Here is a 138,416-nt window from a genome sequence, read left to right as displayed (position 1 = left end):
CAAGGTCACGGGCAATCAAATGCTTGGGAGTAAAACAGAGTTTTAAGTCTGGATTTAAAAATGTCAATGGAGGGGGAGGTTCTGATGGAGTAGGGGATGGTGTTCCACAGCCTAGGGGCTGCAACTGAAAAGGCACGGTCACCTCTGAGCCTCAGCTTGGTTGTTGGGACATCTAAGAGTTCAAGGTCTGTGGATCTGAGCAATGGATCTGAGCAATATTAACAATATTAATATATCATACTTGGGCCTGTACACTGTGTACAGCAGTGTTGTTTTTGGCAGCAAAATGTGATTTTAGTTTTAGTCATAGTCTTTTGAATAGTTTTCATTTAGTTTGAGTCACATTTTAGTCACCCGGAATGTTTTAGTGTTAAGTCTAGTTTTGGTCGACTAAATGTCATGAGATTTTAGTCGACTAAATCTACAGCTAAAATGTATTTTGGCAGGCATTGATGCCGCCGCAATGGTTGATTTTACACTTGCTGAAAATAGCCGATCTACAAGCTCACAACGCGTCGCAGCGCGATGTGTTACTGGTATGTTTATAACAATCACAATGCTTTGCAGGGGAGATAACTATTTATGACACAGTGACATTAAATGGAGCAAGGTGATATGATATAGTACTTTGTCAGTTTGCACTGAAATTTGTTTTGCGACCCAGCAGCCTTGTTATGCAACCCATATACACATTTGACATGAAAACACAGGACAAAAAAATTAAAAATAAAATACAGCAATGTCCACAGCTCAGTCTAGTCCTGGCCAAAATCCTGATTAAGCCTCAGAGTTGATTGATGGACAAAAGACATTGTGCATTAATTAAAGCACGTGTATTTTTATTTGGTTATCCTTATAATGTATTTGCACACAACAAGAAATGAGGAAGCCTCAACCGGTCCAGGACGGGTTGAGGATCAGAGCTGCACAAAAATACAGCTTTACGAAAACCAAACTAATAGAACAAGTTAACAACAGCTAGGGGACGAGTGAGAAGTTCAAACAAAGAAGTGATTAAAAACAAAGGAGATCCGGGCACAAAATGGGAGAAGATACTTTATTAAACCAACATGATTTGACTGTCTTCATCAGGGCTGAAAAGAAGGGAACTCCTGTCTTTACAATATTTTACTTCAACCAGGACTTCATCCTGAGCTTCAACAGTGGTCGATGTCATCATATCTATCCATTTTACATTTTACACAGGTGTGTGTCGTCACCTTGTAACGCTGTGCAGCTCACATAGTCCGGCGGCTTAGTGAAAGGATAGTGCAATTGCGGATAAAAGCGTAATTTTTTGCATGATGGTTCGTTAGGGTCAGTTATTGAATTTTAGCCTAGGAGCCCTTGTCAAATATCTATTTTAAATATCAAATTGCAAGACTATTATTATCAATGAAATATGTGAAATATGTGAAAATCCGCCTAGTATGTTTCAGACTATATACATCATAAAATGATCAGATTATTTCCAAATGTGATAAAGTTGACTTATTTTGACATTATTAAAGTCACAGAACATGAAATATCATCAATTACACCTTTATTGCAATGAAGAATACATAAATGAACTAGAACTCGACCGGCCATCGGACGGTCTCGCGCCACACCAAGGTGGCCAGTTGTCCGGGTGGCCACTTGTGCAGGGTGCCCACTTCAGTCAGACTACATTTTGGGTGCGATACTGAACTGTACTGTACCATACTGTACCGTACTGTACAATACTGCACTGTACTGTACCATACTGCACTGTACTGTACCAGACTGTACCGCACTGTACTGTACTGTACTGTACTGTACCGTATGCACCAAAGCGTCCCACACCCGTCCTCAGGCGGTTGAGGGTTGTCCACTCCCTGCGGGGGAGGTGCTGGCCACGAACATCTGTGAGATCCTCGATGTAGTAGTGAAGCCTGGAAGGATATGCTGCCTTCCACTGGTCCCTCCATCTTGCCTTCACCCAGGAAGCCTTGAAGGTGTCGGCTGGTGTTGTGCCGAGGAGTTCCTGGGCCTGTGTGGCAAAGGGCCGCCGGGACTTGAGACGTGTATGCTGTGGTGTCTCCGTGACGACCCTGTTGGAGGAGGTGAGATTTGCTCAACTGTGCCTTCCGAGTGAGGGCCAGTGTGGCTGCTTCTCGCCTGACCTCTGCTGGGGCGATTCCAGCAAGGACTGGCAGTTGGTTGGTTGGCGTGGCTCGTAGGCATCCAGAGACCATGTCCAGCTTTTGGACATGGGGGCTACGGCTCCAGGCTGAGGCACAGTATTCAGAGGCCGGGGAGCGGCTAGGGCCTCGGTGGAGATGCGCAATGTCTTTGTGGTGACTCCCCACGTGGTGCCAGCTAGATGCCGTATCAGTGCGGCACGGGCGGTGGTCTTTCCCTTAACACTGTCCAGGTGTTGTTTAAAGGACAGTGTTCTGTCGAGCTTCACTCCAAGGTATGTCGGTGAGGACTGGGACTGTAGCCGGGCACCGTCGACCATGATGTTGATTTGGCGAGTTGCTTCCCTTTTGTAGAGGTGGAACATTGTTGCTACAGTCTTCTCAACACTGAGCTTGAGGCGGCAGTCCTTCAGGTATGAAGAAAGGGTGTTCATGTCCTCCGAGAGGCCTTGCCCTATACTGCTTCCCAGGATGGCTTGCTGAGCAGAATTGCCAGGTTTCGTAGGAGAAGCCGGACGGATAAACATATTGGTTTGCTCCCCCTTTCCATTATAGTACAAGGATATGCATCATAGTGTGAAACATGTTATAGAGCTGTGCTTTCTGCCTAGCTGTCACAATTGCATTTGCAAAGTGGGGAACAGTCCAAATTTGCATTACTGCATTTTCAGGTACTACACTACACCTTTACAGGTGCATCTGATCAGCTCTCTGCAAGCTCTGGAAACCTCTGGAATGGTCAGCCATACTGGCACCCATGACCCTAATTCCTTAACCCACCCATAGTTCTGGGGAGAAGGAATCACTTGGTGGCTTTGTGTGCTGGTGGCCCAAATGCCCGCTTGGTAGACTGCAATAGCCTAGGGGAACACAAATCTCGAGCCCTGCCTATGTTTCACGCATATTCCGGTTGTGACACAACATATGCCTTAATAGCCAGGGAGCCAGTCACCCAAAATTTGAGAGGACCTGTAATGTCATAACATACTTTTTAGTTTTTTTTCTATTCATTTGGTCAGAGCAGACCTCTCATTCTGTGTTCCTTAATGACCAAGTGAATAGAAAAAAACACAAATAAAAAGTATGTCATGACATCACAGGTTAATCTCTATTCCCGCTCCCTGGCTATTAATGGAAAGGGTAAGCTTGGCGGACCTGGCAAGCCTATGATGCTGCGACAGAAACATTCGTCAATCTGGCAAAGCATCCCTTCCAGCAACTAGATGTTGACTGCCAGCACTTCCGGGAGCTTGAAAGACTGACAGTAATTTTGTACGACAAATCCAGTCCTTTGAGCTCCATCAACGAAAAAAGAAAATAACTCTTCTGTGAACAAAATCGAACGATAGAGAAATTACCTCCCACCCAGGGTGCACTCACATGTGAAACGGGCAGTCTACCAAGCAGGCATCTGGGCCACCAGCACACAAAGCCATCAAATGATTCCTTCTCCACAAAACTATGGGTGGGCCAAGGAAGAAGGGTCATGGGTGCTAGTTTGACTGACCATTCCAAAGGTTTCCAGAGCTTGCAGAGAGCTGATCAGATGCACCTGTAAAGGTGATGTATACCTGCAAATGCAGCAATGCAAATTTGGACTGTTCCCCACTTTGCAAATGCAACTGTGACAGCTAGGCAGAATGCGCACAGCTCTATAACATGTTTCGCACTATGATGCATATTAATTTGTATTCTTCATTGCAATAAAGGTGTTATTGATGATATTTCATGTTCTGTGACTTTAATAATGTAAAAATAAGTCAACTTTATCACATTTGGAAGTAATCTGATCATTTTATGATGTATATAGTCTGAAAAATACTAGGCGGATTTTCACATATTTCACATATTTCATTGATATTGATAGTCTTGCAATTTGATATTTAAAATAGATATTTGACAAGGGCTCCTAGGCTAAAATCCTTTAGCATTTTGTAAAGAAGCCTCATACAAAATTTGGCGCTTTTATCCGCAAGTGCACTATTCTCCTAAAAAAGTGCACTAAGCCTCTGGACTAACAGGAGCAACTATGTGCCATTACATTTGCTGTAATGTCAGCTTCTTACTGATGTGTTTTTTGCAGTCTTTGTTTTTCCCAGAAAAGAGAATGGCCTGACAGTTCTGTTCTGGTGTCTCTTCACATGAATCCACAAGCCACAGCTGCATTCCTCTAGCCTGGCGCAGCCAGACTTCATCCGCCCCTATTGCATATTCCTCTGTCCTTTACTGGCAACCGTGGAAGCGTTCAGCTACCTCTTGCGAGGCAAAAGCTCACATCAAGTCCTTTCAAAAAACAAAAAGTTCTGCAGCATCATCAGAAGTGATGCCAGAAGTTGCCACTCTCACATGGCATCCCATTTTGTTCAAACGTGAGAGAGGCATTTGGCCACCAGAGGGCCCCCAAGGACAAGACATTTAAAATTACATATTTGCTGGAGAAAACCTATGACCACAGCTGTTGGAATTTGTATGATATATGAACAGTGATAGTAAAGATCAGAGGCAGTTATAGCTTGAATTAACATTAAAAAAAAAGAAGTTAAGATAAAATATAAAAAAATAAGTTAAGATAAAATATAAAAGAGATTTGATATTTACATCTTTAGCTACTTTCTCAATGTGTGTGTGATATATCCCAGCCTCTGGTACACAAACATTTTCTCTCACACAACTCTCTTTTCTGAATCGTTTGTTCGTCTTTAACATCCTCCAGTCTATGCGATCTCTGCTGAGAACCTCAGTCACCTGCCCTGTCCCGTCCCGTCTATGAAGTTGAGGACAAGTTTCTTGGTGAGGGAGTGTCGGCATTCTGGCATCTGTTTGACGCTGTACTGCACTCCGTCATGGGGGTCGACGACGTTATACTCTTCTTTGCCGACCTCTCGGTTCACTGCTGTCAGGGCGCTGTGGATGTCTTCTCCGCTGTCAGGAACACAGTAGAGTAGAACATTACACTGGGGGGAAATTACTACTGAATTCCGGGTTGTACAATCTGTACAATCTGAGAACTCGCTCTCATTGCTGGAAAAATAAAGTCCAGCCTACTGTACGTATAGAATCTCACACTGGCAAAGAAAGTGTCATGTCTGATCGTCATGTCCTCCTCACTGTAGAACCGTAGGATTTACGTTACATATCTCAGTTAACTTCACTTTCAAGACCATTTAGTTTGTGCCAACCCAGGGCAAAGCCAGGAAAGGCAAGAAGTGCGCCACCTCTGTAGATGCACTGTGGCGTGACAACTTAGCTAACAACACTGCAGAGTTCAAGGCCCTGATGCAGGCAAGTTGGTGTTGGCTAGACCTCACTCTCGTAGTAAGCACCACCACCATAGATATACAGTACCTACAGTATAGGTTCTGGGTCACATTTTGTACTAATAAGAAGAAAAAATAACAAGATTTTTGGACATGTTCTCATGTCCATGAAAAATGAAATAAATGTATTACAAGATGTATTTATATCAGCCAGGCTCTAGTCTAAACAAACATCAAAAGTCCATAGAGCTCATGACTGCCTCATGACGTCATTTCGGAAAGCCATGAATTGGAGCGCCCCTCAACATAACAAAACATTTTCTTTTCTATGTCAATTGCCATCTATAAATACAATTCTACTAAAAATAGATAGGCATTCATTATTTCTAGTGACATAAAGGCTTCTGAAGTCAAGCCACGTGTCAGTGGTGACAGTTGTTGAAAGCACCCTCTCACCTGTCTGCTGCCTTTTCAAGCTGTCTGCACAGCTCCTGGATGTAGTAGGAACCTGTGTACATGCGCCGATATGCTTTGAATTCCTCTATGACCGCCATGCCCATCAGGAAGTCTGCGTACTGCGCAACTGACTTGCGCGGTACGCAGGACGGACCATCTTCCTGACAGAGAGGCAACGCCTCCTCTTCATAGTCCCCCTGGCATGCCTGGATGAAGAACAGCTTGGGCTTCCCTGCCAAGGTGGGAGCACTCTCACTTCTGAAGGGCTGCTTCAGTTCACGGAGTAGCACTTGGCCACCGTCTGTACCCAACACGCATCCCTGCGTCCCATGAGTCAGCACGCACACCACCTAATGTCAGGGGCAGAATGGTTCATTACTGTGTGTTTCTTTAAGCCCAAATGCATGACTGTACCTTGTACCGTTTATATTTCTGTCTAATGAAGTATTCAGACAGTCATGTGAAGTGAGGGGCGCTCACAATTGGCATCTTCACTTTTCTGCCCTCACTTTTTAATCCTCAATACGTACTTTGCTCAGCCAATCAAATCATCTCAATTCCGTGCTCAGCCAATCAAATCATCGCTATTATTCACACAAACACACAAAGCCTGGCATAGGAGGGGCGCCCCTCAAAAAAAAAGAGATGTTGAACACCACGTACCAAAGCATCTGCGTTGGTGAAGTCTCGTGTTCCCAGGAGTCCCAGCACCTTACGGATGCCATCTGCTGTCAGGTCTTGGCGTACCTTCACCTTAAAGCCCAAGCCCTTAAAGACCCCTTCCAGAGCCTCTGTATGACACGATAAAGACAGAGAGGGAAGTTTCACAAAAAAGTGGGATCTTTTCCTCCAGCCCATGGTCAATGAATTCAAATAATATGAATCTGTAAAATCTGAGTGCAGCTTTTTTTCTTTTCTTGTAATGTTTTGTCTTTTGTCATTTTCCATCCCTGAAATATTTTTCTTCAAGTTTAAGTGAATGAATGAATAAATAGATTACTTCATTAATAATAATAAGGACAGAGAGGGAAGGAGAGCAACGCACACAGAGAGAGAGAGAGATTATATCATGTGTAATGACTTTGAATATAACACCAATGAGATCAGATTGCCAACGCAGGGATACATACCCTGATCTTTCTGAGTTCCTGTGCGTTTTTCCTGTGCGTTGAAGTTCTCGTTGTTAATGATCAAACATGTCCCACGTGGGTTATGAGACAGTGTGTAGCATTCGGTCTGCAGGGCCTGCACGCACGCACACGCACGCACACACACACACACACACACACACACACACACACACACACACACACACACACACACACACACACACATATTACAAGTCTAAAAGTAAATAACTAAAAAGGGCGTGTGTGTGTGTGTGTGTTTAACTACAGTTTTGTCCCAAAGACTGTCAATTCTTAATGTCCAGCATCACTATGAAGCTTGATTAGGTGTTGACATGTATTTACTATTTAGGATACGTCAACATTACTTACATCTGTATTACAACTGTATACAACTGTCTTGTGTTTTCATGTACGGTGATTAGTATTATTGCCATCACCTGGGTGGGTGAGTCATGTAACATTCCTGACGTTAAGCTGTTTGTGTGTTCAATCCTTTAGGCATAACCTTTGACTGTACTAGCTGAATGAATGAATGAATGAATTAATTAATGAATGAATGAATGAATGAATGGATTAATTAATTAACAAATGAATAATGTCTCACCTGTAAGCGTCCAGTGTCTCTTGAGTCTGGTGGTCCAGTGTGTCCTCTGTTCGTCACCATGTCTTCTATTTTCTCCATCAGCTCTGCTACTTGTGACATGTCCCACTTGAGACCATGTAGAACATGGTACCTGTAGCCACATTTCTTCAGGAGCCACCCCAGAGGTTCTCCTTCAGACTCGAAGTACTCCTCAACACGTCTGCTTCCCAGCCACCATCCCTCCATGAACAGAACCAGAGCGTGTCTCCAGACTCTGTCCCCCAGCAGCTCCATGTGTTCCTCCACTGATCTCCGGTCAGCTTCAGAGAAACTGGACCTGACGGAAACAGTCAGCAGGACAGTGTGGGGTCCAGTCACACCGCGTAGAAGGACGTCTTTGGTCTCCTGAGATGGAGGTGTAGTCGACCAGTCTGGACAGTTCACCACACTCACATTTCTTTCAGCAACTCTTTCAGCAACTCTGACACATTCTGTCAGTTTAGTCTGGGCTTTAAACTCCTGGAATGTGAGATTTACTGCATGTCAGTATAATCATAATCATTGTATTATGTCCTCATTACACACACACACACACACACACACACACACACACACACACACACACACACACACACACACACACACACACACACACACACACACACACACACACACACACACACACACACACACACACACACACACACACACACACACACACACACACACACACACACCTTGTATGGAGATTCTGTAAACCCATTCTTCCGCATGATGAGATTCATAGCTCTGGTCCTCTGATACTGTTGTCCACCAGCCAACAGCACCCTCACACGACTCCGTTTTCCTGACAGACACACACACTCTACATTTAGTTCATTTAACACTGACAATGTGACTAGATTGAAATATATGAATTATTGCAAACCATTCTGATTGAATTGACTACAGCCCAGTAGTAGAATTCGACCACAATTAAACCAGCTGAAGCATGATGTCACCATGCATGTTGTGACTTAGTTGTGAATTAGGCACTAGCCTCGGATGACGATTATGATTAATGAATGATCATGGTAGTGACCTAATAATAACAAAAAGTTCTATTGTTTATCAGGCTTATGATTCTAATCATAATATGATGATACACGTACTTTCAGTGCATCTGCTGTGCAGAGCAAGTCTGCTTGGGCACAGCAGGTGGAAAGCACCATGATGAGCGCTCGTTTGTGGAACAAATGGACCATCTGTCTAATGGGCATTTTTTTCTGACTATCGAAATTAAAAAAAATATTGGGCCTTCTCCTTGATGCCACGAGTACAAGGGGGGGGTTCACCAACCATATTAATAACAGACACAGAATTTATAATCACCTTCAAGCGCTCTCCGTCTCTGTGAGCTGGTCCCCAATGCACTGACCCGTTCCTGTATGTTCTTCTTCCTCTCTGATATCTTATCACAGACATCATCATCATCTTCATAGTGTCCACCTCCGTTTCCTGCCACCATCTCTTCTATCTTCGTCAGCAGGTCTGTGATCGTATCGTCGAATAAGACATGATACCTGTTCCCGCACTTGTCAACTAGCCAGCGGAGGTCTTCCCCTTCAGCCTCAATGTGCTGCTCAATGCTTGCGCCTCTCAGAAAGTAGGGAACGGTGAACACTACTATGGTGTGACTCCACACTCTCTGTGACAGAAGTGCCATGTGTTCCTCTACTGCTACTCTCTGCGCTTTGGTGAATGCTTCGAGAAGAGGAACCGTCAGGAGAACAGCATGTGGCCCAGGAAAACAGAGTGACACGCTGTCCTGGATCTCCAGTTTGTCCATCTCTGAGGTGTCCTGTACTGGACTGTTGTACCACCAGCCTGGTGAGTCCACCACTGTCACATGTCTCCCTGCTACTCTACCCCGTCTCACATCACACTGCACTGACCTCACAGCTTCGACAACGCTGTCGCTTTCTCCAAATCCCTCCGGACAAGGTTCATCCCAACAAGGTTCATCTTCGACAATGCTGTCGCTTTCTCCAAATTCATCCGGATATTCATCATATTCATCATATTTATCTTTGACGACAAGGTTGTTTCCTGCTTTTCGAGACCCACACCTTCCCAACAACAGAATCCTGACGTCATTCAGTCCTGTCAGACAAAACATTGTTATGTGCATACTGTATACTATGTGCTTGAACTAATAATCACATGAAATCAAAATTAAATTACATTTTCTTTTCTAATGCAAGATCATATTATAGTGTGGCAAAAATATAACCCTTGCGTTCTGTCTATTTCTCTGCAAAAGATGTGAAAAGATTATATCAATGTCATCTTTGTTTTGAATCGAAGAACCATATAAGTCCATAGTAATTATCTGTAATCTATAAATCATGGATAGGGGTCAGGGCAGATAAATTATGGGTTTAGATGGTTCTTCATCCCAACTAGTGGTGTAACGATATAGTAACTGCATAAAAAAATTATTTTAATTTCAAGAATTATATCGAAATGTAAACAGCAACAGCTTCTTCGTTAGTGGGTACTGTGTTTATGAATGTTACATGTCTGTCCTGCTATTGTCTTGTATTTATTGTTACTGGCAGAGCTGTGTTACTAATTTCGCCTCTTCTCTTGGCCAGTTCACACTTGTAAAAGAGACTTTAGCCTCAATGTGTTTTTTACTGGTTAGATAAAGGTTAAAAAAAAAGAACATTGACATTGTATCGTTTTGCAATGCAAATAATCGATATCAAATTGTTTTCCGATGCAAATAATCGATTATATCAATACTAAGTACTTGAGCGTAGCGATAAGAAAAACAAAAAGGAGTTGAATTACTTTTCCATTCAATATCGCCACACTTGGTTTGTCGATAAATGTGTATTTTCTAGTACGGGTTTGTCTATGTGTTCAAATATAATGTATATATGAATTTGCCTGCACTATCCACGTTTCACACAGATTGCATTTCTTTGCTAAATAGTTACCGATTTGAAATCATTGAATCGTATCGTATCGCCATAATGATACAATACAGTCCATGTATCGTATCGACGATGTATCGTGATACGTATCGTATCGCTGTTATAAGTCATAAGATCTGGTACTTAATCCATTTTGGCCTGACCTCGAAATTTAAAAAGAATCTTCTAAATCCTCCAGTTTTCTGAAATAAATATTATGACGATTTTTCAAAAATAGCAGACCTACAAGCTCGTAGTGCGCCACTCGGTGGCGCGCTATGAGCTTGTAGATCTGCTATTTTTCAATAGCTAAATTATAACATGTTTAAAACGGGGTGCATACTTAGTTTAGACTAGTCATTGGTTAGACATGGGTTAAGGTTAGGTTTAGGTGTGCTGCCCCGTGGGAGGTTAGGTTTAGGGTGAGGGTTTGAGATAGGTTGTAGTTGTAGGACTAATGACTGGTCTAACCAATGACTAGTCTAAACCAAAAACTGTCTAAACTAAGTACTGCACCCGATTAAAACACCAAAAGGGGTTCCCGCCCAAAATGGGTTAAGACACGCTGAATAGGGCCCTTAGTCTCAGCTGATCATGAAGTGGAGAGAGACAGGAAATGTGCAGAGTACAGGGGAATGACAAGTAGCAAATGGCTCAGCCGTCCGGTAATGGATCAGGGCATTTTGTACCCCTGTGGTGTAGCCTACACCCAACCTATGGCCATCGGGTCACCCTGGGCTAACATATTTTCACAACTTTCCAAATTTTACAGCAGTGAATAGAACAAGCACAGGATTTTTTTGAAAAGGTATTTTTGTCAATATGATCTCACATCAGAACAACGGGATTTATGTTTCCCTTTTAAGAAAACATACCATGATCTGTTGGAAGTCTGAAAACAAAAGTTTGTTTCTGAGAGTCTGCCATCCTTTGTTCTGCTCTTCTTTCGATAGTTCTCTTCATCTCCTTCAGCTCCTCGAGTGGTTTTTCGATCTCGCAGTGACAACCATTGCTAGTCACCATCTGATCCATCTTCTCCAGCAGCTCAGTGACCCGCCTTCTGTTTGCGGGAAGTAGTTTGGGGAGATAACTGTGGTCTTCTACCATTTCAAAAAAATGGAAGCGGCCTTCACATTTCTCAGTGAGATATCTTAAGTTAGGGTCAGATTTAATGAAATCTTTCACAGCTCCAGTGAGATCCAGATCAACGCTATAATGCCATATGTCCTCAGGCACAGATATAACCTTAGGTACAGTGAACACCACAATAGTGTTTCTCCACACTTGATCCCCGAGAAGAGATGTCACATGCTCCTCTACTGACATCCTTATTTCTACATGTGTAGAAATGTTCAATGGCTCCAGACACAGTTTTGCTATAACAACATCAGCAGCAGAACCAGCAGGATCTAAATAGAAGCCATATCTGACGTTCAATGGCACCACTAGGACAAAGGCATTGGGTCCCGGAGGACACAGATAGACACTCTGTTGTATTTCTAACTGAGTCAGTTTTGGGGTCAGATCTAGGGGACAATCGAAATACCATCCTGGAGTGTCGACCACAGTTATCTGTCTCCCAGACACTTCCTTTTGTTTCACGACACTCTTGACTGTTGTATCGCGTTGGTCAAAAACAAGTTCGTCCAGGATGACGTTTCCTACTGAACCGTTTCTTCCACAACCTTCTTCTTGACCTTTAAGTCTTCCCTCGAACAGAACTATTCTCAGTTCTGATGGGTCGCTGTTCATCCCTGGATGGAAAGATAAATATGATATTCATGAAGATCACAGATCACAGGATATCTTGCCTGCAGCCGTTATTTGATTTTTAACTGTAAAATAAGTCAAAATGTATTATTATTATTATTCGATTTGTCGATGTGACTTTGTGCTTGCAGTGCTTCTACACACCACAACAGGAATAAGAACTACCTAAAATAATACCCCGCGATCATAATTTTGGGGCCTTGCCCAATTATATCATGATTTTTGTATACCCTACTACATACAATCCTGCCGAATGTGCAGTCATGATTACTAATATGCTGAATGTTATTTGCGACGGAAGGTCGCAGTAGTTAATTATGAAACCTTGCGTTTTTGTCACGTCACTCACGTCATGTCATGTCATGTCACGTCACGTCACGTCACTCAATAGGTCACTGACAATCGTCACTCGTGACATCACCAGCTCAGTGGCCTTGTGGTTAGAGTGCCCGGCCTGGGACTGGGAGGTCGAGGTTCGATCCCTGGCCGAGTCATACCAAAGACTCTGGGACCCAGTGCCTCCCTGCTTGACACTCAGCATCAAGGGTTGGATTGGGGGTAAGTCCCTGTGACATACTAGCGTCATGTCCAGGGGGTGTACTTGTACAACAAAGCCGTCTCACGCTACAGAAACAGGAGATAGGCTCCTGCCCCTATGGGCCTCATGGCTCGGCAATTAAGGCTTACTTATTTCTCGTGACATCACTATGACATCATCAGGGATGATATTTAAATCCCTGGGGAAAGCCCCATATATTGTGCCCAGGTCTCGTGACATCACTATGACATCATCATCCCCATACATGGGGAAAGCCCCCATATATTGTGTCGCAATTAAGCCCATATATGGAGATCCCTGGTGTCATCAATATTAGTATATGGATATATGTCAGAACCTGTTCCATATGTTGATCCTTCTCCATCCATCCTTCCTCTTCGACGTCTCCCTTTTGACTGATACCTGTCCATTTAAGTTATTTGTGCAGCCGTGCCTGGCAGCCGGCAAAAACTAGAGTGCTCAACAGCCCCAATAATGAAGGCCCAGCCCTACCTGGGCCCTCATCAAACCCTGTACATTCAAGACACTGCCCGCGCTGCCACCCTTAGATCTCCATATATGGAGCTGACCTGTTCTGACATTCCATATGTTGATCTGACCTCATCGCACCCTGTACACTCAAGACACGCTCCATATATGGCCAGTATAGCTTCTCGCCCTCATGGGGTCTTACTGGTGATATAAATCGTTCCACTGGTGTATTGAGCTTATTCTCGTTTATTCATATGAGAACACCTGTCACCAATCACCATAAATGAGTGATGTCACACTTTGGTTGGTATGACCTGATAGGACCACCTTAGGTTAGACAGCCTATACAAAAGATGGTCTCTCTGAATTCCTGCTCATAAAGAGAGCCTGGTGAAGGCTGTATAGGCCAAAACGTTGCTGGTTCCCTAATAAACTATTTCACTGCATTTTAAGTGTGCGGGAGTCCCTTCTTTTTCGGGCCTAACCAATGAAATAGAATTTGCCGTGGGCTGTGGGATAATAAAGGTATAAAGGTATACAGGCGCTAAATAGTCTCTGGAAAGTACACTCACATTTATATTTACTAGACCTGTACGGAGGCCGTTGTGGCGACACCGGCACATATCCAGGGAGACAAAGCTCTACAATGCTTCTGTCATCTCTGTGCTCCTGTACGGCTGGGAAACATGGCCGCTGAATAACACTCTTGCGGCCAGACTTGACGGCTTTGACTCCAGAGCCCTCAGGAGGATCGAAGGCATGGCGTGGAGCCAGCACGTTACAAACCAGGCTTTAAGAGGGCAAACCCAACAGCTCCCAGCATCCCGTCTCGCAGCAATGCGGCGAGTGTGCTGGTATGGCCACGTCATCCACCTGCCAGAGGATCATCCAACACGCACCATCCTGGCCGGCTGGAGACGACCTAGATGCCCCCCCCCCCCACACCCGCTGGCTGGATGTAATAGCCCATGACCTTAGAGCATGTAACGTGACTTTGGCACAAGCTCAACACCTTGCCCACAACAGACCCACATGGAGAGACCTGCTTGCTATGGTTGGCTCTACGCCAAGGGGCCAGTGAGGCGCTCCAACGTTGAAGCACTGGGCCCTAGTGGTAAGAGGAAGGACTGCAGGCGGACCCGTGCTTTAACACGTAGGACCATCACTCCCTACGTCACCCCGGACCTCAAATTTGAGGTCCGGAGGAGGTACTTCCGGTAGTCTTCCGGGTGCTTCAAAACGCCACTGAGCAACTTCATCGAAATGAATAGCTTGGGGGCGGGGCTAGTGCTCCAGTTCGGTCTCTATCCTTTATATACTCTATGCTCTACGCGCCCTGAAGTACAAGAGGAGTAAGTAAGTAAAGGTGGCTTTACACTAGCCGATTTTTTTCAATCTGAAATCTGATAGCAACACTCACTACAGGATAATCGGAGCGGGGCAGAGCAAATATCAAACATTCTTGATGATGATCGGGCCGATCCCGATCGCGCTTTGAGCGGTCGGGCACCCCCCGAGTGTCAAAAATGCCCGATTAACGGCTAGTGTAAGGCCACCTTAAGTTCTCAAAAATCAGCGAAACTATGACGCATCAAGGATCTTATTTGGTAGGCCCTAAAATTATGATCACAGGGAAATATTTTGGGTAGTTCTTATTCCGGTTTGAGGCTTCCGGCCTGTTGACTACAAACCAGTGACTACAACATGACGTAAGATATCATCCGCTCCCGATCGGATCATAAACCCTAAAAGGAATGCTTCCTTTACTTACACCATGTACAGATTGTATAAAACTCCATATTGCGCAAGCATTTGGGCCACTAGGTGGGTGTATGTGTGTAGGGGTGGGCGATAAAATACAATATCATATCACAATATTATTTTCAAACACAATATTGGTTTGTATGGTTAAAGTTACTTAACAGTACAACCACCTACAAGGTAACACAAACTAAAAGAAAAAGCAGTAAGAGACCGCACATTTAGATGAAAAAAACATCATAATCACCTGATTGCGGGCCGGTGGTCTGAATTCCATTCTGCAATGTGTCACTCTCAGCTGCCTCTCGCTCTCCCTGCTGTAGTTTCCTCTTTTTGGAAGCCATCTTAGCCTGCTGGAAACACCCAACATTAATATGACATTACAAATTTATATTTCATAATAATAATAATAATAATAATAATACATACGATTTATATAGCGCTTTTCAAGGTACCCAAAGTCGCTTTACAGAAAAAATAAAATAAAAACTGTTTTATTGGAAAAGGTAAACTAGTTAAAAGGTTAAAAACTAGAAACAAGGTAGGCAGACAACAAGGGCGGAGGGGGATTATGTGAGAAAAGCAAGTCTGAAAAGGTGTGTTTTGAGTGTGCTTTTGAACATGTCAAAGGTGGGGGCAGCTCTGATGTGGGCTGGGAGTGAGTTCCACAATGAGGGGGCGGATAGGTGGGAGGTGAATCATGACCATAAAACAAACAAACAAAACAAACAAAACAAAGGCTATTTATCAACACATTCCCTCCCGTTACACTACAAACAAAACACCAGTGGATTGACCGTTGCACGTAGAGCGTCTGAGCGCGACCCTCAATCACCCATTGGAATAAATGCACTAATGCAGCCTTTCAGGCTGCCTTTGTAAGTTTGTATCTTACTCTTCTCTTTGAAAACCTAGTGCTATTGTGTTGGGGGGGACCGGGGACGGGACGACGACGACACATCTTGCCTGCCAAATCTAATCTAATTCCCGACCTTCACAAGGATTTTCCAAACAGTGGTGAAAAGTTGACTCTGTCTATTCGTATGAGAATACCATGGATTCGTCAGTGACTGATTTATAAACGGCTTCGATCTTGACCGTTCATGTGTGCTCTGCGGGCAGCAGCAGCAGCTGTAGCCTATTTTGTCACGATTGCGCTAATGAAACAAAACACTACTTTGGACCACATGTCCAAAGTAATTTCTGAAAAGGACAAGCCTAACCTTTTTTTTTAAAACCATACTATCATTGTTGATGAATACTGGACAGTGGACAACTCACCCCGGTGGGTTGTCTTCACTTTCTGACATGGCGGGGTGAGTTGTCTGTACTTTCCGCTGGGGCGAGTAAGGCGAGTTGGTAAAGGGAAAAGACGGACAGCTCGCCCAACAGTATTTGGACAACTCACCCCGGTGAGTTGTCTTCACTTTCTGACATGGCGGGGTGAGTTGTCTGTACTTTGGGTACCGGGTACCCATTACAATAATTCAATTTTGGCAAATTAAGTTGCTAATTAAGACTGCACTCCCAACGCACGCATCATTGTTGTGCTTGTTTCTATATTTAAATAAACTACATTATTCAGTAAAGTATATAAAAGAGCTCAAAGGGTACATATTCAGTCAACTATAAAAAAAAAAGAGCTCAGACACTCTTTGCGCAAACAGCCAAACACTCAACTCTCATCCCGAGACAAGTCACCCCGAAAGTGAAGACGGCTCACCCCCGAAAGCGAAGACGGCTGAGATGACCATTTAGGTCAATGATAACATAACATTATGTTGTGATATAATAATAATAATATTGCAGCGGGTAGCCTAATAAGGCTTTTCTCAACTGTCTTCCGTGAGAACATTAGGTTTTGGTATGATGCCCCCCCTCCCCCTTGCCGGTCCGCAAACATTTTATGAACTGTAGGCCGGTCCGTGACAATAGAAAAGGTTGGGAACCCCTGGTCTAGAAGCTCAATTTGTAAAATAACAGCAGGTGGTGGCCATTTTGGAAAATGGATGCCATGGTCACCATGGGACAAATCTGCGATGGCCCTATAGCCAAAAAAGTTCCTTATTTATGATATGCTCTAACTGCCGAATTTCATACATTTATCGTAAAGGGCACGGTTTTTGTAGCGCCTCCGCTATTAGCCAATGACGTGAGTCATTGTGAGCTTACAATCTTTGCATATTTCTTAAATAGTCTGACAATTTGACCAATGTTTGTTTTTTATGCATTAAAAATGGTCTTAAAAGTCCTAACATATATATAATTGAACAATTGAACCAGGTCTATTATTACCAATCTATTATTCCATTCCAAGGGCTTTACCTAAATCAGACAGCATACATGTGATGCCTTGGGTTGTTCCAACTTCCACGTGGTCTTCAAAGCCTCACTGTTGGTGCGTCTGTCCTGTTTTCAAGTGATGCAACAGGTCAGGCATGTCAAAACCATTCATTCAAAGTTTCAAACTTTTAGTCAGTTGAGAGTGAAGCTTACTGTACTTTGGGTTGACATTGTAAGACAGTAAAACATAAAGAAATGGGTTTTGGCCAAATAAACTGCTACCTGTAACAACTAAGAAAACGACTGAAAACATGCACACTTTGATATGAACACAATTAATGTGGCTGTACTCTGTATCTCACATGGCACATGGGAATGAGTAGACCAACAGACACTTCTAAAACGTTACAAAAACAACAATATTGACTACACATCACAGTACAAACATTTTCTTACACACTTCATCCAACAAGAGTTACATACAATATGTAGCTTACTCCAAGACTTTCAAGCACAAACTCAATACAAAGGCTGTTAACTGTGAGTGGACAACCCAATTAAGCATTACACTTGTTTACAACAGGGTCCACCATGTTCAATTCATCAAAACATTTAGAGACGTACAAATAGACACTTCTATATAGACAAAGAACAGTACAGGAATTCATCATAATGGAGGTAAAAAGGGAAAAGAAACATACAGTGAGGGGAAAGGGGGGGGGATTCAGATTTTCGAATTGCAGCCATCCGTAGGTAGCCTGGGTAAACCCACTCCCCCTACTGGACAACATTTCATTCTGCCTGAAAATCTGGCGAGGGGGGAGGGGTTTACCCAGGCTAATCCGTAGGTGCCCTTTGAGAGCGGTTTTGAAGGAGTCAAGGGATTCGCATGTCTTAATGACTGTTGGTAGGGCGTTCCACATTTTGGTGGCATAGGAGCGAAAAGAATTTAGTCCCTTGTTTGTGCCGAATCTGGGTTGAACATGGTTCGTTGCACTCCCTCTGGTGTTGTGGGTGTGGACTTCGTTAACATTAAGGAAGTTAAGTATCTATCTTGTGGACCAGACCCATCGCAAGATGCTGTACTCTGTCGCCGACCCTAAGCCATGCCAGTCTGTCAAAGTGGGCAGGGGTGAGGTGGGTTCGGGGGGTGAGGCCAAGTAGGAGCCTGACCAGTTTGTTTTGGGAGGTCTGGAGCCTAGTTTTAAGCCCCCCCCCCCCCCCCCCCCCCCTGAAACATGACTGTCAAGTCTGTCCGGGAAGTACGAGCGTCATGTGAACTATGGCGGCTCCGTCTTTTTGGCAAATCTAGAACTTCCTGCCAGAGAGCTAGCAAATTTAAGACATCCGGTTGCTTTCAGAATAAAAGCGTGGTTAATTAAATAATTATTACATTACATTATTAGTATTGTTATTACATTACAGTTATTGTGAAGACACACATTATGTTTCTGTGTAAAAATAAGTAATTAAAAAACGTAAAAAAGTTATCTAAATGGATAAATGCCCAAGTCCATGCACTGGAGTGCCCAAGTCCATTCACTGGAGTGCATGGACTTAATAAAGTGGATGCTGGACAAAATCCCTGCTATGTTTCGACTAGTGTGACATACGCACGCGTCCGGGGAGACCTCCTCTACAACACCACACTGTCCGCTAAGCAGCAGAGGTGTAAAACAAAAATTGGCACCAGGTCACAGGTCAAAAAACATAAAAAAACTTCCCATTTCCAGACTACAGTGGACTAAAGTGGACGCTGGACAGAAATCCCTGCTATGTTTCGACTAGTGTGACATACGCACGCGTCCGGGGAGACCTCCTCTACAACACCACACTGTCCGCTAAGCAGCAGAGGTGTAAAACAAAAATTGGCACCAGGTCACAGGTCAAAAAACATAAAAAAACTTCCCATTTCCAGACTACAGTGGACTAAAGTGGACGCTGGACAGAAATCCCTGCTATGTTTCGACTAGTGTGACATACGCACGCGTCCGGGGAGACCTCCTCTACAACACCACACTGTCCGCTAAGCAGCAGAGGTGTAAAACAAAAATTGGCACCAGGTCACAGGTCAAAAAACATAAAAAAACTTCCCATTTCCAGACTACAGTGGACTAAAGTGGACGCTGGACAGAAATCCCTGCTATGTTTCGACAAAGACAGTGGAGGGTGATAGCATAATCTTAGATGTTGTTCTAATGGATTCACTCCATAAGTATGAACAAGACATGGTTAATGTATTTTGTCCACTGCAAAAATACTTAGCCTTACAGTACTTTGCAATGCATGGTAGAGGTATGGCTATCACATTTAGATATGAGTGTTATGACAGTTGCCCTCATTTCATAACACAAACTGATAACAGTAGCTGTGGTCTCTACACTTGTTTGTTTTCCAAAGCTGTTCTGTTTGATGTGAGTCTCAACACTTATCAAACAGAGCCTGAAAAGCGAGATTGTGTATTGTATGAGCTGACAGGAAAACAATTATTGCTCTGAGTACATAGTTTAAGTACTGCACTGCACTAAAAGGCTCTGTTTTGTCTATGTTGTAGGAGAACTTCGCCGCCAATGGAGGATGCGAGGGACCCCAAATGACACGTCCCCCCAAGACCTTGGGTTGTGATTTAATCCAATAGTATTTTATTGTGCTGTATTTTACCTTTTTAGTCTTTGTGCTTACTGTGATCATCTAAAAACAAACGTTTGAAATGTTTGAAATGTGGACTGAGCTGGGTTTGCTTTATATACGTACATCTAACTTTTGATCAATTTGTGTGTGTGTGTGTGTGTGTGTGTGTACAATGTTTGCACTTTATGTTTGCAGTGATGTTTTGCACTATAGGTACTTACTGCATGTTGTACCTTTTTATACATTTGAGTGATGTGTGCACTTATAGGTACATTGCATGTTGTACCATATTATACATTTGAGTGACGTTTGCATTGAAGTACATTGCATGTTGTACCTATACTTTTGAGTAACGTTTGCACTTGGTACATTGAACGTCTTACCTTTTTATACATTTGAGTAATGTATGCACTTATAGGTACGTTTGCACTTATAGTATCATTTTGAATTTTTGAGTGACGTTTGCACTGATTGACGTTTGTAGTTTTTGCATGTTTTGCATGTGTTTGAATAATGTTTGCTGTATTAACACAGATGCACACACATACAGTAAATTGATCAAAAGTTACTACTAAACTATTAAAGTAGATTCTCAGTCCACCTTAAGACAAATTACGTTTAAAAACAAATATTGTAGGGATTTGGAAACTTTTTTTGCAGAGGGAATTTTTCTTCTTCTGTGTAACAGTGAATGAGAAACACCGTAAGCAAACTGTATGCCTTTTTCTTTCCATTGAAAGTGTACACTGTTATATTAGCAATGATTAATTAAAAGGTATTTTTTTGTAACTTTCAAAGCCTTGTCTGTATTCTTTTATATTCTATTGTATTTTAGTCCACTTTTTGACCTTTCACCTTGCTGTATGGCATGCCAATTTTTGTTTTACACCTCTGCTGCTTAGCGGAGGGTGACGGTGGACGGTGAACAGGTGACGGTGCCCAGGTAATGAGGTGCCCAGGTAATGAGGTGACAACGATTGATCGTTGTCACCTCATTACCTGGGCACCGCCCAGCCAGTGGTGGACAGCCAGAAGAAAGATGGTTGGGTTGGGGGGTTGGGATGGTTGAGTAATGGCTGTACTCAAGTGTGCATGCATGCCGTTAACAACTTGTCAAACCCTAAAAGCCCTAATTTAGAGCTATCAATGTTTCACTATGACTGTTAATGGTCGATCTACATAGTACTTCACAGTAGTTAAGTACTACCATTACCATTCATGCAGACATTAGTGTTCCAACACCAGTAATTACAATGTCTGTTGTTACATTTTTGTTTTACACCTCTGCTGCTTAGCGGACAGTGTGGTGTTGTAGAGGAGGTCTCCCCGGACGCGTGCATATGTCACACTAGTCGAAACATAGCAGGGATTTTTGTCCAGTGTCCACTTTAGTCCACTGTAGTCTGGAAATGGGAAGTTTTTTTAAGTTTTTTGACCTGTGACCTGGTGCCAATTTTTGTTTTACACCTCTGCTGCTTAGCGGACAGTGTGGTGTTGTAGAGGAGGTCTCCCCGGACGCGTGCGTATGTCACACTAGTCGAAACATAGCAGGGATTTCTGTCCAGCGTCCACTTTAGTCCACTGTAGTTTTTATGTTTTTTTACATCTGACCTGGTGCCAATTTTTGTTTTACACCTCTGCTGCTTAGCGGACAGTGTGGTGTTGTAGAGGAGGTCTCCCCGGACGCGTGCGTATGTCACACTAGTCGAAACATAGCAGGGATTTCTGTCCAGCGTCCACTTTAGTCCACTGTAGGCTGGAAATGGGAAGTTTTTTTATGTTTTTTTACATCTGACCTGGTGCCAATTTTTGTTTTACACCTCTGCTGCTTAGCGGACAGTGTGGTGTTGTAGAGGAGGTCTCCCCGGACGCGTGCATATGTCACACTAGTCGAAACATAGCAGGGATTTTTGTCCAGCGTCCACTTTAGTCCACTGTAGTCTGGAAATGGGAAGTTTTTTTATGTTTTTTGACCTGTGACCTGGTGCCAATTTTTGTTTTACACCTCTGCTGCTTAGCGGACAGTGTGGTGTTGTAGAGGAGGTCTCCCCGGACGCGTGCGTATGTCACACTAGTCGAAACATAGCAGGGATTTCTGTCCAGCGTCCACTTTAGTCCACTGTAGTCTGGAAATGGGAAGTTTTTTTATGTTTTTTGACCTGTGACCTGGTGCCAATTTTTGTTTTACACCTCTGCTGCTTAGCGGACAGTGTGGTGTTGTAGAGGAGGTCTCCCCGGACGCGTGCGTATGTCACACTAGTCGAAACATAGCAGGGATTTCTGTCCAGCGTCCACTTTAGTCCACTGTAGTCTGGAAATGGGAAGTTTTTTTATGTTTTTTGACCTGTGACCTGGTGCCAATTTTTGTTTTACACCTCTGCTGCTTAGCGGACAGTGTGGTGTTGTAGAGGAGGTCTCCCCGGACGCGTGCGTATGTCACACTAGTCGAAACATAGCAGGGATTTCTGTCCAGCGTCCACTTTAGTCCACTGTAGTCTGGAAATGGGAAGTTTTTTTATGTTTTTTGACCTGTGACCTGGTGCCAATTTTTGTTTTACACCTCTGCTGCTTAGCGGACAGTGTGGTGTTGTAGAGGAGGTCTCCCCGGACGCGTGCGTATGTCACACTAGTCGAAACATAGCAGGGATTTCTGTCCAGCGTCCACTTTAGTCCACTGTAGTCTGGAAATGGGAAGTTTTTTTATGTTTTTTGACCTGTGACCTGGTGCCAATTTTTGTTTTACACCTCTGCTGCTTAGCGGACAGTGTGGTGTTGTAGAGGAGGTCTCCCCGGACGCGTGCGTATGTCACACTAGTCGAAACATAGCAGGGATTTCTGTCCAGCGTCCACTTTAGTCCACTGTAGTCTGGAAATGGGAAGTTTTTTTATGTTTTTTGACCTGTGACCTGGTGCCAATTTTTGTTTTACACCTCTGCTGCTTAGCGGACAGTGTGGTGTTGTAGAGGAGGTCTCCCCGGACGCGTGCGTATGTCACACTAGTCGAAACATAGCAGGGATTTCTGTCCAGCGTCCACTTTAGTCCACTGTAGTCTGGAAATGGGAAGTTTTTTTATGTTTTTTGACCTGTGACCTGGTGCCAATTTTTGTTTTACACCTCTGCTGCTTAGCGGACAGTGTGGTGTTGTAGAGGAGGTCTCCCCGGACGCGTGCGTATGTCACACTAGTCGAAACATAGCAGGGATTTCTGTCCAGCGTCCACTTTAGTCCACTGTAGTCTGGAAATGGGAAGTTTTTTTATGTTTTTTGACCTGTGACCTGGTGCCAATTTTTGTTTTACACCTCTGCTGCTTAGCGGACAGTGTGGTGTTGTAGAGGAGGTCTCCCCGGACGCGTGCGTATGTCACACTAGTCGAAACATAGCAGGGATTTCTGTCCAGCGTCCACTTTAGTCCACTGTAGTCTGGAAATGGGAAGTTTTTTTATGTTTTTTGACCTGTGACCTGGTGCCAATTTTTGTTTTACACCTCTGCTGCTTAGCGGACAGTGTGGTGTTGTAGAGGAGGTCTCCCCGGACGCGTGCGTATGTCACACTAGTCGAAACATAGCAGGGATTTCTGTCCAGCGTCCACTTTAGTCCACTGTAGTCTGGAAATGGGAAGTTTTTTTATGTTTTTTGACCTGTGACCTGGTGCCAATTTTTGTTTTACACCTCTGCTGCTTAGCGGACAGTGTGGTGTTGTAGAGGAGGTCTCCCCGGACGCGTGCGTATGTCACACTAGTCGAAACATAGCAGGGATTTCTGTCCAGCGTCCACTTTAGTCCACTGTAGTCTGGAAATGGGAAGTTTTTTTATGTTTTTTGACCTGTGACCTGGTGCCAATTTTTGTTTTACACCTCTGCTGCTTAGCGGACAGTGTGGTGTTGTAGAGGAGGTCTCCCCGGACGCGTGCGTATGTCACACTAGTCGAAACATAGCAGGGATTTCTGTCCAGCGTCCACTTTAGTCCACTGTAGTCTGGAAATGGGAAGTTTTTTTATGTTTTTTGACCTGTGACCTGGTGCCAATTTTTGTTTTACACCTCTGCTGCTTAGCGGACAGTGTGGTGTTGTAGAGGAGGTCTCCCCGGACGCGTGCGTATGTCACACTAGTCGAAACATAGCAGGGATTTCTGTCCAGCGTCCACTTTATAAAGTCCATGCTCTCCAGTGAATAGCATTTATCCATTTAGATAACTTTTTAATTACTTATCTTTACACAGAAACATTACTTATTACTTATTTTTACACAGAAACATAATGTGTGTCCTATAGCATCGTTTAAATGCTTAATTTATAGTTTTAATGTGCAAATTAAACTTTTTTTCAATACTCTAGAGGGTACTAGAGTATTGTATCCGGTCGTTGAGATGGACAGACGTGTTTCGTCTCGCTCCTGCGACAAGTCACAGAATGGTGACAAAAAAGCGCATTTTCTCGCTCATTTTCTTTTCATACTCCTGTGGATTATGGATTTCTACTCCAATTCACCCTGGTTCTACCATCACGTGGATATGAGGAAAATTGATTACGAGAACAACACCAGCGTAAACAACGAAGAACACAGCACGTTCTATCTCCTCGGCAACAACAACAATGGATCGAGCGGTAAACATCTCGGACACGGCGCGGCTGGAATCCACGCACTGTTAACCTGCAATCCGACCAAAAGAAACAAACCCCTACTTGGCAAGATCGACAGACGCCTGTTCTGTTGTATATTCTTGTTAATGGCAGGAGACATCCAACCCAATCCTGGTCCTGTAATCACTAGACTTCAGGGGAAGAAACAAACTTGCCTGATGATCACGGACGCAAGGACAACAAAGGAGACGGTCGCGGCCACACAGCCAACTCAAGATACGGGCACGGAGCCGCCTTGGGGATCCATCGCAAGGACAACGCATGAGACGGTCACGGCCACACAGCCAACTCAAGATACGGGCACGGAGCCGCCTTGGGGATCCATCGCAAGGACAACGCATGAGACGGTCACGGCCACACAGCCAACTCAAGGTACGGGCACGGAGCCGTCTTGGGGACCCAACGCAGATCTTACATCGGCGGCAGTCGAGGCAAAAGACACGGACAACACCACCATCTACAGGCGTGAAGAGTCTCCACATCCAACCAAGGGGGACAACGAGGCTGGAGACGGACACCGTGATACTTTACCTGCTATTTCTGCTGCTTCTCCGGTCGACACCATGGCTCAATCAGCCCCACCAGAGCCCTCAACAACCCTGGACGAGGGACCCCATCCCCCACTCCCGCCACCCCACGACGACCCCCACGCACCCCCCACCCTCCCCCCACGGCAACCCGCGGCTTCTACAGACATCAACAATGGCCCTCCGCTCCCCTACTTCGCCTTGGAGGAGATAAGCACCATAGTCAGAGCCAACGGACTTCATATCTTTCACCTGAATGTCAACAGCCTTGGTCCCAAAATGGCTGAAATCAGGCATATATTTCAATGCGGTAAGGCGAACATCATTAGCTTCTCTGAAACCAAACTTGATGAGTCAACCAAAGACCCAGAAGTTGAAATAGAGAACTATTCTTTGATCAGAAACGACAGAAACAGGCATGGTGGTGGCGTGTGTATGTATATTCACAAAGACACTGAATATGTTACTCGTACTGACTTACAGCATGATGAAATAGAATCTGTGTGGGTTGAATTAATTTTCAAAAAAGCTAAATCAGTATTAGTGGGCACCGTCTACAGACCGCCTGACCAACATGGGTTCTATGATATACTTGAGGGGTGCTTAGCTGAGGAGGAATGTGTAGAGAAAATCCTGATTGGCGACTACAATACAGACATGCAACGAAAGGAAGCACCTGTGTTTAAGTCATTCAGTAAGTTCTGTGATCTACATAGTGTCAGTCAGCTAATTACCCAACCCACTAGAGTGTGTGATTCTACTCAAACTGTCATTGATCTCATTCTGTCCTCGGACAAATCCAGAATCTCCAAGAAAGGGGTTATTGTATGTGGGCTTAGTGATCATTTTATGATATTCTGTACCCGCAAAATACAAAAACTTAAGACCGGCTGCCACAAAACAGTCATATCAAGGGACCTCAAAACCTACTCTAGTGAGGTCTTTAACCAAGTATTGGAGAGTCTGGATTGGTCCGATGAGCTTAATAGCACACATGTCGAAGAAGCTTGGCTTGGCTTCAAAACCAAATTTACATCAGTACTGAACAACATGGCTCCTTTGAGAACCACCAGGGGCAAAACCCGCTCGGAACCATGGATGAATCCGGACATACTGGCTGCAATGAAAGCCAGAGACAAAAAATGCTCTGAAGTTCTAAAATGCAAGTCAAAGCTAGCCAAGCGCTTCGACAGTGTTCGCCAAGCTCGTTTGAACAACCTAAATACACAACGAATCAAACTACGAAACAATGTAACTGCCATGACCAAATCAGCTAAAAGTAACTTCATTAATGATAAAGCTGAGGAAAACAAAAACAATCCTCATGAGCTCTGGAAGCTACTAAACAATCAACTAAGCTATGGTCAGAAACTAAAAACCAGATTTTCGAACATAAACATCAAATCTGACAACACTCTCATCACTGACAACCTTGATGTGGCCAACTACTTGAATATCTTCTTTACAAACATATCAACAACTCTGGTTAACAAACTGCCCTCCCACTCTGGGCTCTTTGGTGTAGAGCACATTACAACCTTCTACAAAAACCTAGGTGTTTGTAAAGACGATTTTAAACTAGTTATGGTAACAACTGATGAGGTAATTAAGAAACTGAGTGCCCTCCAACCCCACAAGGCCACAGGCCATGACAACATTCCCTCCAAATTTCTCAGAGACTCAGCCATCTCTATAGCTCCAATCATCACCCACATAGTAAACCTCTCCATCAAACAGGGACAGGTCCCCCAAGATTTCAAACTGGCCAAAGTAACCCCCTTGCACAAGAAAGGGAGTAAATTAGACCCCGGCAACTACCGCCCTATTTCTATTCTTAGTTCCATCTCGAAAGTGATGGAAAAAATAGTCTATGAACAGGTTGAAAAGTATCTTGCCACTAATAAATTATTGTACGAGTTCCAATCTGGCTTCAGAACATCCCACTCCACTGACACATGCCTCCTCTATTTGAGCGACCACATCAAACAAGAGGTGGACGCTGGCAAATACTGCGGCATGGTCATGCTGGACCTCCAAAAGGCTTTTGACACCGTGAACCACTCCATACTGGTTAACAAGCTAAAAGCAATTGGTTTCGATAGCACATCAGTGAGCTGGATGCAATCCTACCTGGAGGGGAGAGAACAGATGGTGGAAGTGAACGGAACACTGTCCCCCCCCCTCCCAGTGAGCTGTGGCGTTCCACAAGGAAGCATACTAGGGCCTCTACTGTTCCTAATATATGTAAACGACATGACTTCAGCCTGTGACTGCAACTTGTTCCTGTTCGCAGATGACTCAGCACTGCTGGTCTCGGACAGGGACAAACTGCAGGTTGAAAATGCCCTCAGCTCTGAACTCGGTAGAATCTGCACCTGGCTCGCTGATAACAAACTATCTTTACACCTGGGAAAAACTGAATCCATTCTCTTTGGCTCTATTAGTAATCTCAGCAAGGCAAATGGCTTCTTGGTTAGAGTGGGTGACAATGTTATCACACGTAAAGATGAAATTACCTACCTAGGTTCCATCCTGGAGGCTAATCTTTCCGGTGATAAAATGGCCACCAACGTAATCAAAAAAGTCAACCATAGAACAAGATTCCTCTACAGGATCTCCTCACTGGTCAACAAAAACACCTTGAAGACCTTAACAGGAGCCCTTGTACAGGGTTTCTTTGACTATGCATGCACCTCCTGGTACCACAGCACCTCAAAGGCCCTTAAAACCAGGCTCCAGACTTCCCAAAACAAACTGGTCAGGCTCCTACTTGATCTAGCCCCCCGAACCCACCTCACCCCTGCCCACTTCGACAGGCTGGAATGGCTTAGGGTCGACGACAGAGTACAGCATCTTGCAATGGGTCTGGTCCACAAGATTCGATACACCACCAAGATACCCATGTACCTGTCTAGATACTTCCTTAATGTTAACGAAGTCCACACCCACAACACCAGAGGGAGTGCAACGAACCATGTACAACCCAGATTCGGCACAAACAAGGGACTAAATTCTTTTCGCTCCTATGCCACCAAAATGTGGAACGCCCTACCAACTGTCATTAAGACATGCGAATCCCTTGACTCCTTCAAAACCGCTCTCAAAGGGCACCTACGGATGGCTGCAATTCGAAACTGGCCCCCGTAAAATCTGAATCCCCCCCCCCCCCCCCGCCCCCTTTTTTCCCCTCACTGTATATATTTCTTTTCCCTTTTTACCTCCTTTTTGATGAATTCTTTTTTGATGAATTCCTGTTCTGTCTATAGAAGTGTCTATTTGTACGTCTCTAAATGTTTTGATGATTTGAACATGGTGGACCCTGTTGGAAACAAGTGTAATGCTTAATTGGGTCGTCCACTCACAGTTAACAGCCTTTGTATTGAGTTTGTGCTTGAAATGTACTGTAATTCTGCAAACTGTTAATAAATTCTTCAATCAATCAATCAATACTCTTATTTTGAAGAGATCGTCCACCGGAAGTCTTATATTTGCTCACTAGATTTGCCAAAAAGACAGTGCTAACTATGGCTAGCACAGACGCAGAGACAGGATAGGCAGCAACACCCCATGCCATAAAAGTAGGAAAGAAAGGGCATAGCTGGCTGCGATAAGTTAGCCTGGCTTGGCCAGCCTCATAACGGGGATTCACTGAAGATTCTTCCCCGCATATGCGGGGAGGAAACATCAGTGAACCCTCGCTATGAGTCTGGCCGCGCCAGGCTAGCGATAAGTCCGTTTGGAACCTCACTACGCTCACGAGTTTCAACGACGCAATACAAAAGCAAAGGGTTCCAAATATGAACAACAATTGCAAACGAGCCTACATTATCTTTGCGGCACCGGCGTCCGACACCCCTCCATTTCCATTATAGGACAGACAGACTGAAAATAACTTTCATACATGGCGTTTTATTGAACCCCAACATCTAATCTGGGGAGGAACATATTCACCACAAATCTATACAAGCTCTCGAGTCAAAACAACGTGACGAAGAGATAGTTGGTGTACATGGAAAATGAACTCAAGTAGGCTAGGCTACAGTGCAACTCGGGTCTGTTTTACTAAGTCTAGACATATTTGATTAATTCCAAATATTGTCAAAGTATTCTGCAGCACCCCTGGAGTGGACGGGCACCCACTTTGAGAAGAAAATGTAACATCAAACATGATTCCTCACCTGTCATTATAATCATGTCTCTCCAAAGGTCCGTCCTGATACCAACCTGATTAATACAATGCAACAATGGTTTCTATTTCCTGGAAAAAGTTGAGCTTGCAATGCATGCATGGGCGGAGAGATAGAAAGGGGGTAAAGTCCAGCTTACTATGCACATTCAGAACAACCAATCGTGTCTTGACATGACAACATGAAAACAAGCCAAGTGCTCGCATCCATCCATCTTCAACCGCTCATCCGTAGTCGGGTCGCGGGGGCAACAGCTCCACCAGAGAGCTCCAGATTTCCCACTCCAGAGCAACATTAGTACAACTTCCTCCTGTGGGATCCCGAGGCGTTCCAAAGCCAAGGTTCCAAGGTTTTCTAATAGCTGACTAAATCAAAAGACCATTATGACTGATAATGCCCTCCTATAGTAATATGTGAGGTGCCCGTGATTTTTTGTTTTTTTATCATGTATTTTTAATATATTTTTTAAATAATTTCTGCAGGCTTTCTCAGGCTGCTGATGCTGATTTCCAATTATTAAAACAATAATAATAAATGAAAAAAGTAATTGAAAACACACCCCACATATTAGATGGGCACTGGGCAGTATCAGTCACCAGAAAAAAGGACGGGTGTTTTTTTCGATGATTCTAACATGGTTAAAATGGAGGTTGAAGTTACAATGGGTATTGTACACTGTATGAAGGGGCAGCTAAATCAATATCTTAAGATCTAAATACTGAATCGAGCAACTTAAAACCAGGGGCGTATGCACACCTGGTCCTACCGTCATGCACGCAGTAAATTGTATGAGTGAAGCTCAGTTTTTAAAGGTCTTAATGATCCCATTCCAATCACAATCATACATACAAAAAAAGTTCCAATGTGATTAATTAAGGTGTTTTATTAATCAATCATTTAGACTTCAATTAAAGTTTTGAGTTGTCAACTTATTCTTCTATGGTTCTATTTCTCTCTGACTGACTGACTTTAAAACTCGGTTTATGCCTACTAAGGAAAAACCTCTGCCTGTCTTCTTTATTTTTGAGTGGTGTAAACCACTCCTACAACTGGCTTTGTTAGTTTACGTGTCTGTCTGTTCGTACCAAAAAATGAGCATGGTTGCTATGGTCACCCAGTTCACACGGGTTAGTTTACGTGTCTGTTCGTACCAAGAAATGAGCATGGTGCATTGTGATTGGCCGGAATGAGACATTACGTCACTGACATTACGTCAGACCACAGTTGATCAGTCTATATAAGACCTTACACCACTCAGTTACAATCAGAGTGTGGTGAGCTTATAGATCTTCAATTTTCACTACATTTTAAATAGAGCTTAAGTGGTTAATAGCTACCCTTTCCCTTCCTAGAAACGTATAGTGGTATAAGGGACCAAAAACACAAATACCCATAATTATAGGCCTATACTCAAATGTACTACTCAAGTCAATTTACAATTTTACATGGTAAATAATCACAATGTGAGAAAAAGAGAAAAGCACACATTAACATTCAAACTCATTTACATTTCAACAGGAAGGTCACCTGCAAACAACAAACATGAGCTTTCATTAAGATGAAAACTGTTACATTTGCCTTCTCCCTTCAACACGTTTCTATCTGTTACTGTAATAAGGGTCTTTGGTTGCCACCTTGTGGCTCTAATATGCAATAGCAGTTATGCTGTTAGTTTGTGTTTGTCCAGTAGGCCTATTAAGTTTGCACATGGCTATAACATCACTGCAACAACATCAATCTGTATCCTGAAGTATTCTTCTGTTTATTAAGAGCTGCCCCGGCTAGTATAATAATGATGAATTGAACATGGTGGACCCTATCGTGAACAAGTGTAGGCTAATGCTTTATGGTGTCGTCCACAGTTAACAGTTTTGTATTGAGTTGTGCTTGAAATGTACTGTAATTCTCCAATCTGTTAATAAATACTTCAATCAATCAAACTATGCTGATTGATCAAACCAACTTTAATATTAAAAGGTGAGACAGGTGTTCTGGTGTTAAGGACCAGTTATGAATTGATTATTAATTATTGTCAAGCTGTGATGAGAGGCTCAACAAGACTCAACTAGTAACAGTCAATCTATGAAAAGACACACAGGACATGGCAACATGCAGTACCTACCTGGTCAGTGCTCATGAAGCGGATAATGTGTTTATAAACACGACTAGTGTACAATTATCTGAAATATATGACCGATCTACTTTAAATTCTATTAACTGTACAACTTTTAAGTGCAACCGTAATGATCAGGATAGAAGCTTCATCCTATTTTAGTTCCTTCTTTGAACACACTGGTAAATGGTGCATTTCTATAGCGCCTTTATCCAAGGCGTTTTACATGGATCGTGCCTTACATTCACCCATACATGGCGGCGCAAACCATGCAAGGCACCAACCAGCACATCAGGAGCAATTAGGGGTTCAGAGTCTTGCTCAAGGACACTTCGACACTAACTCTGGGGGAGCCCGGGTTTGAACTGGCAACCTTGCGGTTACCATCCAACCACTCTACCCCTGAGCCACCGCCCCTGAGCCACAGCCACTCTGCCTTAATAGCGGATAGTGGAACGTTGTGTGTGCCTGAATGTGATCAATGTGTGCGAGCCAGTAGGCGTCCGTGGGCTCTAGACCGGATCTGAGCACTGACTGAGCAGTAAACTATTCTCCCAAAAACCACCATAGCCTACATAGCCTAACGTCTTGACGTTTTTACTTTTTAGTAGCTATAAAGGACATGGAAATGAATTTCACTGACAATTGCTGGTGTGGCTAGAACCAGAATTTCCACTATAATCACTTATAATGTATAATATTGTAATGACTGGTGGGCATTGAAAAGGCATGGAAACTTCTCTCATTTGATTTGTTTTATTTGCAGTAACATTTACATCATATCTTGATTAAAAAGCTCACGTCAACCAATCCCCCATACGCCTCTTCATTACAGGACTGGACCTTTGGAAAAATGGTTCCAAAAAGGGGCTCTTCCAACCGCCGGAAAAGGCTAAGCAATATTACACATAAATGGGACAAAATAAATGGCAAAATGGAACATGAAACAACGATAAACTCATACATCACTGCCCAATTCAAATAGCAATGCAATATGGCAACATAAAACCATAACGCTTAATAATATCTCTGGAGGAAGGACAGAAAATCCCCGCACGCTCGTTTCAATGAAAGTTGCTCGCCCAGTGCATCGTCCCTATAAGGACACCCTACTGTACTTCCAGGCTGACTGAGGACAACAACATGCTCAGTAGTGTCCATTATGCGTCCATGTCAATAATTTAAACTACCTCAATACGCAAGCCTGTGAGTGGAGCCCATTGGTTGAGCCCTTTTCGCTCGCTGATGTATTGGACCCAAGAGCTGAACATCTTTGCTTCAAAAAGGCCTGGGGTCTTGCAATGGACAATAACTGAAGGTTATACCCTGAAGCATGCTGGGAAGTCTGTCTTCGTCACATTGGCTGCTGGGGGGGGGGGGGGACACACTACACAACCCCCACCTGAGGGGTTTCACTGTCCCTCCCCAGTACCCAACACACCTCCAAATGTCCTGGAAGTTCTGAGGCACATATATACACGTCTCCTTGGCTCATCCGGCCCTGGAGACACCCCGGTGGCCCTGGAGGTTCGGGGTCCCAGTGTGAAGGTCAGTGTGATGGGGAGCGGGGAGGTATGCTGGAGGACTATCTTATGGCCTGCTGCAGTCTTCTCTTGGCTTGATCTGTGCATGGGCGGCTGTGGCTCAGGAGGTCAAAGGGTCTGACTGAGCAGAAATGCAGTAAATAGAAAATACCGCCCACGAAACGTACTTTGAGGCTGTGCAGATCCGTTTATATTCCATAGACATGAGCACCGTGTCACGATTGGTCGGAAAAAGACAGCTTCCCGGGGAAATACATACGACGGAAGTCCCGCCCTGTAGACAATTTCAGCTGTAGTTCTTTACCAGGGTTTCCTCCTTTTCAGATGAGAAGAAAAAGTCTGGAAACAAGGTTAATGAGGGCCTGGCACTGACCGAACGCCATTCAGGTCCCAGTTCAAGTATAGCCCTTCAGCTTCAGTACTATAGGTGGTCAGATGAAGGGTTAGAAAGGCTAGGCGGGGCCCAGGCGGTGGCGTAACCGTCTGGGCACCCGACTGGTAATCCAGTCGCAGTGTGCCGCGGGTTCGACTCCCGAGCCCGACACGGCCTTTACTGCATGTCTTCCCCCATCTCTCTCCCGTTTCCTGTCAGCCTACTGTCTGTCCCTTCAAAAAACCAATAAAAGGCGTAAGCCGCAAAAAAAAAATATTTTTAAAAAGAAAAAAAAAAGAAAGGCTAGGCGGCAGCTGGCTCACTGTGCCACTACTCTGTACTTTGGTATGGTCGTTTAATATCGGTGAGGGTAGAAGTCGAAGTTGGAGGACGGAGGCTGCTGGGCAGGGCGTGTACCTACATACAGTGGTGGAAAAAGTACTCAATTGTTTTACTTAAGTAAAAGTACCAATACTGCAATTTAGAAGTACTTTGTTTAAGTAAAAGTACGGAATTGAAAATGTACTTGAGTAAAAGTACAAAAGTATCGGCATCAAAATGTACTTAAAGTACTAAAAGTAAAAGTACTCATATTGCAGAATGTCCCCTTTCACAAGTTCAAAATGTACAAAGTCTATCGAAAATAGCTGATCTACAAGCTCACAATGCGTCGCGTTGCGACGCATTGTGAGCTTGTAGATCGGCTATTTTCAAATGGCCGAAATGTATATGGTTGAAGTGATTAATGTATGTTTTCTAATCTAAATTAAAATCGCCAAAGTAAGTGGTGTAAAAGTACACATTTTGGCTCTGAGATGTAGTGGAGTAGAAGTAAAAGTACTGGAAATTGGAACTAATCAAGTAAAGTACAAATACCTCAAAAGTACTTAAGTACAGTACTTAAGTAAAAGTACTTAGTTACTTTCCACCACTGCCTACATAGGGGTGCAGAGGGTCACCGGGATCTGCTCGGTTGCGGCAGTTGCGTGCAAGATGTCCCGGTTGTCCACATCGAAAGCAGGCGACCGCCCGGGGCCGCGGCCCCCTCCACTGGGGGCCACTGGGGGCCCCCTCCACTGGGGGCCGCGGCCCCCTCCACTGTCTCGTCATCTGTTGCTCTTGTGTCTGGAAAAGGAACAGATATCAGGCCTGCTGTTTAGACACGTACGTTATGAGATATACGCAAATTCATTTTGTGCCAAGCGGTCATCAGGATATAAAAAAAAGAAAGAAATCACAACACATATACACAATACATAGAGCTAGATCACAGTACACAATACATTGACAACACTATACATTGCCAATACTACACAGCTCCTTTCTTGCAGAGAGGGACAAATAAAGAAAAGGCTACCAGTCATAGTTCCAAGAGGCATCACATTTCAGTACATTTTATGAACAGAACTGAGATGGGGCTTGTTCAGAAGTCCTATACTTGTGGGGACAAACGATCTTGATCTTGGTTAATTTCTATAATGATCATTATATAGCCTAATCCTAATTCATATTTAGGCTCATTTTAACATCTACTCTGGCTTTTGTGAGATCCCCAGACAGTTTCTAAGTTACTTGATTCGGTATAAAGATATTTGATATTAATTGTATCATGTTATCTAAATATTGAATCAAACAACTTAAAACCTGTCTGGGGTGCACAGAGCCTGAGTAGACGTTAAAATGACCCCAAACATGTCTGAAAGTGAAATATCCCTTCAAGACATTATTAAAGATAATCAGTGTTCTTAGAATTGTCATATATGATAAATAGATAAGAATACAGAAATACAGAATACAGAAACGCATCCCAGCTAGAAGGTCCTGGGTTCGATTCCCGCTGGGGACACTGTGGGCGCTGGGGGCGTGTCCCCTCCTCCGCGTCATCAGTGCCCATACCCGAGGTGGGGTTGGCGAAAGGGCCTTTCTGTGTGGAGTTTGCATGTTCTCCCCGTGTCCCCTAGGGTAGGTAGTAGGTACCCTCACAAAAACATGCAGTAATCCTGGTCTCTAAAACTACCTCCCCCTGGCCAGCCGGGGCGCCTGATGGAGGGGAAAGGAACTGGTCGGAATAACGTGTTCCTTCCACACGCTACATCCGGCCAGGGAAATTCCCCCCTGTCAGGTGAAAAGAAGCAGCTTGTACTCCTCATGCATAGAAGGAGGCATGAGGTCAGTCCGCTGCCCCCCCAGGTTGGCAGAGGAAGTGTAGCGCCCAGGATTACATTAGATAATTGGCACTGGGTGAAAAAACTGGGTTGCAAAATCGTGGGATAAAGATTTAAGGAAAAAAAGAAAAAAAAAGAATACAGAAATCAAATAAATCAGTGTTGTTACAATTACACTGAGATGTTAATGTTAAGAGACGTATGTCGTTCTGCGATTTGTCTGAGATGATTCATATGCTTTGTTTTGGGTCAATTGTTTTGTTTAATGATACAGTTCTTTGCTGTATGTTCTATTTAGTTTTTCTCATTTAGTTCGTGCCAAAGATGTCAAGATTAAATGTATCCCTAGAGGCAAGCAGGAAAGCTCTTTAGCACAATGGTTAAAATATAATAATAAAAAAAACTCAGCACTAACACAGGAAAACAGATTCAAATCCAGGGTAGAAGAGGAAAGTGCAGCTTGAATTATATAAACAAACATTAAAATGTGTGACTGTGATTGATGTCTAACTATGTTTCTATGTCAGTGGTTCTCAACCTTTTTCATGTCAAGGACCCACAGAATTATCTGTATTTGGCCACGGACCCCCATCAAAACATATGTTGTTCCAGGGACCCCCCCAGAAGCAAAGATTTGAGTTAAAAACGTTCGCTCTGAAAGAATATATATTCAAAGATTTGCGCCACATTTTCACGATTTAAAAAAGAAATAGCAGATCTGCTATTTTTCAATAGCTAAAGTAGCCTATAAAATAACGCTTAAAAACACCAAAAGGGGTTCCCGTTTTGAATGGGTTAATCTCTCACTCACATCAGAGTCTGCCAGGCTGGAAGGTCCACTGGGAGCTTCGCTCATGGTTTCAACTCCCGAAGAGGACGCCGTTGGTCCATGATGTCTCTTTAGCCAATCAGGAACCTTGTTGTTAGGTGAAGCGAGGTACGAACTTCCCGTTTCAGATGGCGTTCCCCCACTCACTGCACAGAAGAGCACAGGCAACAAGACCTTTACAATGATGATAAAGCAAGAAGAAGTGATTACCGGTATATTAATGTTATCTTTTTTCACCAGTTCACATGCTATATTATATTAGATTACTGACAGAGGAATCGTAAAGGACCACTTTACCCATTTTCAACCTATCTTCGTGAAATTGCTCCGACTCCTCACTAATGCTCATTATAAGATGGCAGCTCTTTCGTCAATAGTCCAAATAGTCCAAATAGACAAATTAGACAATCTACAAGCTCAGGTCATATAATGCGACCAGTTTTGAGCTTGTAGATCTGCAATTTTATTAAAACAATATTGTACATGATTTAGTTTTTTTTAAATATAATTTTGAATATTTCTAACATTATATTTTCATATGGGGGTCCCTGGCGCAAAATATTGTCAGATATATGTCAAATATATTTCCAGGTTGATAGATTGATAGATTTGTACTATAGGTAGATTGATAGATTAGATTGATAGATTGATAGATTGATCGATCGGTCTGTTGGTTGATTGAATACATAAAATCACACCTGTGTGAACTGAGTGGTGCAGATCAATAATATTATGGATACTCACTACTTGGAGGAAGGTGCAGTATGCTGCCCCTTCTCCTGGCAGCTGGCAGTGTCGGCTCCTTCACCACAAACGTCAACATCCTCTCTATCAGCTCCTCCTCCCTCTTCTTCCATGGTGTCACCTCTAGAGAAGGTGCGTAGTGTCCTCCGTTCCTCGTCACCGTGTCTTCTATTTTCTCCATCAGCTCTGTTATCTCTGACACGTTGAACTTGGAGAAGTCTATAACATGGTACCTGTAGCCACACTTCTCCAGGAGCCACCTCAGAGGTTCTCCTTCGGACTCGATGTACTCCTCGACACGTCTCCCTCCCAGCCAGTATCCCCATGTGAACAGAACCAGAGCGTGTCTCCAGACTCTGTCCCCCAGCAGCTCCATGTGTTCCTCCACTGATCTCCGGTCAGCTTCAGAGAAACTGGACCTGACAGGAACGGGCAACAGGACAGCGTGGGGTCCAGGAGAACACAGAGTCACACCGTGTAGAAGGACGTCTTTGGTCTCCTGTGATGGAGGTGTAGTCGACCAGTCTGGACAGTTCACCACACTCACATTTCTTTCAGCAACTCGTCTCTGTTGTCTGACACATTCTGTCAGTTTAGTCTGGGCTTTAAACTCCTGGAATGTGAGGTTTACGGTATGTTAGTCACAATAATGATTCAAAATCTTCATTCTATAACGGTTAGTCCCAATACTTGTCACGTGACCGTTTATTTCACAGATAACCCACACCTTCAATCACTTTATATCATTCGCAGCTGATTTCGCATCTCTGTAGCTGTACTGGGGAAGGGGAGCGCTTGATTGCCTTACGAACCCATGCCGTGCGGGCGTCTAAGCACCGCCCGGCTCATATGACTGTGAATGTGTGGCTCCAGGCAGCCCCGTAAAGACATCAAGCGCTATTCTCCCGTCACATATAGTCTACTTGGAGCAAAACAAGGAAGTGATGTGGCTCGCTCTGGTGGCGCAAAGCGTAGCTACTTTTGTGAATTTAATAGTTTTATTAGGTTAATTGCTATATGTTTGTAACCGTTTTAGAAAAGAAATAAGCCACTCGAGGCCCCAGCTTACCGGGTATTTTACAATGGCTGGGAGGTAGAAGACCCTCCGCTGCGCGTCGGATCTGCCTACACCTCCCAGCCATTGTAAAATACCCGATAACCTGAGACCTCTCGTGGCTTATTGCTTAATTCTATTAAGTTCCCTCTTAACCTTGACTATTCTCCTTGACTCTAACTAACAGTGTCACAGGAACACTGAAATAAATGATTGAATAAATAAATAAATACATAAATATATAATACAATAATGAATTAACTATATGGAATAATTGAATAACCTAAATATATCTGAAGATGTAACCAGCATAGAGAAATTTGACTTGAGTTTCATGTAAATGTAATATAGAATAACGTATTATATTCTTATCCTATGTAATGACTCTTTGTTAATTTGAGAGGGAACGTGTGTTTCACAGTTATGACCTTGTAAATCTGCTATTTTAGAAGGAAAAAAGTGGGGGAAATGAAATATTTCTTTGATATCTTTATGGTTTACGTTAAGGTCATTCATCATAACATCACATTCATACAGTGCCGTATATTACTCACCTTGAATGGAGTTTCCGGGAACACATTATACTCCTGCAGTATGTAATTTCCAGCTCTGGTCCTCTGAAGCGCCTCCCCACCAGCCAACATCACCCTCACATCTGGTAGACTCTGGTGTTCTCCTGACAAACACAGTGCACTCTACATTAGTTCACTTAAAGGGACATAATTGCACCGCTGGAAAAAACTGCATTCACTCAATGTTAATAGTAGTAGATAACGGTAGCACAATTTGAAATGTTGCACACTATATGGCCAGAAAAACAATGAAGTCTGTGTGTTTGACTAGGGTTTGACTGGATTGCTGAATTCCTACAATGCCCATAATGCTTTAGTGAACTCCCCCTCCTTGTGGAGGAGGTGTGACTTTGTAGTCGAGGAAGGAAGTGAGACCACATTTTCATGACAGGTTTTTGGTCATGAACATGGCGTCATGACTAAAATATATTTAAAAAAAACACATACAAACATCAGGAAAGTCTTGTGTCCTAAACATCATTAAAATAAGCTCTAGTTGCACAAGTGGTGAAGTGGCCCTTTAACACCGATTTAAATATTTAGTTTAGGCGACTGAGTTTTACAGTAGCCTTCGTATTGCCAGTGTCGGATACCAATGGATCCAATGTATGTAGTTATCATAATTTAGTGACAAGCTCTTGGTAATACTATTCATTGGTTAGATATAACCACAGACTCATAATGAATAGCCTTTTTATAGCGCTTTTCTAAGTCCTCAAATCGCTTTACAATGGTCCATTGTAAAGCGTATTCATTCATACATTGGGAGGTGAAGCGGCGAACAGTCAACGCCAGCGTATACTCACTTCCCACAATCATAAACCAATGGTGGCAAGCAGGAGGAGGAGCCGGGATTCGAACCGCCGACCCACGGATCATTGGACAACCTTCTCTACCTCCTGAGCCACAGCCGCCCACATAGATTATTATAGACAAATAGAGAAAATAGCTGTTCTACAAGCTCACAACTCGTCATATAGCGACGTGTTGTGAGCTTGTACTTTTGTCTTCTCACAACAATTACATGAAGATAGGTTGAAATAAAATGGAGGCAGTTGTCCTTTTTCTCCCTAGTTTAGTCGTCAGCCAGTTTCAGAACAGACAGGCAGATCGATATAAACATTACCTTCAAACAGAGCTTTCAGAGCGGTTCTTTGTCTGTGGCCTGGTCATCAATGTCTGGACATGTTCCTCCATGTTCCTCTTCCTCTCTGACACCTTCTCTGAAACGTATCCGTGAACTACATAGTGTTCACCTCTGTTTCCTGCCACCATCTCCTCTAGCTTCTCCAGCAGCTCTGTCACCTGAGTGCCATCTCTGTTCTTAGCGTTGAAGACATGATACCTGTTGTCACATTTGTCAACAAGCCAACGGAGGTCTTCCCCTTCGGTCTCAATGTGCTGCTCAATGCTTGCGTCTCCCAGATAGTCTCCGTTGGTGAACAGCACTAGAGTGTAACTCCACACTCTCTGTGACAGAAGTGCCATGTGTTCCTCTACTGCTACGCGCTGCGCTTTGGTGAACGCTTTATTGAGAGGGACCGCCAGAAGAACAGCATGTGGTCCAGGAGGACAGAGACTCGCACTGTTCTGGATCTCCAGTTTGTCCATCTCTGAGGTGCCCTGCACTGGACTGTTGTAGAGCCAGCCCGGTGCCTCCACCACTGTCAGACGTCTCCCTGCTACTCCGCCATGTCTCACAGCACACTGCACTGACCTCTGGCCTCCCTGGCTAACCTTAAAAGAAGTACTTCCGCCCAGAATGAGGTTTCCTGCTGAACTCTTCCCAGACCAATCCTTTCCCAGCAACAGAATCTTGAGGTCAGTCGGTCCTCCTGTCAAAGAAAACATTGTTTACTTTCAACTTTGAAAACAAAACTCACAGGTTTATAAAACCTGAGTCAAATCTCAGAATATTGCCCCCTCCCCCTTCCGATTTGTTTTCCACCTAGGTGGCCCTAATAAGGCGTTGTAAAACATAAGACCCCTCTGAAGTGAGTGGTACTGTACTGTACTGTACTGTACTGTACTGTACTGTACTGTACTGTACTGTACTGTACTGTACAAGCTATCCTCCCTGGCCTCTGTCTCTGTGTTAGGCACACACACACACACACACACACACACACACACACACACACACACACACACACACACACACACACACACTCAAAAATGCAGCATGCTGAACTTATTATTTATATTATTATGGCAGTATGATTTCCTCACATCAGAGCAATATGCAATTTAGTTTAGCAAAATGACACTTTAACAAAGTAAAACCAAACATACCCATATGTTTTGGACGTCCAGTTGGTTGTTTCTGAGCGTCTGCCCTCTTTTCTGCCTTTCTTGTGATAGCTCTCTCCATCTCCCTCAGTTCCTCTGAGACGTGTTCTTCCGTCTCATAGTGACCTCCATTACTAGTCACCATCTGATCTATCACCTCTAGCAACTCTGTGACCTGACTTCTATCTCCGATGTCAGCAATATTAAGAACATGGAAGCGACCTTCACATTTCTCAGTAAGATATCTTAATTGATAGTCGGATCTAATGAGATCAGGTGCCATTGCCAGCTTATTTTTATCGGTTACGGTGAACACCACGATAGCGTGCGTCCACACTCGATCACCGAGGAGAAATCCCATGTGCTCCTCTGCTGACATCCCTGCTCCTTCATAGGGGATGACGTCCAATCTGATCACCAGGACAAAAGCATGGGGTCCTGGCGGACACAGATAGACACTCCGTTGGATTTCTAACTGGGTCAGTTTTGGGGTCAGATCTAGGGGGAAATTAGACCTCCATCCTGGAGTGTCGACTACAGTGACCTGTCTCCCTGACACTAGCGCTTGTCTCACGACACTCATAGACGTTTTGTAGGAGTATGTGTCGAAAACATCTCTTCCCAGGATGATGTTTCCGACGGAACTCTTTCCACTGCGTTGCTTTACACTACGTCTTCCCTCGAGCAGAACAATTCTCAGTTCTGTCGGGTCGTTGTTCGTCCCTGGTTGGAGAAAAAGATACATACATAATATTCAATATTCATAAAGATCACATATGTGACTAAACCAGTATCAGTTTCATTCATTGTTTTTCTTTTCTTTTTTTTACAATTTATTTTGGTCTTTTTTATGCCTTTATTGATAGGATAGTATGTTGACAGGTAACGGGGAGAGATGTGGAGTGCACGCACGCACGCACGCACGCACGCACGCACGCACGCGCACACACACATGACACTTGATATTTCTATCATGTTTAACCTGCTGGCGTGCTGCTGGTCTGAATCCCGCTGTGCAAAGTGTCGCTCTGCGTAGCTGCCTCCATCAGCTGTTGCTCTGTCTCTGCTTTCGTTTCCTCCATTTAGAATGCTTTGTAGCCTACTAGAAACACCCAGAATAAAGATGGCATTCATTTTAGTCTCCCATTAGCCAGTGATGTGAGTTATTGTGAGCTTACAATCTTTGCATACGTCTTAAATAGTCTGACAATTTGGCCAATGTTTTTTAGGCATTAAAAATGGTCTTAAAAGTCCTAACATATATTTGAACAATTGAACGAGGTGATGATCTATTATTCCATTCCAAGGGCTTTACCTAAATCAGACAGCATACATGTGAGGCCTTGGGTTGTTCCAACTTCCACGTGGTCTTCAAAGCCTCACTGTTGGTGCGTCTGTCCTGTTTTCAAGTGATGCAACAGGTCAGGCATGTCAAAACCATTCATTCAAACCTTTAGTCAGTTGACAGTGAAACAACGATCTATAGCCTACTGTAGCCTACTTTGGGTTGACATTGTAAGACTGTAAAACATAAAGAAATGGGTTTTGGCCAAATAAACTGCTACCTGTAACAACTAAGAAAACGACTGAAAACATGCACACTTTGATATGAACACAATTAATGTGTCTGTACTCTGTATCTCACATGGGAATGAGTAGACCAACAGACACTTCTAAAACGTTACAAAAACAACAACGTTGACTACACATCACAGTAGGCTACAAACAGTTTCTTACACCCTTCATCCAACAATAATATTTGAGTTACATAAAGTAGCTTACTCCAAGACACAAAACATAGGAGAGCTGTGCTGTGCACCACACACTGCAGCATGCTTTGCATCTCAACAGGCAATGAAGGAATGAACTGCAGCTTCAGAGCTTCTTGGCACTAAAAGGAACTATAACTTTCGGTTTTCACTGTGTAAAAAGAGGAGTTAACGGGCAATTATGGGCACTAGATTTGCCCGTAAACCTCAAGTTTAGCGGGCATATTAGGCTACAGTCATATACGGTAATATGCAGGTGTGATGGTACAATTCGGGAGTTTACCGGAGTTTGTTGGAAGGTTTAACGGGAGTTTCCTGTTATACACATCCGTAGCCTATTTTGTGCAGTGTTTAGGCCTACTGTCTAAAATATACAGTAAATGAAACTAGAAGAGGGAATTAAATACAATAACACAAAACAACCACACGATGGCAGAAAGTCACTGTAATATCATATGTCTCCACAAACGCACATTACGTAGCCCTGAAATATGACTGTCGAGTCGTCAGTGAAGTACGAGCGTCATGTTGTGAACCATATAGCACAAACGCAGAGACAGGATAGCAACACCCCACTTGCAATGCCATAATAATAGTAGGAAAGAAAGAGCATTGCTGGCTGCGATAAGTGTCTAACTCTAGCTCCGTTTTGAAACATACGCTCACGAGTTTCAACGACGCAAAAGGTTCCAAATATGAACAATTGCAAACGAGCCTACAATATCTTTGCGGCACCGTCCGGCCGGCACCTCTCTCCATTTCCATTATGAAAAGAACTTTCATACTTGGCGTTTTATTGAACCCCGATCTATTCTGGGGAGGAACATATTCACCACAAATAGATCTACAAGCTCACGATCGAGTCACAACGTGACGAAGAGATAGTTGGTGTACATGGAAAATGAACTCAAGTAGGCTAGGCTACAGTGCAACTCAGGTCTGTTTTACTAAGTCTAGACATAATTGATTAATTCCAAATATTGTCAAAGTATTCTGCAGCACCCCTGGAGTGGTCGGGCACCCACTTTGAGAAACTGTTCTATTTACACAATGTAACATGATTCCTCACCTGTCATTATAATCATGTCTCTCCCAGGTCCGTCCTTGATGGTATCAATGGTACAAGATGATACCGACCTGATTAATACAATGCAACAATGGTTTCTATTTCCTGGAAAAAGTTGAGCTTGCATATGGGCGGAGAGATAGAAAGGGGGGTAAAGTCCTGCTTTACTATGCACATTCAGAACAACCAATCCTATCTTGACATGACATGAGAACATGAAAACAAGCCAAATGAGAGTGCTCCATCCATCTTCAACCGCTCATCCGTAGTCGGGTCGCGGGGGCAACAGCTCCACCAGAGAGCTCCAGATTTCCCAGTCAGAGAAACATTAGTAACCTGATACTGAGCCTAGGCGTTCCAAAGCCAAGGTTTTCTAATAGCTGACTAAATCAAAAGACCATTATGACATTATGATAATGCCCTCCTAGTAATATGTGAGGTGCCCGTGTTTTTTGTTTTATTACTTTTTTCATGTATTTTTAATATATTTTTAAATAATTTCTGCAGGCTCTCAGGCTGCTGATGCTGATTTCCAATTATTAGGATCCATGGAATGTTTATGGTGTCATTAAATCACAACGAAAAGGGGAGTTATGAAGAAATCAGATTCTAGTGGCGTCTTTTGCCCCTCAATGTAAATCCAATTAATTGTCTCCACCAGGCCGAAGGCATGAGGAGAGAGTATGTTTTGCACTCCGTCCGTGTGTGTGTGCGTGTGTCCGTCCGTCCACCCGTTAACCTGGTCGATGCCAAATTTTGCACACACTCCCCCTGGATGCCAACGATGAACCTCTGCCCTAAATTTTCCAGAGCAGCCTGTTATAGCGCCACCTTGGCTGACTTTTGAAAAACACATTTTTTTTAGATTACTTCCGTCCAAAAATCCCGCAAATCGTTACACAGTATCTCTATAGTCATTTGTTCAAGACGGATCTGTCCGATATTTCAGATTCCATCCTAATTGGCTAATATTGGCTTTCAAAGTTTGCAGGATTGGCCCGTTTTGAACAAAAAGCCTAAAAAAAATGCAGCGTGCAATTAACGTGAAATCTTTCACAGACGTTCCTACTAGGCTGAGAAATATATCCCACCCTTTTCATACTGTTATAGCGCCACCAACAGGTGGATTTTTGCAAAACACATTTTTGGAACAAAATGCTTCATCCAATTGCCATCCAAGGCGTAAGAAGAAATGCCACCCTTTTCACATTGGCCTATTATAGCGCCACCAGGAGGCCACAACCTGACCTGCCCTGGAGACCTTGATGGATTTATAATTAAGATAAAACCCATTTGTTGCATATAAAATGCCATAGGGACAATTAAGGATTCCCAGGATATAAAAGGACTGTATTATACTGAATTACTGAGCCACACAGGGTATAACTATAAAAAATACTTTAGAGAAAGTACTCAAAGAGTACACAGAAATACTCAGCACCACAACTAGGCCGAGAGCCTATGACCAAGTTAACAATAGCTTTAACAGGATTACTTTAAGCAGGAAATATTCTTTTAGAAAAATACCTTGTACCCAATTAAAAGATGAGTCCACCAGAAGAATGATTGTCGAGTCAGAACAATTATGGTTTAGTTCTATTCATTTTCAGATCAGAGAGACAGAACAGATCCGCACACAGCCAAATTACAAAAAACTCTCACCCTGTGCGGCAAACGGCACAGGGTTCTCTCTCTGCCGAACAATTCATTTCAAAGGCTATTCATACTGTAGAATACGTTATTGTTGATACACATTTCATTGGCTGAACCCACAGTTAATTTCCACTTTGCCACGCTGGCACTAGGTGTCGAACGCTGATTGGACCAGCACATAGATGATGGGACTGATATTGGGACAGCTTCCTTAATTCCGTCCTTGATGGCCATAGTCCGGGAAAGCACAGAGGCTGGCGTTGCTATGGCAACCTGTAGATAACATTCTTTCCCTGCTAGCAGAGACAGAGAGAAATACTCCTATCTACTTTCTCACTGGGCACCAAGGCCACACTGATATCGAAGCAGCTGCATGTAAACTCAAATCAAAACAGCACACTACAGTATGGTGAATTTACTTGACTGGGGACAGACATTGAGTCTTAACTTGGCGTCAGGCAATCCATAATATAAATGATAAAATAGGGCTGAGATGATTAGGCCTGTGGAGGGTGATAAAACTGATGGTCAAAGGGCAAGATGACAAAATATGAACACTTGACACATGTCCACAAAAAATACCAATATAGCAGATCTACCAGATCCATCAACTCCATCACGTTTTGTGGATGAAGTGTCAAATGTGATCAATAATCAATAATCAATCTTCAGGGAATTAAATTAAAATAATATAAGGGTCAATTGGGAGATGAGAAATAAAATTCACTCTATACTAAGGCAGTGGAAACAGGAACAATGAAAAATAAAAAATAGTTTTGACTTAAGACTAGGCAAACAATCACTCCTTATTTAGATGGTACTGTGGGAGAGAGACAGAATGACTTTTCTCTCTCGATCTTCGGTCTTCGGGGTTCTCAAAGAACTCAGCAATGTTGCAGCGTTCCTACGCCGTCGAAAGTGTCATTTGACAACAAAGTTCTTTGTAGCTCATCAGAGCAGACACTGGATGGTCTTCTTTTGGCTCGTTGTCGGAGCCGAATCTTCGCCCCGCCCCCCAGGATGGGTGACATAACAGGTGACCCATAGGTGACAATCTCAGCCTATACTTTCTCATTGACAGATACTTGATCTCTGTGATTCAAACGGGAGAAAACGGCCGGAGATGCCCCTAACAGTTCTTATACCAAGCAGAGCTTGGAAAGGGGGGGGGACAGGGTAATTGATGATGTTGTGTCGCTTCCTGGCGAGTCCATTAGTACCATGAAGGCCAAATATAGAATCAAGTCTATCCAGGGGAGGATATATGCCTAATCAAGTCAAACTCAATGTAAGGTCAAGGGGTGGTTCGGGGATCATAAAGGTTAAATGTTTACAATGGAGGGATATTCCAAATTCAGAGGTAAAATATGAATCAAATTTAAAATAATAAAAATATAATGAGGTGGGATAATGAATCCTAATGGAAGGAAATTTAGATTGTCCAAAGATGGGATAATTCAGTTTACATAATCTATATAATGAAGCAGATCTGGGATCTGGAAAATGAATAGTCAAAATACCATATTAATCAATTGAGGGGAGAAGGAATGATCAAATGAATCCTAATACTAGGTAGGGAAGGGTAACAGCGTTTTAGCAAAATACAGTGTCTTAGAAAAGAAAAACATAAAACAATTATGTGTATGGTGAAACATGAGTGGAATTCTAATTTGTTCCCGATGGGAAATCTATGGGCAGATGTCATAAGGCCTAATCATAATGATAAAAGGGCAGTCATTGTTCTGGGGGTTTGGGCCTAATACTGTTTCTGAGTGGTTCGGGGTCTAGGGGGCAAACCCTAATAAAGTTAAGGGAAAAGGGATCTCGAGGTCGACAACACATTCCTTCACTCTCCATCACTTTTTGTTGACCTCTAGATGACTCTGTCCCGGGTTTGTTCCTGACCACGAAACCACCAGAAATCCGTATCTGTGAGATAAAAACAGAAAGAGAAAAACAAACTGGTGAATGAAATGAAACAACAATACTTATAAACAATTCATCAACAGGGTAAACATCCACAGGGTATGGTTTTTAAAAAAAAAAAAAAAATGAAAATTACTGTTCTACCAACCGCGCATGTTCCACAGCTATGGTGAAAGTAGGGCGTGTAGGTAGACAGGGTATGGTTTAAAAAATTAAAATTAAAATAATAATAAAAAATAATATTAATATTTGTACTTCTCCTGACCGTTCTTACAGTACGTATTTCACAGTTATATGGAGGGAGGGTACTTAGAGAGACAGACGTTCTCACAGCACGCATTTCACAGTTATATGAAGGGAGAGTACTTAGAGAGACAGGTCAAGGAGAGAGAGATAGAGAGAGAGAGACCCAGCGTTCTACGTACGCATTTACACAGAGATAAACAACTGGAGGGAGGTTACGTAGAGACAGGGAGAGAGAGAAAGATATCTCAAGAAGAAAACAAAGTATTCTATTTTCATTTTTTTTTAAATTGTTTTCTATAATACTGGTGCAGTGATTAATCCGTTAACACAGGAAACACAGCTTGATGATGACAGAATAAACGCACAAGTCTATTTTGCCCTGTATTTGCACTGGACTTTAAGACTATCATGCATAATATGGCATGGCATTGCAAACACGGACAGAAATAAACAAAATGTAGGTCATCACTCCTAAAAAAACACATGTATGCTAATGTACTTATCAAATACGCTATTAATGACGTAGCTAATGTCGCGTATAAGACGCCAAAAAAGAAATTGTGAGATCACAAGTTCTACCTGTAGGAGCCTGCAGAACTCGTTCCAGGCAGAGAAAAAGAGAGAGTAGAGTACAAATAAAAATAAAATAATAAGTATTATAATAATAGGGAATTTAAAATGTCTTGGGAATGAATGGTTGACACCACTCAAAAAAATAAATGAAATGAAATAATAACCAAAATAATACATGAATGAAATTAATAAGGGGATTGGTTGAAATGAATAATAAATTCTCATGATAATGGGCATTTAAATGTTGAAGGGGACCTATCTAAAATTGAAAAACCATGGCACGGCCACTAGGCAATTATAAAGTGTATGAAATGATGATAAATGGCGGGACACGGAGCCTGACAGATAAATAAATCAATAGTAAATAGTCGTCACGCATCCCTAATATTATCACTAATCATTAGAATGGAGGCTATACGCAAGTACCCGTACTGTCACACTCTAAAAAAAAAAAAAACAATCAAATGGTGTTTCACCCACACACATATACACATGAACACGGACAAACACATATGCACGCACACACGCACCCTGTGCGTAATTGTCTCAGCTACTGACACACGCACGAACGCATGCACACACATAGACAAGGGCAACATATCCGCCCACAGGATAAACGTACTCACTCAGTCACTCTAAATACAAATAAAATTATATACAATATAAATAGGTGACATTGAACGAATGGCACGCTACACACACACCCACATCATTCAACTATTAGGCCTAAAAGAAGAATAACTGTTCTACGGGACAACATATACATCCATCCAAACACAAGACAGTGATATACACACCTACGCACGAACACGCACGCAGACAGACAGAGAGGCCCACAGGCAGATAGAGAAAAAGGAGAGAAGGAGAGAGAGAGAGACGGAGCCATGCGTTCTAACACGCACGCACACGCACGCACTCAGTCCCAGAGAGGGAGAAAGAAGGAGAGCCTGTTGCTCTCCTCCCTAAATTCCTTAGATAAGGAGCCTACACACTCTAAAAACCTTAGTGTCATAAAAACCGAACACTACTATAAGGTACAATGTAAAAGGGGTGATAAAAAAAATGTGTAATCATATGGTGAAAGGAATCACAGACCTTTTACGGTATAAAAAGAACCTTTCTACTCTCGCACCCCGGCCGGAGGTTTGAGAGAAAGAAGACTATAAATTAAGTAACATGTATGGGTTCCTACAGCGATATATCAACATAAAACAAGACAAATGATAACCGCATGCTGAAAGGCAAACATATTATAACAGATAAGAAATCGAAGTGGAAAGTAAAATAAAGGGTGAGGATGATGTGCCCATCGATGGTTGCGCTACATCCTGAAAATCTAAAGTGGAGGAAGAGTAATGTGACTGAGACCTGTTCAGGGATTAAGTCCCAGACATGAATGTACGGCAATAAATTATAATAACAGTATAATCTAAGAAAGATTACAGAAAGACAAATTACTTAACTTCAGAAAAGCAAGCAGCTGAGAATCAGGCAGGCAGGAGGTGGTCCCGGACAGGGTCCACCGAAGCGGAGAGGAACCGTCGTACAGACAGACGATCCAGGACAGGATGGGGGGGGGGGGGAAATCTGTGGAGGACCGTGGCAAGCTTCATGCTTCGTCCGTTCGTCCACAGATCCGCGGCTTGTATGTTCCCAAAAATGGGGAGGATCGGTTCCAGAAGTGAAAATGCATCGACAAAACCACTGCTCCAAAAATATGACTATGGACTTTGTTCTTCCGGCAGGAAAAAAAAATGAAAATGGGGGTGGTTCCTTTTTGTCGGAGGTGCTAATTAAATAAATTAGACTTATACTCGGAAAAAAGACGGTTCGAAATGGACCAATTTGATGGATTTATAATTAAGATAAAACCCATTTGTTGCATATAAAATGCCATAGGGACAATTAAGGATTCCCAGGATATAAAAGGACTGTATTATACTGAATTACTGAGCCACACAGGGTATAACTATAAAAAATACTTTAGAGAAAGTACTCAAAGAGTACACAGAAATACTCAGCACCACAACTAGGCCGAGAGCCTATGACCAAGTTAACAATAGCTTTAACAGGATTACTTTAAGCAGGAAATATTCTTTTAGAAAAATACCTTGTACCCAATTAAAAGATGAGTCCACCAGAAGAATGATTGTCGAGTCAGAACAATTATGGTTTAGTTCTATTCATTTTCAGATCAGAGAGACAGAACAGATCCGCACACAGCCAAATTACAAAAAACTCTCACCCTGTGCGGCAAACGGCACAGGGTTCTCTCTCTGCCGAACAATTCATTTCAAAGGCTATTCATACTGTAGAATACGTTATTGTTGATACACATTTCATTGGCTGAACCCACAGTTAATTTCCACTTTGCCACGCTGGCACTAGGTGTCGAACGCTGATTGGACCAGCACATAGATGATGGGACTGATATTGGGACAGCTTCCTTAATTCCGTCCTTGATGGCCATAGTCCGGGAAAGCACAGAGGCTGGCGTTGCTATGGCAACCTGTAGATAACATTCTTTCCCTGCTAGCAGAGACAGAGAGAAATACTCCTATCTACTTTCTCACTGGGCACCAAGGCCACACTGATATCGAAGCAGCTGCATGTAAACTCAAATCAAAACAGCACACTACAGTATGGTGAATTTACTTGACTGGGGACAGACATTGAGTCTTAACTTGGCGTCAGGCAATCCATAATATAAATGATAAAATAGGGCTGAGATGATTAGGCCTGTGGAGGGTGATAAAACTGATGGTCAAAGGGCAAGATGACAAAATATGAACACTTGACACATGTCCACAAAAAATACCAATATAGCAGATCTACCAGATCCATCAGACCTGTGCCCTGAAGGGCACTTTTTCTAGTTTCCCCTGTGCCCCTTTGGTCTCAAAATTATGTAATTTATGGGCAACTAAAGTATGTATGCTTCAGGCTTGTAAATCCCTTGTAGTATAAATTAAGTATAATACATCACAAATGTGTACTGTGTGTGTATGACCAAAACTTTTTTCCTTTTTTAACTCTCAGACCTTAATACAGGTAGCTTGAACAACAAAGGTGAATTGAACAAAAAACATACCAGTCTAACATTTATTTCAACACTTTTTTGTTGAGACAAAACAGAAAATAAATTATTACGAGAAATCAAGATAAATAAATCTCATTTAACTATGTGACGGCTACAAAACAGTGCTTTGATAGATCCAAGAAAATTAAGAGGAAACCCTCAAATTATGCAAAAAGAAAGAAAAAAACAGAGCAGGCTTGTACACTATCTGGCTGTAGTTCTGTGATAAAACACATTGGTATTTTGGTTGGTTACAACATGACTGCTGTATATATTTGACTGTTTCCAGTGCGTTCGCCATCGTTCTGCGCAGAGACGTGCAGAGAGTGTTAGAGGGGCAGGGGCTGAAATCCCGTAAGAGGGCACTTTTGTACAAAAGAATAGCAAATAATAGCTGATCTACAATAGCTGATCTACAAGCTCACAACGCGTCGCAGCGCGACGCGTTGTGAGCTTGTAGATCAGCTATTTTCGGGGCGCAACCCAGCACTCTTTTAGCTAGTGGAGATGCGGTGTGTAACGACATGGATTTCTAAACAAATTTGTTCAACGCAAAATGCTGCGTTCAAGTTCAGGAGACTGAACGCTGCCTTCCGGCATGGCATGGAAAGGAGGGGCATGTGCATTCCTTTCACCGTAGTAAATGCTGCATTCGTGGTCTGGAGAGGGGCAGTTGTTTTACAGACGGGGTAAAAGGGCAGGGGCTGAAGCCCCCTTTGATGTCTGTGCGTGCACGTCCCTGCCAAAGCGCCTCCAGCCTGAACTCATCTCTCTTGTTGTCGTTGAAGAGAAAGGTCTGAATGAATCTAAACCTTGACATTACTGTGCGTCCCTGTACATTTTGCGCAGCACTCCTTTGACTTTCCGTCCTAATTGTTCAGAAACGTGTGGATAGTTATGTCGTAGCACAGCTGTACGTAACAAACAAAAACAAACAAAAAAAGGCAGAGAAAGTCATTGACGTGGACGACATATTTCCCATAGATACAAAAGAGATCTTAAGAGGTAAAGGAGTCCTGGGATTTCTTTGGAAGGAACTTTTACAAAAGGGAGCCATGACGGAAATAATCATATATATATATATATATATATATATATATATATATATATATATATATATATATATATAAAGATTCTCTGTTTGGTGAGAAAAAGTGGGGAAAAAAAAACCTCTTCTAATGTTAAACAAAATAGGCCTTATTGAGTTAAACTCTCCACAAAGAGGCTCATTCGTAAAGCCAAGTCTTTGATGGGTCCAAACATTAGCAGATATCAGTATTCCAAAAAGCAACTCGAGGTCCAATAAGTTGAACAGGTCAAATAGTGCACGTCGTCCACACATTGATACATGAGAGCTGCAAGAAGGTCCGGATCGTCCTTCGTCCGGATCCGCTGCTACAGCCTCGTCAGGGACGAGACCTTCTTCTTCCGTGCAGCTAGCATCTCGTAGAAGGGGTCTTTGCTTATGGCAGCCCTGAAAGTGGAAGACATTGTGGGTTAGCAGTGTTTTTGTCGACAAAAAAACCAAGACGAAAAATGTTCGTCGACTACCTTTTTTCACTGACGAAAACTACATGGAAACGAAATGAAAACTGAGCTGATGAGGACTAAGACTAAGACTAAATATGTTGACAATTTCGTCAACGGATAAAAACTAGAGTAAAATGTTAGGAAGGGACTATATAGTGGACAAGAGATCCAGTATAAGTAATAGACAAGTCATTTTACACTTGGTTGCATGCTGAAAATAGCAGATCTGCAAGCTCACAACGCATCGCGACGCGTTGTGTACTTGTAGATCGGCTGTTTTCAGCAAGTACAAAATCAGCCATTACGACGGCATCAAGGCCCGCGAAAACACATTTTAGTCGACTAAAATCTTATGACATTTAGTCGACTAAAACTAGACTAACACTAATACATTCCAGGTGACTAAAATGTGACTAAAACTAATAAGTGAAAACTATTCAAGAGACTATGACTAAAACTAAAATAGAAACTTGCTGCCAAAAACAACACTGCGGGTTAGACACCGTTAGAGCCTGCCCGAACGTTCGATTCTTTAACCTTATACACTAATAAGGAACGGTAAATTAGGTAGGCCTATCACAAGTATTATATAATCGCCTAATGGCAATTATTTGAGATAATCGCAATTATTTTTTGCATTTTTTTGCATTTTGCTTTTTTTTTTTTGCATTTTTTGCATCCACGTTGACAACATGTCCATACATTTTTCAAAAATAGCAGAAATAGCAGATCTAGGATATTGTGTACATTCTTGGAAAGAAAAAATATATATTAAATGTGTAAGTGATTTCTTTGTATATCCGAGTAATGCGTCATATCTGCCCTGTGCAATTTTGTGATACGTTGTGATGTTCCAACGTTCAATGCAAAAAACATGATTAAATCGTTAATCGCAATTATGTAGGGCTTAGGGCAGTACTTAGGGCGGACACTCTAACCACAAGGCCGCTGAGCTGGTCAGCATGAGAGACTGTGTTTAACCCATTTAGACCTGAGGACGATTCTACAAATGTCTTCGAAATCCTGACAGTTTTCTGAAAAACCCATGTTTCTATGTCAGTCGTTCTCAAACATTTCCATGTCAATGACCCCCGAAATTATATGTAATTGGCCGCCGACCCCCATCTGAAAATATGTTGTTCCAGAGACCCCCCAGAAGCAAAGATTTGAGTTAAAAACTGTTGTGACATCACAACACACCATATTTGGGCATGCCTGACACAAAACTCCATATTAAGCTGGCCTGTTCTGACATCACAATGCTCCATATTTGGGCATGCCTGACACAGAACTCCATATATAGGAATAAAGGGACACAAGAGAGAAACATACAGAAATCTCCATATATGGACATAAAAGGGACACAAGACAGATGGGTGGAACGGGTTCTCTGCATTTATGGTTGTCCAGAAGCAGCACAAAAGCCTCATTTGGCATGCTTGACCCATTTAGACCTGAGGACGATTCTACAAATGTCTTCGAAATCCTGACAGTTTTCTGAAAAACCCATGTTTCTATGTCAGTCGTTCTCAAACATTTCCATGTCAATGACCCCCGAAATTATATGTAATTGGCCGCCGACCCCCATCTGAAAATATGTTGTTCCAGGGACCCCCCAGAAGCAAAGATTTGAGTTAAAAACGTTAGACTCTGAAAGAATATATATATTCAAAGATTTGAGTTAAAAAACCTTTGCTCTGAAAGAATATATATTCAAAGATTTGAGTTAAAAAACCTTTGCTCTGAAATAATATTCAAAGATTTGGGCCACATTTTCACGATCTGCGCTACGAGCTTGTAGATCTGCTATTGGGTTACACACATTGTTACCCAGAATGGGTCTCTCACACACACACACACACACACACACACACACACACACACACACACACACACACACACACACACACACACACACACACACACACACACACACACACACACACACACAAGGTGCTGCCACACGGTCGAAAGAGCTGCGCACGTTCTCGGCTGCGCGCAGCTTAAAGCTTGAGTTTTTAGACAGCTGGTGGATGGAAATTAAGCTCCACCTCCGCTGAATTCTTGCGCGGCGGCCAGATTCCCGGAAACGCTCTCCTCCGCTCAAGTCTTCCGCGGAGGTGGAGCTTCTTTTCCATCCACCAGCTGTCTAAAAACTCAGAATTTAAGCTGCGCGCAGCTTAAGAAGTGCGCAGCTTAAGACCGTTTTGCGCTATGGTGTGGAGACGGTGACACACACACACACACACACACACACACACACACACACACACACACACACAGAGAGAGAACGTGACTGACTTGATGCTGCTGATCCACTCGTCCTTCTCCTCTGTGGTCGGGGCAGAGATTCTGTAGTAGGTGTGGTTGCCCTCCACCACGCGGCCGTCTGCCTCCGTCTTGCACGCCTTGATCACCTGGTCCTTGTGTTCCGAGATGTAGAGCTCGAAGCAGTTCTGTAGGAGAAATCAATCATTAGAATGAAATATCTATCTATAAAAGACATCACGTCTGTGTGTGTGTGTGTGTATATATACCGTTGTAATCCACGTCAACTCGAGAACCGTTCGCCCCACCGACTTCAAAATTATGACCCACGGTTGTCCAGAACCGCCACAAAAAAGGCCTCTGCCCGGGCTCTAGTCTGGACAGGGCCCCTGCCCCCAGGGTCCATATATGGAGCTGGCCTGTTGTGACATCACAACACACCATATTTGGGCATGCCTGACACAAAACTCCATATTAAGCTGGCCTGTTCTGACATCACAACACACCATATTTTGGCATGCAATTTGATTGATGTCTAACTATGTTTCTATGTCCGTGGTTCTCAACCTTTTTCATGTCAAGGACCCACAGAATTATCTGTATTTGGCCACGGACCCCCATCAAAAAATATGTTGTTCCAGGGACCTCCCCAGAAGCAAAGATTTGAGTTAAAAACGTTCGCTCTGAAAGAATATATATTCAAAGATTTGCGCCACATTTTCATGATTTTTTCAAAAATAGCAGATCTACAAGCTCGTAGCGCGGCACCGAGTGCCGCGCTACGAGCTTGTAGGTCTGCTATTTTAGACATACAGACAGACAGTGGCCCCCAAAAATAGCAGACCTACAAGCTCGTAGCGCGGCACTCGGTGCCGCGCTACAAGCTTGTAGGTCTGCTATTTTAGACAGACAGACAGACAGACAGACAGACAGACAGACATACATACAGTGGCCCACAAAAATAGCAGACCTACAAGCTCGTAGCGCGGCAATCAGTGCCGCGCTACGAGCTTGTAGGTCTGCTATTTTAGAAAGACAGACAGACAGATTGTCAGACAGACAGAACTCCATATTAAGCTGGCCTGTTCCGACATCACAACACTCCATATTTGGGCATGCCTGACACAGAACTCCATATATAGGAATAAAGGGACACAAGAGAGAAACATACAGAAATCTCCATATATGGACATAAAAGGGGCACAAGACAGATGGGTGGAACGGGTTCTCTGCATTTACGGTTGTCCAGAAGCAGCACAAAAGCCTCATTTGGCATGCTTGACAAAGAACTCCATATATGGGCAAAAAAGGGACACATACATAATAACTGGGTGGGGCATGCATTAACGGCACAAAAGCCTCTGCCCCGGGGGCTCTGGACGACCATATCTCCATATATGGAGATGGCCTGTTCTGGCATCACAACATGGGCACCGCTCGTGTTAACACATTTTGTGCCCAAGACGTCTGTGAACGTCTTGGGTATTACCGCACGTGCATAGCCCAAGACGTCTGTGGACGTCTTTGAAAAAAAAAAAATATATATATATATATATATTTTTTTTATTAAAAAAAATCAAAAAAAATAAATAATGATTTATTTTGATTTTTTATACGTGGTGCCAAAGTTTGTGTTTTCGCCATTGAGAATGCATTTGGCGTTTAAATTAAATAACTCAGAAACTATAAAACATTTCAAAGGAAAAAGTTCCAGCATGTGTCTCCACAGTCAGCTGAATTATAAAAAATGTGAATGGATTTGCTAGGTGAAAGTGATTTTTGGCAGTTTTGCGTGGGCTCTCAATGTGTTAATAATAATGAAACCTTGATGACCCGGTCGAAACAGTTCTGCATGCATGAGAGCACAATGATTATAACACAGCCAATAAGAATGATCTCGAGACAGCTGGCTCAATGGTTTAATAGTCGTATAGTCGCGGTTGCACTCTCAAGTCTGCACATAGTTTGGCTGCCACATTATGGTCTGGTAGTTGCGTACATAAACAGACTTCTAGGGAGATAGGAAGAGATACAGTTGGGTGCCACCGATATTGTCCCTTATCATTTGACCCATTTAGGCCTGACCTCAACATTTAAAAAAATCCTTCTAAATCCTCCAGTTTTCTGAAATAAATATTTTCACGATTTTTCAAAAATAGCAGACCTACAAGCTCGCGAGTGGCGCGCTATGAGCTTGTAGATCTGCTATTTTTCAATAGCTAAATTATAACAATGTTTAAAACACCAAAAGGGGTTCCCGCCCAAAATGGGTTAACTGTCCTTTTGCGCAGATCACGCAAACCTCAGCAAAAAGAAAAGGACAATATCGATGGCCTCCAACTGTAGGAGATAGGAAGCACCAATTTGTCATTGAAGGGATGTGTGATGATAATGATGGAGAACAGCTGGGAACCTTCGGATTAAGCCGAGAACATTTGCACTTCCCTGGAGTTTGTCCTCTGCCTTTCATCTGCCCAGCTGTTGCTGTATTTTGTTTTTGTTGTTTTTCATACCCATGTTTGATTACTTTGTCTATTTACTATTTGTATATTATCTTTGGTGAGAACCACATATAAGCCCTCCATGGGTTTCTTTTCTCACCTGCACATATTTCTCTTTTATTGATGTTACCCTTTTTTTGTACTGTTTTTATCGTGCGAATAAAAAAAAAAGAAGCTAGGAGCGGCGGGCAGCAACTGAACAGCAACCCGCGGAGCAGTTCATTTTTGAAAACTTGTCAGGTATAATAATAGAGATATGGATGCCAGGTTGAAGCGGTTTAAAATTGTGACACATCCGGCTATATAATAGGCCCGTCTCACAGCCCTTCCCCGCCCCCTTTCCAGACCTAGTGGTGTTGACGTGACGTCACTCCATAGACATTGCATGTTAAAAGACCTACATTCTGAAGCCATAAACAACGCTTTTTCTGAAGGTAAACTTTATTCTATTTGGTTTTAGCGGTCTTAACATCTTGTTTTCTTCATAATAATATTGGTCTTTTACATTTTAACATTTGAAAACGGCCTTAAATGGTGCAGAGAAAGCAGGTAGGGGTCCACAGCCTTACTCATGGACCAGAGCTACATCCCTACCTGCTTTCTCTGCACCATTTAAGGCCGTTTCCAAATGTTAAAAAATATCACCGACACCACAGTCATCAAAAAAGTCAAATAATAGTCGATACCGGTCTGGCTCTACTACAGCAGATGGTCACTCTTATCCGTTGACACAGAAGAGATAAACTCTCGTGTCGGTTCATACAGAGGTCCACTGTTCGTTAAGAGGAGTCTCACCGAACGTCAGAAAATGTGAAATATTATGGAAAATACTCTGCACTGCATTAACTTGCCTCAAGGGGGGAGTGAAAGCCCTCGTGTAGAACTAGAACTCTCCCTCATACAGAACTAGATTATCTGGATCTCTTATCAGCTCCTCTGTGTTGTACTTGAGAGACTCACTCTGACCCACTGCTCTCTCATTCATGTCCTCTCATAATAACATATTATATTACAACGTGTTGATTATGATCACACTGACGCCACAGTGTGTTCTTGGCCCAACGTTTAATATAGACCAACAGCAACAACAAGTCACTCCATGATGTGCGTGCGTGCGTGCGTGCGTGCGTGCGTGCGTGCGTGCGTGCGTGCGTTCGTTGCTATTTACTGGTTTCTTGGTGTCCTCCACTTCTCGGATACTCAGATTCTCCAGGGGAATAATACCTCTGGGTTCTTTATCCTATAACACACAGGAGAGAGAGGGACAGAGGACAATGAATATAACACACACAGGAGAGAGGGGACAGAGGACAGTGAATACAACACACACAGGAGAGAGGGGACAGAGGACAGTGAATATAACACACACAGGAGAGAGGGGACAGAGGACAGTGAATATAACACACACAGGAGAGAGGGGACAGAGGACAGAATATAACACACACAGGAGAGAGGGGACAGAGGACAGTGAATATAACACACAGGAGAGAGGGGACAGAGGACAGTGAATATAACACACAGGAGAGAGGGACAGAGGACAGTGAATATAAAACAGAGGAGAGAGGGACAGAGGACAGAATATAACACACAGGAGAGAGGGACAGAGGACAGTGAATATAAAACACAGGAGAGAGGGACAGAGGACAGTGAATATAAAACACAGGAGAGAGGGACAGAGGACAGTGAATATAAAACACAGCAGAGAGAGGGACAGAGGACAGTGAATATAACACACATGAGAGAGAGACAGAGGACAGTGAATATAACACACAGGAGAGAGAGGGACAGAGGACAGTGAATATAACACACATGAGAGAGAGACAGAGGACAGTGAATATAACACACATGAGAGAGAGACAGAGGACAGTGAATATAACACACAGAGGAGAGAGGGACAGAGGACAGTGAATATAAAACAGAGGAGAGAGGGACAGAGGACAGAATATAACACACAGGAGAGAGGGACAGAGGACAGTGAATAAAAGGTATCAGGTACGGTCGCCCCTAAACCATCTCGCCCCTCGATTTTTTTTCCACAGACCTCACGCCGACCGCTCGGTGCAGCGGTTCTTGTATTCTTTATATTGTTTTACTGAGAATGAGATTAGAAATAAGTTTAGGGTTAGGCGTAGTTTTACTGGGGTTAAGTTTCGGTATAGGGTTAGGTTTAGGCATCCGAGGTTAAGGTTAGGAATAAGTTCAGGCGTTTAAGCATAATTTACTTATAGGTTACTTTAGGAATGCCAGGCCGCGCAGTTACGCTGGCTGTGCGGAGTGTACGCCCAGGGCGAGTTGGCAAAGGGGCGAGTCGTTTGGTATTCCAATAAAACACACAGGAGAGAGGAGGGAAGAGGACGGTGAAATGAAATTAAAGTGAGCGTCCTAGTATATCGCCGCTCTGCCATATCCAAACAGTCGTGGTATATGTTATGTAGCAATTATATCACAGCCTTATGAACCTTACAAAATGTAATTCATGACATGGTTGACGGCAGTTGCAACAGGACTCACCCCCTTTTAACCAAAAGCCTTAGTATGTTGCAGCTGTGGGTTATTGTATTTAATACAACTTCAATGTGCTCCAGCGGTGAGCCGCCAGCAGGATTCTAACCTAGACCATTTAACCCATTTCGACCTGAGATCAGATTCTAAAAATGTCTTCTACATCCTGACAGTTTTCTGAAAAAGCTATGTTTCTATGTCAGTCGTTCTTCGATTTTTTTAAAATAGCAGACCTACAAGCTCGTAGCGCGCCACTCGGTGGCGCGCTATGAGCTTGTAGATCTGCTATTTTCCAATAGCTAAATTATAACATAATGTATGGAACACCAAAAGGGGTTCCCGCTCAAAATGGGTTAAATGATTCTCAAACTCCATAGACCCCTTTGAGGGGGTTCAAGTATATATATATATACATACTGTATATATATATGGTCAAAACATTTTAACAACATATACTGTACACAGTGACTCCTCATATGGGGGGCCCTGGCTCAAGATCTTTTCCGATGAGGGTCTGCAGCAGTAGCGTTTCCAGGAATTACATTTTTGGGCAGGCAAGATGTTGTTGTTGCATTTTAACTCCCAACGTCTGAACGCTGCGGTGACAGCACCAGTGGCGTGCACAGATAGACACTAGGGGGTGCTAGAGCTGCCCTTTTGGCAATGTGCCCTTTTGAAAAAAAAATATAATAATAATCTTTTTTTTTTTGGATTTTTCAAAAATAGCAGACCTACAAGGGGGAGAGGGGAGTTGCACCACTCAGTTCACACGGGTGTGATTTTTTCTCAGTGTATGGATTTTGGACAGGCAGAAATGGATTAGGACAGGTGGCGGCCGCCTGGCCTCCACCGTATTGTAGATACGCCACTGGTCTGCAGACTAATATACAGCAAAATGGGGGGTCCTCCTAGACATGAAACTGTTGGAAAACCACTGCCCTAGACAATGAAGTTAACACTTCCGGGGCTTTAAATTCATCCTACCATCCATCCTGCCTAGGCTGCTTATAGATTGTCTTATTACCTTTGGAGCATAACGCCAAAGTATTTGCAGCTTTGATCGGCGGAAATCCGTCGGAAAACAGTCCCATGGTTTGTCGTTGAAGAGAAAGACAAAACCACCATTACGACGCGAGACGAACGCAGCCTCCGCACCATGTTGTAGTCCAGACAAACCAGCCGTTCACTTGCATTGAACTCATTTTCCCAGAAGCCCTAGCAGCCCAGAGCATGGCTTGATTTCCGGTTTCGTCGTCATAACGCGACGGCCTCGTCACCAGGTCCGCGACAAATCCGCGCTCTTTTTAATTATGAATTATTAAATTATTAAACACATTAAACAAATAGCGGGTTTAGCGTATTTTGGGCGGGAACCCCTTTTGGTGTTAGCATTACGTTATGCTTTGGCTATTGAAAAATAGCAGATCTACAAGCTCATAGCGCGCCACCGAGTGGCGCGCTACGAGCTTGTAGGTCTGCTATTTTTGAAAAATCGAAGAACGACTGACATAGAAACTTAGCTTTTTCAGAAAACTGTCAGGATGTAGAAGACATTTTCAAAATGGGTTAAAGTATATAGCGGCTCCTCACCGTGGTGTATTCAAAGTAGTAGAGGCAGCTGTCTGTGAGGATGAACCAGCGTCTCTTCCAGGTCTTGACTCGTCCACCTGAGGGAGGATTACAACAACCAGTCAGCAACAAGGACCTCACAGAGGCAGCTGTTATAGACGAGCTTAACCCTGTAACAGCCAGCGTTGCAATACTACAACATATTTTAATTAATTAATTAATTAATTAATTAATTCAAAAAAATGATGTTATTTTTTCACCTAAACATCATTGATGTTCATTGCAATGCCATTGGTCCCGATATTTGCATATAAATACCCCCCACAGAGGCTGAAATTCACACAAATTAAAAATCTCTGGACTAACAATTTTTAACCTATGACCTTTAACCTTATTCATACATTCAACATAATGTTTAAAACACCAAAAGGGGCTCCCGCCCAAAATGGGTTAACCCATTCATGACGGGAACCTCTTTTGGTGTTTGAAGCATTACGTTATACTCTAGCTATTGAAAAAAAGCAGATCTACAAGCTCGCAGCGCGGGTGAAACTGTGCCTCAAATCTTTGAATATAGGTTATTTCAGAGCGAACGTAACTGTAATCCTCGTTTCCCCAAAACTAATTTCACCCAGTTCTTTACCGCTGTGCACCATGCGGTGATGTGAACGGTGCTTTAGCCCTGTACACCAGGCAGTGATGTGAACAGTTCTTTAGCCCTGCTCACCAGTGATGTGAACAGTTCTTTAGCCCTGCTCACCAGTGATGTGAACAGTGCTTTAGCCCTGCACACCAGTGATGTGAACAGTGCTTTAGCCCTGCACACCAGTGATGTGAACGGTGCTTTAGCCCTGCACACCAGTGATGAGAACAGTTCTTTAGCCCTGCACACCAGTGATGTGAACAGTTCTTTAGCCCTGCACACCAGTGATGTGAACAGTTCTTTAGCCCTGCTCACCAGTGATGTGAACAGTTCTTTAGCCCTGCACACCAGTGATGAGAACAGTTCTTTAGCCCTGCACACCAGTGATGTGAACAGTTCTTTAGCCCTGCACACCAGTGATGTGAACAGTTCTTTAGCCCTGCACGCCAGTGATGTGAACAGTTCTTTAGCCCTGTACACCAGTGATGTGAACAGTGCTTTAGCCCTGCACACCAGTGATGAGAACAGTTCTTTAGCCCTGCACGCCAGTGATGTGAACAGTTCTTTAGCCCTGCATACCAGTGATGTGAACAGTGCTTTAGCCCTGCACACCAGTGATGTGAACAGTTCTTTAGCCCTGCACACCAGTGATGTGAACAGTTCTTTAGCCCTGCTCACCAGTGATGTGAACAGTGCTTTAGCCCTGCACACCAGTGATGTGAACAGTTCTTTAGCCCTGCTCACCAGTGATGTGAACAGTGCTTTAGCCCTGCACACCAGTGATGTGAACAGTGCTTTAGCCCCGCACACCAGTGATGTGAACAGTGCTTTAGCCCCGCACACCAGTGATGTGAACAGTTCTTTAGCCCTGCACACCAGTGATGTGAACAGTTCTTTAGCCCTGCATACCAGTGATGTGAACAGTTCTTTAGCCCTGCACACCAGTGATGTGAACAGTTCTTTAGCCCTGCATACCAGTGATGTGAACAGTTCTTTAGCCCTGCACACCAGTGATGTGAACAGTTCTTTAGCCCTGCACACCAGTGATATGAACAGTGCTTTAGCCCTGCTCACCAGTGATATGAACAGTGCTTACGGACCGCGGTCTTGTTTTAGTGCCAATTTCCTTATTTCCATCGAAATAACTAGTGAAGTGTGCCGCTTGGGATACTATTTACATTATGAAGAGAATGATTTTTGAGCACTAAAACCCAATGCCCCATTGAGGGCTCATGGTAGGGGAAATAGCCAATAATGCGCTTTTGCACAAAATAACACCTGGACCTCTTTGGTGGGGACGTAAAACAATTTCAAATAAAAGGTAAGAAAGCCTTCTAGTCCGCAATTCACCTTTAAATCTGCTGCCTATAGTAGACAATCAAGTGAATCTATGGGAAACACTGAACTGGAACTGTAAATGGATATTATTATTATATTTATATTATTATTATTATTATTATTAGTATTATATTTGCCACCTATCTGGCAGGAAACCAGGACAACAGCTATGCTTGGTTGGTTCCATTTGTAAACATCTGTAAAAATTAACACAGGCGACTTTAATGTATACCAGTGTTGTTTTTGGCAGCACATTTAGATTTGAGTTTTAGTCATTAGTCTCTTGAATAGTTTTAATTTAGTTTTAGTCACAGTTTAGTCACCTGGAATGTTTTCGTTTTAGTCGACTAAAACTACAGTCGATTTAGTCGACTAAAATCTATTTTGGCGGGCCTTGATGCCGTCGTAATGACTGATTTTACACTTGCTGAAAATAGAAGATCTACAAGCTCAACGTGAGCTTCAGCATGCAACCAAGTCTAAAATGACTTACACTGGATCTCTTGTCCACTAGTCCCTTCCTGACATTTTAGTGTAGTTTTTATGTTGACGTAATTGTCAATACATTAAGTCTTAGTTTTAGTCATCGTAGCTTAGTTTTCATTTAGTTTCAATTTAGTTTCCATTTAGTTGTCGTCAGTGAAAAAAGGTAATAATTTTTTCGTCTTAGGTTTAGTCGACAAAAACAACACTGATGTATACAGTATAGTGAATTTGCTGTAAAACTAGAACAATATTAGATTTAGACATTGTGGGCCCTATTATGCATGTCTTAAGTACCAGGTCTTATTACTTAACTTAAGACCTGGAGGCGTGATCAATGCCATTTGGCTATTCTGAGTGGCCAAACAGCATTGACCACGCCTCCAGGTCTTAAGTTAAGTCATAAGACCTGGTACTTAAGACACGCATAATAGGGCCCTGTGAGTGACAGAAACCCTTTGAAGCACATTGATGGCGCAGCAGCACGACGGGCAAAGAGAAGCTTTATATTAATTACAACGTTCGGGAAGCTCATTAAATTGGTTGTCGATGAGGTTTAGGTTAACCCAAATGTTGACCTGAGATCAGATTCCACAAATGTCTTCCACATCCTGACAGTTTTCTGAAAAAGCTGTGTTTCTATGTCAGTCGTTCTTCGACTTTTCAAAAATAGCAGACCTACAAGCTCGTAGCGCGCCACTCGGTGGCGCGCTATGAGCTTGTAGATCTGCTATTTTTCAATAGCTAAAGCATAACATGATGCTAACACCAAAAGGGGTTCCCGCCCCAAAATGGGTTAAAATAGTTGCTCGAGTCAAACAGACAAGACAGGTTTGAGTCCAGCCGTCACGTTGTGTTAAACCAACTTCAGCAGCCCTTTGGCCACACACACACACACACACACACACACACACACACACACACACACACACACACACACACACACACACACACACACACACACACACACACACACACACACACACACACACACACACACACACACACACACACACACACACACACACACACACACACACACACACACACACACAAGAGCCTGACCCATGCTGGGTGTTTGGGTCCCATGCGGATTAAGAGAAATCAACTAGGTGCCCAGTGGATATATGGAAAATGGTGCATTTATATAGCGCTTTACAAAGATTGCGCATCAATTCACCCATTCACACAACACATTCATACACCTTTACATAGATCGTGCATTACATTCACCCATTCACACAACACATTCATACACCTTTACATAGATCGTGCATTACATTCACCCATTCACACAACACATTCCTACACCTTTACATAGATCGTGCATTACATTCACCCATTCACACAACACATTCCTACACCTTTACATAGATCGTGCATTACATTCACCCATTCACACAACACATTCATACACCTTTACATAGATCGTGCATTACATTCACCCATTCACACAACACATTCATACACCTTTACATAGATCGTGCATTACATTCACCCATTCACACAACACATTCATACACCTTTACATAGATCGTGCATTACATTCACCCATTCACACAACACATTCATACACCTTTACACACACCTTTACATAGATCGTGCATTACATTCACCCATTCACACAACACATTCATACACCTTTACATAGATTGTGCATTACATTCACCCATTCACACACACATTCATACACCGATGGCGGCGGAAACCATGCAAGGTATCAACCAGCACATCAGGAGCAATTAGGGGTTCAGTGTCTTGCTGAAGGACACTTCGACGGTGACTCTGGGGGAGCCCACAGGGTTCGAACTGGCAACCTTGCGGTTACCATCCGGCCACTCTACCCCCTGAGCCACCGCCACCGCTGTATATAGGGTATAGATAGATACATGCCCTGATGGAGACTCGTAGGAGTCGAAACATAATGGCGTTTTAAACTTCAATAAAGTACCATGATTTTATAGATGCCTCCTTTTTTTTTTAAACTTTCTTGAGAGCTCGGATCGCCTCTTTCTGTTACAGAATTTTCACATTGGGAAAAAAAACTTTTCCCGTCGATAGTTCACGAAAATTAAATTTGTAAAAAAAAAAAAACATTTAACTTGAATTTTACAAATGAACCATCAAACCGGTAATCTCTCAAGAACAGATTCTGTGCTGCGCTACCGAATCCGTCAGCAGGGCCATTCAGAATGTGTATTCACTGTTGACAAGAGAATGCTAACTTGTAAGTTTTAATTTGTTGAAGAGGAAAACTAATATCGTTTATGCCGTTTGCTTTGATGGAATCATTGATTGAACATGCACGCCATAATATGATTTGATTTGGGTGTGTGCTAAAATAAAGTGTTTGTGTTGATTGTGAATTTGTTTGCATGTGAAAACTTGAAGCATTATTGTACTCTTCCCTTCATCTTTATCCTTTTTAGTGTAATAGTATTAGTTTACTATAATTAGATTAATACACGATAATCAACACTAACACTTTATTTAGAACACACCCAAATCAAATCATAGTACATCATACACATGTTCAATCAAAGCAAACGGCATAAACAATATTAGTTTGCCTTTTCTACAAATACAAGGTAGTTACACAAGGCTGCATTCTGTCGCGCGTGCCAAGCTGTCATTCTCGTGTAGCCTATTATCTATTTCTCAATCTCACCACAGAGTAACCTCGTGTCTCGGAGGACAGTCAAGACGGGCAGTGTCAGTAGACCAATCACAGGCAGGCGGGGCGTTACCGTGCCTCAGCCATGCCTATGCTCGGACATAAACGAGATACACATTCTATAGAGCGTCGCAGTCCCGCCCCCTACCAAGGACCAGAAGTGAATTCCCCGTTCATTTTCTCCATATAGGCTTTTCAAAAAGTATTTATTTAAAGACGATTACGCCACGGACAAAGCCAACTCGAGTTGTGACAAATCATGACAACAAACACAACATTTTGGGCCGAACAAATAATTACAAAGAAGAAAAACAACAACAAAAAGTGTTGTAACCTGCCGTTTTCTTCTTCTTTCTAATTATTTGTTCGGCCCGAAATTTTTTGTTTGTTGTCATGATTTGTCACGACTCGAGTTGGCTTTGTGCGAGGCTTAAAAGGTCTTTAAATAAATACTTTTTGAAATGTCTATGAGGAAAATGAACGGGGAATCATTTCCTGGGCCCTGGTAGGGGGCGGGACTGCGACGCTCTATTGAGGCGGTGCCACCAGAGGCAAATTCAAAGGAAACAAATAGCAGAGGGGGCTGTTTTTTTTCTTTTTTTTTGCTGATGGGTTCCCAGGTTGTCCAACCCGGTAACACACACACACATGCCCAGAATAGGGACGGCAGGTTTGAAAGCGGTTAAAAATAAATAAATCAGGCCATAGCAGCAGCAGCAGCATAATTGCAGATCAAATAATGGCCAATAGAGCGTCTGCAGTCCCGCCCCCTTTCAGAACGACAAGGAAATAATTCCCCCATTCATTTTTCCCCATAGACGTTTCCAAAAGTATTTATTTAACCCATTTGGTGTTTTAAGCATTATGTTATACTTTAGATATTGAAAAATAGCAGATCTACAAGCTCGTAGCGCGGCACCGAGTGCCGCACAACAAGCTTGTAGGTCTGCTATTTTTTTTTTTTTAATCGTGAAAATGTGGCGCAAATCTTTGAATCTTTCAGAGCAAACGTTTTTTACTCAAATCTTTGCTTCTGCGTCGGGGACCCTGGAACAACATAGTTTCAGATGCGGGGATCGGCGGCTGATTACATTTTTGGAGGTCCTTGCCATGAAAATGTTTGAGAAACATGAGGTTTTTCAGAAAACTGTCATGATTTAGGAGGCATTCTACAAGCATCTACAAGCTCGTAGCGCGCCACCGAGTGGCGCGCTACGAGCTTGTAGGTCTGCTATTTTTGAAAAATCGTGAAAATGTGTTACAAATCCTGACAGAAAACTGTCAGGATTTAGAAGACATTTTATAAATCTCGACGTCAGGCCTAAATGGGTTAAACAACATTAAATTCACTTTTCCACTTGATTTGCCACTAAATCTGACATTCACTTTATGCATGCGCAGGCCTGGGCGGGGCTGAATCAACAATTTAAATTGTTATAATTGACAAAAATAAAGGTCATAATTGTATCATTGCGCACACAGCCATTAGGAGACGGGTTAAGAAGGCGTGCTCGGCAGCAAAACGACGTGTTAAAAGGCATGTTAAAGCTGCAGAGCTTTCAGACGATACAATACATACCTCCTGGAGACAATAAACACATGAAAGACAAAAAAAAACAACAACACAGGAACAATGTCAAAACATACGCACTAGCCCACCTGTATTATTAACCAATTCTGTATCAATGTATAACATGTTATTTACTGTAAAGCCTATTCATTCATACTCTAGTTTTAGGTGATAAGGTGACCACCGAAAGCTACATCATGAAGTCATGCCGCGGTGATAAGAGACTAAAGGCTCATACATAGTCTGGTTTTTCGGTGGTGAGGTGACCACCGAACTACAACATGACGTCACGAGCCGCGGTGAAGAGCAAACCACCCAGCCCTTCTCTCTGTTTTTACTCACCACCGCTCAACGTTATTTCAGCTCCGGTGGTCAGCTCACCACCGGAGCGGTGGTCACCTCACCACCGAAAATCCAGACTATGTATGAGCCTTTAAGCGTTATTCATAGTCTGGGTTTTCGGTGGTGAGGTGACCACCGAACTACAACATGACGTCACGAGCCGCGGTGAAGAGCAAACCACCGCCCCAGCCCTTCTCTCTGTTTTTACTCACCACCGTTCAACGTTATTTCAGCTCCGGTGGTCAGCTCACCACCGGAGCGGTGGTCACCTCACCACCGAAAATCCAGACTATGAATGAGCCTTCACCGCTCACGCTCACCCCAATACATCTCTCTGTTTTTACTAACCACCGTTTATATAGGCCTTTATATAGACTCCAAAGTTCTCCGAGTTCATGTGTACCGATTTTCCCCACCCTCACTTTAAGAGCGAGACATTTCTAGTGCTGTCCACTAGAGGGTGTTCTAGCTCAGGTTGAGCCGACAGAAGAGCCATTCAACCCCCCCCCCACACACACACACACACACACACACACAAAGTATAAATTCAAAAGTATATTATGATTAAGTATAATTCATTATTCATAACAAATGGAACTACACATACCTAGCTTGAGCAGCCAGCCCTCTCTGTCAGGGTTGAAGAACGTGTGCGTGAGGTCATTGCCGTCGTCCTCTGGGATCTTAAAGGGCTCATTCTTGATGCTCTCGAACAGATTCTAGACAAGATGAGGTAAATAGACACGTAAATAACAGATTCCACACAAGACCAGGTAAATAGTCACGTAAATAACAGATTCTAGACAAGACCAGGTAAATAGTCACGTAAATAAAGTGCAGAATGCAGATGAAAAACAAAATGTAATGCCTCAAAGACTAGGATACCTAGCGGGTAAACAGCAGACTGTCTGACTCTAAACATCAAGCTAATCCTAAATCACATTCTTAAAATGTGTGGTCGGGGGAAAAAACGTAACATTTAGGCCTGACGTCGAAATAAGAAAAAACGGTTCTCTCTGAAAGAATATATATTCAAAGATTTGTGCCGCATTTTCACGATTTTTCAAAAATAGCAGACCTACAAGCTCGTAGGAGCTCGTACGAGCTTGTAGATCTGCATATTTTTCAATAGCTAAAGTATAACAAAATGCTTAGTTAAAACACCAAAAGGGGTTCCCGTCCAGAATGGGTTAAGAAACAAATTAGTGACAGGACATATCTTTGATTGATTGATTGACTGAATAGTTTATTGAACATAAATGTTAAAAACAGCAACAGAGTACAGTCAAACACCCAGACCAAAAGGGATAGCGCCAAAACAAAGTCCTTGCGGTCTTGTTTCCATTTAGGCCCTATATGCAATCAATTCATAGACAAAGTTAAACTAGCATCAATGGAAAAACCATGGAAAGAAGTGATACAAGGAGAGAGGAGTGCTTGGGGTTGAGGTGGAGTCTGAAGGGATTGCGATTATCGTTGCTGTCGGGCAGAAATCTCCATATTCTAACTTCTCGCGTGTTATTTTTGTACATTCATGCCTTCAGCGTCACACAAAAGCATCAAACACAAAAGCATCAAAATAAGTAGCAAAGCAACAAGCTCGAAACCTGCGGCAACGTTAAGAGCTTGTAGATCTGCTACTTTTGAGCTTTGTATTGAGCTACTTTCGAGTACTACAATGAGCTACGTACTTTTAGCTCTTTGAACTTTTGCGCTAACCTTGATCTTTCTTGACCTGCTGACTTTCGAGCTTGTAGATCTGCTACTTTTGCCGTTTTTTAATTTGAATCCCCGAAAAGTAACAGTTTTGGATGTTTAGGCCTATGAGGTTTCCGTGCAACAGAGCCTAGTGACCAAAAGGTATACACACAACTCACAGCAGAGTCATAATGAGCCTCAGTAAAGGTTAAAATATATCATGTTTTGAGCCAGAGAAAGGGAAAGAGCGAGAGATGGAGACGAAGCGACCACTTCTTTTCAGCTTTTCTTTCTCCACAATTTAGTTGTTACGCCAATCGATTCCTCCCCACACACATCTCGGTGTGCCGTCTCTGCTGTTGTATCGTACTGGCTCACCTGCTGCCAGTGAGGAGCCCCCACCGGGAGGATGTACGTAGAGGCCTTGGTCCTACTCCTCCCACCCAACAACACTGCCCTGCTGACTCGGGGCCCACAGGCAGAGCCTAGGGGGGCCCCAAAAAAAAAAATATATATATATATATATATATATATTTTTTTTTTGGGGGGCCCCCCCCCTAGTCGGGGGCCTTGGGCTTCAGCCCACCCTAGCCCAACGGTAAATCCGCCTCTGCCCACAGGTTAACCAACGCACTCTGTGGGGTGGTTTCCAGCACCCCGCTGAAGGCGAGCAGCCTCGCTTCTTCACTAGAAGAAGCCATGTCTACTCCATGGGCGCCAGCAGCACCCATGGAATGCCCTCCCCTTGGCCCTTAGGCAATCCTGTCTGTAAAGCACTTTGTAACTTTTTGTTTGGAAAGGTGCTATATAAATAAAATTCATTCATTCATTCATTCATTCATGGAGTAGGTTCCCTCACAAAAGACATACAGTTGGAGGCCATCGATATTGTTGTTTTGCGTGATCTGCGCAAAAAGGACAGTTAACCCATTTTGGGCGGGAACCCCTTTTGGTGTTTTAAACATTATGTTATAATTTAGCTATTGAAAAACAGCAGATCTACAAGCTCATAGCGCGCCACCGAGTGGCACGCTACGAGCTTGTAGGTCTGCTATTTTTGAAAAATCGTGAAAATATTTATTTCAGAAAACTGGAGGATTTAGAAGGATTTTTTAAAATGTTGAGGTCAGGCCTAAATGGGTCAAATGATAAGGGACACCCAACTGTAGGTTCCCTCACAAAAGACATACCGTAATCCTGGTCTCTAAACGGCCTTCCTTCCACTAACGTGTGACAGTGTGACAGTGTGACAGTGTGACAGTGACGTGCCACGCACGTCACTGTCACTGCAGGAAGCATGAGCTCAGTTCGGGGCTCTACCCAGGTAGGCAGAGGTAGACTAGCGCCCCAGGCAGGGACGTGCATAGGGTGTTAGAGAGGCAGGGGCTGAAATCCCGTTAAGAGGGCACTTTTGGACAAAAGTAGCGAAAATAGCAGATCTACAACGTGTCGCGCTGCGACGTGTTGAGAGCAGCTTGTAGATCAGCTATTTTCAGGGCGCAACCCAGCACTCTTTATCTACTGGAGATGCATGTGGTGTAACGACATGGATTTCTAAATACATTTGTTCAAACGCAAAATGGTGCGTTCCAAGTTCAGGAGACATCGAAATAAAAGCTATTCTCCTGAATGCTGCCTTCCGGCATGGCATGGAAAGGAGTGGCATTTTGCATTTCTTCCATCATAGTAAATGCTGCATTCGTGGTCTGGAGAGGGGCAGTTGTTTTACAGACGGGTAAAAGGGCAGGGGCTGAAGCCCCCTTTGATGTCTATGTGTGCATGTCCCTGGCCCCAGGATTACAGTTTATAGGCAATCGGCACCTGGTGAAAAAAAAATGGCTTACAAAAATTGTGGGATAAAAAAAAAAAAAAAAAAGGTATAAAACAATGTTTACCCTGAGCAGGTCCTCGGGCAGGTCTCCTCCGTCGTTGATGCCTCGGTTCATGGCGGTGAACCTCTGGGCCGACGGCTTGTCCTTCACGTTGGGGTTGTGCAGGCTGGTGTTCAGCATGATGACGGCGAACGACAGCACGTAGCACGTGTCTGCAACGCCAACGGGAAGAGAGAGATGGAAGAGAGGTGTTTAAGGCCTATTCATAGTCTGGATTTTCGGTGGTGAGGTGACCACCGCTCCGGTGGTGAGGTCATAGATATATATAAACACTAGATGGCTCAAGGCGGAGTTTCTGACGTCGTTCATCCGGCAGCCATCTTACTTCGGGGCTACAGTACAGTATGTTCAATGGCAGCTCAAACAGAAACAGTCATAACTCGCTCAAATCTTGACGGATTTACAAACGGGTTGGTTTATTACAAACGTTGTCAACGTGGCTATGATTCAGGACGCTTATCTGCTTAATTTATGTTTTTTATATGAACGTCGTATAAAAGCATATAAGTATGCGGACGTCTCTGACGTTTATAACAAACCAAACCGTTTGAAAATCGGGTGAAAATTGAGCAAGTTATGGTCATTTAAGAGTACATGCCCCATAGACACAATGTTATGTGTCCCGAGGTAAGATGGCCGCCACGTAACGACGTCGCTCTCCATTGGCCAACAGCGCGGGTGAGCTATCTAGAGTTTATATATATCTATGGGTGAGGTGACCACCGCTCCGGTGGTGAGGTGACCACCGGAGCTGAAATAACGTTGAGCGGTGGTGAGTAAAAACAGAGAGAAGGGCTGGGGCGGTGGTGATGGTTTGCTCTTCACCGCGGCTCGTGACGTCATGTTGTAGTTCGGTGGTCACCCTACCACCGAAAATCCAGACTATGTATGAGCCTTGAGACAGCGTTGTTTTTGGCAGAAAATGTAGATTTTAGTTTTAGTCACATTTTAGTCACCTGGAATGTTTTAGTGTTAGTCTAGTTTTAGTCGACTAAATATCATAAGAATTTAGTCGACTAAATCTACAGTTGATTTTGTCGAACAAAATGTATTTTGGCAGGCCTTGATACCGTCGTAATGACCGTTTCTTTTTCACATGCTGAAAACAGCCGATCTACAAGCTCACAATGCGTCGCAGTGCTATTTTCAGCATGCAACTAATTGAAAAATGACTTATACTGGATCTCTTGTCCACTAGTCCCTTCCTAACATTCTAGTTTTTATTTGTTGATGAAATTGTCAGTATATTTAGCCTAAGTTTTAGTCATCATAGCTTAGTTTATGATACGTGTCTGCGAACGATAGCGAACAATAGCATACGATACGTGTCTGCGAACGATAGCGTACGATAGCAAACGATAGCGTGCGATACGTGTCTGCGAACGATAGCGTACGATAGCAAACGATAGCGAACAATAGTGTACGATACGTGTCTGCGAACGATAGTGTGCGATAGCGAACGATACTTGTCTGCGAACGACAGCACGTAGCACGTGTCTGAAACGACAACGGGAAGAGAGACACTCGCTGTCAGAGAGAGAGAGCTAGTCCGCCCAATAGTCAGTGGTGGAAAAAAGATACTCACATGTTTTACTTTTAAGTAAAAAGTATCAATACTGCAACATATAAATACCTTGTTACAAGTAAAAGACCGGAATTCAACATTTACTTGAGTAAAAAGTACAAAAGTATTGGCTTCAAAAGATAAAAGTACTCCTTATGCAGAATGTCCCATTTAAAGTTTTCAAATGCATAATAATCTTTGGAAAATAGCAGTTCTACAAGCTCACAATGCGTTGCATTGCAATTACCTCACTACTAATGTATATTGTCAGTTACTACTGTATGACATCAGGATTCTCCATATATGGGCAAGGATTCAGCCCACTCTGACCGCCCTTTTTCGATTACAAAATTCAAGTTCTTTAAAAAAATACATGTTTGGGTATTTGGGTTTTCCGTTGGCACTCCTGCCTTGTTTTAAAAGTGATTTAAATAGTCTTATTTAAAACTTAACCCATTCTGTAAGGGAACCCCTTTTGGTGTTTTAAACATCGTTATAATTTAGCTATTGAAAAATAGCAGAAGCACAAGCTCATAGCGCGCCCGAGCTTGTACTGTAGGTCTGCTATTTTTGAAAAATCGTGAAAATATTTATTTCAGAAAACTGGAGGATTTAGAAGATTTTTTTAAAATGTTGAGGTCAGGCCTAAATGGGTTAAAGGACCACTTCACCACTTTTCAACTTCTCTTCCTATAATTGGTCCTAACTAATGTTCATGATAAAATACCACCATTTTTTTCTACTCAGTCTGTGTCTCATAAGAAGGCTGTGGGCAGTTCAGAAACCCGTCCATCGATGGTGAATCCAAGCTAATAGAAACGGCAGGCTTTCTTTTCCTGAAAAGTTGCAATGCAAAAGTTGAAGCCATCGTTCTCACGATAATACAAATCTAAATATATTTTAAAACATTGTTAAAAAAAAAATCTGCTTAATGATGATGTCACTGGTGGACGGGTGTCCGAACTGCCCAAAGCCCTCCTATGAGACACAGACTGAGTAGGAAAAAATGGTGGTGTTTTATCATGAACATTAGTGAGGACCTATTATATGAAGAGATGTTGAAAAGTGGTGAAGTGGTCCTTTAAGCAAGCAGTCTCACATCTCAGCCAAACATTGGTTTTGAGCTCTACGAGCTCTACTTTGTTGGTAATAGTTGGGGCGCGTGGACCAGCCAGGCTCCCATTGACAATGAGTGGTGGACTGTATCTTTGCATCGTCACGTCGCTGGTTTTTATTAAAGTGTCCTACATCATAAGATGCCCAGCCCGCACAGGCTTACAAGACAAAATTGTACATAATGATACATATACACAAATAGACAGTTACTCATGGATACATCGTTTTCCAACGTAACTGCCATGCCTTCTCTATGAATTTTCCAAAAACAAAAACTTCATTACTGAACCACCAATTTAACATAAAACACTCAGACATGCAGAACAGATCTGGGTTCTTATCCTGAATTCTTTCAAATAAAAAGTTTCTTAATTCATGATATAGTGGACAATAGAAAACAAAATGAAACTCATCCTCTACAACTCCCAGGTCACAAAGAGCACACAGTCGCTGCTCCTCAGGAATGCCAGTATATCTGCCCTGCACCTCAACTGCCAAATGGTAAAGCACCAGATCTTAACTGGGCACAGAGGGACCTCTCTCCTCTTTTTAAATTAAATGCAACATAAGGTTCAGTCATGTAGTCCTCTTTGAATTGAATATAACTTCTTAATTTAGCTTTTTTCACAATGTCCACCCTCCATTGCTGCTGATGTAACATTGACAGTTTGTATTTGACTGTATCAATGTTACAATGAAGGTTATTTAAAAATATATATGTTTAAGTCAGAAAGTGAGAAAATTGAGGAGACCTCTCTTATCCACGGATGATTACATATTTTATTCCAATTAAATATAATTCATTAATTAACTAGTAATTTAGGCAACTAGTAAATTAGGCAACTAGTCAACTAGGCAACTAGTCAACTAGGCAACTAGTCAACTAGAAGTGAAAGCCCTATAACACACACACACACACACACACACCTGTGCTCTGGAACACCCCGGGGTTGCAGCAGCAGTAGCGCTGAGCGAAGGCCTCCATCATGCGGTCTATCTTCTGGGCCTCTCCGGGCAGACGGAAGCTCCAGAGGAACTGACGGAGGGCCTGCACCAGGTGGAGGTCAGAGAACTCATGGAGCTCCACAAAGGACTGGAGCACGTCCAGGTTCAACTGGTCTCTGGGGGGGGGAGGGGGGGGGGGGGGGGGGGGGTCGCACGCGCACACACACAGTTAGTGTCGAAGTGTCCTTGTGCAAGACCCTAATTGCTCCCGATTTGCTGCTGGTGCCTTGCATGTTTTCTGCCGTCATCGGTGTATGAACGGGTGAATGTAATGCACAATCTGTGTAAAGCGCCTTGGACGAAGGCGCTATATAAATGCACCATTTACCACACACACACACACACACACACACACACACACACACACACACACGCACGCACACAAACACACGCAGTTAGTGTCAAAGTGTCCTTGAGCAAGACCCTTTATTGCTCGTGATGTGCTGGTTGGTGCCTTGCATGGTTGTGTGTGAATGGGTGAATGTAATGCACAATCTCTGTAAAGGTGTATGAATGTGTGTGTGAATGTAATGCACAATCTATGTAAAGGTGTATGAATCTGTGTAAAGCGACTTGGACAAAGGCGCTATAAAAATGCACCATTTACCATTTATTTACCATTTACACACACACACACACGCACGCACATGCGTGATGTAAATAGGTTTTCAATGTAATGAGTCCCAGGATGCAGGGATGGTCTGTTAGAGGAGTCCCAGGGACATTTGATGAGTCCCACTTCAATGACGTTATAGGAGGAGTCATATTTAGCCGTTTTTACAAATTGCAGCATTTAACTCCCGTTTCATTTTATATGCTTATAATGTAGTTATATTCATGTAGAAAACCGAAGAAGAAATTATTATTATTATAACTAAAGGTAGCAAAATAAACTAGAGTAATAAACAGTACAGTAGTAAGTAGTACATCCCTGTGGATGCAGAGGTCGTTGTTTTATTGCGTCCCTTAACTATAAACTGCGTTTTGGAATGCAAAACGCACCCTATTTTAATCTCTGCTTGACACACACACACGAGACAGTCATTAACCAGGGGTGCAGATAACACCACACACACACACACACACACACACACACACACACACACACACACACACACACACACACACACACACACACACACACACACACACACACACACACACACACACACACACACACACACACACACACACACACACACACACACACACACACTTTGACTTCTATTCACGAGTTAATTAATTGTTAGAACACTTTCCCTGCGATTCGCGAGTTGCCCGAGTTATGTTTTCATTGTTTAATCCTCGTTTTTAAATCAGTTTTAAGTCATACGGGCAAAAAGGACACTCACCTCTCCCCAAGATAGTCTCCGATGGCAGTCTTGTTAAGCCCCTCCCCTTTGTACAGGAACTGGGCGATGTCATCTTTGGTGTTCTTTAGCAGGGAGCTGTCGATCAAAAACTGGATCCCCTGAAATGTATTTAAATTTTTTGTTTGATATCAATAAAAAAATCACACCCGTGTGAACTGAGTGGTGTAAGGTTTTATATAGCATGATCAGCTGTGGTCTGACGTAATGTCTGACGTAATGAAATCACACAAAATATGTTAAGTAAAAAAAGCTATCATTTTTGATAAATGTATGTATCACACCTGGATGTGATTTCACAACTGGCTTTTTTTGCGCAGAGAAAATGACCACGGTTGCTACGGTCATCCAGTTCACCCGGGTGTGATTTAATTACGTCAGAAATTATTTTGAACATAGCAACCATGGTCATTTTTTTATGCACACAAAAGCCAGTTGTAGGAGTGGTTTACACCACTCAAAAAGCCCTAAAGACGTGTATACATGTCCAAGGCCTCCTGCGGTTTGATTAGAAAAGACACGTCCTTAGCAAAAAAAAATATTAACAACGTTAAGGGACCACTTCACCACTTTTCAACATCTCTTCATATAATTGGTCCTCACTAATGTTCATGATAAAACACCACCATTTTTTCCTACTCAGTCTGTGTCTCATAGGAGGGCTTTGGGCAGTTCGGACACCCGTCCTCCAGTGACATCATCATTAGGCAGATTTTTTTTTAAACAAGATTTGTTTTAAAATATATTTTGATTTGTATTATCGTGAGAACGATGGCTTCAACTTTTGCATTGCAACTTTTCAGGAAAAGAAAGCCTGCCGTTTCTATTAGCTTGGATTCATCATCGATGATGTCACTGGTGGACGGGTTTCTGAACTGCCCACAGCCTTCCTATGAGACACAGTAGGAAAAAATGGTGGTATTTTATCATGAACATTAGTTAGGACCAATTATAGGAAGAGAAGTTGAAAAGTGGTGAAATGGTCCTTTAACTTCTATTATACACATTGGATATTTGAGAATATCCAATGCAAGCTCACAACACAATAGATCTGCAATTTAACAAATGAACTGCTTCTGACGGAAGGTTCCGCCAGCTGGAATCCAACCGGCAACTGCTTCTGGCGTAACAACGTTCCGTCTGATAAGCTTCATTATTGATTTTTTCTCTTTTTTGGCTTGGCCTTTCCTTCTTTAGCGATCCTAGACAGGATTGTGCAACTGCGCTGCCGTTCACCTCCCATTATACAGGCTGACTAAAAAACGGAATAACTCGAAATCTATGGAGGTCTCCATGGTTTGGATAAAACGCGCGATGTTCTGAGGTCTTTGCTGATTATCCGGTGATCTAGATCAGGGGTTCTCAACGTTTTTGGCTGGGGACCCCCGGAAATGCTTTGGCCATGTCTCGCGACCCCCTCCCCACCACCAATACAAATTGACTGCAAAAATAACCTTAATAATAATAGAGAAAATATATTATAAATGAATACTGAAACCAGATATAATCATTAAGGAAAGTTTATGCATGCACCACGTACTATGTAAACTCTTAATTTCCATTTTCCAGCCATTCAGTTGCATAAAAACGTTTTTTTTTTTTTTGGGACCCCCAAAATAATTTGGCGACCCACGGGTTGAGAACCTCTGATCTAGATGGGAACATCGGTGCTTTCTAGAGCAAGGATGGCTTCATTTTAGCTCGCTAGCATTGACGCTATTTATTTAGCATCTAAGATGGCCGCCCAAACAGGATGTGAATCCAGCGTGTGTCACACTAGAAACGGCAGTCTGCCACCAGGTGGCAGCAGATGGGTAAAAAGTTTGTGGCTGGGTGGTAGACTGGTGATATCCTCACGTAAACAACGTATACATATATACAGATGTTCAGATCAAATCAACAGCCTGTGTTATTTTTTTTTCTTTCATTCTCACCTTCTTGTGGTCCATGTTGAATTTCTTGCGGCCCATGGCCACCTGCTTACTCCTCTGCATGCTCTTCCTGCAGCAGGCACAAGACATGCGTTTTAAAAACCCATTCTGGACGGGAACCCACTTTTTGGTGTTTAAAGCATTGTGTTGTGCTTTAGCTATTGAAAAATAGCAGACCTACAAGCTCGTAGCGCGGCACTCGCTATTTTTGAAAAATCATGAAAAGGTTCAGAGCAAACGTTTTTAACTCAAATCTTTGTTTCTGTGGGTGTCCCGAGAACATATTTTCAGATGGGGGTCCGCGGCCAAATACAGATAATTCTGGGGGTCCTTGACATGAAATAGTTTGAGAACGACTGATATAGAAACATAGGTTTTTCAGAAAACTGTCAGTAGTCCGGCAGCCGAGGTGGACGGGTGGGAAATTTGTTATATAGTCTTTTTTATTGGCCTAAAATATTGTCTATACATTCATGAATCCACTTGCTGACCGGCTGAACGTATTGGGCAATGTATAGGGGTTTCTTGTGACCCTACGTAATCCTATGGCAGGCAAAAATGTCAAAAATGTCAAACTTTCCTTTTGCTTTAAGTAGCATGTGACATGTCAAACTAGGGGGTTTTCATGATTCTGAATCCATTCCAAGCATTCGTTTTGCACAAAATACACTCCTTGGGCTAAAAAACGGCCATAGACACCATGACAAATGTGATGAGGTCAGCACATTTTGGGCACATTTGGGCAAGTGGCTATGGCTGCTTTTAGCCCAAGGAGTGTATTTTGTGCAAAACTAATGCTTGGAATGGATTCAGATAGAATCATGAAAAAGTTAGTTTGACATGTTACATGCTACTTAAAGCAAAAGGAAAGTTTGACATTTTTGCCTGCCATAGGATGTTAATGGTAGGGTCACAAGAAACCCTATAAAAAAGATTGCCCAATACCAACAGCCGGTCAGCAAGTGGATTTATGAATGTATGTATATCAAGGGGCCAGTGAGGCTATTCATCGTTGAAGGTCTGGGTCCTAGTGGTAGGAGGAGGGACTACAGGCGGACCTGTGGATTCATGACCGGGAAACCCCGTGCAGCTGGGCTTTAACATTGAGCGCTCGGTTGCATACGTCACCCCGGACCTCAAAGTTGAGGTCCGGAGGAGGGACTTCCGGCAGTCTTCCGGGTGCTTCAAAACGCCACTGAGCAACTTCCACTGACATGAATAGCTGGGGGGGGGCGGAGCTTCGCGCCAGATCAGTCTCTATCCTTTTATATACTCTATGATGTATATAGACAATATTTTAGGCCAATAAAAAAAAAAGACTATATACCAAATTTCCCGCTTTAAACAAAAGAAGCCTGTCGGCTGCCGGACTACAGGATTTAGAAGACATTTGTAGAATCATCCTCAGGTCTAAATAAAATGGGTTAAGAACACACAAAGCACATTGAGTCGACTGTCAATTAACTGCCCAATTAATTAACCCCCCCCCCCCCCCCCCATATAACCCAATTAACCCATTTTGACCTGAGATCAGTTTCTAAAAATGTCTTCTACATCCTGACAGTTTTCTGAAAAAGCTATGTTTCTGTGTCAGTCGTTCTTCGATTTTTCAAAAATAGCAGACCTACAAGCTCATAGCGCGCCACTCGGTGGCGCGCTATGAGCTTGTAGATCTGCTATTTTTCAATAGCTAAAGCATAACATAATGCTAACACCAAAAGGGGTTCCCGCCCAAAATGGGTCAACTCTCCATGGCCTCAGGACAAGCCCCGATCGTGTGAGACAAGAGAGTGACGTTTCAGTGAATCAGTCGTCTTTTCCTTCGTCCAGTAAATGTATGTCACGTATGACTTATACAGTACGTGGTGGGACTCAAAAATATGTTTTAACCCATTTTGACCTGAGATCAGATTCTAAAAAATGTCTTCTACATCCTGACAGTTTTCTGAAAAAGCTATGTTTCTATGTCAGTCGTTCTTCGATTTTTCAAAAATAGCAGACCTACAAGCTCGTAGCGCGCCACTCGGTGGTGCGCTATGAGCTTGTAGATCTGCTATTTGTCAATAGCTAAATCATAACATAATGCTAACACCAAAAGGGGTTCCCACCAAAAATGGGTTAAAACAACACAACATAACTTCCTTACAGGAGTGTAACAAAATATCATTCTTCGCATATTACATTATACAGTACTTCTGGCCATAATATTCAGTGGTGGAAAGTAACTAAGTACTTTTACTTAAGTACTGTAGTTAAGTACAATTTTGAGCTAGTACTTTTACTTCTACTCCACTACATCTCAGAGCCAAAATGTATACTTTTTACTTTTACTCCACTACAATTATTTGAAAACTTTAGTTACTAGTTACTTTGGAGATTTTAATTTTGATTAGAAAACATACATTAACCACTTCAACCCTATACATTTCGGCCATTTGAAAATAGCCGATCTACGTAGATGTATGTAGATCTGCTATTTTCAATAGATTTTGTACACATTTTGTGAAATGGCACAGTCTGCATAATGAGTACTTTTACTTTTAGTACATTACATCAAAGTACATTTTGATGCCGATACTTTTGTACTTTTACTCAAGTACATTTTCAGTTCCGTACTTTTACTTGTAATTGAGTACTTTTTCCACCACTGATAATATTACTAAAATATATCAAAGATATAGAATACCTTTCTTCTGTCACACCCAGGCTTGCAATCTCATTGGTGACCACCGCTATCTCATCCTTCAGCCTCTGAGAGGGGGGGAGAGAGAGAGAGAGAGAGAGAGAGAGAGAGAGAGAGAGGGAGAGAAGTTTGAGAATTTGTGCTTCTGCTTGTCATCAGCCAAGCGATTAACCCATTCAGGCCTGACGTCGAAATTTAAAAAAAAAGAAAGTTTTCTAAATCATGACAATTTTCGGAAAGATTTGAGGCACATTTTAACGATTTTTCAAAAATAGCAGACCTACAAGTTCATAGCGCGCCACTCGGTGGCGCGCTATGAGCTTGTAGATCTGCTATTTTTCAATAGCTAAATTATAACATAATGTTTAAAACACCAAAACGGGTTCCCGCCCCAAAATGGGTTAATGGTTAATGTGGTTAAACGCTAACGTGACATGGATGCGTTCCAGGTCTCAATGGATTAACCTACAGTTAGAGATGCTCCGATAATCGGCCAGCGATCGGCCATATCACCCTGATCGGTAATCGGCATCTGTGATCGGCAATTCACCCTATCTGGAGAAACTGATCTTTTACACCATTTAAAAGAGAATTCCATGCTAGAAGGCTTTCTTTCTTTTTTCTTTTTTTTTTTTAAAGATTTTTTTTTGCGGCTTACGCCTTTTATTGGTTTTTAAAGGGACAGACAGTAGGCTGACAGGAAACGGGAGAGAGATGGGGGAAGACATGCAGTAAAGGCCGTGTCGGGCTCGGGAGTCGAACCCGCGGCACACTGCGACTGGATTACCAGTCGGGTGCCCAGACGGTTACGCCACCGCCTGGGCCGCTAGAAGGCTTTCTTACCTTTATTTGTAGTCGTTACGTCCCCACCAAAGAGGTCCAGGTGTTATTTTGCGCAAAAGCTCCTTATTGGCTATTTCCCCTACCATAAGCCCTAAATGAAATGCATTGAATGGGAATTGAATGGGGCTATGGGGTGTTGTGCTAATTCGCTTATTTCCATCGCTCCATTTTTTTTTATATATCCTCTCTTCATAATGTAAATAGTATCCCAAGCGGCACACTTTACTACTTATTTCGATGGAAATAAGCGAATTAACACCCCATAGCCCCATTCAATTCCCATTCAATTCAATGCAATTCATTGAGGGCTTATGGTAGGGGAAATAGCCAATGAGGAGTTTTTGCACAAGAAAACACCTGGACCTCTTTGGTGGGGACGTAACAACTACAAAGAAAGGTAAGAAAGTTTTCTAGCATGGAATTCTCATTTAAGTGGTATAAATGTCAATCAGATATTTAATATAACATCATTTTGCATTTTTTGTGACAGGCCTAAACATTCTCCCCTTCCTCCACACACACACAGGAACAGTTTTGACATATAATCATTTTGGAAATATTAAAATTTGGTATCGGACCTATCGATATCGGCGGATCATGAGAAAAACAATCGGTGATCGGTATCGGTCCCAAAAAACCTGATCGGAGCCATATTTAGATTCTAGCTATATTTTAACCACTTTAACCATTATCTTATACAAAACTTGCAGATAATAGGCCTGGACAAGCTCATAGCTTGAGATTGTAGATCTGCCATTTTTGAAAAATCTTGAAAAAAAATATATATAATACATTTTTTTAAACTAAGCAAAACATTTTAACTCAAACGTTTGGAACAACGTCTATGGAACAAAATATTTTTGAGATGGAGGTCAGCAGCTAAAAACATGTAACTTTTTAGGATTCCGTTTGGAGCACCAACTGAAATATAGCAACGTAGTTTTTTTTCAGAAAACGGTAGCGACCTCACGGTCTAATGGGCTAATTGATACACACAAAAAAGAACACACAATGGCACATTCATCACACCTCACAGACAGACAGACAGACAGACAGACAGACAGACAGACAGACAGACAGACAGACAGACAGACAGACAGACAGACAGACAGACAGACAGACAGACAGACAGACAGACAAATCCAATTATGGATTTCCCTCTCGCCACGTCTGACCCCTGCCTCAACTCCTGGCTGCTCCTTTTGATGTAGTCCCAGCAGGCCGGCCGCGCATGTGTGTGTGTGTGTTTGTGCGCATCCGTGCACTCACACACACACACACACACACACACACATGAGTGATGACTGATGACACACATCAGTTCCACAGAATCCACACTCAAAAATGCCATCTTTTGACAATCAACAAATTCCGCACCAAAAAAAACAAACTATCCTGCTAAGATATGACCCAGTAACAAAAACCCAACAAAACGGGTCACGCTGTACAGACAGCACTGTATAAATCACTCTCCCTCAAGGAGGACTTATTGTCCCCGTCTGGGTCTATTAGGGGCTATTTGGGACAGCCGGGGAACGGTCAATCCCTCCCTGGCTGTGGGTTCTTATGCACCTGCTCCTGCTCGGGTCAGTCAGCACCTCCCTTAACCCATACAGGCCTGACGTCGAAATTAAAAAAAAAAAGTTTTCTAAATCATGACAATTTTCGGAAAGAAAAAGGCACATTTTAACGATTTTTCTAAAATAGCAGACCTACAAGTTCATAGCGCGCCACTCGGTGGCGCGCTATGAGCTTGTAGATCTGATATTTTTCAATAGCTAAATTATAACATAATGTTTAAAACACCAAAAGGGGTTCCCGCCCAAAATGGGTTAATGGTTAATGTGGTTAAACGCTAACGTGACATGGATGCGTTCCAGGTCTCAATGGATTAACCCATTTAGGCCCGACGTCGAAATAAAAAAAACGTTCGCTCTGAAAGACTATATATATATATATATTCAAAGATTTGCGCCGCATTTTTACGATTTAAAAAAAATTGCAGACCTACAAGGTCATAGCGCGCCACTCGGTGGCGCGCTATGACCTTGTAGATCTGCTATTTTTCAATAGCTAAAGTATAACATAAATGACATAATGCTTAGTTAAAAAACACCAAAAGGGGTTCCCGCCCAAGATGGGTTAAAGCCCGTCTCCTCCCACCCTCTTGTCTTGACCCACATTTACAAGAATACAAATACAATCCCTTTACTTCCACCTTCAGGCAGTCTGCTGACCGACTGCTGCGTCACGTCTAGGGTTATATAGGGCTAAAACTTAAAAGCAACTAGTCGACTATTCAACTAGTCGACTATTCAACTAGTCGACTAGTAAACTGGGCAACTAGTCAACTAGTAAAAATCACTAGAAGTGAAAGCCCTAATCTAGGCAGGGATAGTCTTGCGTATAGCCAGACAACTATATTCCACAACCGTTTTGGGTCGTGAGACCTTCCTGATAAGCCGGGTCCATTTCAAAAACCCATAATGCGATGAGTTGCTTGTGTAGCCGGCTATATTCATACAGGCTATTTTTTTTGTGTGTGCCTACAATGAGTAGCCCAGAATAGGGAGGGCAGGGCGGCAGGTTGAAAGTGATTCTGAAGAGCTCAGAGCGGCCCTGGTGGGTCAGCCAGTTGCTGCACAGCATACCACAACACATGCAGCACACATAGCAGACCTCCCTTTGACGTCACGTCATGGGTTCATGTTTACTGCCGTCTCTCTCTCTCTCTCTCTCTCTCTCTCTCTCAGGGAAGGTGTTTGTGGCCAACAACACCCATCTGACCACAGTTTGGCTGCCGGCTGCCGTGGTGCTGTTAAGCCGTTTTGACCTGAGAATCAGATTCTAACTAGAAAAAGTGCCCTTCTGGGCACAGGTCTCCACCAGGGGGATAGGAGTGTGTGTGTGTGTGATGTTTGGCAAAATGTTTAGTGTGTGTGTGTGTGTGTGTGTGTGTGTGTGTGTGTGTGTGTGTGTGTGTGTGTGTGTGTGTGTGTGTGTGAGTGTGAGAGAGACGCGGCTTGGCCTGTTGTAGCGCCACCATGAGGCTGATTTGTAAACTGTCAAGTGGCATTTCTTCCAAAGCCTAGTGGGAATATGCATGCACAGTTTCACCACAATCGGACACTGCGTTGAGTAGTTGTGGCGATTTGTACAAAACGGGTACAAAGGGGGCTACTGAAAAGTTTAGAAGCCAATTGTAGCCAATGAGGGTGGATTATGAGAAATCAAACAAACCAGCCTTGATCACATGACTATGGAGAGCATGGGTACCGATTTGCGTGAAATTTGGATAAAATCTGAAGGAGTAATATTATAAAATGTGTTTTACATATGTCGGTCTCCTGGTGGCGCTATAAAGAGCATTATGTGAAAAATTCCAGGCAAAGGTTTTCCCTTGGCCTCTAGGGAGTTGGCATACAAAGTTATCCACAGATCCGTGCAGTTAGAGGTAAAAATACTTTTCGGCCAGTTATAGCGCCACCATGAGGCTGAGAAAAATCTGAAATACCCGTTTTGTTGAATGGCTCTAGAGAGACCAATTTGTGTGATCTGTAGTCTGTAGGTGTACCGTCCAAAAAATTGTTTTGCACAAAGCGGCCCATAAGCTTGTGGATTGGCCATTTTCGGCTCTTACCGAGGCCAGACAATGACGGAAAAAGAGTCTACTATTAGGTCTCTACTAGGTCCCGAAAGCTTGGCTTTTAAAGCCAAACTGTAAAAATAACTTCAAAATATATATATTTTTTAAAAATGGAAAAGAATGCAATGTGTTGTGAGCTTGTAGATCAGCTAGAAAAATGTGGGTCTCACTCGTCCCGGGTTCCTGTCACATGAGGTAAATGCCCCAGTCGTCTGGACCCCCACCCCCCCCCTCCCCAAATAGGTTTCCATGGACACCGACCGCTCAGCACCAAAAGTGTGTGTGTGTGTGTGTGTGTGTGTGTGTGGGGGGGGGGGGGGGTTAGGGGGGGGTCCTCCTCTCTTTGTGCATTAGCCGAATATTTCACGGCCCATTACCCATCAGCCCTCGGGGCAGGACATATAGCGTTGCAATGCTTACACGAGGGGGGGGGGGGGGGGGGCGACTTTGGATCCGCAAATTAACCCCGCTAATAAACTCAATCAATCTGTGTTTACACAGTAGCACTGCACTCTCCGTGCATGCGAGCCCTGCTGTCTGAGGCCATGTCAATTGGATTAGGAACACAGGCTCAGAACCTCGGATCTCACCTAAAGCAGAGTTTACTCGTCTCTAACACAAGCAGAACCTTGTAGGAGGTATGAGAAGCTGTATATGTACACTGTATGTGTACAGTGTGAAGTATGTACCGACTCTGTACTGTATGTGCAAATGAAATGTATCAAATTTTGGTCTAGAGTTCTAGAGACAAATTCTCATTCAGTATATATATATATATATATATATATATACTAGCTTTGTCCAAAATATAAACTTTTCAGGGGGGAAAAAAACATGATTTTAGAACACAATACTTAACCCATTTAGGCCTGAACGTTGACATTTAAAATATGTCTTCTAAATCATGACAATTTTCTGAAAAACCTCATGTTTCTATATCAAGTGGTTCTCACCATTTCATGTCAAGGACCCCAAAAATGTTATGTAATTGGCCGCCGACCCCCCCCCCATCTGAAAATATGTTGTTCCAATGACCCTCCAGAAGCAAAGATATGAGTTCAAAACGTTCGCTCTGAAATAATATACATATTCAAAGATTTGAGGCACATTTTCACTATTTTTCTAAAATAGCAGACCTGCTATCTGCTATTTTTCAATAGCTAAAGTATAACATAATGCTGAAAACACCAAAAGGGGTTCTAGAAAGCGCCAATGTTTCCATCTAGACCACCGGATAATCAGAAAAGACCTCCGAACATCACGCGTTTTATCCAAACCATGGAGAGCTCCGTAGATTTCGAGTTATTCAGCTTTTTAGTCAGCCTGTATAATGGGAGGTAGACGGCAGCGCGGTTGCGCAATCCGGTCTAGGATCGCTAAAAAAAAAGCAAAGCAAAAAAAAAAATCAGCGATCCGGTTTGATATCAATAATAAAGCTTATCAGATGGAACGTTACGCCAGAAGCAGTTGCTGGTTGGATTCCTTCTGACGGAACGTTCCGCCAGGAGCAGTTAATTTGTTAAGTGGAGGTTTTTAACCATTATTGTGGAGATTTCTTCACCGTCATGACTTAGTCATTCTAATCAATGATGGAAGAAACTACTACAGTATGTCCAAAAGTTGGAGTTAGGTGGTTTGATCGACGGTTTGAGGGTCCAACGGAGTTAGGAGGTTTAGTCAGAAGTGCTTTTTAATATACTTTTCATGGGTTCAATATTTGTAAAACACACATACTGTGAAGTGTATTCAAGAGCAGTGATGTAGCAGTGATAAAAAAAAAGGAAAAAGGAGACCGCTGGTTTCTGCAGCTGTATATATCCTAGTCGTCAAGAGGATACGATGTGCCTCAGGGCACAGATTCTAGCAAGACTGACAGACACATTAACACTGATGTCTGGGGGTCAACGTCACACACACACACACACACACACACACACACACACACACACACACACACACACACACACACACACACACACACACACACACACACACACACACACACACACACACACACACACACACACACACACACACACACACACACACACACACACACACACACACACACACACACACACACACACACACACACACACACACACACACGAAATGTGTACAGTTAGTGGTGATGAAACTCCCAGACTAATACCAACCACCCCCCACGCACACATATATCCCTTCATTCTTTCGACCCCCCCCCCCCCCCCCCCAACAAAGCCCTGACCAAGGTCGGTCACAGAGAAGCACCGCCCGCCAGCCAGCCAGACTAAACTAAACCTCCCTCGTACATGTTTGGTAGGGAATGTATGCATAACCGACAGGAACAGAGATGTTATAGACCTTGTTGTTGAGAGATTGGTTGGTTCACACGTTTTAATAAGGGCCTTGATGATGCATGCTTATCCTCGTCCTTCAAAATCCCAGGTCTTACTCTTTTGTTTCACCCGTTCAAACCAGGAAAGTGTCCCGTGTCATTCAAGAGTTATTTGGCTAATATACAAGCTCATTCGTGCCGTATTTGTGTGTGTGTGTGTGTGTGTGTGTGTATGTGTATGTGTATGTATTTTTAAAAAAAAAACAGCATTTTTCAAAAATAGCTATATATATATATATATATATATATATATATATATATATATATATATATATATATATCATTATTATTATTAATCGTTGCTTATGCTACTTGCTTCTGCTTCATCCCTGTAAAAAAATTATGTGGGATTTGAGATGGGTATCGGCGGCCAAACACACATGATTGTGGGGGTCCGACCTTGACATGAAAAGGTTTGAGCAACTACTGATATAGAAACACAGGAGTTTTTGAAGACATTTTTAAGAATCTGCCTCAGGTCTTAAGAAGGGTTAAGATGATTTGGTTTTCTTCTCGAGGCGTCACAAGGAAACATCTCTCCTCCTCCTCCGTCTAGAATTAAAGGGTTATCAATTATATCATTTGATCATTCCATTTAATGTGTGTATGTTTAGGCTTGTGTGTACCCCATTCTGGACGGGAACCCCTTTTGGTCTTTTTTTTTTATCCCACGATTTTGTAACCCAGTTTTTTCACCCAGTGCCAATTATCTAATGTAATCCTGGGCGCTACACTTCCTCTGCCAACCTGGGGTTTTTGGTGTTTTAACTAAGCATTATGTTATACTTTAGCTATTGAAAAATAGCAGATCTACAAGCTCATAGCGCGCCACCAAGTGGCGCGCTACGAGCTTGTAGGTCTGCTATTTTTGAAAAATCGTGAAAATGTGGCGCAAATCTTTGAATATAATATTCTTTCAGAAGCCTTTTTTTTTTTTTTTTTTTTTTTGGCTTTCGCCTTTATTTTATATATTTTATGGAGGGACAGACAGTAGGCTGACAGGAAAGGGGGAGAGAGATGGGGGGGAAGACATGCAGTAAAGGCCGTCGGGATCGGGAGTCGAACCCGCGGCACACTGCCAGACTGGATTACCAGCCAAGGTGCCTGGACCACTGAGCCATGGCCCCGGCCAGAAGACTTTTTATTTATTTTGACGTCAGGCCTAAATGGGTTAATGACATTACAACCTAGTGAACGCAAACTCATGTCAGCAGGAAATATTAGGGACAGTGTTTTTTTTGGTTGTTGATGTCAGTGGGATTTATTTTACCCTTCTTTGAACCCAGTAAGCCCATTTACTTTTTTACAGCATTACTTCCCATTTCAGAACGAATCTGGTTAGAAGCTTTGTAAAGTATAATCTCTGCAGAGGAGGAGGAGGAGGAGGAGGAGGAGTCTGGCTTCCAGAAGAATGTGGCTGAAACTCAAGGTTTATTCAATTGATTAGGCGATTAACTCGTCCATCGCCAAATGGCAGGAGCATAATGGCATTTTAGACCCGAGGACGATTCTACAAAATGGCTTCGAAATCCTGACAGTTTTCACAAAAACCCCATGTTTCTATGTGTCAGTGGTTCTCAAAACATTTTCATGTCAAGGACCCCAACGTTTCGGCCTATGCGGCCTTCATCAGGCTATCTTTAACATACATAAAGATAGCCTGATGAAGGCGGCATAGGCCGAAACGTTGCCGTTTCCCTATAAATAAAAGTTGGTCACTGCATTTGAAGACAGTGTTTGTTCCTTTTTCAATTTTGGTCACCGTACCCTCTCCTACGCACCTGTCGCCTGTAGGTGTGCAAAAGCCTTGCTTTTCATGTCAAGGACCCCCAAAATTATATGTAATCGGCCGCCAGGCCCCCCATCTGAAAATATGTGGTTCCAGGGACCCCCCTCCCAGAAGCAAAGATTGGAGTTAAAAACATTCGCTCTGAAAGAATATATATTCAAAGATTTGCGTCACTTTTTCACGATTTTTCAAAAACAGCAGATCTACAAGCTCGTAGCGCGGCACTCGATGCAGCGTTACGAGCTTGTAGATTTGCTATTTTCCAATAGCTAAAGTGTAACATAATGCTTAAAAACACCAAAAGGGGGTTCCTTCCCACCCAGAGTGGGTTAAAGGTGGGGTGGCGGAGCCCGGGACACCGAGTGGACGTGCCTTGACGGAAAGAATCAGCTCAATTACATTTGGAAGTTCGGAATGGACTTTGAACCCGCGGCTAAAAGCCCCGACTAATACCTCGTACGGCGGAGTTTAGAGAGCCAGCCAGCCTGCAGGGAAACATGAGGTCCTATAGGTTCGATTCCCGGCCCCCGGCAGACAGTGTGTCGAAGGGGAGCAGCAACTGAGCAAGAACACCCCTAATTGGCTATACTTTCAGTTGCGTGGCACCGCCGCACGACCAAGCATGCATCGGGCCTCAGGAATGATTCTCTGAACTCTCCACCCATGATTACAAGACAGTACAACTTTTAAGGCCAGACGCATATAGTTCTATAGTCGCAACTCCTTGCAACCGTTATTCCCAGTGGCAGTTGCATTGGGTGCGGTGACTGGGCCTTAAGACCTCTACATCTGACACGAGAAATAGTCTGTCCTATTCGCCTTTTTTTTAATTATCTGTCCCTTGCTGTGTGTGTGTGTGTGTAGTGTGTTACCTGTATGTCCTGCAGTAGCTCTTGTTTCCTGCGTTGGATGCTTTCCAGCTCCTGTCTCTCTTCAGGGCTGAGGTCATCGGGCACTGAACACAGACAGACAGACAGACAGACAGACAGACAGACAGACAGACACACACACATGGTTAACACCATGAAGAATGCCGGAGAACTCACCAGGTTCACCAACTCGCCGCAGCGAAAAGTGGAGAGAAACAAGTTTCAATGTCTTCATCGTTGTTGTGCTAACATGCTGTCTTCGTTTGTCAAACCCACAGATGTTATAGTTCATTTCCAAAGTGATCAAATTATTTTGTGCAAGACAGTGATAAAAAGGTGAGTATGTCTGTCAATACCAATGATATTTCAGGATATTGTGTAACAGTGTTTCAGTACTGTGGTGTTTAACTTTAAACTTTGGCATTCCTACTCTGGATCTCTTCTCCACTAGTCCCTCCCTAACATTTAGTTCTACTGGATCTCTTCTCCACTAGTCCCTCCCTAACATTTAGTTCTACTGGATCTCTTCTCCACTAGTCCCTCCCTAACATTTAGTTCTACTGGATCTCTTCTCCACTAGTCCCTCCCTAACATTTACTTCTACTGGATCTCTTCTCCACTAGTCCCTCCCTAACATTTAGTTCTACTGGATCTCTTCTCCACTAGTCCCTCCCTAACATTTAGTTCTACTGGATCTCTTCTCCACTAGTCCCTCCCTAACATTTACTTCTACTGGATCTCTTCTCCACTAGTCCCTCCCTAACATTTAGTTCTACTGGATCTCTTCTCCACTAGTCCCTCCCTAACATTTACTTCTACTGGATCTCTTCTCCACTAGTCCCTCCCTAACATTTTAGTCTAGTTTTTATTGTTCACGAAATTGTCAATATATTTAGTCTTATAGTTTTAGTCATCAACGGTTAGTTTTTACTTCGATCTATTTTGTTTTCGTCAGTGAAAAAAGGTAGTCGACGAACATTATTTCATGCATTTGTCATAGTTTGGTGTAGACAAAATCAACACTGACACCCCCCTCCCCCCACACAGAGGGGTGACCTAAGAATCCCAGTGCGCTGTATCACTATGGCAACATGGCCCCTTATCCACCAAACCTCCCATCAGTGGATGAAATTACCCCCCTCCACACACACACACACACACACACACACACACACACACACACACACACACACACACACACACACAATCAAAAACATCTGTTTCGTATTGTTTAATTGGATCAATTGTGTGGCTGAATACATGTTCTGCTGCTTCTTCACAGCAACAACCCTCTAGATGTTGCTGCGTAACATTATGGGTTGAGAATGTTGATTTGTTTTCTTAGCGATCATTCTTCTATTGATTAGTTATTCCATTAACCGAATAATCAGCACTTTATGACGTGACTCATAACAGCCCATGAGAGAGAGAGAGAGAGCAATCTGTTAACAGTTCAAGTCATGAATGAGTACCACAGACGAAAAACAGTCTAAGTCCAAATTTCATTCTGACCCCTCCACAAAAAGGCCTCGTTGTCCTGAACCCTTATCTATAATTTATATATTATGGATCAATAGTGTGGACTTAGACTGTTATTCGTCTGTGGTACTCATTAATGACAACTCTGTTGTTGTTGTTGTTGTTGTTGTTGTGCTACTATATATTTGTGCATCATGTGTTCCATTTCAAAACCATCCACACTTTCTGGCACAACAATCAATGCATCATACATTGTGCAGTATATCGTTCGCTCCTGCTGCAGTTAAGAAAGTACAGATAAATCCTCAGAAGGGCCGCGGAACTATCCATTAACTTCTCGGCCCTTATGATGTGGTCTCTGTCGGGTGGGAAACCTCATACAGTATGTCCAAAACGCTTACTTTTCAGGATTCAAATGGGAAAAAAGGCAAAAGTAGCAGATTGACAAGCTTATCGACAAGATTATCGACTAATAATTCGGACTATTTTGACCCAATAAAATTAACTGTTGCATTTGCACACCGCCCTTATTACCAGCTATCACTCTATTGTTGTGGCATGATGGGTATCCTGAGACTCCAACACACACACACACACGCACGCACGCACGCACGCACGCACGCACGCACACACGCACGCACGCACGCACGCACGCGTTCTAATTTTAGCCGCAGGGCCTGAGAACAAAAACTATAATGGAGTAAATGAGACAGTGAACAGCTGAGCTGCAGGATGTGTGTGCTATATTCAACCCCAGCCTGTCTCAGGTGAGAGTGGGACAGTTGTCTGTCTGTCTGTGCGTGCGTGCGTGCGTGCGTGCGTGTGTGCGTCATTCAGGTGAGAGGTAGACACTGTTGTCTCGGCCTCTCGGTTGGAAAAGGTGACATCATTGTCACCATGGATGGCGTGCACGACTAGTGTCAACAATCACACACACACGACTAGTGTCAACAATCACACACACACGACTAGTGTCAACAATCACACACACACACGACTAGTGTCAACAATCACACACGACTAGTGTCAACAATCACACATGTCACACACACACACACACACACACACACACACACAGTCACCCAGAGAGAAAACGTGGCCAGACGTGACATCAAGTCCTTTATGCACAAAGGGATGATCACTGTGATGTGATCTGACACACACACACACACACACACGTGGCTCCGATCCATGACGTTCCTTCATCAAGACTGGACAATAAGCCAATGTACTCAAAAGAAGACACGTGCGTGCACTGACATAACCGGTGGCTTGTGCATTGTAGCCCTTTAACCAGCTGCAATGCACAGGGTTGAGGTCAGCAAGCATGTCTGTCTGTCTGTCTGTCTGTCTTACAGTAGGTTTTTAGATTCAAGAGTACACGAATGACCAACTGGCCTAGATAAGACGTGTTTGATATACATAACTAAAGGCTTGACAGACCTGTGTGTCTGTCTCTCTCTCTCCCTGGCTTTGCTCGGTCGGTAAACCAAACCTTATGCACACACACACACACACACACACACACACACACACAGCATCCTTCAACCAGAGCAACGCAATGACGACACTTGACGAACAGAAACCGCATTATTCCATCCGCTGTCGACTGCGTTCGTATGCAAACTTTGCATATGGAGCTGTTCAGACATGGTGACATGCACAGACGCACGCACACACACACACACACACCCCACAGTCACACAGACCCGTCACCCACACCCAATTTCCCGCAGAAAAACATTCTGATCAAATACACACCTACACACTCACCTACACCCCCACACCCAATTTCCTGCAAAACCCGCCAAAATGCAGAAGGTCTGATAACTACACACTACACAGTACACACACCTACACAGTCACACAGACTCACACCCAATTTCCTGCAAAACCCGCCAAAATGCAGAAGGTCTGATAACTACACACTACACAGTACACACACCTACACAGTCACACAGACCCACACCTAATTTCCCGCAAAAATAAATAAATAAAAAAAGTCAAAATGCAGAAGTTCCGTTAAACTGTACCACACACCTACACGTTCACGTCATTCTCTTGCTGCGCCTTCATTCCAGTGAAAACGTCTGCTTTCAGGGTGACCGAGTGTCTCACTCTGAGCCCCTCTTGTCCTCCTGTGGGCAGAGTGGTGCAGGGTCCAGTCCAGAAAGAAATGGGGGGGGAAAGGGTGTCACAGCGAGGTGACAGAAAAAGGCACACACATGCTGCTCTGCCGTGGCTCTGGATCTCAAAGACTCAACGTGAAAAAAACAATAAGATCCGCCGCATCCGTTACCATCTTTAAAAATCGGAAACGTTTCGACTCTCGAGCGCCGATCGTCCTCAGACCTTACAGAGTGACATTCAGACAGTCTCGCCAACACAGCAACAACAACAACATACAGGACAGGACAGGACCCAAAGCCCTGCCCCGCCAACCCCCGCTTGGTCCTCTTATATGTACAGAAAGGATCCACAACGAGTTCCAATTTTAGCCCCAGCAGCAGCAGCAGCTCCAACTTATAGTCCAGCCACATGCGGTCCGTCCGTCTGTCTCCACGACTCAGTCAGACTAGTTAGAGAGCTAGAATAGCTCTGGCGTTAAAACCGTTCGTCTCCCGTCGTGTGTCAGGACTCGGGGGGGGGGTCAGTGCTGTAGTCCTACATACAGTACAGTCCCCACTCTGGTCCCTATTATAGGCTGTGTCTGAGCCTGCTTCTTCTGAGAGTGTGTGTGTGTGTGTGTGTGTGTGTGTGTGTGTGTGGGCCCTAGTACTATACCGTACGGCTCGCTCACAGCGGACAGGCGCGCGTATGGGAGGGCTCTGAGGCGCTCAGCTTCACTGAATGCTGACTGTGTTGGTGCGCGTGCTTATGTATGTGTGTGTGTGTGTGCAGGCGTGCAAAGTTCTTATAACGGCAGTGGGTGCCCCCCCCAGTGCGAGCGCACTCACCTATTAGTTTGCATTGCACAGTGCGCTATTTCCGAACGCGCCCATTGTGTCAGTGGGTGCTTCAGCCCTCAAGCCCCCCCGGACTCGACGCCGCTGTGTGTGTGTGTGGAGGAGGCGACCCTAGGGTCCCCCCCCCCCCCTCCCCTCCCCCTCAGTCTTACTAAACTCCTCCCTTGCTCTCTCTCTCACACACACACACACACACACACACACACACACACACACACACACACACACACACACACACACACACACACACACACACACACACAGTCTCCCCCGTGTGGACGCGAGTGTCAGAGCCATGCAGAGAGTCAAGACAGGGAGAGAGAAAGAAAGGCAACATAGCAAATCCGTGCATTATACGATGGTGGTGTCCTGTGTGTGAAACACAAGTATCGTAGTTTTAATTTAGTTTTAGTCACATTTTAGTCACCTGGAATGTTTTAGTGTTGTTGACTAAATATCATAAGATTTTAGTCGACTAAATCTACAGTTGATTTAGTCGAACGAAATGTATTTTGGCGGGCCTTGATGCCAGCGTAAAACTAATTGTAAAATGACGGATCTCTTGTCCAAAAAGTCAGTGACTGACAAGTTACTACTGAACAACAAGGCTCTTTATTTACTTTAGCACAGGAAGATATCTATTTACTCCCTAAGCCCGCCCACGCACGCACGCACGCACACACGCACACGCACACACCACCCCCCCCCCCCCAGGCTATTTGTACTACCGTGGACAAGCCTTGGGCCTTAATGCGACCATAAACAACCTTTTAATCATCCATCCAGCCTCTTCTTAGAGCTAAAACTGCAGCTCGCATCACAAGGCAACGTTTTGTCCAGTTAAATGTCCCTGTCGCCTCAGGCAGGACAGCCAGTTCAAAAGGACCATGACCTAATCATGTGCTTATGGAGAGCTCCCTGGTGACTGCCTGACCCCACCCAGCCTCGAGGCCGTTCTGGGAGGAGTCCCATCATTAACCTGAATATAGAGAGCGTTGCAGTCCCGCCCCCTCCAGAGACCCTGAAAATAATTCCCCGTTCATTTTCCTCATAGACTTTTCAAAAAGGATTTTTTTAAAGACGTTTACGCCGCGGACAAAGCCAACTCGAGTTGTGACACATCATGACAATAAACACAATGTTTTGGGCCAAACGAAGAATAGGAAAGAAGAAGAAAAACGGCAGGTTACAACACTTTTTTTGTTGTTTTTATTCTTTGTAATTATTTGTTTGGTCCAAAATATTGTGTTTGTTGTCATGATTTGTCACGACTCGAGTTGGCTTCGTACGACGCTTAAAAGGTCTTTAAATAAATACTTTTTGAAATGTCTATGGGAAAAATGTATTGGGAATTATTTCCTGGGCCTGGCGTTGTCATGAAAGGGGACTGCGACGCTCTATAGTGGGGCCCTGAGAACTCTGGGCACCATTTTTAACACCACGAACGCCCAGGGGTATTTAGGACCATTACATCAGGGCGCCCAGCGATTTGCAGCAACGGAGCACATTTCTAGGTGCACCAGGCGCCATCTTGGATGTAGCTGAAGTAGCTAGATGTAGCTATGATTAATTCTAACACGACTAGCGACGGGACCGCGATGGGCCGTCTAACACATAATCTTTGATTAGAATTGGACGGATTGATTTAATCAAGAGTTATTTTAAAATGGGGGGAGATCATCCGCTAAAATGGGGGGGGGGGGGGGTCACTTTGGATGACGTCCCAACCAGAAATGACATCGAATGTTGGCCAACAGACGCTCCCAGCCTGTGGAGCGATGCGATCGGTTTTGATATCAAGTTCCGTCCTTTTATTCATCTCCGTCCTGAGCGTCACTATTTGATAGGACGGAGACCTCTGTTTATGCCGCTCAGGGTGTTAAGGGGCGCTAGCGCCTCCTATATGTCCAGCTTTTAGTGTGTGCACAAACTTTGTCCTACACAAATTAAATTAAATGGCCGGAATAGGGATGTCGGGGGTTAACCGGCTAGCCGGTTAGCCGACCGTTAAGAAATATCCGAGTATGCTTATCAGCTTTACGGTTAATTTGCATAATAATAAATGCGTGTTCCGATCTTAAATCCCTTTTATTTTAGATCGTTTTTAGTAATAGTACAACATAAACATTACAGAGACTGTAGTTGTCACTGTACAATACTTTAAAACAGTTGTCATGTTGCACACATGCCTAAAATTGCTGTTATTTGCGCCGGCCAGCTTGTCACACTCCAGGCTGCATGAACAGCAGCGCTCGGGCGCTGTTTTCTGCCCCCGCAATGTCCCAAAGTTCTCTGTTGTACTTCAATGGCTAGTTGGCTACAACGGTAGCTTTGCGGTAGTCAAAACTTAAGCGAGTGACAGCGAGACGAGATTAACATGTCGACCGTATCAATGCAGAGACCTACTTGGCATTATTAAATCCATTATTATAACGTTTACAGCCGCCGCTGCCGCCGCTTCCTCCTCCTCCTCCCCACACTGGCACGGATTACGGCTATCAAGTTAGCCATGTGCTATCGATGTTTGAGGGTTTTCTCGTCAGCGAAAAGTCAACAAACAGAACACGGTGACATGCATGCTGATCTTCCTTAATAATAAAAAAAGGCTTAGCCCATGCGTCCAGTGGCTGCTCAGATCTGGACTGGACTTATTTATGTTTTACTAGACTAGAACCGGCGGACCTCTGTACTGTAGACGCGCAGATGCATGCATGCAGATGCGATGCGTTGTTTATTGATGATTAAATCTACAACAATTTATTTATATTGTTACATTTTTGTTTGTCTTTTAAAAAGGAACATAAATAAATGTATACCATTCGTCTACCAACTTTAATTATGTAGCCTATACATGCATATTACATTTGGGGTAGCCCAATAAAAAATTAAAATCAACAACCGTTAATTAACCGGATAATGCCATCGGCTACCCGGATGGCAAATTAACCGTTACCGACATGCCTAGGCCGGAATGAGATGATGTATGATTGATGATGCACGATGATAAGAAAGAGCTTCCCTCACTTCACATGGGTGTGATTTTATTGAGACCGCAGGTCTCGGATTACTATGAAAACCTGCAAAACCTGTCCACAGCTCTGTCCGCCACCATATATGGCCGTCAGGCCGCTGATCACGCCTCGTGAAGTCACACCTTGTGACACATAACACCACCATATATGGCCGTCAGGCCGCTGATCACGCCTCATGAAGTCACGCCTCGTGACAAATCATGCCTCCATATATGGCCGTCGGTCCATCACGCCTTGTGACACGCTCCATATATGGCCGTCTCCATATATGAAGATCACAACACAACACTGACCTCATCAACCTCCACCGGGCCCTACCTGGGCCCTCATCAAACCCTGTACACTACCCCCTGCCACACTTAGATCTCCATATATGGAGCTGACCCGTTCTGACATTCCATGTGTTGATCTGACCTCATCAAACCCTGTACTAGTCAAGACACGCTCCATATATGGCCACCGAGTACAGAATTCATTCCATATGTTGATCTGACCCCCCATGCCAAAGCGCCAGCGCTGGCCCAGCAGTCTGCCGTCACCCAGGCGGATTGCGTGCACGCGACCTTACTGGTGTGTGTGTGTGTGTGTGTGTGTGTGTGTGTGTGTACACATTTGTATTTATGTTATATTGTTGTTGTATTGTTGCTGTTAGACAATAGTACCACAGACGAAAAACAGTCTAAGTCCAAATTTCAGACTGACCCCTCCACGAAAAGGCCTCGTTGTCCTGAACCCTTATCTATCATTTATACATTATGGATAAATAGTGTGGACTTACGGCCAAGCTACACCAGGCTTTTCGTGCACAAAACGTGCGCGTTTACCCTAAACGCGTGCGTTGAATTTAGGTCCAGTCCTATTTTAAAAAACGCACGCGCAGGCCGCGAGTTTAGGGTAAAAACGCAAGAAAAGCCTGGTGTAGCTTGGTCGTGAGACTGTTTTTCGTCTGTGGCATTATTAATCTACTCATCATACTTGATCATACTACAGAGTCACACAAAAGCATCAAAAGTAGCAGATCCACAACAACCTTTATATCACCTAAAACTGGAGTCTGAATAGGCCTTTACAGTCCGTTACTCCCCACAATGGAGAACCTAAAACTGGAGTCTGAATAGGCCTTTACAGTCCGTTACTCCCCACAATGGAGAACCTTAAAACTGGAGTCTGAATAGGCCTTTACAGTCCGTTACTCCCCACAATGGAGAACCTTAAAACTGGAGTCTGAATAGGCCTTTACAGTCCGTTACTCCCCACAATGGAGAACCTTAAAACTGGAGTCTGAATAGGCCTTTACAGTCTGTTACTCCCCACAATGGAGGAACTTAAAACTGGAGTCTGAATAGGCCTTTACAGTCCGTTACTCCCCACAATGGAGAACCCTAAAACTGGAGTCTGAATAGGCCTTTACAGTCTGTTACTCCCCACAATGGAGAACCTTAAAACTGGAGTCTGAATAGGCCTTTACAGTCCGTTACTCCCCACAATGGAGAACCTTAAAACTGGAGTCTGAATAGGCCTTTACAGTCCGTTACTCCCCACAATGGAGAACCTTAAAACTGGAGTCTGAATAGGCCTTTACAGTCCGTTACTCCCCACAATGGAGAACCCTAAAACTGGAGTCTGAATAGGCCTTTACAGTCTGTTACTCCCCACAATGGAGAACCCTAAAACTGGAGTCTGAATAGGCCTTTACAGTCTGTTACTCCCCACAATGGAGAACCCTAAAACTGGAGTCTGAATAGGCCTTTACAGTCCGTTACTCCCCACAATGGAGAACCTTAAAACTGGAGTCTGAATAGGCCTTTACAGTCCGTTACTCCCCACAATGGAGAACCCTAAAACTGGAGTCTGAATAGGCCTTTACAGTCCGTTACTCCCCACAATGGAGAACCCTAAAACTGGAGTCTGAATAGGCCTTTACAGTCCGTTACTCCCCACAATGGAGAACCTTAAAACTGGAGTCTGAATAGGCCTTTACAGTCCGTTACTCCCCACAATGGAGAACCTTAAAACTGGAGTCTGAATAGGCCTTTACAGTCCGTTACTCCCCACAATGGAGAACCTTAAAACTGGAGTCTGAATAGGCCTTTACAGTGCGTTACTCCCCACAATGGAGAACCTTAAAACTGGAGTCTGAATAGGCCTTTACAGTCCGTTACTCCCCACAATGGAGGAACTTAAAACTGGAGTCTGAATAGGCCTTTACAGTCCGTTACTCCCCACAATGGAGAACCTTAAAACTGGAGTCTGAATAGGCCTTTACAGTCCGTTACTCCCCACAATGGAGAACCCAAAAAGACAAAGCAAGGTCCCCCCCCCCCGATACCGACAGACAGAGATAATGAAACATGGAAGTGTGATGGAAACAGGTGAACAGGAAACAGAAGCAGGTGAAGAGGTTGAGGTTCTCCGAGGAAACAGAGGGCAGAGAGCACCAACTGCTGCAGGTGTGGCTCAACACAGCGGTGTTGTTTTCGACAGCACATTTTTATTTTAGTTTATAGTTCATTTAGTTTTAGTCACATTTTAGTCACCTGGAATGTCTTAGTGTTAGTCTAGTTTTAGTCGACTAAATATACATTTTAGCAGACTAAATCTACAGTTGATTTAGTCAACTAAAATGTATTTTTGGCGGGCCTTGGTGCCGTTGTAATGACTGATTTTACGCTTGCTGAAAATAGCAGATCTACAAGCTTGCAGATGTGCTATTTTCAGCATGCAACCAAGTGTAAAATGACTTAGTATACTGGATCTCTCCACTAGTCGAAGAAAAGGGTAGTCGACGAACATTTTTCGTCATAGTATTCGTCGACGAAATCTACACTGCAACACAGAGCTGGAGCCGTGCCATCCAGTTCACACTGGATGTGTACCACCTACAGTAGAACAGTGGTTTTCAACCCTTTTCATATCTATTATTTACTCGCCATTTGAGCCACCACGGACCGCCATTTTGATGACATTTAACCTCTCAGAAGAACCAAGACTTATATTTCGTTGTCGTTGGATAAGATTTTGTCCACAATTCCGTGCTGTATTGATGTTGGCACCATAGGAGAGATAACAGGCGAAAGTTGATCAAAAATAACAACGCTTCTACATTCTCCAATTATGTAGACCACTTTGACATTGAGTAATGCAGCTGTTTAACAATAATGTTACTCTTGAGAGCACCAAATGGACCCGTTGTGCACTTGTAGATCTGCTAATTACACGCTGGGTCCCGGGCAAACGTCTAATCTCTCTTTTGGGTCTTGAGCTGACAAATTTGGGAACCACACTGACCTAATAGGTGTGGTGGAGGAGTTGGAAAACGACTCAGTCTGGGGTTAAAAAATAAGCATTCCTGCTTTTATGACGTGCGTGTATATTTTGTACCTCAACAACGCCGCTTGTTTCGGTCCAAAATTGGTCAAACCAGTAAAAGAAATGAAAGGCAAAAGCAAGAATGCACGTGTTCCGTATCTAAAAAGGAATGTGCCCAGCGGGGGCAAGGGCGAACTTGGCCCAACGTTATGAAGTAACAAATGGCCCTGCATGCGGAACTGGGATTTGTCCCAGTTCTCTCCCATAAATACTGCCCAGTTCCCCCACACAGCATTAACCCAGGATCCATCCATCTCCAACCGCTTATCCGTAGTCGGGTCGCGGGGGCCACCAGAGAGCTCCAGACATTCCTCTCCAGAGCAACATTAGTAACTTCCTCCTGGGCGGATCCCGAGGCAGTTCCAAGGCCAGTGAGTCGATGTGATCCCTCCATCTGCGCCTTGGTCTGCCGGGGTCTTCTCCCAGTGGGACGTGCAGCATCGAGGACCTCCCTGTAGGGAGACGCTCGAGAGGCATCCTAACCAGATGCCCCGAACCACCTAAGCTGGCCACCTTTCCAGGCGAAGAAGCAGCGACTCTACTCCGTGTCTCTCTCTCGTGTGACTGAACTTCTCACCCTATGTCTAAGGGAGATGCCAGCCACCCGTCGGAGAAAACTCATTTTGGCCGCTTGTATTCGCGACATTATTCTTTCGGTCGTGACACTTCATTAACCCAGGATCAGTTCGCTCAAGTGCCCACTTCACCTAACCTGACTCCGCCAGATGGGGCAGCAGAGAGTACACTGGGTTCCCCCCTCCTGCTCCCATCTGGGAACTCTCAGGCAGACTTGATGCTCCGGCCACCAAACGGCCTGGCCAATCAGCGGCAGCTAGAGGCGGGATCAAGGCAGCACTGTGTATGCAGCACTGTGAGCAGGAGGGGGGAACCCAGTGTACTCTCTGCTGCCCCATCTGGCGGAGTCAGATTACACTTCACCACCAAAACACGGCTACAGGTCTACAGGTCCAACGGGCACCTAAACATTGTGAACACCTCTCAATTGGTTGTTTTTCCTCTCTAAAAATGTAAATAGAATTAAAGAATAAACGTACGTTTTTGAAAATGCAATGCTAGTACACTCGGGGAAATAGTGTAACATGATTTGAACATGCATGGTATGATCATTATCAGACCTAAATTGATCCTTCAACTTCTTATATTTATCCCCAAAAAATGACTGGCTATCACAGGTTTTGTGGCAATTTGTTGCATTTTGTAGAAATATGGGGCCTTAACCCATTTTGGGCGGGAACCCCTTTTGGTGTTAGCATTATGCTATGCTTTATTTTTTGAAAAATAGCAGATCTACAAGCTCATAGCACGCCACCGAGTGGCGCGCTACGAGCTTGTAGGTCTGCTATTTTTTTTTAAATTGAAGAACGACATAGCTTTTTCATAAAACTGTCAGGATGTAGAATCTGATCTCAGGTCAAATGGGTTAATTCTAATAACTAGTAGGCTAGTTTGGCCCCTCATTTTTTTGGATGAAGCGTGCAGTGTTCTCTAAGGGGGGGGGCACTGTTCGGGGGGGGGGGGGGGGGGGGGGGGGGGGGGGGGCGCACTGTTCTGGGGGGGGGGGGGGGGGGGTGGTTAACCCCTCTAAAAGCTCTTCCCTTGTTGTCCCTAACCATTCAATAATGGCAGCTTTCAGCCTGGGGGTATTAATAGACACATACATGCATTATGTTGCACCATAAATACTACTAGAATACAGTCCCTTGTTCCAGTAATAGATTTATTGTTTGTCAGTCAGAGGGCCTCGGAACTATAACGTTACTGCCTGGTGGTCCGGAGACCCCCGTCCGTCGCTCTGTTTTTGTTGATATTTATTTTTTAATCGATTGAATACTTTATTTAGCCAGAAATGCACGATGGAGGTACAGTCAGACAGACATTAAGGGCTCCATTTTTTGGTCACAGCTAAACCCCTTATCCCTAAACTTTTTTTTACTATTTAGCAAAAAAGTATTGAATAGTTCAAATGGCCAGTCTACAAGCTCACAACACGTCAATGTAGATTGGCTAGTTGAACTATTGAAAAATGTTTTTCAAAATAGTAAAAAAAAATAAAAAAAGGCAAAGAAGTTTAGGGATTTAGCGGTGACGAAAATGGAGCCCTAAGGCTAAAACGATAACATAAACAAGTCCTGGGGACTTGACCATGCATGTTCTTCATTAATTGAATACCCGGCCAGGACCACAATAGAAACAAGAAGCCCTCATAGGCTTTTTGTGTCACCTAATCCTTTTAACAATCTTTGCCTCTGTAGCCTACTATCTGCAAACCTGTTACCCTAGACTTGGATCAAGATTCAAGACTGTCGGATGCATTTGATCGATTTTGACATCGATTTTGACATTTGCATATCGTAATAGAATGATTGACTTAGATAGCATTTGAAATAGACTTATAGCATGTCATGTAGACAGCACAATAACAGTACAGCATAGTATAATATATATGTTTAGCTTATATGTATAGTGTCATTATATATAGATATGTTCTAGTTACGTTCTTAGCTTACGCATGTTTCTTGATAAATGCTGTTTATATATGTGATGTATTCCCATGCTTTTTGTTCTTGCTTAATGTAAATCGCTCTGGATTAAGAGCGTCTGCTAAATGCCTAAATTGTAAATTGTAAATTATAAAGTAAAAGTCAGACTCGACAAAAAATAAATAGCCTACATCTACGAAAAATAGTCTTGAACCAAGGCTGCAGGCTGGAAGAAACCCTAGCCTAAGATTTAGATATTTTAGACTCTAGATGTAGGCTATTTTCTAGCTCCTTTCGGAACCCTACTAAAGTTTCTGACATTTTGATGAGCTCCTTTGGACCCCTACGTCGTAGGGGTCCAAAGGAGCTCAACCCGGGGGGTCCGGAGACGGGCTAGCTATTTTCAATCTACGAGAGATTGAAAATGTCAGAATCGAGTCTAAAATGTTAGGGCTACATTATAAACCCTTTCTTTTCAACCCTAAAAACGTGACTAAAATAAAGTTAAACACATCTTGCATGGCATGCTTGCACCAAACAAACAATCAGTGTCTCATAATTTACAAGTTTCGCAGCAGCCGTTTATAGTAGGTGTCGCTCGGCGAAAAAAACAGCCGATCTACAAGCTCACAACGCGTCGCATAGCGACGCGTTGTGAGCTTGTAGATCGGCTGTTTTTTCGCCGGATTAAAAGGACAGGAGCTCAGCTTGAGTTGTTTTAGCTGCTGCTAACATGTTAGCGCTGTTTGAGCTGTTTTTAATATAGACAGTTTAACTTTTATTAAATGATTAATTATGTTTAGGTTAAATAAAAAACGTACCCACTCCGTCTTCAGACTTCTGCACCATCACTGTGTCCGTTACTTTGATTTTATTAATAAGAAACAGAATGAAGCGACACACAGCGGTGTTTCAGTAGACGTGTTCGCTCGGTGTGTGTGTGTGTGTGTGTGTGCGTGTGTGTGTGTGTGTGTGTGTGTGTGCGCGCGCGCGTGTGTGTGTGTGTCGCTTCACTTCACACAGGAAAGGATGATGACAACTGTGTGTGTATGTGAGAGAGAGAGAGAGAGAGAGAGAGAGAGATTGAGAGAGAGAGAGAGAGAGAGAGACCCCGCGTGCGGTTGAGTGACGTACGTATAGGCGTGGTCTCGATAGCAACGGCCAATCGGGGATCGGATCGCTAACGGTAAACCACTGACGCGCGCACACACGCGCGCGCGCGCACACACACGTCAACCACAGGGTAGAGTCTAAATGACACACAAGCCTCTGTTTATGAGACTTTAAAAGGAATATTGAACTCCAAATGAACACAGTTAGGCTACAGTTCAGACAAAACTGTTTGATGTAGCCTAGGCCTATATATACAAATATATAAGAACAACACAACAAAGTTAACATGTGAGATTAGTTCAAAGCAGGTCAAGTTTCTTTGTAGCAGCTATTAGAGCACATTGCACCAGTAGGCCTATATTCAGTTTTCTGTTTTCTCCACGTTCACTTTTGACTATAGAGGTCCTTTCAGTAGCCTACTGTAATAAGTTATAACTCCTTGGGGTGTTATTTGTCACCAAAATGTGGAACGCCCTACCAACAGTCATTAAGACATGCAAATCCTTTGACTCCTTCAAAAACGCTCTCAAAGGGCACCTACGGACGGCTGCAATTCGAAACTGGCCCCCATACAAATCTGAATCCCCCCGCCACCGCCCACCCCTTTTCCCCCTCACTGTATATGTTTCTTTTCCCTTTTTACCTCCTTTATGATGAATTCCTGTTCTGTTCTTTGACTATATAGAAGTGTCTATTTGTACGTCTCTAAATGTTTTGATGAATTGAACAAGGTGCACCCTCTTGTAATCAAGTGTAATGCTTAATTGGGTCGTCCACTCACAGTTAACAGTCTTTGTATTGAGTTTGTGCTTGAAATGTACTGTAATTCTGCAAACTGTTAATACATATTTCAATCAATCAATCAATCAATCAAAGTCACTTCAGCTATAGTGTATAGTGTAGATGTAGATGTTCGTACACAAACATTAAATTCCCATTGACAGAGAATGGAGAATTTACGTCATATGTAGACCTAATCTAATGGAAGAGTTACGATATTGAGGGGGCAGAAACCGAGCGCTCGAGCGCTGTTCATGCAGCCTGAACTGAGACAAGCTGGACTTGGAAATACAAATAAGAGCTATTTTAAGCATGTGCGCAACAGCTGTTTTAAAGTATTGTACAGTAACAACTAAAGTCTCTTTAATGTTTATGTTGTACAAAACAATCTAAATGAAAGGTATTTAAATGGTAAGGAGGCTACCTTAAATGTAGTTAAGGTAGCCTACCAAACATTTATCATTATGCAATATGCTTGTAGATCGGCTATTTTCAAATGGCCGAAATGTATATAGTGCTGAAGTGATTAATCCATGTTTTGCAATAATGATCCAAATCTATACAAAGTAACTAGTAACTAAAGTTTCAAATAAATGTAGTGGAGTAAAATATATTTGCACCTGAGATATCGTGGAGTAGAAGTAAAAGTATTGGAAATTGGAAATAGGCCTATATACTCAAGCAAAGTGTATTGTAGGATCATAGCCATTGTTGGTGCCATCTCCCTCTGGGACCCCAAGTGGGTCCAAATTAAACTCTGGGTTCAGAATGTAGGGTCTCATGACCCCAGAATGACGTCTGACAACCCCAGACTGACCTGAGAGGTGGATGGATGGATGGATGGATGGTAAATAAATGGTAAATGGTGCATTTATATAGCGCCTTTATCCAAGGCGCTTTACATAGATTGATGGATGGATGGGTGGATGGATGGATGGATGGATGGATGGATGGATCAACTATGCAGTAATCTGAGTTCCAAGAAGTTAGTGATTTTCAAAGTGGGAGGGGGTCAGGGGGAGAGTAAAATGAAAGCCCACCATGGCTATATGGGGGTCCAAAAGTTGCCATGGAAAAGTGTGGGACCCCCTAGTGCACTTTACCCTAGATCCATGTGTGGGCCGCGGACACATTGTTATGGGTCCCCTATAGTTTTTGTTTCCTACATTTGGTCTTTAATTATTATTATTATTATTTCAAAACATTTTCAAAAAACATTCCCAAAAATGTCTTCTCCGACGGGTGGCTGGCATCTGAGAAGTTCAGTCACACGAGAGAGACTCAGAGTAGAACCGCTGCTCCTTCGCCTGGAAAGGAGCCAGCTTAGGTTGTTCGGGGCATCTGGTTAGGATGCCTCTCGGGCGCCTCCCTAGGGAGGTCCTCGACGCACGTCCCACTGGGAGGAGACCCCGGGGCATCTGGTTAGGATGCCTCTCGGGCGCCTCCCTAGGGAGGTCCTCGACGCACGTCCCACTGGGAGGAGACCCCGGGGCATCTGGTTAGGATGCCTCTCGGGCGCCTCCCTAGGGAGGTCCTCGACGCACGTCCCACTGGGAGGAGACCCCGGGGCATCTGGTTAGGATGCCTCTCGGGCGCCTCCCTAGGGAGGTCCTCGACGCACGTCCCACTGGGAGGAGACCCCGGGGCATCTGGTTAGGATGCCTCTCGGGCGTCTCCCTAGGGAGGTCCTCGACGCACGTCCCACTGGGAGGAGACCCCCGGAGCAGACCAAGGCGCAGTTGGAGGAAACACATCGACTCTTGGGTTGCCTCGGGATCCCCCAGGAGGAAGTAATTAATGTTGCTCTGGAGAGGGAAGTCTGGAGCACTCTGGTGGAGCTGTTGCCCCCGCGACCCGACTACGGATAAGTATGGATGGATGGATGGATGGATTCCCAAAAAAGCTAAACTTGTCATGAATGAATAAGAAATTCCAATGATCTTTTCAGTAATGTCATGAAGAAATGAAAGAAAAATCTAAAAACGAAAAAATATTTAAGAAGTAGTGAAAATAGCCGATCTACAAGCACACAACGTGTCGACGTTGTGAGCTGGTAGGTTTTTGGCAACAAATGTCTATTTTAGTTTAGTCATAGTCTTTGGACTGAAACTTAATTTAGTTTTAGTCACATTTTAGTCACCTGGAATGTTTTAGTGTTAAGGTGGCCTTACACTAGCCGATAATCGGGCATTTTTGACGCTCGGGGGGGTGCCCGACCGCTCAAAGCGCGATCGGCCCGATCAACATCAAGAATGTTTGATATTTGCTCTGCCCCGCTCCGATTATCCTGTAGTGTGTGGTGCTATCAGATTTCAGATTGAAAAAAATCGGCTAGTGTAAGGCCACCTTTAGTCTAGTTTCAGTCGACGAAATATCATGTTAGTCGACTAAATCCACAGTTGATTTAGTCGACTAAAATGTGTTTTGGCGGGCCTTGATGGCGTCCTAATCGCTGATTTTACACTTGCTGAAAATAGCCGATTGTACATCAGCTATTTTCAGCATTCAAACCAAGTGCAAAATGACTTATATACATTCTCTTGTCCACTAGTTCCTTCCTAACATTTTAGTCTATTTTTTATTTGTTGACGAAATTGTCAATATATTCAGTCTTATTTTTAGTCATCATAGCTTAGTTTTCATTTAGTCTCCATTTAGTTTGTCAGTGAAAAACGGTTGTCGACAAACATTTTTCATCTTAGACGAAATCAACACTGCCAGTGTGTACTGTAGGCCCGCATGCATGGGATTGGCTTGGTGTGAGGTTCATCGGGAGCGTATCTATGTTCCCCAGGTTCTATGTTCCCCAGGTTCTATGTTCCCCTGGTTCTATGTTCCCCAGGTTCTATGTTCCTCAGGTTCTATGTTCCCCAGGTTCTATGTTCCCCAGGTTATATGTTCCCCACGTTCTATGTTCCCCAGGTTCTATGTTCCCCTGGTTCTATGTTCCCCAGGTTCTATGTTCCCCAGGTTATATGTTCCCCAGGTTCTATGTTCCCCAGGTTCTATGTTCCCCAGGTTCTATGTTCCCCAGGTTCTATGTTCCCCAGGTTCTGTTCCCCAGGTTCTATGTTCCCCAGGTTCTATGTTCCCCAGGTTCTATGTTCCCCAGGTTCTATGTTCCCCTGGTTCTATGTTCCCCAGGTTCTATGTTCCCCAGGTTCTATGTTCCCCAGGTTCTATGTTCCCCTGGTTCTATGTTCCCCAGGTTCTGTTCCCCAGGTTCTATGTTCCCCAGGTTCTATGTTCCCCAGGTTCTATGTTCCCCAGGTTCTATGTTCCCCAGGTTCTATGTTCCCCAGGTTCTATGTTCCCCAGGTTCTATGTTCCCCAGGTTCTATGTTCCCCAGGTTCTATGTTCCCCAGGTTCTATGTTCCCCAGGTTCTATGTTCCCCAGGTTCTATGTTCCCCAGGTTCTATGTTCCCCTGCAGGTTCTATGTTCCCCAGGTTCTATGTTCCCCAGGTTCTATGTTCCCCTGCAGGTTCTATGTTCCCCAGGTTCTATGTTCCCCAGGTTCTATGTTCCCCAGGTTCTATGTTCCCCAGGTTCTATGTTCCCCAGGTTCTATGTTCCCCTGCAGGTTCTATGTTCCCCAGGTTCTATGTTCCCCAGGTTCTATGTTCCCCAGGTTCTATGTTCCCCTGCAGGTTCTATGTTCCCCAGGTTCTATGTTCCCCAGGTTCTATGTATACCCCACCATGCAAAAAAGGTTCTTTGTTCCCCACTTAGAATAAACCTAAACCAGAAACCTAACCTAGTAATTTTAGTAATTCTAGTAAGACTAAAAGTATTTTAGCAACTTGCTGTTAGTGTTACTTTTAGTAGCAAATTCTGATTTAAAGGCGTAGTGAAACGGAAATGGTGGACATTTTATTTTGAAGTTTCAGACGGTCTCAAGTTGAAACACCGCTATGAAGTTTCTGAACCAATCAGAGTGTCGCATTCACAGGGCGGGTGCAATGCATGGCGGGACACAGTATGCGAGTGAGAGTCAGAAGCATCGGCGTGCTGAGAGGAGGAAGGTGTCGACTGACCCGTGGTCGGATCGCTCAGATGAAGAAGAGGAAATATGCGTGGTGGAGACACAAGAGATGAGAACGGATGAGGATATGCGTGGAACTGATAGCAAGAGGAAAATAAGTAGGAGGCGCACAAACTCAGGAAGCGACCAAGAGCAAGAAGGGAATCTTGTGGTTGGGATGAGAGCACAGAAGCAACTCGACAGTATCTTTAGTGAACCACAGGCAGTGGGAAAGTTTGTTGAGCGGAAAGTGGGAAAAGTACAATCAGTAAGGATCAGCAGGACAGGACTGGTGATTATTCAGTGCATGGACGGCGGTCAGATGAGCAAAGCTCTAAAAATTGAATCATTTAATAAATGCCCAGTGAGTACATTTCAGTTGGGAGGGTCTAAAAGGAAGATCAAGGGAGTGGTCGGTGGAGTTCCATTGTCAGTAAAGCCAGATGAATTTCTTGAGATCGATAAAGTATGTGATGCAAAACGGCTGACGCGGTTCAGAAAGGGTGAAAGAGAGGAAACTAAGTCTGTTTGTTTGACATTTGAAGGGGACAAGCTACCAGAGCGAGTTTACTGTAGTTACATGAGTTTCAGGGTTCGACCATTCGAAAGGGCACCACTCAGGTGCTTTTGCTGCCAACAGTATGGACATGTCGCTGCTGTCTGCAGAGGAGTTAAAAGGTGTGCGAGATGTAGTGAGGAAAACTGCAAGGGCTGCAGCGAGGAACCGGCAAAGTGCCTGCACTGTAAGGGAGATCATTACACTGGGTCAGCACAGTGCCCAAGGAAGGCACAGGAAACCAAAGTGAATAACGTTAGAACGGGGAAGAGGGAAATGTCCTATGCAGAAGCAGTGAAAAGAGTGGAGGAGAGGGAAGAAAGGAGTGAGAAAGGAGTGGCAGAGCAACAGGAGGAAAGGAGAAGTACAGGTGACGGTATCGTTATGGACAGAAAGGCTTTTTTGGCATTCATCGCGATAGTGATTAATTGTGCTGTGGAAATCAAAGGGAAATCCGAAAGAATAAAAATGATTCTCGAGGCAGCAAGGAGATTTCTGAAAGTTGAAGACGTCAGTGGGGAGGACCTGGACATTGTGTTGAGGGAGGGATTCATGCCTACTTCGGGTCCGGAGTAGGAGGATAATAACAGAGCGGTTGATTATTTTTTTTATTTTATTTTTTATTTTTTTTGTGTATGGTATTCAAAGTAAAGGACTCGGGAGAGGATATAGAGGGAAAGGATTCGTACGGGTGATCCAAGAGATGGATCACCACTAGATGGCGGTAATGCACCATAATCTGGTTGCCAACTGCCGTAAAACAACAAAAAGAAGAAGAAGAAGAGTGTCGCATCCCTTCAGGGGATGGGACGGTAGCTAGGGACGGGTAGCTATGCTACGCAGGACAGCGTGGATGTTTGTTTACAAATCAGATAGTCAGCCAGCTTTACCAGTTTACTCTTAATGTGGCTTATTTCTACCCTATAATGTTTTCAGATACATTTTTAGCGTGATGATTAAGTTGAAACCGAGTAATACACTCTCTGGATGTTATCTTGAATGGCAATAAAAACGGAAGATCAGTAGCAGCTGTGCAGCCTGTGCTGGACGGATGCGGAGATATGGGGAATTAAACTGGTGAGCTTCATTTTTATTGGCTTTTATCGATGTTGGCCTCGACACGTCATCACGCAGTACGTTTTCGTTTTCAGGAAGTAATACAAAATATTCTTTTGATATAAAAACACACAAAAATTAGAATTTTCCCATTTATTTGGCATCCATTGTTAGGTATGCCCATATGATGACCACGGATATGGTCTAAAAGTGTGATTTTTTTTCATTTCACTACACCTTTAAGCTCAGTCTTTGAACAATCCATTGAACTTTAGGCCTGCCTAGGCTAGCCTGGTTAATAAACCAGACCGAATCAGCCGTTGGCAAAAAATGTTTTGCCTGCCAGCAGTGTTGTGTGATATTATATTAGTCTGGCTTATTAGCCAGGCTATAAACTATCTAGTCTTAGCCAACTAAAAATCAACACTGGCATAAAATAAACTAAAACATAATTGCTCAGACTCTTCAACAAAGATGGCAAAACTGTACTTATGCATACAATTGTATCTAGTAAACCAGAAACCTAACGCTAACCCTAAACCCTAAGATAAGTGGGGAACATAGAACCTGGGTAACATAGAACCTGGGGAACATAGAACCTGGGGAACATAGAACCTGGGGAGAACCTGGGGAAAATAGGGATGACCCCGGTTCATCCATGGAGGAAATGGTGGGCTCAGAGATAGAGAGAGAGAGAGAGAGAGAGAGGCAGCGGGAAAGCCTCACAGCTGTGTGCTTGAATCAGAGCTTTTATTAATAGAGTTTGTACACGGACAAACAGGATATTATGTAGAGGGGGGGAGGGGGGGGGCAGACAATAACTGCTGTTGATAATCCACTGGTTCTCAAAGGACCCCCATGCAGGGGGGGGGGGGGGGGTCCCCAGCTGAATGACTGATAGTTCGGCTCATTTTTAGGTATACTTTTACTACACTAGACACAAATATTGTACTTACCACATACTACACTGCAATTATATAAAAACTTTAGTTGCTACATGTTACTTTGTATACATTTTATACATACGATAACTTGAAAGGGGACATTCTGCAAGAGTACTTTTGCGGCAGCGGTGGCTCAGGGGTAGAGTGGCCGACTGGCCGACTGGCCGGATGGGAACCGCAAGGTTCCCAGTTCGAACCCGGCCGGGCTCCCCCAGAGTTAGTGTCGAAGTGTCCTTGAGCAAGACTCTGAACCCCTAATTGCTCCTGATGTGCTGGTTGGTGCCTTGTATGGTTTCTTCCGTCATCGGTGTGTGAATGTGTGTGTGTATGGGTGAATGTAATGCACAATCTATGTAAAGCACCTTGGATAAAGGCGCTATATAAATGCACCATTTACTTTAAGTATAGTTTGAGTAAAAAAAATGGAGTACTTTTTACTAAAGATGTCCCGATACTGTATCGGTATCGGAAAGGTATCGGTATCAGCCCTTATTTGTCATATCGGGTCATATCGGTATCGGCGAATATGCCAGTCTAACCACCGATCCGACACAGGGGTAAGGGGTTGACACTATGGCAGGTAAATAAAATGTTGGGACATGTGGAGTTTGCTTTGGAGTTGCTCAAACTGCAAGTGCAGATTTGAGTGAGGAGTCTGCTATTAACACAACACGAGATATATAGCTAGATAGCTGTAACGCCCAAGTCCCTATACTTGGGTGATACTAGTTGCCGAGGAAGTTCAGACGTGTGATCAAAATAACTGATGTCCAAAGGTGTCTGTTGAGTAGCAATTAAATTATATTTATTAGCTGCTCAAAGTCCTATACTTCGTCATACAAAATAAACATCATCATCAAACGCACAGGATACAGATCACCAGCCCTCATCAAAAACTGGTTGATCACAAATGTGGTCAGCACAAGTGGCTATGGCCGTTATTAGCAAGGAGTGTTTTTATGCAAAACTAATGCTTGGAATGGATTCAGCATCATGAAAACCCTCTAGTCTAGTTTGACATGTCACATGCAAAAAGCAAAAGGAAATTTAGAAAATATTTGCCTTATATTGGATGTCTATGGTGGCTATACTGTACAGGCCATTTTCAACACTTTCCCCTCAGACAATTCCAGGCAACTTTTTTTCTGTTATTCAGGATATATTGAAGATACAAAATCAACTGAGTTTGTTAATTTTTTATGGTTTGGACATGTACAGAGGAGGATAGTGAGATGGTTTGGACATGTACAGAGGAGGATAGTGAGATGGTTTGGATATAGAGGAAGACCAAAGAGGAGATGTATGGATGTATAGTGAAAGAGGACATGAAGTTAGTTGGTGACGTGAGAGAAAGGGGAGGCAGAGGACAGGGTGAGATGGAGTCAGATGATTCGCTGTGACGACCCCCTGAAAGGAACAGACGGAAAGGAATAGAAGAAGATCCAGAAACAACCGGCCCGTCCTAGGATGTCCGATAGTAAGTACATTTTATTTATAATATAATAATAATAATAAACTTTATTTGTATAGCACCTTTCAAAGTAAAAAGGTGAGTCTTGAGTTGAGCTTTAAAAATGTCTACAGAGGGTGCGTGTCTAAGTTGAAATGGAAGTCGATTCCAGGCTGTAGGCCCATAGAAGCAGAAGGCTGCCTCACCATATTTTTTTGTAGACATTTTTTAGGCACTTCAAGCAGGCCAGCAGTGGAGGACCTGAGGGGGCGGTTAGGAACGTATCTGGGTAGGCATTCGCGGAGGTATGAGGGTGCAAGACCGTTTAGGGATTTATAAACAAGTACAATAATTTTAAAATCAATCCTAAAAACCACCGGGAGCCAATGTAGTGAGTGTAAAACTGGAGTAATATGATCTCTCATCTTAGTTTTGGTTAAAACCCTAGCAGCCGCATTTTGAACAAGTTGGATTCTGTCTGTTGACTTCTTTGGCAGGCCAGAGAGGAGGGAATTACAGTAATCGAGACGCGAAAAAACAAAAGCATGGACCAATGTTTTAGCATCATCTAAAGATAAATATGCTCTTATACGTGCGATGTTTCGAAGATGAAAGAAAGCTGTCTTGGTAGCTTGATTAATGTGCGCATTAAAATTCAGATCTGAATCGATAATAACCCCTAGGTTCTTTACTGTCGACTTACTTCCTACATTTAGGTTACCGAGTTTATTTTTTATCAATTATTTTTGCTCATTAGAGCCAATTATAATATAGTGATGTCAGAGTTTGTGGAGATGGTTGTGTGACCTGACCGGTGTGATGAATTGCATTTTTATAGCACTTTTCCAAGTGCTCAAAGCGCTTTACAACGGTTCATTCATTCATACATTGGGAGGTGAAGCGGCGAACAGTCGACGCCAGCGTCCTCACTTTCCTACATTCACACACCAACGGTGGCGAGCTCACACCGACCGACTCACTGGAGGCAATGTAGGGGTTCAGTGTCTTGCCCATGAAGGACACTTCGACATGTAGACAGTAGGAGCCGGGATTCGAACCGCCGACCCATGGATCATTGGACGACCTGCTCTACCTCCTGAGCCACAGCCACTCCATGATGACATCATGATGACATCATGATGACATCATGACACTGGACAAGGAGCAGACAGTGGGACTTGGAGATGATGTCACCATTCATATTATGACAGACGCTGACAGAACACAATCCAACAAACACACCGTCACGCTGCCATGCACTGTGAGCCTGTAGATCTGCTATATTTCTGCCACACGACTGAGTATAAACCTGGCATAACTGTAACACAAACCCCTAAAACTTTAACCCATTCTGGGCGGGAACCCCTTTTGGTGTTTTAAAGCATTATGTTATACTTTAGCTATTGAAAAATAGTAGATCTACAAGCTCATAGCGTGTGCCGCGCTACAAGGTTGTAGGTCTGCTATTTTTGAAAAATCGTGAAAATGTGGCGCAAATCTTTGAATATATATTCTTTCAGAGCGAACGTTTTTAACTCAAATCCTTGCTTCTGAGGGGTTCCTGCCTTCCTGGAACAACATATTTTCAGATGGTGGTCTGCAGCCAAATACAGATAAGTCTGGGGGTCCTTGACATGAAAACGGTTGAGCACCATTGACAGAAACATACTGTATAGGTTTTTTCAGAAAACTGTTTTAGAAACCAACTGATTTAGAAACCATTTCCTTTTAGAATCGTCCTCACGTCTAAATGGAGAATTCCATGCTAGAAGGCTTTCTTACCTTTATTTCAGTTGTTACGTCCCCACCAAAGAGGTCCAGGTGTTATTTTGTGCAAAAGCGCATTATATTATTGGCTATTTCCCCTACCATAAGCCCTCAATGAATTGAATTGATTTGCATTGAATTGAATTGAATGGGGCATTGGGGTGTTGTGCTAATTCGCTTATGTCCATGGCTCAAAAATATTTTTTAAATATATATCCTCTCTTCATAATGTAAATAGTAGGCTATCCCAAGCGGCACACTTTACTACTTATTTCGATGGAAATAAGCGAATTAGCACAAAACCCCCAACCCCCATTGAGGGCTTATATTAGGGGAAATACTAAATAGCCAATAACTTTTTATAATGTTGTTTTTTTTGGCTTTTGCCTTTATTTTATATTTTTTATGGAGGGACAGACAGTAGGCTGACAGGAAATGGGGAGCCTACTGTAAAGGCTGTCGGGATTGGGAGTTGAACCTGTGGCACACTGCCAGACTGGATTACCAGCTAAGGTGCCTGGACCGCTGAGCCATGGCCCAGGCCAATAGCCAATACCTTTTGCACAAAATAACACCTGGACCTCTTTGGTGGGGACGTAACAACTACAAATAACACCTGGACCTCTTTGGTGGGGACGTAACAACTACAAATAACACCTGGACCTCTTTGGTGCAGGGGACGTAACAACTACAAATAACACCTGGACCTCCTTTGGTGCAGGGGACGTAACAACTACAAATAACACCTGGACCTCTTTGGTGCAGGGGACGTAACAACTACAAATAACACCTGGACCTCTTTGGTGGGGACGTAACAACTACAAATAACACCTGGACCTCTTTGGTGCAGGGGACGTAACAACTACAAATAACACCTGGACCTCTTTGTTGGGGACGTAACAACTACAAATAAAGGTAAGAAAGCCTTCTAGCGTGGAATTCTCCTTTAACCTTTAAATGTCTAATCCAACCTCTAACCGCTGATCGTTATACTTGGTAAATAAAATAAATGGTAAATGGTGCATTTATATAGCACCTTTATCCAAGGCGCTTTACATAGATTGTACATTACATGCACCCATTCATACACCGATGGCGGTGGAAACCATGCAAGGCACCAACCAGCACATCAGGAGCAATTAGGGGTTCAGTGTCTTGCTCAAGGACACTTCGACAATAGCTCTGAGGGAGCCCACAGGGTTCGAACTGGCAACCAGCCACTCTAACCCTGAGCCACCGCTACCCCTACTTGGCCGGCGTTGAAGGTTTTGTGTCTGATTGTGATTATAATGATGATGTTTAATTCCCTGTAGTTGCACGTTTTATTTTTTGGATGTGTGTTTTTATGTAGAAAAGGTGTTGAAAGTTAACACGTGCTATAAAACAATATTTGTCCAATGCAAGAGTTTGATGTCCTTGTCAAATAAAATAAACACAAGCCTGCTTGCACTGTGTATGCCTTGATCCCGCCTCTAGCTGCCGCTGATTGGCCAGGCCGTTTTGTGGCCAAAGTCTGCCTGAGAGTTCCCAGATGGGAGCAGGAGGGGGGAACCCAGTGTACTCTCTGCTGCCCCACCTGGCGGAGTCAGGTTAGTTGTGAGGACCAGGACCTCACAATGTGTGCCGTATGTCCCAAATTCCACTATACCTGTACACGTGGGGGAATTTGGCCCTCAGAAAGATAGAAACGCACGCACGCACGCACGCACGCACACAGTTTGCCCACTAATGCACTTTTGCTGACGCTGCTACTTGTGAATGTAATGAATTTCTCGGTCTCTAGTGCCTGTCGGTATTTAGTCTTTTGTAATGAGTATGTTGAATGTCGTTTGATGTGTGTATTTTTACTATTACTTGCGGCTGCAAACCAATTTCCCGCAAGGGACAATAAAGTTATAACCTTGACCTTGACCTTTCACATGACTGACATGAGTCATGGCTTTATCTTTAAATGTGACGCCAGCCTTAACAGATGTGCTGTAATGATATTCCTGCACTCACACTCTACTATATTTGGGTGAAACTAGAATGCATATCAGATTGTGAGCAGCAATTAGACATTGACAAAAAAGTCCTTTACATCGTGACACACGCTGTGAAGACCTCTCTGCCAGTTCAGAGTATAACCTCTTGAGCTTTTCACAACTTTATAGCACATGCATATCCACATAAACCACATAAAGAGTTATTGTAACGTATTAATGCCATCATCAACAACTTAAGCCCAATTACACGTTGTCACTAACCAATCTATTTTCTCTAGTTTCCTTTTAAATTTAAGATTTTTCTTTGTCATTTAAACAAAATCCAACAGAATTATTTCTTCAAAATTATGAATACAAAAATTCCAAATATCTCCATTTGTATCCTTGTTATGACTTTTTTTTGGGTCATTTCTTTCAACACGTTTGCCTAATAATCACGACAAGCCCCCAAACCTGCGGTTTGAGCTGAAGGTGCGACTCACTGATTGATTGATTGATTGAAATATTTATTAACAGTTTGCAGAATTACAGTACATTTCAAGCACAACTCAATACAAAGACTGTTAACTGTGAGTGGACGACCCAATAAAGCATTACACTTGTTTACAAGAGGGTCCACCTTGTTCAATTCATCAAAAACTCCCCTCACCTCCAGCAGAGTCTGCAGCAGGTGAGTCCACCAACACCACGGTGCAGGGTCTCAGCGTCGGACAGAGGAACGCCTGGAAGCTGGAGGCACACAGCTCGCTGACAGACCCCATCATCTCTCCTCCTCCTCCTCCTCCTCCACCTCCACCACCACTGAGTTGTTTGGAACAGGAGGAGAAGGAGAGCGTCTTTTTACATCCAAGCACAACAACAACAACAGCATCCTTTACTCCACGTCGCTTAGTTCCCTTTATTCCTCCTCCTCCTCCTCCTCCCTCTGGTGTGGACGGAGTCACATTGAGCAGCATCATACGTACAGCAGCACACACACACACACGCACGCACGCACACACACACGCAGCCCTGGGCTCTTACACCCCGTGAAGTCCCTTAACAGACAGCAATTCAGCCTGTTCTTCCCCCTTGTCTCTGTCTGTCTGTCTGTCTGTCTGTCTGTCTGTCTGTCTGTCTGTCTGTCTGTCTGTCTGTCTGTCTGTCTGTCTGTCTGTCTGTCTGTCTGTCTGTCTGTCTCTGTCTGTCTCTGTCTCTCTCTGTCTCTCTCTCTCTGCCCCCAACTACCCCCCTCGCTTTCTCTCTCTCTCTCTCTCTCTCTCTCTCTCTCTCTCTCTCTCTCTCTCTCTCTCTCTCTCTCTCTCTGTCCCCAACTACCCCCCCCCCCCCCCCTCTCTCTCTCTCTCTCTCTCTCTCTCTCTGTCCCCAACTACCCCCCCCCCCCCACACCCCCCCCCCTCTCTCTCTCTCTCTCTCTCTCTCTCTCTCTCTCTCTCATTCATTCACTTGACATTGTGCTTGGAATCTCTCTCCTGCTGTTTTTAGTTCAGGCTCTCCTTCAAGTTTGCGCATAAACACACACACGCAGCACACACAGGCACATGCACGCGTGCGCACACACGCACGCACGCACAAATATTCATATACCTACGTTCTCACCGCACACAACTAATCTACTGTAGTCATTTTGAATCATTTTGAATCATTTCAAATACAACAAAACATTCTTAACATTCTTGGAAAGAATACAAGACTGCACATTATGTAAAATAAAATGTGTTCCCCCCTCTCCACACACACACACACACACACACACACACACACACACACACACACACACACACACACACACACACACACACACACACACACACACACACACACACACAGGCGGCGCCGAGTACACTCACACAGTCATTTTGGAACAGTTGCTAATGTATTCTTGGAAGTGATTATCAATTTACACACACACACGCTCACTCCCTTTTTATCACGCCTGGCATAGCAGACCCAAACTTAGAGCTCAGCCACACCCAGCAGAATGCACACACACACACACACACACACACACACACACACACACACACACACACACACACACACACACACACACACACACACACACACACACACACACACACACACACACACACACACACACACACACACACACACACCGATTTACACACACATAGGCCTACTCACTTTCACTCACTACACTATGTTGAATATATACCACATATCCGGTGCATACACATCAGGCAAACACACAATCACTCGCTAAACATTTTCACAGTGGTGGAGAAAGTGTACTGCATGATGTCAATACTCAAGGTTCAAGGTTGTATACGTTACTGTTACAGCATGTGTACCGGTACATCGGGGTGCATACCGGTACTTAGTTTAGACTATAGTCATTGGTTAGACATGGGTTAAGGTTAGGTTTAGGTGTGCTGCCCCGTGGGAGGTTAGGGATAGGCTGAGGGTTTGAGATAGGTTGTAGTTGTAGGACTAATTACTGGTCTAACCAAATGACTAGTCTAAACCAAAAACTGTCTAAACTAAGTACTGCACCCGGTACAAGTAAGACGCTCATGAGGGCGAGAAGCGGCGTTGTTTTTGGCAGCACATTTTAATTTTAGTTTAGTCATAGTCGTTTTAGTCACCTGGAATGTTTTAGTGTTAGTCTAGTTTTAGTCGACTAAATCTACAGTTGATTTACAGTAGTCGACTAAGATGTATTTTGGCGGGCCTTGATGCCGTCGGGGACGCTCCTTGTTTTGGTAAAATATCACACAATTTGCTATAATAGTGTCCCACAAATGCTAGATGGAGATCAGATCCTGACTTTGTGTGAACGGAGACTGTGTGAACTGTCTGGAAGAGACAGTTATCCGTCTGTTCAGTCCCAGTGGGGTGAATGAAGCACTTGTGAATGAAGCACTTTGTCATCCCGCAAACAAAAGCACCACAACATCGCGACACTAAGGGTTATTATCACATAATCTCAGCGGTGTCCATTTCCCTCGGAAAGTGTCAGAGGGAAATGAACGCAGCCGATTTCTCAGTGCACTATATTTGCACCACCACCATGCAGGGTTTCAGAAGATGCCAGGAAAGGAGAACTCACCACACACACAACAACACAATATAAACCACAACAGCCCTACAGGGGACAGACAGGAGGAGGATGGGTGGTCTGGTCTAGCTGCCCCGGACTCAGTGGCGTGCACAGACATTTAGAGGGGCAGGTGCTCAAGTGGAAAAAAAGGGCACTTTGTGCAGCGCGTGGAACCGGCCGGTTGCCTTAATAGTGTGAGATTTATAGATTGTGGGGCCTAAATAGAAGCTTTTTATCAAGAATTGATCAATGCTACCATGGTCCACATACTGTACAGTGTAACTGTACAAAATAAGAAGAAAGTGTTTTTTTTTCTTGTTTTTTTTCGAAAGGGCACATTGCCAAAAGGGCAGGGGGTGCTCTAGCACCCCCTAGTGTCTATCTGTGCACGCCACTGCCCGGACTTTGTACTGTAGTGCAGACATCAGGGGAAAGCTGTGAGCGATTATAGGGAGGGAGGGACAATAAGGGATGGCGAGCGAGGCGAGCACATGAGAGACACTGGGAGAACCCAACTCAAGGACAGGGCATATTCTGTGCCTTATACCGTCCACTAGCTGAAGATACACTCTCTCACACAGCCACTTTCAGGCTTTTACAGCTTGCTTATATAATATAGGTTTGACAACTTGTAGTTTTTGTGACTTTTTTGGGGCTTGAAGAATGTATGTTGTTTTGATGATTCAATGAACATGTGTACAGTTAAAGTTGAAGCTATTTTTAAACTGCCAGATCATCTGAACAGTCACAAGGTGTGTGAAAGCTGCATGCTGGGGTAAAAACCACCGATCAAAACGTCCCATTCACAAGTTCCCAACCATGACCAATGGGTGAGACGCTCTAGTTAGTCTAGTTCTAGTACAGGGGTGGGCAACTTTGACGCTGGAGAGAGCCACTACATTTACACACTCACTCCAGAGGGCCACGTACGTTGCATATTCGTAGCAAAAATAGCCGATCTACAAGCTCAAAACGTGTCGCAGTGCGCCGCGTTTTGAGCTTGTACTGTAGATCGGCTATTTTTTTATTGGAATCCTGAAAAGTAAATGTTTTATTTAATTTGAAATGCCTTTTCAAATGCCTTTAATTATAGTTATGTTAACTTTATGAACTAAATTACAAATACATTGGACATAAAAAAAAAGGGCAACAGAATTCTAATACTATAGTCATTCAGTTTCTAATATAGACTGAAGTAATTAAAGCGTGTCATGTTTGCATGTTTGGAATAGGCCTATCTCACAGAATTTCCCCGCCCCCTTTTTACGCCCCCTTTTAGAGCAAGTGGTGTTATTCTTTTTTCGGTCCATAGGCTTACATGTTAAAAGAGGTATTTTCACAAGCCACAAACTACCGTTTTGTAAAGGTAAGGTTTATTCTACTTATTTGAGTTGTTATACCATTGTGTTTTCTTCATATTATTATTGGTCTTTGACATTTTAACATTAGGAAATGTACTTAGATTCTCCAGAGAAAAAAAGTGTAAATGCCTAATGTTAAAGACACCACTATCTACCCGGAAGTGGGCGTGGAAAGGGGGCTGTGAGATAGGCCTATAGTAACAGCTGAAATAAATAAATACTATATCTATTTGGATGTTAACCTACAGTATGTGGGACACATTAAGTGATGGTGGGGGCCCAGGGGCATGTGGCCCCTGGGCCGCCAGTTGCCCATGCATGTTCTAGTACATGGGCAACTGGCGGCCCCAAACCTTCACTTAAACGTGGCCCTCAGGTTAATATCCGAATGTTGATAGGCCTATATTATTTATTTCAGCTGTTACAATTCCAAACATGCAAACATGACCCGCTTTAATTACTATAGTATTACAAATGTATTGTCTTTTTTATGTCCAATATATTTGCATTCATTAAAGATATAGATATATTAACATATTAAGTATAACTAAATGCATTTGAAATTAAATAAACACGTTACTTTTCAGGATTCCAATTAAAAAATAGCAAAAAACAATATTCGGGATTTTAATTCAAATAAATGTATGTACATTTCAAGCACAATTCAATGCAAAGACTGTTAACTGTGCACGACACACGCATTACACTTGTTTGTTTACAATAGGGTCCACCATTTTCAATTCATCAGAACATGTAGAAACATAAATAAATATACACAAATTATCATAAAAGGAGGTAAAAAGGGAAAACATATACATATACCTTTGACAGGAGTAGTTTTGAAGGAGTCAAGGGATTCACTCACATGATCGTCTTATGTTATGTTGGTAGGGCGTTCCACATTTTGGTGGCATATAAGCGGAATGAATTTAGTCCCTTGCTGTTTGTGCCGAATCTGGGTTGTACATGGTTTGTTGAACTCACCTGTGACACTATTTTTATATTCCTGGACCAAGGACCACACTGGAAATAGGATATATTTTCACTTCATTGTGTTATGCTCTATATTTCTTATGAATATGTATGTGTTTGTTGCAGAGCCAGATTGGCAGCACACAAGATGGCAGAATGATTTGAATTGACCCGACTGATTTCTTTAGTCACAGATCACACAACCTTGACTATGCAGATGGTTTCGGGTCGGACACGGCATAGAAAAAAGGAAGGGAACTGCTGTAACTACTGACAATAGGCCTATCTCACAGCATTTCCCCGCCCCCTTTCCACACCCCCTTTTGGAGCTAGTGGTGTTATTTTTTTGGCGGTCCATAGGCTTCCATGTTAAAAGAGATATTTTCACAAGCCACAAACTACCATTTTGTAAAGGTAAGGTTTATTCTACTTATTTGAGTTGTTATACCATTGTGTTTTCTTCATATTATTATCGGTCTTTGACATTTTAACATTAGGAAATGTACTTAGATTCTCCAGAGAAAAAAAGTGTAAATGCCTAATGTTAAATGACACCACTATCTACCGGAAGTGGGCGTGGAAAGGGGGCTGTGAGATAGGCTATAGCAGGAAGATTGACCTCAATCTCAATGCCAAGAAGAACAAAAAGTAATGGCGTCCCCTCGATTCCCCTCATTCGACATCAACACTCGTTCAATTCAGGATAAAACCATTGCTAATATACTGCCACTGTGCTTCAGTCCACTGCAGGGTGCTCGAGGTATAGTCGAATAATCTCTGTGTCTGGACTGCCTCGAAGAGAACAGGGCCTGAAGGTCCGGCCCGGAGGACAAGGAGGGCTTGTATGCAGGGACGTGCACACATAGACATCAAAGGGGGCTTCAGGCCCTGCCCATTTACCCGTCTGTATAAAACAACTGCCATTTCCAGACCACGAATGCAACATTTTACTAGAAACTAGAAGAAATGCAAATGCCACTCCTTTCCATGCCATGCCGGAAGGCAGCATTCAGAAGAATTGCCCCCCCCCCGAAGTCTCCTGAACTTGAACTCAGCATTTTGCGTTTAACAAATTTGTTTAGAAATCCATGTCGTTACACCGCATCTCCACTAGCTAGAAGAGTGCTGGGTTGCGCCCCGAAAATAGCTGATCTACAAGCTCTCAACACGTCGTGAGCTTGTAGATCTGCTATTTTCACTATTTTTGGCCAAACATTGTCCCTGCCTCTCCGACACTCTCGGCACGTCCCTGCTTGTATGTATGGGATGAAGAGAGAGTGGAAATGTGAGCTGGGAGTGGACCTCAATAAGAGGCAGGCGGCTGTTTGTGGTTACAGTTGGAATCACTGTGCTGCTGTACGGCGCAGAGACGTGGATGCTCTATAGTAGACAGGGGAAAAGGCCTTTGGGATGGCGTCTCTCTCCGAGAATGCTACGTATACGAATGCCACCACATCAGAAACGCGGATCTCTAGTTGCGAACGCAGTGATTGCGAACGCAGTGAGCACTAACTATAGAAGCTGGCCTAAACTGTCTGTGTGTGTGTGTGTGTGTGTGTCACGCTGTAACACCACTGGCCCGCCACCAGAGGGCACAGCTGTATCACACACAAAAAAACACACACACACACACAAACCTTAAAAAAGTACGTACTTTTTTCTAATTGCAATTTACGAGCTGCGTTCGCGCGTCTTACTTGTCTATACAAGGGCTATACAGGCCTCCCGTGGGACACGGACAGCGTCAGGGAGAAAATGACAAGGCGAGCGAACTGGCACTGTGGGAGCCCAACCCAAGGCACTGCTATAGGGGAAGGAAGCGCATGCACCATCTCTTCATAGACACACTGTCAGCCTGGGCACACTTGAACTTCCATGCGCGGCCAAAGGAAGATGTGTTTTGCGTCATTTCCGAGTTTTTAGACAGCCGGTGGATGGAAATGAAGCTCCACCCACACGCGGCAGAATGCCGCTGGGGCAAGCTTTTCCGGGAATCTGGCCGATGCGGCAATCTGGTGCGTCGACTATAGCGCCTACAATGTCAAGCCCAAGATGATCAGGGACACCAGGTTGCACATGAGCTACATAATAAGTTGCTGTGCTGATATACCGGAATGATGGCCGGTATACAGTTATAAATAATCCACCACTCCTGAATGGAGTGTCTGGTGCTGGGACTCTGGTGCAACGCACAGGTCCGCATGGGCCTGGTGAGACGTAGGAGGGTCCCGGACAGGAGTCAACCCACAGAGCCTAGTCCTTCCACGCGCAAGAATTTGGTTCTTGCGAATCTGCTGGTGGAAAAACGTTTTCTTTTGCCCTTTTTTGCATATCCACGAAAGTGTGATATGAGTCTGGCCACTCTGGCAGCTCTGGCCAAGAGTTATATCCCCAATGCAACACTTATACAAAATAGAGCCAGACGGATATCAATCAATCAATCAATCAATCAATCAATCAATCAATCAATCAATCAATCAATGCTTTATTTCAGACCCAGGGAGATCCATATCACATATAAAAACAGTACAAATCACACAAAGTACAGAACAAGAAAATAAATAAAAATACAGTTTTTCAATGTCTAACATGCAGACCAGTCCGCCAGTGCTTCCACAATTTGGAAGAGAATCTACGGAAAATAGACGATCTACAAGCTCTCAATGCGTCGCGTCGCGACGCATGGAGAGCTTGTAGATCTGCTATTTTCAATAGATTTTGTACACATTTTGAACTTGTGAAATGGGACATTCTGCAATATGAATACTTTTAGTACTTTAAGTACATTTTGATGCCGATACTTTTGTACTTTTACTCAAGTACATTTTCAATTCCGTACTTTTTCCACCACTGCCAGTAGGCCTATATCAGCCAGATTGATGACATATACATGTTATTTCAGATGACCTCTCTGATGACAGGGACATTTTTAGACAACATAGAAAGCTGTATATGCTCAAGCAAACACACTGTGTCGCAAGTTCAGCACTGACGTTCTCGGCAAACATCGCATCAGTGACAAGGTCCTGCAGATTCCTCCTCTACAACATCAGGAGGATTCGCCCCTTCCTCACGGAGAAGGCAGCCCAGGTGCTCATCCAGGCTCTCGTCATCTCCCGCCTGGACTACTGCAACTCCCTCCTTGCTGGTGCTCCGGCATCTGCCATCAGACCTCTGGAGCTTGTTCAGAAAGCTGCGGCTCGTCTGGTGTTCAACCGCCCCAAGTTCTCCCACACAACCATCCTTCTCCGTTCTCTACACTGGCTCCCCGTAGCGGCTCGCATCCAGTTCAAAACCCTGGTGTTAGCCTATAGGGCAGTGAAAGGAACAGCTCCTTCCTACCTCCGGGCTATGGTCGATGCCTACACCCCTGCCCGACCACTTCGGTCTGCCACCTCGGGGCGACTGATTGCCTCGTCACTCAAGGGTCCTTCTGGCCGATCCACACGGTCACGACTCTTTTCTGTCCTGGCCCCACAGTGGTGGAATGAACTCCCCACTGATGTTAGGACAGCAGAGTCACTGCCCATATTTCGCCGCAGGTTGAAAACCCACCTCTTCAGGAAACACTACCCTTCCTCTCTGCCTGACCTACTTGTTGTTAACTAGTTGTACGAACGCTTGTTTTCTATTGTTGTATTGTTTATTGGATCTTGTTTAGTCGATACACTTAATTGTTTTAGCTCATGCTCATTTGATTTAGCTATTTTGTCTCATCTGTTTAAGGAAATAGGTAGCTGATATATTGCACTTTTACCTTAGCGCTAGGTATACTCTTGGTTGCTTGTTTTTGCAGAAAATGCACTAAAGACTTCTGGTGATTAGTAGTTTTTGTTCCCTACCTATGTTGAATACACTTATTGTAAGTCGCTTTGGATAAAAGCGTCTGCTAAATGACTGTAATGTAATGTAATGTAATGTAATGTTCTGTACCTGTGAAGATCGCACTTTTTAAGGCATATTGCACATCCTTGTAATTTGTATAAACTGCTCGTTTTGTGGTGTCGGTATTAAGCAAGAGACCATGAGAATACTATACCAGCTCAGTGGCCTTGTGGTTAGAGTGTCCACCCTGAGACTGGGAGGTCGGGGTTCGATCCCTTGCCGGGTTATACCAAAGACTCTGAAAAATGGGACCCAGTGCCTCCCTGCTTGATAGTCCCTGCGACATACTAGCGTCATGTCCAGGGTGTGTACTGTCTTGTACATCAAGCTGCCTCACGCTACAGAAACAGGAGATAGGCTCATGGCTCGGCAAAGGCTACTTATGTAGTACTTCTTACATGAGAAAACTCAAGGTGGCGTATAGTATATATATATGAGGCTGCTGCTAGGAGCTCCATGATTATGTTTGTATAAGTGTCGGGGTTCCAACTTGCCCTGAAGTTTTAAGAAACCTGATGTATCAATGTATGTGCAGAGCAACTGAGTCAGAAAATGACATTGTCGTATCTTATGGACACGAAACACCACGAATTACTTAACCAAAACGGGAGAGCGGAGATAATTGTGAGACGCAGCAGACAGCAGAGTGATGTTGTTCCTCAGAGATGTTTTATTTCGGAGTACACAGCAAAGCATACAGGCTCCTCCGGCGGCCTTACGCCGTCCCAGACTGACTGACTAAATGACATAGAAATCAACTTGCTTAAGTACAGTTTTACAATACACATAGCTCCAGACAGCTGGCCACTGGCCACCCCCATAGATAGTTAGAGACCCTTTGAACCATTTCAACAGTGACCACTTTGAACCCCTGTTTTAGCATTTGATTGCCCTAGGTGTGAGTCAGGATCTCAGACTATAGTATAAACAGGCCACTCTGATCTTGAATATCAAAGACAGCTGCCTGCAGACGAAATGACTAGGGCAATTAACTATACCTACTGAATAAACAGGATCACCCATATGCTAGGCCCACGAACATGAGATATTGTAAGAATTATTGATTCTCAGATTCCACAACATCATTACTGCTGTGACTATAACCCTGTATACAGTTCATATACCGTATAGATTCTCTTCCAAATTGTGGAAGCACTGGCGGACTGGTCTGCATGTTAGACATTAAAAAAACTGTATTTTTATTTATGTTTTTGTTCTGTACTTTGTGTGATTTTGTTTTGTATTGTACTAATTCTGTGACATGGATCTCCCTGGGTCTGAAAAAAAGCATTGATTGATTGATTGATTGATTGATTGATTGATTGATTGATTGATATCAGTCTGGCAGTGTTGCATTGGGGATATAACTCCCTAGGCTGGCTTCTTGGCCAGAGCCGCCAGAGTGGCCAGATTCACATCACACTGTCGTGGATATGCAGAGGGCAAAAAACGTTTTGCCACCGGCAGATTCGCGTTTGGCCACTGCGACGAGGCTAATAACTCCCTGGGCATACAAGAGTCATGTCTTAGGGGAGGGGTGTCAAACTGGCTCCCAGGTGATCTACAGCTGAAACATAACAAAAGCCACACATTACTGAACAGAAACTGCAGATACTTGCATTGTTTAATAATTACAGTAGAATGTATATATATATATATATATATATATACACACACACACACACACACACACACACACACACACACACACACACACACACACACACACACACACATATATGTAGTTATAGTAGTGACTGACTGAGACATCGAGCACGCGTCCGCAACTGGCTGTGGCCCCCAAGGTCAAGTGACCTTTTGACCAATGCGGCCCTCACCCCAAGTTCAGTTCGACAGGCCTGTCTTAGGGGGTGTACTTAAAGAAGAAAGCGAGAGCAAGCACTCGAATAATTCCACGTAATGGTGTAACGTGTGCACGGTTCAGGAAGATATGCACTGTGAGGATTCACGTTGTATCCTTTTAGGATTCTTGTTTTATTTTTCCATTTCCCCCAGCAGACAACAACAGACAGATGGACGTTTCGGCCGTGTGGCCTTCTTCAACTCTAAATCACATGGTGCACTTGTACATTATGTCCAGGGGGTGTACTTGTACATCATGTCCAGGGGGTGTACTTGTACATCATGTCCAGGGGGTGTACTTGTACACCATGTCCAGGGGGTGTACTTGTACATCTTTCCAGGGGTGTACTTGTACATCATGTCCAGGGGGTGTACTTGTATGTCATGTCCAGGGGGTGTACTTGTATGTCATGTGCAGGGGGTGTACTTGTACGTCATGTCCAGGGGGTGTACTTGTACGTCATGTCCAGGGGGTGTACTTGTACGTCATGGCTCTGCAACGCTTACTTTACTACTTAATCTATTTTGTAACTGCAGCTTTGTGGTGCATAATTGACAATGTCTGCTAGTCGTTGCTGAGGTTCTATGTTGTCTTCTTCCAGGCTACAACATACTTCTTTCCAAGACATGAACTAAGGCGAGGGACGGTGAAGTGCAGTGTCAACAGTAGGGCTCGTCCGGGATTTGAACCCGGGACCTCTCGCACCCGAAGCGAGAATCATACCCCTAGACCAACGAGCCTTGTTTTCCGTTCCATCTTCAGTCTGACACGGCTGTTTGAAGCTGTTAGTCATGGCTGAGTGGTTAAGGCAATGCTCTTGAAAGGCATTGGGGTCTCCCTGCGCAGGTTAGAAACCCGCCAACTACGTATAGGCTACGGCATGTCTTTATTGAAGGTGTATTTATCAGACAACCGTTACAACCGTTGGGTGTCACTTTGTATCGTCATGTTAGAATCCTGCCGACTACGCATGGCATGTCTTTACCGAAGCTGTATTATAATCTCTTTGAAAAAAGATTTGGTCAAGTACATTGTGGTGTGTAGCAAAGTGTTTTTTTGCACGAAATAGATTTAGTTCCAGACCGAAGAATGTGTGAACACAGCATTTGCCAACTATGTAAGAAACAACCTTTGACCCAATCTGCTCAGATCATTGACTGTTCAGAAACGCTTTGGAAGGATGGTGACCTGGAGGGGCTCGTCCGGGATTTGAACGCGGGACCTCTCGCACCCTAAGCGAGAATCATACCCATAGACCAACGAGCCCTGTATTCACTGTAATATTTACTCTCACAAAGCTGTCTGATGCACTAGTGGCTTTCTTGAAGATGTCAGAGATGATGCAGGTAATGGAGATAGGAGGGTCAATTTAACCCATCAATCAACTTTCAGAAGATTGCAATATTGCTTGGGTTGTGGGTTCAAGTCCCTCTTTGTGTTCACCCAAAATTGCTGAACCGGTGTGCCTACATGTAACAGTGGTAGTCGTGGCCATTGAGGTCTCCCCGCGCAGGTTCGAGTCCTGCCGACTACGGAGCTTTATATTTTGTGCAACAGGTACAAACGTTGGGTGTCACTTTGTAGTGTCATGTTGATGGTTTCCATTGAAAATGAGGTTCTATGTTGTCTTCTTCCAGGCTACAACATACTTCTTTCCATGACATGAACTAAGGCGAGGGACGGTGAAGTGCAGTGTCAACAGTAGGGCTCGTCCGGGATTTGAACCCGGGACCTCTCGCACCCAAAGCGAGAATCATACCCCTAGACCAACGAGCCTTGACTTCTTTGGCATCTTCCGTGTAACACAGCTGTTTGATGCACATGTGTCCTTGAAGATGTCAGCAATGCAGCAGGTAATGGAGATATGAGTGTCAATTGAACCCATTAATCAACTTTCAAATGTTGCTTGGGGTGTGGGTTCAAGTCCCCCTTTGTCTTTACCCAAAACAAAACACAACCATCTTCATCTTGTGCATGGCGTTAACGATCGGCCGTTGCATATGTGACAATAGCCTATAGGCCTACTGAGAAGTATCAGCTGGGCACCACGCTGGAAGAGACTACACATTCAGGAGTCATAGAATCATGTGACCTCTCAGTAGTACTCTTGCGCAGCGGCAATTTCATAGTCAATGAAGTCCTACTGAGACGTGATTATTGCTAGTTGCAAACTTTACCCAATACCCAGCCAGGATGACTTGAAATATAGTCAGCCATGGCACTTTTTGTTAGTCTCTCAGGAGACTTTATAACTGTGAAATGTAATACATTACAATGTGTGAAGCTATTCCCTTAGTTTGACCCCTAACATGATACTTAAAGCAGAAGTAAAACGTGTAAATGTTGCATGTATAAGGTGGTATCCCAACTTTCAGCAGCCTTCTCACATTTCCCCATGGAATCTGAATTTCAACCGTTGTGATGTGTTACTAGACAACTTTACAAATGCATTGGTGAAGACATTTCTCGGCAAGGGATGTATTCACCAGATTTGACGTTTTTCTGATAACATTCCCATATTATTATAGTTATTGGACAGAGTAAATGGGAGGGCTCGTCCGGGATTTGAACCCGGGACCTCTCGCACCCGAAGCGAGAATCATACCCCTAGACCAACGAGCCTTGTTTTCCATTTCATCTTCAGTCTGACACGGCTGTTTGAAGCTGTTAGTCATGGCTGAGTGGTTAAGGCAATGCTCTTGAAAGGCATTGGGGTCTCCCTGCGCAGGTTAGAAACCCGCCAACTACGTATAGGCTACGGCATGTCTTTACTGAAGGTGTATTTATCAGACAACCGTTACAACCGTTGGGTGTCACTTTGTATCGTCATGTTAGAATCCTGCCGACTACGTAACGCATGGCATGTCTTTACCGAAGCTGTATTATAATCTCTTTGAAAAAAGATTTGGTCAAGTACATTGTGGTGTGTAGCAAAGTCGTTTTTTGCACGAAATAGATTTAGTTCCAGACCGAAGAATGTGTGAACACAGCATTTGCCAACTATGTAAGAAACAACCTTTGACCCAATCTGCTCAGATCATTGACTGTTCAGAAATGCTTTGGAAGGATGGTGACCTGGAGGGGCTCTTCCGGGATTTGAACCCGGGACCTCTCGCACCCTAAGCGAGAATCATACCCCTAGACCAACGAGCCCTGTATTCATTGTAATATTTACTCTCACAAAGCTGTCTGATGCACTCGTGGCTTTCTTGAAGATGTCAGAGATGATGCAGGTAATGGAGATAGGAGGGTCAATTTAACCCATCAATCAACTTTAAGAAGATTGCAATATTGCTTGGGTTGTGGGTTCAAGGCCCTCTTTGTGTTCACCCAAAATTGCTGAACCGGTGTGCCTACATGTAACAGTGGTAGTCGTGGCCGAGCGGTTAAGGCGATGGACTAGAAATCCATTGGGGTCTCCCCGCGCAGGTTCGAGTCCTGCCGACTACGGAGCTTTATATTTTGTGCAACAGGTACAAACGTTGGGTGTCACTTTGTAGTGTCATGTTGATGGTTTCCATTGAAAATGAGGTTCTATGTTGTCTTCTTCCAGGCTACAACATACTTCTTTCCATGACATGAACTAAGGCGAGGGACGGTGAAGTGCAGTGTCAACAGTAGGGCTCGTCCGGGATTTGAACCCGGGACCTCTCGCACCCAAAGCGAGAATCATACCCCTAGACCAACGAGCCTTGACTTCTTTGGCATCTTCCGTGTAACACAGCTGTTTGATGCACATGTGTCCTTGAAGATGTCAGCAATGCAGCAGGTAATGGAGATATGAGTGTCAATTGAACCCATTAATCAACTTTCAAATGTTGCTTGGGGTGTGGGTTCAAGTCCCCCTTTGTCTTTACCCAAAACAAAACACAACCATCTTCATCTTGTGCATGGCGTTAACGATCGGCCGTTGCATATGTGACAATAGCCTATAGGCCTACTGAGAAGTATCAGCTGGGCACCACGCTGGAAGAGACTACACATTCAGGAGTCATAGAATCATGTGACCTCTCAGTAGTACTCTTGCACAGCGGCAATTTCATAGTCAATGAAGTCCTACTGAGACGTGATTATTGCTAGTTGAAAACTTTACCCAATACCCAGCCAGGATGACTTGAAATATAGTCAGCCATGGCAATTTTTGTTAGTCTCTCAGGAGACTTTATAACTGTGAAATGTAATACATTACAATGTGTGAAGCTATTCCCTTAGTTTGACCCCTAACATGATACTTAAAGCAGAAGTAAAACGTGTAAATGTTGCCTGTATAAGGTGGTATCCCAACTTTCAGCAGCCTTCTCACATTTCCCCATGGAATCTGAATTTCAACCGTTGTGATGTGTTACTAGACAACTTTACAAATGCATTGGTGAAGACATTTCTCGGCAAGGGATGTATTCACCAGATTTGACGTTTTTCTGATAACATTCCCATATTATTATAGTTATTGGACAGAGTAAATGGGAGGGCTCGTCCGGGATTTGAACCCGGGACCTCTCGCACCCGAAGCGAGAATCATACCCCTAGACCAACGAGCCTTGTTTTCCGTTTCATCTACAGTCTGACACGGCTGTTTGAAGCTGTTAGTCATGGCTGAGTGGTTAAGGCAATGCTCTTGAAAGGCATTGGGGTCTCCCTGCGCAGGTTAGAAACCCGCCAACTACGTATAGGCTATGGCATGTCTTTACTGAAGGTGTATTTATCAGACAACCGTTACAACCGTTGGGTGTCACTTTGTATCGTCATGTTAGAATCCTGCCGACTACGTAACGCATGGCATGTCTTTACCGAAGCTGTATTATAATCTCTTTGAAAAAAGATTTGGTCAAGTACATTGTGGTGTGTAGCAAAGTAGTTTTTTGCACGAAATAGATTTAGTTCCAGACCGAAGAATGTGTGAACACAGCATTTGCCAACTATGTAAGAAACAACCTTTGACCCAATCTGCTCAGATCATTGACTGTTCAGAAATGCTTTGGAAGGATGGTGACCTGGAGGGGCTCGTCCGGGATTTGAACCCGGGACCTCTCGCACCCTAAGCGAGAATCATACCCCTAGACCAACGAGCCCTGTATTCACTGTAATATTTACTCTCACAAAGCTGTCTGATGCACTCGTGGCTTTCTTGAAGATGTCAGAGATGATGCAGGTAATGGAGATAGGAGGGTCAATTTAACCCATCAATCAACTTTAGGAAGATTGCAATATTGCTTGGGTTGTGGGTTCAAGGCCCTCTTTGTGTTCACCCAAAATTGCTGAACCGGTGTGCCTACATGTAACAGTGGTAGTCGTGGCCGAGCGGTTAAGGCGATGGACTAGAAATCCATTGGGGTCTCCCCGTGCAGGTTCGAGTCCTGCCGACTACGGAGCTTTATATTTTGTGCAACAGGTACAAACGTTGGGTGTCACTTTGTAGTGTCATGTTGATGGTTTCCATTGAAAATGAGGTTCTATGTTGTCTTCTTCCAGGCTACAACATACTTCTTTCCATGACATGAACTAAGGCGAGGGACGGTGAAGTGCAGTGTCAACAGTAGGGCTCGTCCGGGATTTGAACCCAGGACCTCTCGCACCCAAAGCGAGAATCATACCCCTAGACCAACGAGCCTTGACTTCTTTGGCATCTTCCGTGTAACACAGCTGTTTGATGCACATGTGTCCTTGAAGATGTCAGCAATGCAGCAGGTAATGGAGATATGAGTGTCAATTGAACCCATTAATCAACTTTCAAATGTTGCTTGGGGTGTGGGTTCAAGTCCCCCTTTGTCTTTACCCAAAACAAAACACAACCATCTTCATCTTGTGCATGGCGTTAACGATCGGCCGTTGCATATGTGACAATAGCCTATAGGCCTACTGAGAAGTATCAGCTGGGCACCACGCTGGAAGAGACTACACATTCAGGAGTCATAGAATCATGTGACCTCTCAGTAGTACTCTTGCGCAGCGGCAATTTCATAGTCAATGAAGTCCTACTGAGACGTGATTATTGCTAGTTGCAAACTTTACCCAATACCCAGCCAGGATGACTTGAAATATAGTCAGCCATGGCACTTTTTGTTAGTCTCTCAGGAGACTTTATAACTGTGAAATGTAATACATTACAATGTGTGAAGCTATTCCCTTAGTTTGACCCCTAACATGATACTTAAAGCAGAAGTAAAACGTGTAAATGTTGCATGTATAAGGTGGTATCCCAACTTTCAGCAGCCTTCTCACATTTCCCCATGGAATCTGAATTTCAACCGTTGTGATGTGTTACTAGACAACTTTACAAATGCATTGGTGAAGACATTTCTCGGCAAGGGATGTATTCACCAGATTTGACGTTTTTCTGATAACATTCCCATATTATTATAGTTATTGGACAGAGTAAATGGGAGGGCTCGTCCGGGATTTGAACCCGGGACCTCTCGCACCCGAAGCGAGAATCATACCCCTAGACCAACGAGCCTTGTTTTCCATTTCATCTTCAGTCTGACACGGCTGTTTGAAGCTGTTAGTCATGGCTGAGTGGTTAAGGCAATGCTCTTGAAAGGCATTGGGGTCTCCCTGCGCAGGTTAGAAACCCGCCAACTACGTATAGGCTACGGCATGTCTTTACTGAAGGTGTATTTATCAGACAACCGTTACAACCGTTGGGTGTCACTTTGTATCGTCATGTTAGAATCCTGCCGACTACGTAACGCATGGCATGTCTTTACCGAAGCTGTATTATAATCTCTTTGAAAAAAGATTTGGTCAAGTACATTGTGGTGTGTAGCAAAGTCGTTTTTTGCACAAAATAGATTTAGTTCCAGACCGAAGAATGTGTGAACACAGCATTTGCCAACTATGTAAGAAACAACCTTTGACCCAATCTGCTCAGATCATTGACTGTTCAGAAACACTTTGGAAGGATGGTGACCTGGAGGGGCTCGTCCGGGATTTGAAACCGGGACCTCTCGCACCCTAAGCGAGAATCATACCCCTAGACCAACGAGCCCTGCATTCACTGTAATATTTACTCTCACAAAGCTGTCTGATGCACTCGTGGCTTTCTTGAAGATGTCAGAGATGATGCAGGTAATGGAGATAGGAGGGTCAATTTAACCCATCAATCAACTTTCAGAAGATTGCAATATTGCTTGGGTTGTGGGTTCAAGTCCCTCTTTGTGTTCACCCAAAATTGCTGAACCGGTGTGCCTACATGTAACAGTGGTAGTCGTGGCCGAGCGGTTAAGGCGATGGACTGGAAATCCATTGGGGTCTCCCCGCGCAGGTTCGAGTCCTGCCGACTACGGAGCTTTATATTTTGTGCAACAGGTACAAACGTTGGGTGTCACTTTGTAGTGTCATGTTGATGGCTTCCATTGAAAATGAGGTTCTATGTTGTCTTCTTCCAGGCTACAACATACTTCTTTCCATGACATGAACTAAGGCGAGGGACGGTGAAGTGCAGTGTCAACAGTAGGGCTCGTCCGGGATTTGAACCCGGGACCTCTCGCACCCAAAGCGAGAATCATACCCCTAGACCAACGAGCCTTGACTTCTTTGGCATCTTCCGTGTAACACAGCTGTTTGATGCACATGTGTCCTTGAAGTCAGCAATGCAGCAGGTAATGGAGATATGAGTGTCAATTGAACCCATTAATCAACTTTCAAATGTTGCTTGGGGTGTGGGTTCAAGTCCCCCTTTGTCTTTACCCAAAACAAAACACAACCATCTTCATCTTGTGCATGGCGTTAACGATCGGCCGTTGCATATGTGACAATAGCCTATAGGCCTACTGAGAAGTATCAGCTGGGCACCACGCTGGAAGAGACTACACATTCAGGAGTCATAGAATCATGTGACCTCTCAGTAGTACTCTTGCGCAGCGGCAATTTCATAGTCAATGAAGTCCTACTGAGACGTGATTATTGCTAGTTGAAAACTTTACCCAATACCCCGCCAGGATGACTTGAAATATAGTGAGCCATGGCAATTTTTGTTAGTCTCTCAGGAGACTTTATAACTGTGAAATGTAATACATTACAATGTGTGAAGCTATTCCCTTAGTTTGACCCCTAACATGATACTTAAAGCAGAAGTAAAACGTGTAAATGTTGCCTGTATAAGGTGGTATCCCAACTTTCAGCAGCCATCTCAGATTTCCCCATGGAATCTGAATTTCAACCTTTGTGATGTGTTACTAGACAACTTTACAAATGCATTGGTGAAGACATTTCTCGGCAAGGGATGTATTCACCAGATTTGATGTTTTTCTGATAACATTCCCATATTATTATAGTTATTGGACAGAGTAACTGGGAGGGCTCGTCCGGGATTTGAAGCCGGGACCTCTCGCACCCGAAGCGAGAATCATACCCCTAGACCAACGAGCCTTGTTTTCCGTTTCATCTTCAGTCTGACACGGCTGTTTGAAGCTGTTAGTCATGGCTGAGTGGTTAAGGCAATGCTCTTGAAAGGCATTGGGGTCTCCCTGCGCAGGTTAGAAACCCGCCAACTACGTATAGGCTACGGCATGTCTTTACTGAAGGTGTATTTATCAGACAACCGTTACAACCGTTGGGTGTCACTTTGTATCGTCATGTTAGAATCCTGCCGACTACGTAACGCATGGCATGTCTTTACCGAAGCTGTATTATAATCTCTTTGAAAAAAGATTTGGTCAAGTACATTGTGGTGTGTA

The 138,416-nt window shown here is 43.6% G+C and overlaps 2 protein-coding genes across 2 annotated transcripts; both read right to left on the bottom strand.

The window, feature by feature from the left end:
* Positions 1 to 4,066: 4,066 nt before the first annotated feature.
* Positions 4,067 to 41,339, bottom strand: LOC306919551 (uncharacterized protein). The gene is made up of 15 exons (XM_079532316.1): positions 41,065 to 41,339; positions 39,907 to 40,607; positions 37,147 to 37,759; positions 36,385 to 36,548; positions 34,348 to 34,533; positions 15,357 to 15,462; positions 12,095 to 12,302; positions 11,424 to 11,605; positions 8,960 to 9,730; positions 8,326 to 8,435; positions 7,610 to 8,107; positions 7,006 to 7,120; positions 6,539 to 6,666; positions 5,876 to 6,225; positions 4,067 to 5,084 (listed from the first exon to the last, which is right to left on the bottom strand). The coding sequence occupies exons 1-15, from the start codon at positions 41,204 to 41,206 to the stop codon at positions 4,904 to 4,906; spliced, it is 4,455 nt and encodes a 1,484-aa protein (XP_079388442.1). The 5' UTR covers positions 41,207 to 41,339; the 3' UTR covers positions 4,067 to 4,903.
* Positions 41,340 to 51,382: 10,043 nt separating this feature from the next.
* On the bottom strand, positions 51,383 to 105,950 carry LOC306919523 (cytohesin-1-like). The gene is made up of 13 exons (XM_079532285.1): positions 105,745 to 105,950; positions 91,580 to 91,662; positions 82,056 to 82,120; positions 79,373 to 79,439; positions 77,421 to 77,539; positions 75,991 to 76,184; positions 72,387 to 72,535; positions 69,401 to 69,512; positions 61,765 to 61,841; positions 58,841 to 58,912; positions 55,205 to 55,359; positions 51,799 to 52,847; positions 51,383 to 51,767 (listed from the first exon to the last, which is right to left on the bottom strand). Exons 1-12 carry the CDS (start codon positions 105,770 to 105,772, stop codon positions 52,769 to 52,771), a joined length of 1,200 nt encoding a protein of 399 aa, XP_079388411.1. The 5' UTR covers positions 105,773 to 105,950; the 3' UTR covers positions 51,383 to 51,767; positions 51,799 to 52,768.
* Positions 105,951 to 138,416: the final 32,466 nt, after the last annotated feature.

The sequence above is a fragment of the Electrona antarctica genome (genome assembly GCF_951216825.1).
Source record: "Electrona antarctica genome assembly, contig: scaffold_26, whole genome shotgun sequence".
Taxonomy (NCBI): Eukaryota; Metazoa; Chordata; class Actinopteri; order Myctophiformes; family Myctophidae; genus Electrona; species Electrona antarctica.
The sequence above is the reverse complement of the archived record's forward strand: the minus strand, read 5'-3'. Positions and strand labels throughout refer to the sequence as shown.

Coding starts and splice junctions, on each gene's coding strand:
- LOC306919551 (XM_079532316.1), bottom strand. CDS start 41,206: ATGGTGACTAGTAATGGAGGTCACTATGAGACGGAAGAACACGTCTCA. Junction 8,108..8,325: donor TTACAGAATCTCCATACAAG/GTGTGTGTGTGT, acceptor CTCACATTCCAG/GAGTTTAAAGCCCAGACTAA. Junction 6,226..6,538: donor TCACCAACGCAGATGCTTTG/GTACGTGGTGTT, acceptor CCCTGACATTAG/GTGGTGTGCGTGCTGACTCA.
- LOC306919523 (XM_079532285.1), bottom strand. CDS start 105,772: ATGGTGCAGAAGTCTGAAGACGGAGTGG. Junction 69,513..72,386: donor TGCCCGAGGACCTGCTCAGG/GTAAACATTGTT, acceptor CATCTTGTCTAG/AATCTGTTCGAGAGCATCAA. Junction 58,913..61,764: donor ACTACTTTGAATACACCACG/GTGAGGAGCCGC, acceptor TGTGTGTTATAG/GATAAAGAACCCAGAGGTAT.